Source organism: Equus asinus, chromosome X, assembly GCF_041296235.1.
Source record: "Equus asinus isolate D_3611 breed Donkey chromosome X, EquAss-T2T_v2, whole genome shotgun sequence".
NCBI lineage: Eukaryota > Metazoa > Chordata > Mammalia > Perissodactyla > Equidae > Equus > Equus asinus.
This window is the reverse complement of record NC_091820.1, coordinates 38065790-38203105: the sequence shown is the minus strand read 5'-3', so window position 1 is coordinate 38203105 and position 137316 is coordinate 38065790. Positions and strand designations below refer to the sequence as shown.

Sequence of the window (137316 nt, the reverse complement as noted above, 5' to 3'; positions counted from 1 at the left end):
GCTGTAAATGTGAGAGCTTGTTTCTGGACTGTCAATTCTATTCCATTTACCTATATGCCAGCTCCACACTATTTTGGTTATTGTAGTCTTCTAGTGAGTTTTGAAATCAGGAAATGTGAGTTCTCAAACTTTGTTCCTCTTTTTCAAAATTGTTGTAGTTATTCTGGGTCCTTCACATTTCTATGTGAATTTTAGCATCAGCTTGTCAATTTCTAAAAAGAAACCTGGAATTCTGATAGAGATTGTATTGAATTTATAGGTCAATTTGGGGAGTATTGCCGTCTTAACCATATTAAATCTTCTACTATAAACGTGTGTTTTGTGTTGTCTCAGCCTGCTGATAACCACTGTTGTAGCTGGACTGGCCACTTAAGAACCTTCTGGTTCTTATTATGATTGTAAGATGCCCTCAGCAATAACCATCAGGAAACTCTGAAAGAGACAAGGTTGATTACTTAGGTTCTGGAAATTACACAGCACACCTGGGGCCACCCAGCAAGGTTGAGGGGAGAGAGTGTGTGCAGGTGGGCCTGGGGTTTTGCTTTTATTGAGGTTGAGGGTGGGGACCCAGTGTTTCATGGGCTTTACTGGCGAATTTAAAACATAAGAGCAGGAATTTAAAGCACAGGAAGGGAAAAAGCAGTGGGCCCAAACGGTCAGTTATCAAAATCAACCAAGATCTCTGAAACAAAGTTAGGGGGGAGGGGGGTGGCTAGCAATGTGTTTATTTAAGATAGCCATATTTTAAGCGGGTAAATCAGACACTTGCATTACAAAAAAGAGAAAAACCAAGTGTCAGAGGCTTACACTACAACATGGTATGTCTTTCCTTTTATTTAGGTCTTTAATTCTTTTCAACAATGTTTTATAGTTATCAGAGTATACGTTTTGTATTTCTGTTGTTAAATTTATTCCTAAGTACTTTATTTTTTTTAAACGGAGCCATCAGTCTTGATCATTTTCAGTTTCTTTTTTTTATTTTATTGCAGTAACATTGGCTTATAACATTATATAGCTTTCAGATGTACACTGTAATATATTTTGAATTCTGTGTAGATTACATCATGTTCACCACCCAAAGACTAATTATAGTCCATCACCACACATGTCAGCCTAATCATGCCTTTTGCCCTACCCCCTTCCCCCTTCCCCTCTGGTAACCACCAATCCAATCTCCATTGCTATGTGTTTGTTTGCCATTGTTTTTATCTTCTACTTATGAGTGAGATCATACAGTATTTGACATTCTCCCTCTGACTTATTTCACTTAGTATAATACCCTCCAGATCCATCCATGTTGTCGCAAATGGCCAGATTTCATCATTTCTTATGGCTGAGTAGTAGTCCATTGTGTATGAATACCACATCTTCTTTATCCATTCGTTCCTTGATGGGCGCCTAGGTTGCTTCCAAGTCTTAGCTATTGTGAATAATGCTGCAGTGAACATAGGGGTGCACATATCTTTATGCATTTGTGTTTTCAAGTTCTTTGGATAAATACCCAGCAGTGGGATAGCTGGATCATATGGTAGATCTATTCTTAATTTTCTGAGGCTACTCCATACTGCTTTCCATAGTGGCTGTACCAGTTTGCACTCCCCCAGCAGTGTACGAGGGTTCCCTTCTCTCCACATCCTCTCCAACACTTGTTTCCTGTGTTGTTAATTATAGCCATTCTGACCGGAGTGAGGTGATCCCTCATTGTAGTTTTGATTTGCATTTCCCCGATAGCTAATGATGTTGAGCATCTTTTCATATGCCTGTTGGCCATCCGTATATCTTCTTTGGAGAAATCTCTGTTCAGATCTTTTGCCCATTTTTTAATTGGGTTGTTGCTTTTTTTGTTGTTGAGATGTATGAGTTCTTTGTATATTTTTGATATTAACCCCTTATCTGATATATGGTTTGCAAATATCTTCTCCCAATTGTCAGGTTGTCTTTTCGTTTTGTCGATGGTTTCCTTTGCTGTGCAGAAGCTTTTTAGTTTGATATAGTCCCATTTGTTCATTTTTTCTTTTGTTTCCCTTGCCCAGTCAGACCTGGTACTTGAAAATGTGCTACTAAGACTGATGTCAAAGAGTGTACCACTTATGTTTTCTTCTAGAAGTTTCATGGTTTCAGGTCTTACATTCAAGTCTTTAATCCATTTTAGTTGATTTTTGTGCATGGTGTAAGGTAATGGTCTACTCTCATCCTTTTGCATGTGGCTGTCCAGTTCTCCCAACACTATTTATTGAAGAGACTCTCCTTTCTCCATTGTTTGCTTTTGGCTCCCTTGTCAAATATTAGCTGTCCATAAATGTGTGGGTTTACTTCTGGGCTCTCAATTCTGTTCCATTGATCTGTGTGTCTGTTTTTGTGCCAGTACCATGCTGTTTTGGTTACTGTGGCTTTGTAGTATATTCTGAAATCAGGGACTGTGATATCTCCAGCTTTGTTCTTTTTTCTCAGGAATCCTTTGGCTATTCGGGGTCTTTTGTTGTTCCATATAAATTTTAGGATTCTTTGTTCTATTTCTGTGAAAAATGTTGTTGGACCTTTGATAGTGATTGCATTGAATCTATAGATTGCTTTAGGAAGTATGGACATTTTGACGATGTTAATTCTTCCAATCCAGGAGCATGGAATATCTTTCCATTTCTTTGTGTCTTCTTCGATTTCTTTCAACAATGTTTTATAGTTTCCAGTGTACAGATCTTTCACCTCTTTGGCTGAGTTTATTCCTAGGTAGTTTATTCTTTTTGTTTCAGTTGTAAATGGAATTGTATTCTTAATTTCTCTTTCTGCTACTTTGTTGTTAGTGTATAGAAATGCAACCCATTTTTGTATGTTGATTTTGTATCCTGGGACTTGACTGTATTCCTTTATTTTTTCTAAAAGTTTTTTAGTAGATTCCTTAGGGTTTTCTATATATAAAATCCTGTCTCCTGCAAAGAGTGACAGTTTTACTTCTTTTCCTTTTTTTCTATTTTTTATTTTTTATTTTTTATTTTTATTTTTTTAAAGATTTTATTTTTTTCTTTCTCTCCCCAAAGCCCCCCAGTACACAGCTGTGTATTCTTCGTTGTGGGTTCTTCTAGTTGTGGCATGTGGGACGCTGCCTCAGCGTGGTCCGATGAGCAGTGCCATGTCCGCGCCCAGGATTCGAACCAATGAAACACTGGGCCGCCTGCAGCGGAGCGCGCGAACCCAACCACTCGGCCACGGGGCCAGCCCCTCTTCTTTTCCAATATCGATCTCTTTTATTTCTTTTTCTTGCCTGATGGTTCTGGCTAGGACTTCCAATACTATCTTAAATAAGAGTGGTGACAGTGGGCATCCTTGTCTGGTTCCTGTTCTTAGAGGGATAGCTTTCAGTTTTTCTCCATTGAGAATGATACTTGCTGTGGGTTTGTCATATATGGCCTTTATTATGTTGAGGTATTTTCCTTCTATACCCATTTTATTTAGAGTTTTTATCATAAATGGATGCTGTATCTTGTCAAATGCTTTCTCTGCATCTATTGAGATGATCATGTGATTTTTATTCTTCATTTTGTTAATGTGGTGTATATCACGTTGATAGATTTGTAGATGTTGAACCATCCCTGCATCCCTGGAATGAAACCCACTTGATCATGATGTATGATCTTTTTAATGTATTGTTGTATTCGATTTGCTAGTATTTTGTTGAGGATTTTTGCATTGATGTTCATGAGTGAAATTGGCCTGTAATTTTCTTTTTTTGTGTTGTCCTTGTCTGGTTTTGGTATCAGGATAATGTTGGCTTCATAGAATGAGTTAGGAAGCCTCCCCTCTTCAATTTTTTGGAAGAGTTTGGGAAGGATAGATATTATGTCTCCTTTGAACATTTGGTAGAATTCACCAGGGAAGCCGTCTGGTCCTGGACTTTTATTTTTTGGGAGGTTTTTGATTGCTGTTTCGATCTCCTTACTGGTGATCGGTTTAATCAAATTCTCTACTTCTCCTTGGTCCAGTTTTGGAAGGTTGTATGTTCCTAAGAATTTATCCATTTCTTCTAGATTATCCAATTTGTTGGCATATAGCTTTTCATAGTATTCTCTTATTATCTTTTGTATTTCTGAGGCGTCCTTTGTAATTTCTCCTCTTCATTTCTGATTTTATTTATTTGAGCCTTCTCTCTTTTTTCTTGGGGAGTCTAGCTAAGGTTTTGTCAATTTTGTTTATCTTTTCAAAGAACTAGCTCTTGGTTTTATTAATTTTTCTATTTGTTTTTAGTCTCTATTTTGTTTATGTCTGCTCTGATTTTTATTATTTCCTTCCTTCTGCTGATTTTGGGATTTGTTTGTTCTTCTTTTTCCAGTACCTTTAGATTTACTGTTAGATTGTCTATTTGGGATTTTTCTTCTTTGTTGAGGTAGGCCTGAATTGCTATAAACTTCCCTCTTAGAACTGCTTTTGCTGTATCCCACAGATTGTGGCATGTCATATTTTCATTTTCATTTGTCTCCAGGAATTTTTTTGATTTCTCCTTTGATTTCTTCATTGATCCAATTGTTGTTCAGTAGCATTTTGTTTAATCTCCACATTTTTCTGGCTTTTCTGGTTTTCTTCCTGTAGTTGATTTCTAGTTTCATACCTTTGTGGTCAGAAAAGATGGATGGTATTATTTCGATCTTCTTAAATTTATTGAGACTTGTTTTATGGCCTAATATGTGATCAATCCTGAAGAATGTTCCGTGTATAATTGAAAAGAATGTATATTTTGTGTTTTTTGGATAGAATGTTCTATATATATCAACTAAGTCCATCTGGTCAAATGTGTCACTTAAGGCCAATGTTTCTTTACTGATCTTCTGTTTGAATGATCTATCCATTGGTGTAAGTGGAGTATTAAAGTTCCCTACTATTATTGTGTTACTGTCTATTTCTCCTTTTATGTCTGTTAATAATTCCTTTATGTATTTGGGTGTTTCCATGTTGGGTGCATAGATATTTATAAGTATTATATCTTCTTGTTGGATTGTTCCCTTTATGATTATGTAGAGCCCTTCTTTGTCTCTTGTTAGTTTTCATTTTAATGTCTATTTTGTCTGATATAAGTATTGCTACCTCTGCTTTCTTTTCTTTGCTATTTGCATGGAATATCCTTGTCCATCCTTTCACCTTCAGTTTGTGAGTGTCTTTAGGTCTGAAGTGTGTCTCTTGTGTGCAGCATATATGTGGGTCTTGTTTTTTTATCTAGTTGGCCACCCTATGCCTTTTGATTGGAGCATTTAGTCCATTGACATTTAAAGTAGCTATTGATAAATATGTATTTATTGCCACTTTGTTACTTTTTTTTCCCAGTTGTTTTAGTAGTCCTTCTCTGTCCCTTTCTTTTTCTCTCTTCCCTCGTGGTTTGTTGGCTTTCTTTAGTAATATGTTTGATTTCTTTTGTCTTACTTATTTGCTTACTTATTATAGGTTTCTGATTTGTGATTACCATGAGGTTCCTATATAATGTTCTATGTATATAACAGTCTATATTGAGTTAGTAGACTCTTTAGCTTGACCTCTTTCTAAAAGTTCTACTTTTTCATTCCCACATTTTATGTTTTTGAAATCATATCTAATCTCTTGCTTTGTGTGTGTCTATCCATTACCCTCTTATCATTGAAATAGGTAATTTTAGTACTTTTGTCTTGTAACCTTATTATCTTCACAGGTGGTTGATCTGCTATCTCTACTATATCTTTACCTTTACCAATGATTTTTTGCCTGTTTTTTTGATAATTTTTTTATCCCTATTTGTCATCATCACTTTCCCACTTAAATAAGTCCCTTCAGCATTTCTTGTAGAACTGGTTTCTTGGTGATAAACTCCTTTAATTTTTGCTTGTCTGGGAAGCTCTTTATCTCTTCTTCCATTCTGAATGACAACCTTGATGGATAGAGTATTTTCTGCTGTAGGTTTTTTCCTTTTAGCACTTTAAATATGTCATGCCATTCTCTTCTTGCCTGTAGGGTTTCGGCTGAAAAGTCTGCTGATAGCCTTATGGGCTTTCCTTTGTATGTTACTTGTTGCCCTTCTCTTGCTGCTTTTAGGATTCTCTCTTTATCTTTAATTTTGGACATTTTAATTATGTGTCTTGGTGTGGGCCTCTTTGGGAATATCTTTTTTGGAGCTCTCTGTGCTTCCTGTACTTGGATGTCTGTTTCCTTCCTTAGGTTTGGAAAATTTTCATTTATTGTTTCTTCAAATAAATTTTCTGCCCCTTTGTCTCTCTCTTGTCCTTCTAGGACACCTATAATACGATTGTTAGTGTGCTTGATATTGTCCCAGAGTTCCCTTAGACTGTTCTAATTCTGTCTAATTCTGTTTTCTTTTTTCTGTTCAGCTTGGCTGATTTCCTCTAGTCTTTCATTTAGCTCACTGGTCCGTTCTTCTGTATCCTGTATTCTGTTATTGAGACCCTCTAGATAATTTTTCATTTCCAGTATTGTATTCTTTATTTCTGATTGGTTCTTTTTTATATTTTCCAGTTCTTTGTTGATGAGCTCACTGTGTTCATCCAGTCTTCTCCCAATATCTGTGAGCATCCTTATGAGATTTTGTTTGAACTCTTTGTTGGGTAGGTCACTCATTTCTGTTTCATTTAGTCCATTTTCTGGGGTTTTGTCCTGTTCCCTTGCTTGGAATGTATTCTTTTGTCTCCTCATTATGCCTCTTTCTCTGTGCTTATTTCTATGTATTAGGTGAGTCAGCTGTGTCTCCTGATCTTGGAGAAGTGGCCTTATGTAAAAGATGCCTTTTGAGGCCCAGCATTGTGCTTCCCTCTGGTCACCAGTCCAAATGATCCAGGAGCGACCCCTTTGTGTTCTACTTGTGTCCTTCTGCTGTGGCAGGGTTGCTCTTACTGCAGGTACCAAGGGAGTCTATTCTTTCCTTCCCTGGCCAGCTGTTTGTAAATCCAGTTTGGGGAGCCTCAGCACCATTTACTACAAGGTCTAAGAGCACACTCCTGTTGGAGTTTTCCTGTTAATTGGGTAGGTACCCATTGTAGCTGGTTGGTAGGCTCAGGGGCTTACAGTTGCTATAGGCCTCAGGCCTACAAGGCTGTTGTAAGTTCTCTTAGGAGTGCAGCTGAGTGGGCCTGGCCCTAGGCACAGGAGCACTCAATTGTTTCAGGCTTTGGAAGGTGGGGCTGATCTTTTTTCTGGCTATTTGTGAAGCACAGGTCTTCTGCTGCTGCTAAGCTTCACCCCCTACAGGTCCACACACACCGTCAACACAGTCCTGGTCCATGCACACTTCCCAACCCCCTGGAGCATACCCCAAGGCCCCACTGCAGAGGCCCCCACCTCTCCACCAGTGCCCCACACAGTTCACCTGGTCCTCACACAGGCCCTGCCCCACAGAGGTGGACACACTTCCCTGCCTGTAGAGGATCGAGGCACCCAGTCAATGCAGGCTGACAAGTAGCCTGAGGGCTTGCTGTTGGGTGGGGCCAGTTCCTAGGGTGGGCTGCCTGCCCTGGCTGAACTGGATTAAATCTGCACTCTAGTGGGTGTGGCAGACCCCTGGGCTAACAGGCCAGGGGAAGAACCTCAGTGGCATCCACCTGGGGTCTGTCAGCACGCCTGTAGCAGGTCAGAACAATGGCCCTCCCTAATGTCTCAGTCTCTGGAGAGGCCCCTCCTCTCACCAAGATGCCCCCAGAGCCCACCAGGTGAGTCTCTTTTCACCAAAGGACTGTCAGCCTTCTCTCTGGTGATTTTAGGTTGCTGAGATGGGTGAGTTTGTGCATGGGTCCTTTAAGCCCCAGGTCTTTTTGGCTTTCATCCAATAGCTTTTCTGGGGGTATCCCCACTGCAGTTAATAGCCAGTGAAGCCAGGTAGTAAGACCCTCGTCTCAGTTGTGCTGAGTCTGAAGGATGCTCATAGCAGTATTGGCACCCGCTCCAGACCTCACTCCTCCAGGGAGGGCTGCCCACCTTAGGCTGGCTCCCGCCTGCCTGGCTGAGAATCTCTGCCTCTCCTAAAGGTGCCTTTTTTTCTCTACAGCAGGAATTTCTGCCTCTTCTGCCTTAGTCAGGACGGTCCCTTGTTGTGGGGGTTGTTTTTATCCAGTTTTCAGTTTTCTTTTTTTCTTTTTTCTGTTGTTTAATCTCCCAGTATTTTGGGGTTTTCCAGCAGTCTTTCTGTTATTGATTGATAGTTTAGTTTCATTGTGGTTTGAGAGTAGACATTGTATGATTTCTATTCTCTTAAGCTTTTTTTAATTTTTTTAAAGATTGGCACCTGAGCTAACAACTGTTGCCAATCTTCTTCTTCTATTTTTTTTAAAGATTGGCACCTGAGCTAACAACTGTTGCCAATCTTTTTTTTTTCTGCTTTTTCTCTCCAAATCCCCCAAGTACATAGTTATATATTTTAGTTGTGGGTCCTTCTAGTTGTGGTATGTGGGATGCTGCCTCAAAGTGGCCTAATGAGCAGTGCCATGTCCACGCCCAGGATCTGAACCAGTGAAACCCTGGGCCGCTGAAGCAGAGCACGTGAACTTAACCACTCGGCCACGGGGCCAGCCCTGTTTTCAGTTTTCTATCCAGGGTAGTTTTTCCAAAAGTATCTGTAACCTGGTTGTGTTCATGGGAGATGAGTTCAGAGTCTGCTTACACTGCCATTTTGATGAGATCCCCTCACTTTCAATTTCTTGCTTACATATTTCAATTATGGCCTTATAAGAGGGTGACCTCATTAATTCTTGGTGATTTTACCTCCCAAATATTTCTTGATTTGGCATTCTCATCATAATCTCTACCACCTTTGCTCAGGTTTGAGATCTCATCTATTGCCTAGATCTCTACAGTATTTTCTTAACTGGTCTCCCTGTCTTCAATCATGTTCCCTTCAAATCCATCCTCCATACAACCACCAGAATGATTTATTTAAAATTCAATTCTAGATTACAGTCCTGGGTAAGATGGTTAAGTGCCTGACAGTCTTTGTTTCTTACTGAACACAATCATTAAACCTGGACAGAATGCATGGCCCAGCTATTTGAGAATTCTGAAAAGTAAATAGCTGCAGGAAGATTGGAGAAGAACACCAGAATCGGAGGAACAAACAAACCAGTGGTGAGTTTCCTACTTTTTCCCCCACGTCTTGGATTCCTCAACCTGAACTTAATGCAGCTGGAAACCTGGAAGTGAGCAGTGTGGTACAGACAGAGAGGTCTAGGAGAAGCCCTCTTGTTCTGGCTTAAGAAGTGAGATGGTGGAAAGTCCCCCATTTTTTCTTTATTCCTCTCTTATCTCACATCCCAATCCCTGGCAGTCAGGCAGTGGCAGCAACAGTGGTAGTAATGGGAGCCTTCAGGAACCAATACTCTTGGGAGAGGATCCTTAATCTCTATTTGATGGAACTGTGGCCACAAGAGGGCACAGCTACCACTGTTGCATTTTTGTCTCTCTCTCCTCCCACTGCTTGCCTCCAGTGTGGCACAATTGCAGAAGTGAACAATTTCCACTGAGAGGAGTGAAAGGGAAGTCCCAGGAATTAGGAGTGTAATGGGGAGGATGTGAGGTAGGGGCTCAGGAAAGTGACCCCATGAAGTTTTTTTATGAGTTCCTGGATATGCACCACTAACCTGTGCATGTGTTGATCAGATCCTAATTAGCATACCAAGAATTTGAGAACTGAGCTAACAGGCATCCATCTAGTTTTCAGATTGACCACTTAGTGAAACACACACCAGACGGATCTGAATAACACTGCAAAGTCTTTAAAAACTGAACTGACATTGGACCATCAGCCCATAGAAGGTTGGTGGGAATGTGTGGCCTGAACTTAATCAGATTGACTGGTAAAGCAAAAATATGTTTTCCATACAATTTAAGCAAGACCTAGAGCTTTATAATGTCATATTCAAAATGTCCAAGATATACTCCAGAATTACCAGGCATTCAAAGAACCAAACATCTCAACTTGCATAGCAAAAGACAAGATATCAGTGACAGAAGGATGTGGATGTTGCAGTTATCTGACAATGACTTTACATCAGCTACTGTTAAAATCTCAAATGAACAGTCGCAAACACTCTTGGGACAAATGTTAAAATACAAAGTCTCATCAAATAAATAGAAGATATAAAGAAGTAGAAACCAAGTGGCAACTTCAGAATTGAAAAATACAAGTGAAATTTAAAAAAAGAAATTCGCCGGATGGACTTAATAGCAGAAGTGAAATGTCAGAAGCAAGAGTCAGTAAACTTGAAGGTAGGTAAATAGAAATTATGCAATATGAACAACAGAGAAAAAAGATTGGAGGAAAAATAAACAGTGCCTCAGGTACATGTGGGACAACAATAAAAGGTCTATCAGTCGTGCCATTGGCATTCCATCAGGAGAGGAGAAAGCAGTGCTGAAAAAAATCTCTGAAGAAATATGGCTGAAAAATTCCCAAGTTTGATGAAAGACACCAACTTATAGATTCAAGAAAATGAGTAAATCCCAACCAGGATAAACCAAAAGAAACCCATAGATAGATGCATCATAATCAAACTGTTGAAAAATAAAGACAAAGAAAAAACTTGAAAGTATCCAGAAAGAAAGGGGAACAACAATTTGAATGACTGCAGATTTCTCATCAGAAACTGTAGATCAGGAGGAGGCAACACAAAGTTTTTCAAGTGCTGAAAGATTCATCAACCTAGAATTCAATATCTAGAAAAAATATGCTTCAGAAATGAAAGTAAAATTTAAAACACAATTTCAGATGAAGGAAAACTAAGAAAATTCATTGTAAGCAGACCTGCTGAAAAAGAATTGCTAGAGGAATTTCTTCATATGGAAATGAAATGATACCAGAAGGGAAATTGGAATATTTGGAATGAAGGAAGAACAACAAAACTGGTGAATACTTGGGTAAATATAATAGACTATTTTTCTTCTCTTGAGTTTTGATTGAAAACAAAAATTACAACATTTTCTGTTGAGATTTTCATTGTATGTAGATATAATACATAAGACAATGACAGCATAAAGTGGAGAGGGTTAAGGGCCCCATATGCTGATAAGGTTTTTACAGTGCAATTCAATTGGTAAAATACTGATTCTAAATAGGCTAGAAAAAGTATGTATTTTGTATCCCTAGAGTGACTACTAAAAAAATTATACAAAGTGATGTCAAAGTCACAATAGATAAATTAAAATTATATATTAAAGTGTTCAAATAATCCAAAAGAAGGCAGGAAAAGGGAAAGAGGAATAAAAATCAGAGAGACCAAACAGAAAAGAAATAGTACAATGGAAAACCTAAATCATGTCATATCAATATTATATTAAGTGCTATAAACACATCAATGAAAAAACAGAGATTGTCAGAATGGATTAAAAACACGACTCAACCATATGCCACCTATAGAAACTTCAAATATAATTATATAGATAGGTTAAAAGCAATAAGATGGAAACAGATACCATTCAAAAACTAATCAAAAGAAAGTCGGATTGGCTATATTAACATCAGACAAATTTGACTTCAGAGCAAAAAAATTGCCAGGGTTAATGAGGGACATTATATATTGATGAAAGTGTCAATTCACCAAGAAGACATAACAATCCTAAATGTGTTTGCTCCTAATGACAGAGACCCAAAATAGAAGAAGCAAAAACTGACAGAGCTGAAGGAAGAAATGAACAAATCTACAATTATAGCTTCAGTAATTGATGGAAACTAGCTGACAAAATTAGAAAGGATGTTGAAGAAATGAACAAGCCCATCAATTGACTGAATCCAAGCGACGTTTATAGAATACCCAACAACAGCAGGAGTACACATTCTTCTCAAGTACACATGGAACATTCCCCAAGATAGACCGTATCCTAGGTCATAAAACAAGGCTTAACCAATGAAAAATCATTGAAATCATATAGAGCGTGTTCTCTGACCACAATGGAATTAAACTAGAAATCAATAACAGAAGAATAATCGTAAAATCGCCAAACACTTGGAAATTAAGTAATACGCTTCTAAATAATCCATAGGTCAAAGAGATATCCCGAGTGATTAGAAATATTTTGAACAGAGTGAAAATGAAAATATAGTATATCAAAATTAATTGAATACAGCAAAAAGCAGTGACTTGAGGGAAATTTACAGCATTAACTGCTGTTATTAGAAAACAAGAAAGATCTGAAATCAATAACTTAAGCTTCCACCTTAAACTAGAAAAAGAACAAAAGAAACTCAAATCAAGCAGAAGGAAAAAATGATAAACAGCAACAATCAATGAAATTGAAAAAAAAGAACAGAGAACAGAGAAAAACAACAAAACCCAAAACCGGTTCTTTGAAAAGATCAGTGCAATTGATAAATTTCTAGCCAGGCTAAACACATTAATATGAGAGAAGATTCAAATTGCCAATATCAGGAATGAAAGAGGGGAAATCAATATAGACCTCACATTCATTAAAAGGTTATTAAGGCAATACTAAGACTAACTTTATGCACATACATTTAACAACTTAGATGAAATGGACCAGTTTCCTGAAAACCACAAACTACCAAATGTCATCCAAAATAAAATAGATAACCTGAGTAGTTCTATAGCTAATATAGAAATTGAATTCATAGTTAAAAACCTCCCCTAAAGGAAATCTCCATTACCAGGTGCTTTCACTGGAGAATTCTACCAAACATTTAAGGAAGAATTAACACCAATTCTACACAATCTCTTCTAGAAAATAGAAAACACTTTTCAACTTATTTTATGAGGCTAGCTTTACCGTCATACCAAAATCAGACAAAGACAGTATGAAAAAAGAAAATTGCAGTGCAATATCCCTCATAAACGTAGGTTCAAAGATCTTTTGCAAATCCAATCCAGAAATAACATACCACAAACAAGTGAGGTTTGTCCTGGGAATGCTAGACTGGTTCTATATTTGAAAATCAATCAATGTAATCAACCGTATTAACAGTTCAAAGAAGAAAAATCATGTATCAATTGACACAAAAAAAGCATTTGACAAAATTCAACATTCAGCCATGATAAAAATGATCAACAAACTAAGAATAGACGGAAACTTCCTCAACCTGATGAAGGTTGTCTCCAAAAATCTACGTTGTAATGTCATATTTAATGGTGAAAGACTGAATACTTTTCCCCTAAGATTAAGAGAAAGGCAAAGATGTCCATTCTCACCAGTTCTGTTCAATGTTTTACCAGAAGTTTTATCCAGTGCAATGAGACAAGAAAAAGAAATAAAAAGAGTACAGATTGGAAAGAAAGAAATAAAACTGACTTTTTTTGCAGATGATATGATTATATGTGTAGAAAATCTCAAAGAATCTACAAAAAGCTCCTAGAACTAATGTGCTTATTTAGCAAGGTCACAGAACACAAGGTCAACACACAAAAATCAATCATAGTTCTATATCGTAGCAATGTAGAAGAAAATTAAAACTTTAAAATACTATTTATAATAACTCCCCAAAATGAAATGCTTAGACATAAATCTAATAAAACATTGACAAAATCTGTGTGGTGGAAACTACAAAACTCTAATAAAAGAAATCGTAAATTGAAAGACACTGTATTCATGGAATGGAAGTGTCAATTGAGTAAAGATGTCACTTCTCAAATTGATCTGTAGATATAACTCAATATCAATCAAAATCCAAGCAGGATTTTTTTGTAAATATAGGTAGACTGATTCTAAAATTTACATGGGCAAATGAACTAGAATAGCTAAGACGATTTTGAAAAAGAATAAAGTTGGAGGAATCACACCACCCCATTTGAAAACTAACTATAAAGCTACAGTAATAAATATGGTTTGGTATTGGGAAAGAGAAGGAGAACAATGTAATAGAATAGAGAGTTCAGAAATAGACCTACACATTTAGGGCTGTTTGATTTTTGAGAAAGGTGCAAAAGCAATTCAGTGATAAAAGCGGTCTTTTTAGTACATGGTCTATTGAACATTTGGACATCCTTATGCTAAAGAATGAACCTTCATCTAAACCTCATTCGTTATACAAAAATTAACTCAAAATGAGTCATCGATCTAAAATTAAAACATAAAACTATAAAATCTTTAGAGGTCAACATAAAAGAAAATCTTTGTGACCTGAGGTTAAATTAGGGTTTCTGAGCAGCAGCACTATTGACATTTTGGGCCAGATAATTCTTTATTGTGGGAAGTGCATTGTAGGATATTTAGCAGCATCCCTGGCCTTTACCCATTAGATCCCAGTAAGCACTGCTCCTCCAAGTTGTGACAACCAAAATGTGTCCAGACATTGCCCAATGTCGCTGGATGGCAAAGTCACCCTGGTTGAGAACCACTAAGTTAGAGGAAGAATTCTTAGATGTGACATGAAAAGCACCCTCCATAGACGAAAAAAAATGATGAATTGTTTTTATAAAAATGTAAAACTTTTCCTCTGAAAGAAATTGAGAGAATGAGAAGACAAACTATGGACTGGGAGAAGATATTTGTAAATCATATATCTGACAAAGAACTTGGATCTGAGATATGTAAAGAATTCTGAACACTCAACTAGTGAGTAAATGAAAAACACAATTACAAAAACTTCACCAAAGAGGATTTAAGTATGACAAATAAGCACATAAAAAGATGTTAAGGGGTCAGCCTGGTGGCACAGCAGTTAAGTGCGCGTGTTCTGCTTCAGTGGCCCGGGGTTTGCCAGTTCGGATCCCGGGTGTGGACATGGCACCACTTGGCACGCCATGCTGTGGTGGGCGTCCCACATATAAAGTAGAGGAAGATGGGCATGGATGTTGGCTCAGGGCCAACATTCCTTAGCAAAAGGAGGAGGATTGGCAGCAGTTAGCTCAGGGCTAATCTTCCTCCAAAAAAAAAAAAAAGTTCAACATCATTAGCTGTTATGGAAATGCTATGATGAGATGCCACTAAACACCCGTTAGAATGGCTAAAATAAAAATTACTGAATTTCAAGAGCTATTAAGGATGTGGAGCAAGTGGAACTCTGAAACTTTGCTGTTTGGGATGTAAAATGGCACAGCTACTCTGGAAGATAGTTTGGAAGTTTCTTATCAAGTTAAACATGCATTTACCATATAGCCCAGCAATCCCACTTCTGGGTATTTGTCCCAGAGTAGTGAATACAATAACCTGTAAATGAATGTTTATAACAGCTCTATTCATGGTTGCCCAAAACTGGAAACCTAAAGATCCTTCAATGGGTAAATGGATAAACAAACTGGTAGAGTCATGCAATGGAATCCTGTTCAGCAATACAAAGAAACTGTATCGATTCACATGACAACTTGAAAGAATCCGAAAGGCATGCTGAGTTAAAGAAGCTGGTCTCAAAAGGTTACGTATTCTATGGCATTCTTGAAAGGACTAAACTGAAGGGATGGAAAATAGATCTGTGGTTAGAGGTAGAGTTAAGGTGTGGCTAGAAAGGAATGATAGAAAGGAGATTTATGTTCTGGGTCCTGAAGTGGCGGTGGTTACACGAATGTCTACCTTCACTGAATTATACATCAAAAGAAAAAAAAAGATTTTATTTTATGATAATTTAAAAAACAGACACATTCAATTCTGATGGTCCTTCATTCGCTTACAGGATGGAGTGTAAACTTCCTAACATGAATTAGAGGGCCCACCCCGGTGGTAGCTCCTCAACAGCAAGTCTGCTTCCCTCATAAAGCCTAAGAATGTAGTTTTTATGGGCGTAGGCTGAAATGTGGTTCTGAAGGTCACAACTGTTTTGTCTCTAAGTAAGAGACAGTTTTTAGTATTTGAAAGGCAAGGATACAGAAGATCTGAGTTCTCACTTTGGTGTTGCATTTTTTGGAATCCTGATCTAGTACAGTCTCATTTGCCCACCTATTAAATGTGACTAATAACTGCCTCTCCCAGTCACTGTTAGGGCAGAAATTGAACCTTTTTTTAAAGATTTTATTTTTTCCTTTTTCTCCCCAAAGCTCCCCGGTACATAGTTGTGTATTTTGAGTTGTGGGTCCTTCTAGGTGTGGCATGTGGGACGCCGTCTCAGTGTGGCCTGATGAGTGGTGCCATGTCCGCACCCAGGATTCGAACCGGTGAAACCCTGGGCTGCCGAAGCAGAGCACGCGAACTTAACCACTCGGCCACGAGGCCGGCCCAGAAATTGAACCATTTTTGATCCCAGGCATCACCAATTTTGTCTCTGAACGGAATACTCCTTCCCACCTCAAAACCTTCTGGAGGGAGGAGGAGTATGTGATGTGTTAGGGGAGCAGTTTATATTGTCAAAAGTTTCTCAAGGTGCTTTTTGCATTTATGCATCTATTTTTTTTTTAAGATTGGCACCCGAGCTAACAGCTGTTGCCAATCTTCTTTTTCTTTCCCTTCTTCTTCTTCTTCTCCCCAAAACCCCCCAGTTCATAGTTGTATATTCTAGTTGTAGGTCCTTCTGGTTGTGCTATGTGGGACGCTGCCTCAGCATGGCTCGATGAGTGATGCCATGTCTGTGCCCAGGATTTGAACCAGCAAAACCCTGGGCCGCCGGAGTGGAGCGTGCGAAGTTAACCACTCGGCCGCAGGGCCGGCACCTATGCACCTATTTGGCAGTCTGGGCTGTACTCTTCTACCTCACTTCACCTCCCTAGTAACTAATTCATTTTGTTGAATCTGAATCCTGCAGAGAATTGGCTTCTAGAACAAGTGCAATGGCAGGTATTTCCTAAAAGGATTGTCCTGAGTTGCAGGTAAGTTTTAGAGCTTTTTGTGGCAGCCCTTTTAGTGTTATAATCACCCTGATGAAGAGCCTTGGCTTGTGCTGCTGCTGTCCTCCCTCGCCTGCCATCCCTACATGCATGTGGCTTGTTTAGAGCTTGGATGACCACCCAAGCCCACCCCTTATTTCCACCACCATTCAACTCCCTCCATGCCGAGTTAAATGATGAGACATTGGTGTTGATTACATTTATCTATTTATTAAAATATTTTAAGAAGCAAAACTTTATTAACTTTGAGGACCGGTGTTCCATTTTGGGGGGGAGGAGGAATAGGCACACTTTGTGGACCTTTTCTTTCGGCTTTTTTCTATTACCCCATAACTGCCCCAGCTTCCTCCCCCAACCAGCCCCTGGCCCTGCCGCTTATTTGCAGGGGCCTCTGAGGAAACAAAAGAAACACAGAACAGAAAACAACATGGATTACGGATTAGCAAATAGACAAATGCAATTCCACAAACCATATAGCCAATTGAGGTTCTTTACAGGATGCAATGGTGCTAAGGGGTTTGGTTGCTTTGATATTAGTTTCTATCTTTTATGAAACTAAAATTCTTCTGCTTGTGTCCTGAGGGAGGATGATGTTGACCCCAACTGTTTCTTCTGATCAACATTTAACCTAATTTATTAAGTTGAAAATCTTTTCCATATTCTTCCCCTGCGCTTTTGGACACAGCACAGGTCTTTTTTGGAGAGGGGACTGATAACTGCTGACCTGTATTAACACCAGAAGCAGTTGGTGGCAGTCCAAGTCCACTGGTGTTCTCCTTCCCCACTGTTCTTCTGGCCAGGAATTGCCCACCTAATCAATTCCTCAGAAAGTGCTACCAAAGATGCAACCAAACCCCAGAACTTTGGCTCTTAATGGCATCTCTGAACATAATTGAAATGGATATTTGGTGTCTGGTCCCATCACCTGAGCACTGGTATTACTGCAAGTACTTAACAATGATGTCCTGAAAGGAGCTTATGCTTCTAGAGGCTAAGCCAACTCCTTTGAGAAAGAGATTCCCCACATCTTGCTTTATTTCCAAGCTAGTACATGCAAGAACAGGTGCTAAGCAAGCTGTCTTTCTTTTTGGGAAGCAACTGGTACATAAGCAATTTAGGAGGTAACCAAGTGACTTAGCAAACCACACCTGCTCCTGGGCCTTATTACTTATCAATTCCATAAGTTGACTCCAGCCCCAATCCTAGTGGTTTCATTCAATATCATTCTGACTCAGGGTGGGACGACAGGGTGGGTGAAAGGGAATACAGATGGTACAACAGAGCAACAGTAGCATTACAATGTACAAAGATGTATAGCAAGTCAGCAAAGAAAGCACAAAAGATGGAGTCCTATTACAGTTTACTATCATTGGTGATAAAAATAATTACAAGACACAGCCCTGCTTAGGCACTGCCAAGATAAGGCTACCTACCCTCTCCCAGGACTTCCTTCTGTTTCCTTAAATTTGCTCATTTAGAAATTTTCCATTTTGGAAAATGTTCTACTGAGGAAAATGCAACTTGGTTCCCAACTCTGTGAGTGTGCGTGCAGCCGCAGAAGAGCCAAGTCGGGCTGCCATGATGACCTTGCTGATTTGATCTAATACCTCCTCCTGGGAAGAAAGAGTGATGCAAAGAAAGCCAAAGTACATAGCAACAGCACACTCCCCACTTAGATACGTAGAAAAAGTTAACATATGCTGATGCTTAATTAAATTGTAAATGTTTTCTCTCATCTTTTTCCATTAACTTTCTTCCCTAGTTGTAGAGCTAGGACTTCTTTGTTTGTTTGGCATAACAACCAGACGTTTGGGGACTATCCCCTTGTTAGTATTTTTCTCCTCACCCCTGCAGAGGTGGAACACAGGTGGCTGGTTTAAGTGGGCTAGGCTGGTGGAGTTCCAGAGTTGAGAACCAGTGATTGAAGTCTGGATTGTGCACCTCGATGGACCAGCCATTGGACTGAGTCAGGTAACTGAGCACGCTGAGTTTGTCTGAGAAGTAGGGAGAGGCCAGTTTTCTGGCTTTCTGTTAATAAGTGGGAAGGGACACTTACCCAAAGGAATGAGTTGGGGGTAAGCGGTGGGGATACAAGGCAGACCAGAGAGAACCTGTCTGGACACTGGAGTTTGATTAGATTTCCCTGACTGGGAGCAGGCATTCCAAAAAAATGCTAATTGGGATTTGGAGCAATTTTGGCCTAGTTTGTTTTCATGAGAAATTTGGAAGAAGAACCAGGGGAAAAGCAGAGGCTTTTAGCCTCCATTTTCCCAGGCCCATGTTCTTTCTGGTCACTTTCAATGTCCCTCTGTACTCAAAGGAAAGGAGCAAGATGGGAGATTCAAAGGTGATTTGGGGACTGACCCAACCGCTTGTCCAGAAGATGCAGGCCAAGATGGGGCTTGTGGGGAAGGGCCTGGGCTGTGACTTGCATCTAAGTCACAGAGTTCAAGGCCTGATTGCTCCATATAGTCTTTTTACTGGGGAAGGGGACAGCACAGGCCGGGGCAGTTGCTGATGTAGAGTCCAGGACAAATAGAGCAAAAAGGGCAGCATGCCAGCTTAGCTCCTTTCTCTAGGGCATTGGTGTTTTTGTTCCCCTTTCCATGGCCTGGCTCAGAATTTTAAGGGGGCGTCAGAATCAGCTGGGCTATAGGTGGATCCCAACCACTTCTAAGACACTGAAAATGCACCAAAAGATTAGAAGCTCCACCAAGAACTAGGGCAGTTGGTAGAGGCATATGTTTGTATGTGTAGGGTAATGGGGGTGGGGGATGGGATAAGGGTGGGGAGGGATTCCTTGGTTAGCACAATAAATTATAGGGTCACTTAGATGTCGAGTTGTATTTTCAGTTCTTAAAAAATATATATATTTATATATACATCTTTATGTCTCTATACATAATCTATACTGCAGCACAGCGGCAAAACATTTAGTTAAAAAATCCAGCAAGAATTCAGGCAAACACTCCATGGAGGCATGCAGGCTAGGATCAAGGCAGTAGGAGCCTATATGGTTGCCATAGGAGTGAGTTCCAACCAATGGGCCCACCCAGCCACCAGAGCACCACCTGGACATATGCAAAGACATACATGCACACATGGAAACACATGGAAAAACAAAGGGTTTGCAGAGAGAGCGGTCATCCCGTGTACAAGAAAAAATTTCACATGGTGATGATTGTAACAGATAAGTGGATAAGCCCCCAAGACCTAGTTCTCATCTTAATAAGCCAACTAGAAGAGACCTCCTGAAGTTGCAAGTTGCAACTGGCAGGGATTAGGGGAGAAACACAACCAAGCTTGGCTGCCCTGACCCTCTTCTCATCTCCCTGAGAGTATTTCTTTCTTTCATTCATTCCCAAGCATCAACAGTTTCTCTGCCCGTCAGAGAAAACCATTCACAAACTCCCTAAAGAGGTGAACTTCCTTGAATCCTTTGTAGATCCCAGGCCATTCATAAAGAGCTTATCCCAATTAAATACTGTGGTTGCTCAAGATGCACAAAGAGAAGAAGAACTGAACAAGACAACTCGAAACAAGAATCTTTGGCCAATGAGAAAATGTAAACCTCTAAGGAGACCTGATTGAGTCCAGGAAAAATGCATTAGTGTAAAGAATTGGAGGATCTTTCTTGGTGGTGCTCATTTTTTTCTGAAATAATGTAGTCTAGCCTGTATTGAGGTTTCAAGAGTTTCTAAACATTTTGAGTTCTCCTTCCAGCTTTCAAGGGCTACAGTTGAGATCTTGATGACATTGGAGGTTCATCATCTTTTGCTTCATCTTCACGATTTCTGCGATGCCACAAATTTCCTTCAGAGAGAAAACAAGTATAGACATAATGAGGTCAGCACATTGCCAGATGCCCAAATGTATGGACCCTAAAGAGAGCAAACAAACAGTCCGTTAGAGGACAGACTGGTTTGTTCCTATTGTACCAACCATTTCTGAACCATCCGAGAAAACTAGCTGTCACTATGTGAGCCAAACACAAATGAGATGAGTTCTCAGAACCTGATAATCCATGGAACTGCTATTGATCCCTTTAGAATCTTCAGAAAATGTCTCAAATACCATGGTCTCCCACCTGGCAGAATCTTAGGGAATCAAACCAGTTGAAGCAAACTTGAGGAAACACAGCTTGGTCCAGGAGATTCTCTTTTGGCATCTGTGCAAACTCTCACTTCCTCAAAAACAAAACAAACCACCACCCTCCATCCCTTTTCCCCCATGTCCACTATTGCTATATCTCTCAAGTTTCCAGGTTGTCTAGGCCCAAAATTTAGGAGAGCCCATTGACATCAGAATTGGCATAACTGACAACTCTAGGAGAACCTTTTGAGCCCCACTGACATATCAGTAATGCTTAAGTCCAATTCTGAAGAAGGGATGGAACCAAAAGTCAAATAATGAAACATAGAAATTTTGCATTTCCAGGGACTTACTATAACAGATAGGGAATAAACGTGTTTAGATAAGTCACGTAACCTGTTTCTGAGCCTGTAGGTGCTCAGCACTGACACCCCCAACCCATCTCAAATAATACTGCTTTCTGGAGCAGGGCCAAAAGCTTGTAGTTGAATTTGACTGGGAGAGAGATCTAAGGATCACTATTTTCTTATACCTTATCAACTAAGGACAAGAGTGGGTCAGGCAGAAAAAAAGTAACTGCCTGTTCTCATTTTTCTCTTCAGCTGTCTATATCAGAGACCACACAGCAAGGTTCCTTCTCAGGTTCTCCCCATACCAACGTCCATATCACTTTCTAACTCACACTCTGTCCTAGAGACTGCTTGGCATTGCTTAAGGTTAGCTCCCAGCTTGCCTCCTCCTCCCTCCATCGCCACCATACCTGGGAACATTTCTAACGGGAGCTTTAGGTCTCTAGGAGGTACCCAGGCTGCTGGGGAAATCTTCATGACCCCTATCCCTGTGGAGGTGACTTACCAATAAAACTCCGAACTCTTTGGCCTGATTTAGGCTTGTCTTCCTTTTCTAGCTTCTTCTTCCCCAATTTGGGGAACTTAACTTTCAATTTTCTACTGTCAGTGTCTGAAGACTTTTCCTGGAAAACCACAGCAAGAGGAAGGTCACAATGTTAGTTGCCTAACATTCAGAAACAATTCCTAGAGGCCTGGCAAGATGGTGAACAAGGATGACTGCAGAAAACAGGCAGATCTGCTATCTATCCAGCTGTGGGAGACACCCCTAATCACTAGCCCTGTGACCTAGAATGGTAACTAATCTTTATCAAGATCTGTGCTAGGTGCGTTGCTAGATGCTTTAATAAATGCTCGCATATAAGCCCCAAGACAACCTTGGAAGGTGGCTATTATCATCTCTACTTTAGAAATGAGGAAGCCGAGGTTCAGAGAGTTCAATTATGTCACCTGAGGTCATGTGGCTAGGGATTAGGGTGAGATTGCTAGGGTCACTGCTAGCCCATATAGCACCTCTGCATGAGTTAGAAAAAAGCACCCCTTCCTTTAGACATACGGTTTGGTGAGCCCCAACTCACTCCCTTGGCCAAATACCTTCAAATAGGGAAGAACCTGCCTCCCAGGCCACCTGTTTCCCTATCTGAAATGCAAAGAGGCTTCTCTACACATTGCTGTTGATTATGGATGTGGGTGGGTTCTCTGCTATACAAATCATGCAGGCTCTTTAATTCCAGCTGAGCCTCCCAGTCCTCTCGCTCATTCTAAAGTGTCTTGTTTTACTACTGGTCTCAGTAAAACATAATTCCAAGATTAACTTCATTGCCAGAAAGCCCAGCCAAACACATTCCAAGAAACTTTGGGCTTTTCTTCTCTTCAAGATGATTTATACCTCCGATCTCTTCCATTAGAAGAAGGGTGTAAACCTGTCCTCCTCCTCTTCCTGCTCTGACTCCCACTTACCCTCTCTCCTCTATGCTACGTACACTGGCCTTCAGAATCGCCTTTCAGAAGAAACCTAAAGGAAGGGCACAGGACCTTCTTGCTCAGCCTAAGCCTTGGAAAGTCCAATGAACAATTGATTTCCAAACTGCTTTTCCCCACCAAAGTGGATCTGAATCTTCTGTGGCCTTAAGATGAGCAAGTTTGGTGTCAAGTGAATGAGCAACATCTTCCTGGCTTTCTTTGAATCCACTCTGCCCTTCTTTAGAGCCTCACTCCTTCATCTTTATGGATATACTGAAGTCCAGAAAAGAGATTATGCCCTAGGTCAGGCAGACTCATATATTGAGACCTCAGGGCATGAACTGTTTGTCTCATTTCTCTCAATATCCAGCCCATTCACGTAGCTCAGGAGCTTGATGAGATATAGCTGAACTGAGTAATAATAGAAAGGGGGTACTACAAGAGTTTGCTTCCTTTTCTGCATAACAGCACGTTTTCCTTCCCCAGAGGGCTACTGATCAAGATCAGCAAAGGTATATGAGAAAGTTATTAAATCCTTTAAGACCTGAATTTGTATACGGCTGTTTTTCTTAAATGGTAGCCTGATTGGTGCACTAGTCCAAACATGCCTGTAAGGCTTACTCACGTGCATATAAGTGGTGTATGGAGCCAGAAAACAGGTATAATGAGTAAGGGAACCAGAGATTCCTACAGGTTGGAATGAGAAGTTCCATGGTGGAGAGAGATAAAGAAAAACGCTGTCAGACCATAGGGGAATAATTTACCTAGTGACAGGTGGACATCTTTGGGTCATTCGATTTATGAAATGAGATTATGTTTTGATCACAGGAAAGCACTCAGAGTTGTCCACAAATGACAGCGTCCCTACAGCTGCATTGGAGCCACTGCTGCCATGCTTGATTTTCTTTTAAGCCACATACCTGCTAGGGGAAGGCACCGAGAGAGCCTGATATCCTCCCAGGGGGGTGGGAGGGGCAGGAAGCAGCAGGGAGAGGTGATATTTGGAAGATTTAACCACCAGTATGGTCTGGGCACCAACCATTAAGAACAGATGTTGGCTGTAAACAACTGGTATGGCCATAATGGTAGTTACCAAATGAAATTCAGTCCTGGCAGCAGATACTGAGAAGGGAAGGGGAATTGTGGCCAGGAGAACAGCACAAAAAAAAAACAATCTTGCTCATTCTTTCCCAATCATCTCCTGCCACGGAGTGTTCTTCTTTCTGGTTACTTTCCCATGGCCATCTAATTTTTCAGTGTGCTTTCTTCCTTGTCCTGTCTACTTATGATGAGGACATGGGAAGAGAAGTCTCCATCAAGCTCAAGCTGAAAGCCACTACTGGACTCCCTCTGTTACATCAGTCACTATGTCCTGGCCCACACTGGAAGGTAAAGCACCAAGGAAGAATCCCTCTTCCCCTTTATTTTTCAATCCCCAGGTCACATACCTCTGGAACAAGGATTGAACTCATCCAGTCAATCTTGGATAGCTTTTCAAACTCCTTATTCATGGCATCCAGGGCGGTTTGTAGTGTGGCCTCATCCTCAGCATTTCTCAGCTGGTGAAGACAGGAAAAAGAGTGAGTGTCCAACACCTAGCACCCTGCCTTCATAGATTCTTGCCTTCTCCCCTAATCCCAGTCCCTGCTAGAGGCCATGAGATCACAGGGGGCCAATTTGCATCTCCTTTGACCTTGGGGTCATAGGAAAGTGTAGCCAGCTCTTTTCTTTCCAACAGGCAGACCCAGGAAACAACCAGATGGTGAGGCTTTCCTTGGGGCTGGGTGTGCTCATAGTTTGGCCAGCAGAAAGGCCCTTTGACCAGTGTCAACTAACACTGAGTTATACCCCTACAGCTTAGGGTCCAGGACAAGGGTCCTACCCTTGACCCTCAAGTCCCTGCCGGCATCTAAGTGCCCCCCCCTAAATAACAGCTACCAATTTTCGAGCACATACTTTATGCTAGGCACTGTGCGTAAATGATTTCATCCCATCTTCCCAATAAGTTTTCAGTACCTTACAAGGTACTGTTGTTCTCATTTTATAGGTGAGAAAACGGACTTAAAGAAATTTAGTGCTCAAGATCACATGGCTAGACAGAACTCATATGTTTAATTCTATAGCTAGCCTCTAAACCACATTGTCGCAGAAAGGATATGTGGGGTGGCCAGATGCTGGGGAGATCTTTACTACACAGTTAGCATAATTCAAAGGCTGCTTTGTGAAGCAAGGAGAGGGCTAGAGAGAGAGTGGCTCAAAATTTCCCTTCCTGGCAAAGAGGGGTTGCCTCCCCAGGCTGTGCGTTAGCCCCTAGTTATTCACTCATTAAGAAATGAGTTCCAGATGACTTGTCTCACAGGTTCAGGAAACATAGCTTAAGCATTCCCTAGTAACTCCCAGCACCCACAGGATGAACTATCTATAGTCCATGGGAGACTTAAAATAGATTCTTCTGGCACCATCTCCAACTCAGACAAACCAAGTCCTAGACCAACAACATAGGTGAGATAGTTCATGTTCCAGTAAATACTGAGCTTGGAAAATAGATGCATGCTGATATCTTGAGCCCTAACTTGGCCTACCTAACTTGGCCTCACTTCTCCTCCATGGCATGCATTCTACTTTCAATCTGGCACTTATATGGCTTCTTGCTGTGCATGGGCCACTTGGTACTCCAGCTGTAAATGAAGCCTTGCCAACTGTCACAAACGGGTGGCGGGTGGATAAGGTTAGAAGTTATGTCCAGTCGGGTTTGGATATGAGAGAGAAATAAGTCAGTGCTGACGAATAATCTCTTACTTTTGTTTTACAACTAATGATTTAGGACAGTACAGAGTAGCCCAGATGCACAGGACATTTGTGTGCACATGGCGATGGGATGGGGGAGAGCGGATGTCAGGTAGAAATGACCATCACTTCAAGGTAAGAAAGGAAGAGCAGGAAGTCCTTAGGGGCATAATTGCCAGCAATGCTCAAAAGGGGTTTGGTAGTCAAACCCAAAGCCACAGAGAAGAAAGAGCAAATTGGTGCCCTGGAAAATGATTCCTAATCATAAAAGGAGAGGAATAAAATGGATTCCTAATGACTTCCTATTTGGCATCTGGAGACTCAGGCTCTGAAAAATAGTAGGTTGGTGGGCCTGAGTCTCATGCTCTATTCTCTTGTCCTGGCTCCAATAAAGACCTTGTCCAGGACTCTTATCTGAGGTAAATGTGCAAATCGACTCAGAGGATTTTGTTGCTCATTTCTTGGTTTCTGTCCCAACATATCACTGTCCCAGCATATTTATTTGGCAATGAGATTGCCAAATAAGGAAAGCGGAAGTTACTGGGTGGGATTTCCTTCATCATAAGTCTACATCCCTCTGCCAACAGTAAACTTCTTACTGTCCCCCTCCTTCAAGAGGAGGAATAACAACACCCAAATGAAAGAAAACTTATCTCCATGCCACCTCCGTGACATAGCCTTTCTGGAGATACATGGTCATTATTAGTTAGCTGCTGTCTGCCCCCTGGCCTCATTTGGACATGTGCATGTGTGTGGGGTTCCTTATCATGTCCTATATTGTGTGGTGTGTACTCAATTTGGGTTGTTGGCTGGTATGAATCAATATTCAGGCCATGAGCCTCAAGAAATCTTGAGTGGCAATGAGAGGCCAAGCTCTTATATTTCCTGCTGCCCAAACCAGCAAGGCCATTGAGCTCTGCCTATATATAGAAGGTACTTCTGTTGCTGTTGTCTGAGGCTGAAAGACTCTAGCTTGGGGCTCAGATGCTGGGACAGCCTGGCCTGATTGCCTTAGCCACTCTGCTGCCTGTGCAAGTGGAAAAGGGGAGTAGATGCACTTCTCGCAATGTCAACTCAGAAGCCTCTCTTCAAATAAAACTTAATTAGATGAGAGGCAAGACTAACACCTGCCTCAGGGCCTTAGCAGCCAATCCAAGAGTGGGGTGGTCATGGTCAGTTGACTCATCAGAGCACTCACCAAGTGTGCCTATGGGCTTTGCATTATGAAGAACATGCAACTATTTTTGTAGCTCGAAAACTGAGCCTCCGTCCATTTTCCCTACCACTAATAAAATCTACCATCTATCGACTTGCTACTGTGTGCCAGCCACAGCTAGGCACTTACCATACAATAGTTTGTTAATCCTCACAACAACCTGGAGAGGTAGAGATTACAATTCCTCTTTTGTAGATAGGGAAACTACACTCAGCAAGGCGAAGTTACTACACCCAGCTAGTATTACGGATTCAATTGTACCTCCCTCCCAAAATAAAGATATATTGAAATCCTAACCCCAAGCACCTCAGAATCTGACTTTACTTGGAAATAGGGTCATTGCAGATGTAATTAGTTATTAAACTGAGGTCATACTGGAGTAGGGCAGGCCCTTGATCTAGTATGACTGGTGTCCTTATAAGAAGATGGCCATGTGAAGACAGAGAGACACAGACAGAACACCACGCGAAGATGGAGGGTTGGAGTAGTGCATCTACAAGCCAAGGAACACCAAATATTGCCAGCAAGCCACCAGAAGCGAGGGAGAGTCAAGGAAGGATTCTTCTACAGGTGTCAGAGGGAGCGTGGCCCTGCTGACACCTGGGTTTCAGGCTTCTGGCCTACAGAATTGTGAAACAATACATTTCTGTTGTAAGTCATCCAGGCTTTAGTACTTTGTTACAGCAGCCTTAGGAAACTAATACAGCAAGTAAGTGGCACATTTGGGATTTGAATGTAGCGGTCTCCAACTTTTCTCACTATTTCATACTGTCTTCCCACATGGTGAGAGAGGTATGTGGAAACTTGGGAGATACAAAGCAGTCAAAAGAGCCCATCCTTTTCTTCTGAAGCTGTATTAGGTATGATGAGAACATCCTACTTTTGATTAGCCTGGTCTTGACCCAGGAGACATTTGCCAACGGAGAGGGAGAGACTTTTCTTCAAGGATATGGTAGTCCCTATGGATTAGCATAACCTATGAAGCAATACAGTTAATGACAACCCTGGGTGAGGATGACACAGCGGGGACTGGCAGGTAAGCACCTGGCCAAAATGCTCCTACATGTCTTCCAATGCCCTAGAACCAAGCATAGATCATGACCATCTTCAGATGGGATACGTTGCCCTCCCTTGTTCCAACCCCCTCCACTCACCAAGTTTTCATCCAGGAAAGCTTTGGTGTCATCGTAGAGCCCTTTAAGACTAAATGTAACATCTACTGCGTCATTTCTGTTTAGAGTCTGAGAGGAGACGAAAGGAAAAGAAAGGAAGGGAAAGACAAAGACAGAGGAGTTTTTGGTTAGTAAGCATGCAGCTGGCTTCTCCATGGGAAGGTAGGAGCAGGCTAGTAGGATGTGGCTGTAGGTGAAAAAGTAATATTCAAAATATAGCACGACTCGTACAGCATGGGCATCAACCAATCAGAACTGATGCCAGCTGTCAACTACTGGTACAGTTGTATTGGTGTGTCCTATGAAGTGGCACAGCACAACTTGGCATTTGGCATCATTGATTGAATGCTGTGGGTATAGGGAAATAAGAAATATGCAAACCAGAGAGTAAATTTGAGGATACTTGCTGCCACTAAGCTAAAACCACCTTTCCCATGGTAGGTGGCATTAGGCCCAATTATCTTCTTCTTGAAACTCCAGGCCTCCTTGAGCTCCAGATCTCCTCCAACTAAGATCAGGCCCAGAATAAATAAGTAACCCATATTCTAGGAGACCCTGACCCTGTATGCGGCCCTTTTGTATCGTTTGCTTAGTATTAAAGTTAGTTTATAACAGCATCACTTAAAGCTTGTGGCAGTGAGTAAAGTCAGGGGACGGCACATTTAACATCAAGTATCCTAATCTGGACTTTTTTCTCAAGAGGGAAACCAAGGCAGCTTGGAGCTCAGGTTTCAATTAATAGGTGTCACCTTAACAGGTTATACAGGGATCCACCTGGGATGAGGAAGGGCCTAGGCCAAGTTTCTCTCCATTCACTGGCTATTTCTCCCCCGAGGCCAGTGTGGTAGATGGCTATCAGAGAAGAGAGCTAGCTCTCAGGCTGATGAAATCTGCTATGGGATTCCCCCCGTAGCTACTCTGGACCTGTAACAAGTCAAGGAATACCTGCCTTCCCCTCCACTCTATCCATTAGTTTCCTGCCATGTCATTTTCCCAGTTTCTCCACCCAGCCTCTGGCTCCCCTTCCTTCTCTTTTATCCCCTTTCCTATTTGATTTGACTCTTTTCCTTTATTTGCCCCTTCTCCCTTTACCTCAATAGGAGTGCAGGAAGCTGCACCTGCCTCATTGCCACTGTCTTGGCTGTGAAATATATCATTCAAGATGTTAGCACTGGCATTCACAGAATCCATGAGGACAGACACATGCTGGTGGACCTTGCTCAGGTCAGTAAGTCTGTAATAAAGCAAGGACGATAGATGAGTCTGGAGTTCTGAAGGACTTCTGGCCTAGGGTGCTGGTGAGGGTTGGAGTAAAGGTAGAAATGAAAACCCTGGGTCCCTGAATTGGATTCTTTACTCCCTCCTGTTATTTATACTTGTCTCTAGGTAGCCACTTATGCCAGAAAATGTTTCTACTCTTCTCTAGGTATTCACCTTTGTCCATCCTTGTCTCACCTGAATTAGATACTGTGTGCTTCGGGAGAGTGGGAGGCCAGAATAGAGGAGGGCAGCTAACTCCAGGAACTCCAAGGCCCTCCTGATATTTAAGGGCAAGGATAAACATTCTCAGTCCTGTTGGGTCACGGGCAGCAGGAGGACATCAAAGTTCATCTCTGGGCCTAATGGGAAAGATCCAAGCTGCCTTATTGCTGAGCACAAAGACTATTTCCGGCCTGGATTGCCAGGGTCCCTTTTAATCTTTAGGGCTCTGGGCAAGACTCCTTTCTGAGGCAGAGCTCCCCAGTAGCCAATAGACACAAATCGGCTTCTCTCTATCTCTTCTTGGGATTCTCAGCCCTGTATCTGGGCCAGTCTACTTACCTGCTGATGAGATTTTCTGCAAGCTGAGCTAAGTGCTGCATCTGGGCATACTCCTCATCAGAGAGGCTATATTGAGATTCCTTGGAGTCCAGCTGGGGTTGAGAGGCAGCTTGAATTTCAGTATGCTTGTACTCCCACATTTTCATTGAGTTCTCAAAGTCCTGGAGGTGAAAATAGTGGCAGATTCCAATGATTGCTGTAGCATTGTTGTAACTAAGAGGGCATGTGACAGATCTGTCTATGAGTCTGATATTTGCAGGTATAGTGAGTAAAGGGGAAAGATGGCCCCATCCATCCCCCCATACATCCATCTACACACCTATACATCTATCCATCATTTTATTCAATGTCCCTTTCATACTAGGCACTTTTAGTTTTAGTTTTAGTTGTTGTTACTGTGCTGAGTCTTGGGACAATGTGCTTGAATCAGACAGATGTCTGCCTCCCAGAAGCTCCTACATGAGGGCATCATGATCAGTAAGAGAATGGACACCTTTCATACTCCTTTCTTTGCCAAATTTAGGCAATATGTTGTGATGGATTTTAGAGCCAGACATATCTAGTTTTATTTTGAATCATGCTTCTGTCATTTACTAGTTATGTGACCTTGAGCAAATTATTTAACCTCTCTGGTCCTCCTTTTCCTCACCTGTAAAGTGGGAATAAGTGTATCTACCTCATAGGATTGGTGGGAGGACCTACTTGAGAGAATATATGTAAAGTGCCCAGCATAAAGTAGGCAGTTTATAAACTAGACTCCCTCTCCCCTCTCTGTTGCTGTTTCTATGGACTGTCCACAGGTCAGAGTGGAAGAAAGTCTCCAAGACTGAGCATTTGATCAATAATGTCTCCTTTCTAGCTTTAAATGGTTTAGCTGAAGTGGATGAGATTTGTGAATGCAGCATTTTAGGAACCTTAGAGGAACCTAAAGACCATATTCAATGAAGAATCTCTTGTTGAAGGAGCAGATTTACCCATAACCACCTGAGGCCTTTAGCTCACTGTGCAGTGGCGGGAGGAGGACAACTCTGTTCAAAACCACAGGAGAGAGCTCTTTGTCTCACTCTCTTGGACAATGGTTTGCAAATGTCAGTATATATCAGAATGTCTCAGGGAGCTTGTTTACAAATGCAAGTTCCCAGGAACTACCCATCCCCAATCTGATTCAGTGAGCCTGATGTGAGACCCAGGAATGTGCATTTCTAACAAGCATTCAAGGTGACTCTGATATAAGTAGCATGCACACCTCCCTCTGAGGAATTCTGCTTGACTGGAAGTATTCAGTACTCAAGTGACAGCAGTAGATGAGACAATGTAGGAGCCCAAGATGAGACTTCCCCTTCTTACCCGATCTCTTGTCAGCATCTGGGCAACATTCTTGTATCTAATCTTGATAAGGCCTGGCCTCTGAACCCAGGCCTCCCCATCCACCTGCACTGGGATACCTTCTTCACCATCAATGGTTATCATCACCTCACGGCACTGCCAGAGAAGAGGAGGAGGCAGAATGGGGGAGAAAAATGAGGCAACTACTCTAGACCAATCTGATAATCTCTCAGTCATGGCCTTAATGTATATCTGAAGCAGGACTGGCAGACTGTGAATGAGATTATCCCAGAGAGGAAACACCTGTTTCCTATGGGCTTTTTGCTCCTTTGGTACCTACTGCTTCTTACTCCAACCTCAGCCAGCACCTTGCTGCCCACCAGATAGCCTCCCCCCTCTGCCCTGCCACTCTTATACCCAGTTACTTCCTGAGACTACCCCACATCCTGGATTGTAGCCACAGTGCTCAGCCTCTTTCTCGTGCCCACCCAGCCCTTGCCTACCTGGGCAATGCGATGATGATGCAGGTTGATGATACGGGACATTGCCATCTGTACGGAACCAAAGATTGCCACTACCTCCAGCTTCCCATCATCTATTGCAGGAGCCTCATATTCCTGAGGAGGAAGAACTGTGTCATATATCCCACCCTTGAGAAGCCACACCTTGTCCATCACAAGCGAGTATGCTTTGGAGGCTCCTGGTGAGAATTTTTTAGCTCATGAAGAGTGGAGAAACTACATATTAAAAGCGGAAAGATGAGGCCAGGAAGACAATCTGGGAAAAGGGCACTGAGATCACAACTCTTAGCTGGTTCCCTCCCTGACCAATCCAGCATCATAAATCCCCAAGGCCAGTCCCACTGGCCTCATGGCCTTCTTGGGTGAGCTCAGAGAAAAGGGGCCATGGCCAATTTTCCAGGAGATTTTATTGACAGACCTCTTTGGAGAAAAAAGCCTGGCCTGGGTAACCTTTCAAGGATCTGTCAGGCCTGAGGAGTGTAAACTTCCAAGTCCAGGCAATACCTAAGAATTGATCTGATCCCTCAGGTCTTTGGTTGATTCTTATGATCTGGGATGGTAATTGCCTTAAAAAACCTGATCATATAGCTGCTGCTAATAAAGGTTCCCAGTCCACCTCCTCTTCTCCCATTGTCCACTTCCTACTCCAGCCAGTCCAGCTCTCCTTTCTGAGAGACCTTAGAGGGGTCAAGCCTCTCTCTTTCCCTGTCCTCTGTTCCATACTCACTGTGGTTGCTGTGCTGCTTCCCCAAAAGTTGACACCTCCAGCGTAGCTGGTAATGTTGAGCACTACAATGCCTTGCAGGTTCGGCAAGGAGATGGCTTCTCCATCACACTGAAAAAAAGAGTAGTTCTCATTGGCTGGCTCTTCAGATACCAGTGTGAAGGGACATTTGCAGAGATGGGGGAAGGGCTCTGGCTTCTCTTCATGCTATCATTTTCTTATCCATAAAATAGAAATCTATCTTCATGCCTTCCTCCTATGTGCTTTCAATGAGGATCAGAGTTAAAGCTCGAGAAGAACCAAGGATGTAGGGGAAAGTTGATTCCCAAAGTCATGAGACTTCATCTCTCCATGCTCAGGAAAGATTACCCTCTTTTCCACTAACCTCCAGGCGCACTCGTTCTTCCAGTTTCCTGTAAGAGCGGTGGAAAAGTTCCTTGCTTCCCAGAAGGCCATACCACATCTTGTTCTTGATGCGGCTACTACAGGGAAATAAAGGTAAAAAAAAAGGTAGTCAGAGGGTGAATAATATAAAGATAAATGGATGAGGGAAAGCAAGAGGAACACCATCTTATTCCTCAAGTGCCTTCTTATAGAGAGGAGTTATGTTGAATGGTAACTGGACACAAGAGAGGATGCTAAGATAGTGCAATTGGTATCCCCATGCAAACATCTGCTGAAATGGGTTCCTGGGCCCCCTAGAAGCTTCAGTGTCCCATCGCTTTGCCACTTTTCCTTACTGCTTATATTGGTTCAGACTTGGAAGAGAGAGGCTATATTCAGAAAGCAATGCTTATAAAAAGCTGTGAGCACAACTGACTGGTACATGCCAGCTACCTTGGCAAGTGCTACTCCAGGAGCACAAGATTTCAGATGCTTGGAATCAATTTCATTTGAAACATAAGACTCTCAGACTGCAATTTCTTTCTTATTTTTTTTAAAGATTGGCACCTGAGCAAACATCTGTTGCCAATCTTTTTTTGTTTTCTTCTTCTTCTTCTCCCCAAAGCCCCCCAGTACATAGTTGTATATTTTAGTTGTAGGTCCTTCTTGTTGTGCTATGTGGGATGCTGTGTAAGTGCGGCCTGATGAGCGGTGTCATATCAATGCCCAGGATCCGAACTGGTGAAACCCTGGGCCACTGAAGTGGAGCACGTGAACTTAACCACTCGGTGACGGGGCCGGCCCCAAGACTGCAATTTCTTTGAAGCATAACTTTTCTGCCAAAGTGGAGGGATTTTCCAAGACCTCTATATCAAACACTTAATTCAGTGCTATAGAACAGAGGTAAGCTTCCCTGGTAGATTGTAGAGGAGGAGCCAGTGGAGAGAATATGAGACAGGCAAGGATATCAGGAGACTTGAGGTGGAAGTGAGAAGGACAAGGTCCTGCTGACTGTAGGATCTCTGATAAAAACAGGCAGGGGGCTTACAATCACAGGCTGAATAGAGTTTACTATGAGCTTTTAAAGTACAGCCATAGAAATGAGTCGCCACAGGGCATGAGTTTTGAAATGTAAAAAGGCTAGCACAAAATTATTTGGACCCTGTTTGAAACCGTGAGTTTTCTGGGCACTTTAGTTTCCTCATCTATAGAAATAGTTTAGTTATATGGAAATGCAAAATATGTAGAACAACCAAAACAATTCCAAAAAAGAAGAAAGTCGGAAGACTTCATCTCCCAATTTCAAAACCTACTGTAACGCTACAGTTATCAAGACAATGTGGAACTTGCATAAGATAGATACATAGATCAATGGGACAGAAGTGAAAGTCTAGAAAAAGATCTTTACATTTATGGTAATTGATTTTTGACAAGGTTCCAACACAATTCATTGGGGGAAAGGATAGCTTAAAAAATGGTGCTGTGATGGACAGCTAACCTTTGACAAAGGAGCCAAGAACATACACTGGAGTAGGGGAAGCCTCTTTAATAAATGGTGCTGGGAAAACTGGACAGACACATGCAAAAGAATGAAAGTAGACCATTATCTTTCCCCATGCACGCACATAGACTCAAAATGGACCAAAGACTTGAAGGTAAGACCTGAAACCATAAAACTTCTGGAAGAGAATATAGGCAGTACACTCTTTAATATCAGACTTAAAAGGATCTTTTCTAATGCCATGTCTACTCAGACAAGGGAAACAAAAGAAAAAATAAATAAGTGGGACTTCATCAGACTAAAGAGCTTCTGGAAGGCAAAGGAAACCAAGATCAAAATGAGAAAACAACCCACCAACTGGAAGAAAATATTTGCAAATCATATATCCGATAAGGGGTTAATCTCCATTATATATAAAGAGCTCACACAAATGAACTACAAAAAAACAAACAACTCAATCAAAAAGTGGGCAGAAGATAGGAACAGACATTTTTCCAAAGAAGACAGACAGGTGACCAATAGTCACATGAAAAGATGCTCAACATCACTAATCATCAGGGAAATGCAAATCAAAACTACTCTTAGATACAATCTTACACCCATTAGAATGGCTATAATCACCAAGACAAAAAACAACAAATGTTGGAGAAGTTGTGGAGAAAAGGGAACCCTCATCCACTGCTGGTGGGAATGCAAACTGGTGCAGCCACTGTGGAAAACAGTATGGAGATTTCTCAAAAAATTAAAAATAGAACTACCATATGACCCAACTATCTCACAACTGGGTGTTTACCCAAAGAACTGGAAATCAATAATTCAAAGAGACTTATGCACCCCTATGTTCATTGCAGCATTATTCACAATAGCCAAGATGTGGAAGCAGCCCAAGTGCCCATCGATGGATGATTGGATAAAGATGTGGTATACATATACAATGGAATACTACTCAGCCATAAAAAAGACAAAATCATCCCATTTGCAACCACATGGATGAACCTTGAGGGCATCAGGTTAAGCAAAATAAGCCAGACAGAGAAAGACAAACACCATATGGTTTCACTTATATGTGGAATATAAACAAACTTACGGACAAAGAGAATAAATTAGTGGTTACAGGGGGAAGGGGGGTGGAGGGTGGGCACAAGGGGTGAAGGGGCATACTTATATGGTGTATGACAAACAATAATGTACAACTGAAATCTCACTATGTTATAAGCTATTACGACCGCAATAAAAAAAATGGTGCTGTGGCAATTGGATATCCACATGCGAAAAGAAGAACTTAGCCCCTTATCTCATACAATACACAAAAATTAACTCAAAGCAGATCATAAACTTAAATCTAAGAGCAAAAACAACAAAAATTTTAGAAGAAAACCTAGGAGCAAATTTTTAAGACCTTGGGTTACGCAAAGATTTCTTAGATATGGCATCAAAAGCATGATTCATAAAAGAAAAAAAAATGATCAATTGGAACTCAACAAAATTCAAAACTTTTGTATTTCAAAAGATATCATTAAGAAAATGAAAAGACAAGCAACAACAAAAAAAGACAAGCAACTGGGAAACAATATTTGAAAACCACATATTTGGTAAAGTACTTGTTCCTCAGCCTAGGTCTGCTTTGAGAAAGAGGTTCTGGTGGTAGGTGGTAGGCCAGGGGTAGTGGTGAGGGGGAAGGGCGTGGGGTCATGCTTCCTTTTACTTGTAGTTTCAATTTACCACAAGAACTCTGAGGTTGCCTCAGGGTATGTCTGTAATACAAAAGTACCAGAAGGGGCCAAGCAGGCCAACACTGGATGGGATAAAATCAATGGGTTCAGGGGAACCAGGTTAGGAACACCGAGAACCAGTAGGACGATCTTTGATATTTTGCAGCCTTGCCAAGCAAAAACAGACCTGAAACCACTATTAGGACCTGGTCAAGCTTTCACAGGCAGAACAAAGATAGGTAATTTGCTGAATCGAGTCAATGTAATCTGTTTTCCATAAGAGTAACAATTAACTGTGTTTATACAGCAATCCACAGTTCTCGCTATGAAGGCAGCTCCAAGTTCAGGATGCCAGTGCAGAGTCATCACAGACCAAGTCAATATTTGGGGCAAGCCATCCCAGTAGGCTAACATTGGGATCGATGTATTTTACTTCTAAAGGACCTCTTTCTTTCTGTTGCTTGTCTGAGAGTTAGGGGATGTAGGAATACATATGTGTATTGTGATTGTGTGTTTGTATGTAGGGAGGGAAGTTTCTTTTCCTTACTTGTATTGTCCTGGGTGTTCATCTCTTCTGGTGTTGAATTCCAGAGAAATTTTAGCATCCAGTCCAATTCCAAAATAATTGTTCATGACACACCTTTCTTTGAAGCGTCTGAAATTAGCCAAAGAGAAGAAGAGGACAGACATTGGTGCAGGAAAGAAGTGCTGTTAACATTGGGCTGCAGACTTCATCTGCAAGATCGAAAACCACTGAGAGAAGCCTCTTCTACGTTGGGCAAAGCCTTTATATTCTTGAGAAGCACATGTAGATATCCTATTGTGTTAACAACTAGCTTGTTAGCTGTAAGAGAGGGCACCCAGTCAGTTGTGAAGATTCAGTGGGATTGGGACTCATAATAAAGAAGTTATCTTTGGAGGCCCTCAGATATGAGTGGCCAATATTTTCTCCACATATGGAAAACAGAGTCACTGACTCTAAAAGAACTTTTAAGTATCTCAGATAAAACATATGATGAGAGTAAAGTCTTCACTACTGTTTTCAGAGATATCTGAACTCCTTTGTAGCACTAAGGGAAAAGATTGATAAAAAGAAGGTAAACATATATATACAAGAAAAAAAAGTGCCAAGCAATTTTTTTTATTCTTTTGCATGCATCTTGGGTGTCAACATCAAAACCAGTGGTGTGCTGGAGCCAGTTCACACGAGTTCATGTAAGCTGATTATGTCTATCACTTCCAAAGTCTGCATTCAATGGCATTATATCAGCAGCTTGAAATAGGCCGTGGTGGAAAGGTTTACACCAGGAATAAATCAGAGCTTTCCCCCCACCAGACAGCTGGCTGTTAAATTTTTGCCAGCACACCATTGATCAAAACTCCTTAGGTAGGTTCATGGGACCTCAGACACGATCTTAAGCCAATGACGAAGTGGAGGGGAGTGGGGGTTGGAGATAAGAATGAATGAGAAGCTGCAGAAAACTTAATTTCTAGTTGTGCCCTTCTTTTGAGAAACTGAAAATGGGTACAGTTTAGCTACTCAATCACAGGTAATTTTTTTCATTCATTACTAAACTGATCCTACATCTCTCACATGAGATTTGCCTCCCTTGACCACAGTCCAGAAATTGGGTTTTCTCTAACTGATGTCCAAACTGATCTTTTTAATGGAACTCAAAATGAGTTAAAGTGGTGGAACTTGGCTGCTGGAAATATTCTAAAGAGGTAGGGCTAATGAGCCAGACTTCTTTAAATTTACTACCTAGTCGTTTAAATGCCCATTTATTTTTTAGCACCTGCAATCATTTACTGTTAAAGGCAACCGTGGAAAAACAGGTCCTTTGAAATAACAACAGCCAACATTTATTAAGTGCTTATAATAATAATGACAACAACAATAACTGTTAACACATATAGCATTTTACTGTGGGTGCCCAGAACTGCTCAGTGCAAGTACTTTGCATATATAAACTCAATAAATACAACAAACCTATGTGCCAAGTTCTACAATTATCTCCATTTTATACGTGAGGAAACTGAGGCTCACATTGATTGAATTATTTGTGTAAGGTCACACAACTAGTAAGTAGAGTCAGGATTTGGCTCTGGGTATCCTTAGACTATTCTCTTAACCAAAGAAAAGAAGAAGCCATACAAAGGTGATAGCGCTAAATACTTACATAGTTTCAGGTGTAAAATGTAAGTGCTCTAAATTGAGGTTATCTAGGTCCTCCCTTTTAAGAGAAGATATAGAAGTCATAGTGCCACAACGAGAACCTAGACACAAAAGAAATCACCTTGATGTCAGATACAGACAAGAATGCCCTTCTCCCCCACTTGTATTTCACCCTATTTTCTCTATGGAAGCAGGGTCAAGCTCAATGACTTTCTCCTAGATAATATTCAGTGTTCTCATTCCAAAGAGGGATCATCTTGGATGACAGGAACTTCCAGTAAGAGAATAGTAAGGCTGGGCTGCTTACTTGCTGGCAGTGAAAACAGCTTCAAATCTTGGATTTCATCAGGCCAGCCTTTCCAAAGGACCTAATGGGGTCATTACTCCTGGACATTGGCATGGGATCACGAGGTCTCTGGGAAAGAGGAAGGGATATCTACCACAGAGTAGGATTATGGCCAAAGGAAAACGCATGAAAACACACCTTTATTCTCTGGGAACTAGAAGACAGTGATGAAGGCTAAAATAAGAGAAGAAGAGAAAGATCCTTACCATGTTTTGGGCTCGTCTGGTTAGTATCTTCTGAGTCACTTTCCAGGAATAAAGTTGAAGTAAAGTTCTTAACCGATATTGTCTGTCGACTTTGCTCATCTAGAACTATAGAGAAAAAGAGGTAGGAAGGAAGGAAGGAAAGGAAGGAGGATTGGTCACATTTATTGAGCATTTCTTGAGCATCTCTTTTGTTTAGTTAATGCCGTTCAGTGTGTGGGTAGACAATGGAGACAATTTGACCATCACTTCCCCTCCATGATGCTGTTTGTAGTCTCAGCTTTTTTACAGTTTTGCCCCCATGTCTCTTCATATCTGTGTCTGAACTTTCTCTATTTTACTGGTTACTCTTTTTCTTTCACCCAGTAAATGTGCTTATGGGTTGAAACTCAGGGCCAGGGTAGGGGGAGCAGGGTGGGAAATCCTCTGCTCTTCTACCTCCATTCTCATCTCTTTGTTAATTCATTTACTCACACGACTTTTGTTCCAAACTTGAGCCTCTAGGACCGTGCCATTCTTTCACTCAAATGTCTCAGCCATACCCAGAATATTTGAGAAGTCTCCTTCCTTTCACCAGTTCTCATATGTTGTATAACTCAGGTTCTCAGCATGTGCCAAAGCTCATAGGTTCAATCTCTATCCTACCAAGGATGCCTTTCTCTGTAACCATGACACAAGCTGCACTTCCAAATTTGACTTATGTATTGATGGAGCAGGCTGAGGGTTGGTTATAACAAGGTTATGGCTACATCAGATTAATCTGATCCCCACTATTTGGAAACTAACTACAGAAATTGAGGCAAATTGACTGTTTAATTCTTCCACAGTGCAGAAGGGAAGTTTCCTTTCTTTCTTGGAAATTTGGCTGAGGTTATACCTAAAGGTACCAAGGCAGGAGAAGGTACCATGGCTAAAAGTCATGCTGTATGGACTTCTTCTCAATTCCAATAGCTCATGCCAAACATACTTGGTCTTATACCATCTTCTGATCTGTTTTTCAAAGAAGCACTGTGGGGAAGAAGTGGGGACCAAAATGTTAAATTAAGAAGTTGGAGGAGTTGAAAGAGTTTTTTTTTTTTTTTAAAGATTGGCACCTGGGCTAACAACTGTTGCCCATCTTCCTTTCTTTTTTTTTTTTTTAAGGATTGGCACCTGGGCTAACAACTGTTGCCAATCTTTTTTTTTTTCTGCTTTATCTCCCCAACCCCACCCTGTACACAGTTGTATATCTTAGTTGCATGTCCTTCTAGTTGTGGGATGTGGGACACCGTCTCAATGTGGCCTGACGAGCGGTGCCATGTCCGCGCCCAGGACCCGAACCCCGGGCTGCTGCAGCGGAGTGCGCGAACTTAACCACTCAGCCACGGAGCCGGCCCCAGTTGAAAGAGTTTTCATACTGAATTAGAAGCTTGCAGATTGTCATGAGTTGTTGGAAATGGCAATCAATTCTGAAGCTGCCAGGACCACTCTCTGGGCCCTTGTGCCTGATTAATACTGTGCAAGACATGCAGAGACGAACATGATTTTCTTTCTAAAATAGTCACAGGCTTGGTGGTTGGAAGGAAACAGGAGCAGGTAGAAAAAATTCCATGGCTGGTGGTGGAAGCTGACAAATCTTTGAGCCAGGCCACTTAGCAGCTATAATTGTTTAGGATGAGTGTTAGTTCCAAAACTAAATGAGTAGCAAGAATTGAGCGCCTGGGATGTAGGAAGAGTCAAAGGGGAAGTTTATCAGGACTGAGGCTTTTCAAATCAGCAGAATCTGAGGACTGACTTTGGATGCCATATGAATGCAGGATCTTGTCAAGTTTTGGTAGTGAAGTTAAATAGCAAACCCAGAGTAAGGGAGACCAGTAAACCATCCACTGGAACCTTCTCTTTCCCTTGCCTCGATCACCACAACCCTGGGACTCTTACCTTGTTCAACTTGGAATATGATGAGCTTCAAGGATTTCTGGAGATTCTGGGCCTTTGTGGCCAGCTCCAACTTGCACTTGGCTATGTGGTCTATTTGAGGGATGAAGGGCTCTCCATCTGCCTTGCCACTGTCTGCACTTCCTGTAGCACTCTTCTCAACTGCTGCCTCATCAGCCAGGACATCAATCAGGACACTGAGTTTATCATACATTAAGTCACTCTATAGAGGGAGGAGGGAAACAGGGCATTGTTATGAGGGGCCAGTGCCTGAGAGGACAGAATGAGGAGCCTGGGTGGTATGGGGAAAGGGGGAGAGGGGTAGTGGTTGGCCAGGAACACTGAGCATAGAAAACTACATTGTGGGAGATGAAAGTCTGGGGAAAGAAGTACTTGGGCAGATGTGATGAGATAATCAAAAGGTGTTAGAGGATCAAATAGACATTTGTTTCTGGGCAGCTGCAGGCATCAATGTATATTGCCGAGTCTTTCTTGTCAGACTGGCTTGTAAAATGATATGCAACATGGAAAACTTGAGGAAAGAAACATTTCTGGATTGGCATTTTCATGGGCATGCTCCTATGGATGCGGATGTGCCTCTGCATGGGTGCCTGGTGTCTATTTTTGTATGTGTGTATGTTTGGGGATATACTGCATGATTATGGCTTGATTCCCAGCTCCATCACTTAATAGTTTGTGTCCTGAGGCAAGTCAATTAATGTTTTGTACTTCTATATTCTAGGGCAGTTGTGAGGATTAAATAAATTAATATATTAGAAGTACTTGGAAAATTCCCAGCACAGAGTAAGTGCTATGCAAGTGTCAGCTGTTGTTGCTCTTGTTATAGAGGCGAATATGAGTGTATTTCTAGCATACGTTTGTTTGTACATATTTTCAAGCATGTTCTGGTACACAATCACGTGTGTATATCCTTGGTGTACCCTTGTGTCTAGGTGTAGGCAGATGCTTAGGTACATGGTACGTGTATATGCATGCATGGTGCCACTCTCATTTGGGGAAAGATGGAAATTCGATGAGGTTGGACTTTCCCCATCAGGGAGGCTTACCAGCTTCTCCTCCTTGCCTTTCTTTCACAATGCCCAGTGAGAGACACATTTGCTTTTATTAAAAAGAGGGCCCTGGCTCCACAAAGAGCACAAGACAAAAAGGAATGGAAACTTACTTTCAAAATCACAGACTCTATTGCTGTATTGTTCTGTTTTATCTGACTCCAGGCCTTTACAATATCAACCACAAAATCTTCCACTGCTGAGCACAGGAATCTGGAAAGATAAGACAGATGGCACAACATGACACGGACTGTTGAGGTCCAGAGCCTTCTCTCTTATAACGTCATCAGTCTCCATATTTCTCTGCCTCATTCTCTCTGTCTCTTTCCTGATCTCTCCTCTCTCCCTTTCCTTCTCCCTCTCCTCCCACTCCTTCTCCCCTCTCTTTGTTTTTTTCTGCTTTTTCATGTACATATGGTGAAATATGCATGTACTCAAGGGAGTTTAACTACAACTTCTTAGTCCTAATTCTGAATTTCCAGAAAAGAGAATTCAATTGATTCAGCTTGGGTCAGGATTTTACCCTGGGTCAAATCAGCTATGGTTCAATGGCCCAGCTAAGTTAGTACAAACATAATGACATTGGGAGGACTGTCCCCGTGGGGAGAGTTTCTCAAAGGAGAGTGTGGTAGACTTGGCAGGAGAGTCCCAGAAGGGATGAATAAACCCACATATTGAGAAGGGGAGAATATGTTGCTCAGGCTATGAGAAAGCAACTGTAGTAGGCACTACAGAGAGCTTTCCCGGTATCAGATGGAAACCAAGGTGTCCCTCCTGTAGGGAGCTATGCTATGCTATTGAACGGTGTGGAATGTTGTGTTTCCCTTCTGTAACCCTTCTTCCAAATCTCTGGCTTGCAATTTTGTTTTTTTGGAGCCCTCACCCCAATCTCATCTTCTTTTCCTAAACTTTCATTCAGGAGGTTTGAGTTGGGAGAAATACAATTTGGGAAAGTAAACATATACTTTCCTTGGCCTCAACACCTCAAGCTATCAAAATGAACCCCATCTCTGACTGAGGAGCAGCACGTGAGGGGTAAAAACACACCTCGAAGTTTGAGAGCCAAAGGAAGACTGACCTGGTTGCAATAATCATCTCTGTGGGGTACTTGGCCTTCAGGATTTTGTCCAACTCAATGGTTGCAGATTCTAAGTGCTGGATGGCAGCAGCCTAAGGGGAAAAAGAGTGTTTCAGCTCTGGAATCTTAGCACCGTAACATAGTGTGCCGCCCATTCTCACTCCTTCATTATTTGCTACTAACTCTTTATGAGAACTCAACTGTCTCTCAGGAAATAATCACAATCAAAGAATTCTTGTTGAAGATCCCCATAGATAACCTTAGATCTGTGGTCATTCTAAAAATAAGAGCTGTCTATTGTTTCCTCTCATTTAAATTATTACTCGAAAACATATGAAGGAGGTACTGTTTGTTCCATGTTTCAAATGAATGAACAATCTCATATTACACGGCCAGTAAATAATAGATCTGGGATTCAAACCCACATCTTTCCAATGCCAGAGTGTCACCTCTTATATAATAATATTAGTAATAATAATAATAGCATCCACTTATATAGTACTTACTATGTGCCAGGCTCTATTCTAAGCTAAAAATACATACATATATATATATATATATATATATATCATGTAGTCCTTATAACAACCCTATGAGATAAGAATTGTTATTATCCCCATTTCACAGAACAGAAAACTGAGGCACAGAAAAGGGGGAGCTGATAAGTGGCAGAGCCTGGACTCAATTCCAGGTTGTCTGGCTCTTGAGTCTGTACTCTTAACTAGGACTTCTACTCCTCCCTCTCCATCACCTCCTACATTCAAACATCTACCAAGTCCTGATGATTCTCTCTTCAACGTGTACCAAATATGTCCACTTCTCCTTATCCCTGTTAGCACTTCACCAGTCCAAATCACCATCATCTTTTGTCTAGACAATTACAATATCTCCTATCTTTTCTCCTTGCCTCTAGTCTTTATTCCTTCAATTGTTTCTCCACATACCATGGAACTCCTCTGCTTAAAACCTTCCTATTAGGTAGCAGAACAGAGAGATGGATAGATACATGATTTTAAAAAATAGACTGAAATATTAATGGTAGAATCTACCATGTAAAATTTCCTGTATGTTTGAGGATTTTCATAATAAAATAAGAAAATAAACCTTCTACAATTCTCATTGCTCTTAGGATAAATGTTCAAACTTCCTACCACGGTTTACCAGGTCCTTCCTGGCTTGGCCCTGATTACTTCTGTAGCCTCATCTTTAGTCACTCTCCCTGCAGACCACCTCCTTGGCCACTTTGCCTCAGACATTATGAATGTATTTCAGTTCTGTGACTATTCCATGTTCTCTCCTGCCTTTGGAACAACACACACTGCTTCAACTGTCTGGAACAGGCCTCCTCTTTCTTATTATCCTTGTTAACTCCCTCTGATCCTTAAATCTCTTCTAAAATGGGGCGTCTTCTGAGAAGCTTTCCCTGATTTCCCCCACACTGAGTTAGGCACATCTGCCAGGTGTTCCCACCCCCACCCTACTTCCTTATATACTAACGCTCATACTACTTTGTTAAAACTATTTTTCTACCAGTGCAACTAGACTATGAGCTCCATGACGGCAGGGACTATGTCATTCTTCTTTACCAACTAGCATATAAGAACCACTCCTACGACAGTCACATAGTAGTTAATCTATAAATATTTTCCATAAATCTTTTGAGTGAATGAATAAGTAAATGGCTGAATGAATTATATCCCCAGTACTTAACACACTGCTTGGTAAATAGCTGCTGACTGACATGTCCCAAGTCCTCAGTTATCTCAGTCTCATCAAGCCCATGGACAATACAAAAGCTTCTCTCTGGGTTTGGCTATTATTTCACTGTGTAATAAAGATGTTGGCCTGAATTACAGCTGGGTGGTAGTTACCTCAAATCGGGGTACATCCATTTCAACTTGTCCTCTTAGCAATGGGGTTTGTCTGGGAGTCTCACGGATCATCACACTCCATCTGAAATAAAGTTAGAAGACAGATATTTAGGGCTCTGTTTCATCATAGGCTGGCTTCAAATGTCAAAAAAGAGCTCAAATGTTTATGCTGTGGAGAAAGATACGTTGTAGGGGATGCCTAAGCTATCTCAGGCCACCTGATCTCAAGGTATACTACAAGAGGTGTCTCTGCTTCATGACTTCTCCAGGCCAGTGTGATGGAAAGAATCCCACCACAGGGTTCTCAGAGAGCAGTGCTTCTCAACCAGAGGTAACTCTCAAGATCACCTGAAGTGCTTTTGTAAAATACACAGACCAGGGCCGCACCCAAGACCTACTGAATAGGAATCTTTGTGGTAGGGCCCAGCTTGGTAACTTGAAAAACCTTCCAAGGATATCCTTATGGGCTTCCATAAATCAAATACTATGTCCCAGCATAGAAAATCTTTCTTCTCAGAAGACAGGATGGCAATACTTTCTCTTCTCTAGAGCAGAGATAATCTAGGCTAATTGTTTATGAACCTTCATATTTTTGAGTTTCCTTGAGAACCTGATAAAGCTATAGAACAGTTTCTATACTATTCTAGAATAGAATAGAAAGATAGAAACTTTCTCAGGAAAAAAATATGCTTACATAGACTATTAGCTATGCAATTTGAAGGAGGTTCACAGGACCCTTGAAATTTACTCATGAGGCACCTGCTCTAGGATCTTTTAAGTTTGAAGAGGGGCTTCAGTGATGTTTGAAGGATACATGGTAGACCCTGGATTCCTAATAGACAAGGGCCCCTAAACCACCCTGCACTAAAGCCATAAAGGCAATGAGGCTCTGTGAGGGAGGTTAGAACATTCCTGATTGAGGAGATGAAACTGGGAGTAATGGATGTGGGACTGGAAGAGGCACAACGGCCTGATCTTTTAGCCACTCACCTGTCCAGAATCCTCACACTAGCCTGCTCCACTCTGCTGAGGATGTTCAGAGGCGACTTGTTTTTGTTCCAGAATGCACCCCAGCCTAGGACACGGGCCAGATCATTGCCGGTTCCAAGAGGGATGACTGCCAGCTGACACTGCAAGAACAAACCAGGCACTCATTCCAGACAGTCCTACCAAGATCCATCCATAAAAGAACCCAGATGGTGCTCTTTGGGAAAGATTGTGGTCTCAAAGCCAGTGGCAATAAGGGACTTCTGATCTTAGGAAGTGTAATAGGAAGATGTTTGAAGTTGAGTGAAATTTTCCCTAAGGTGTTGGGCCCCATTCCTGGCAATACAGAACCTACTCACTAAAGAGAAAAGTTGCTGGAGTATGCCAATATTTATAGCCATGCTTATAAAAGAGAAATATAGCCACAAATTTCTATCTAGGCTTGGCCAAGGAGGTGAGGTGCCTCAGGAGACAAAACTACTGGAATCAGAAGAGCTGGGGGCTACCTAGGTAGAGGCGAGAGAAGTAGAGGAAAGTTTCTGCTACTCTTGAGATTCAGGGAAGAAAAGCAATGGCCTCGGGAGGGATAGGAAATTGAGGGCTGAATGCTGCCTGAGGCTACTTCTTCTTTGCTTGCTTCTATCCCCTTCAAATCTTCACTTTAGGGCTTGGGGAATAGAACGCTGGTCATTTTTTCTGCTAACTCCCTCATTTCTCCTTTCCACAGATAGACAACCAGAAAATGGTCTAGGTGAGCAGGGTTAGATTGGGAATCTACCAGTCAGGTTGACTATGAAACCAGTGGGAAACATGTATTTTACAGACAAGGATAGTGAAGACCAGGGACTTCTTGGGATGAGTAGCTACACATCACCAGTCTCCCTAGCAACGGCTAAACTGAGTCAGCTAGGGACTCACCCTTTCATGTAATCCGAAGGCATCAATCAGAGATAAGACCCAGCTCACGCTGCCATCACCACCACAAACCACAATGCGAAAGCGAGCAAAGTTCTTGAACATGCACAGCCTGGAAGGAAGAGGGGGAAAGGGAGTCATTTAATGAACTCCTGGGTTTTACAACTCTTTCCTACAATGTTCCAGGACCCAAGGACTGCTGCTTCTGTACCCTGCTATCAGGCTATACCTACTTTCTTTCCTTTAGCCCCTATCTCTCTGTGTACCTAACATCACAAGCAATGTTCCCACAGGCAATCCTGGAGATGAGAACCTGCCTCAACCCACACTCTTCTGTGCTCAACCTTGCTGTGCAGTCTACTAGTAACCTAGCCAAATCTACTTGTTGAGGCCTGGGAAGAATGCCTTGCATGGTGGCCAGTGGGCTCACAGAAACCAGGGCTGAACATCCAGATGGTTCCCAAATAAAACAGGCCTGTAGTAGAGCTATATCTGCTTGGCCCCAGAAAAAAGAAAGGGTAAGTGACAAGAAAGGTGGACAGAATTATTCATTTGCCTCCTCCTCTGAGGTCAGGGGACATAATTTTACCTCTTCCAACCTGAAAAAGTAGAGCAAATCTGGGCTTGAAAGGATACCTGGGAGAGGGCTAAAAGTCCTTCAACAAGCCAACCCAAAATGCTCTGGAGTTGTCTGTCTGTGTCCTGACTTAAGAAAATAGATCTTTCCTGCCCAGGTACTAGAACTAATTCCAGGAAGCCTATCTTTGTCTAGAAAGTATAGAGGGAGAAGTCCCTTCTACATACCCAACTATATCCTTTACCCCATGCTTACCCCGCTTCAGGTCCGCCCTTCGACAGGTCAAACACTTGAGATGGGTTAAGGTATTGCTTGAATTTTCGGAGGAAGACGATCCCTTGATGATCGCCACTTTTGGAGTTAATGAAGATGAGAAGGGGACATGAACAGGCTGATGACCAATCGAGACTCCAGAAGTCTGAAGATACTACTAATTGGCCTGATACATGCACACGACAAACAGAAAAAGAAGGAAAAAAAGAAAAGGGCCATTGAGATGGAAACAAGACATGACTTATCATCAAATTTTGCAAAGATTTTTTTTAACCAGTTTTATTGAGGTATAAATGCTATACAATGAACTGTACATATTTAATATGTGCAATTTAATGAGTTTAGACATTTGCAAACACCCATGATACCATCATCACAATCAAGGTAATAGACATATCCAACACCTCCCAGAGTTTCCTTGTGTGCCAGACTCCTGAGACTGAGGAACAGAGGGGAAGTCAGGACAAAACCCAAAGGAGCTTTTATTTTTAAAAATCAGCTGGCCTTTGCCCAGCTATTGCCAGGCAACCAACATTTGCTTAGCAACTACTACCTGCTGCTACTACTGCTGAGCAACTACTACTGCTAAGGGTATAGCTGCTGCCCTCAAGCTGGGGAGACAGACTCATACACAAGAGTATGTTGGAACACAAGGAATAAGGAAATTGGTGCCACAACCAAGGATGAATAAAATGCTGAGTGGAAATTGAGCAAGGAGAAGGTTGAGAGCCCAGGAGGAGGATCAGCACACCAATTAGTCCTCTCTGCCGGGGATACCTCAGTTCTCACAATGAGAAGATACCAGGTCTTTAGCCAGGAGCTAATGACTAAACGTATCAATGTGGGGTGAAGCAGGGAGCTTTAATAACTCCTTTAAGGCTCTGGCAGAGCAATCCAAGTTATCACACCAACTTTCAGGGGAAACAAGACTATCGGGAAATTGTCTGAACAAGAGAGAGGCTTTTAATAATCCCCAACACTTAAGTTCCCCATAGAGAAGTGGAGTTAAAGCAGTCTAAACTGCCAAAGCATGTCAGCTTGTGCTGAGTCTTAAAGTCTGTTGGCAGGGAGACAAGCAGTGAGCAATGGCCCCCTAGGAGATGCTAGACAAATTGTGAGCCCCTAAACCTTGTGAGCTTGTGGCTTGCCAGGATGTCCCAGCAAAAATAAATGCAAAGGGCAAAAGGTATGTGGTTTGCTCCTGAATGGTGTGGGTCAAGGGAGGGAGGTGGGTTGAAATGTCCCATTTGTTGTAGCCTGAGTGAAAGGGAGCCTGAAGGAAGACCGCTTACTTGAGCAGATTTCATGGCTGTTTTGCCTGGAAAAATCTAAAGCAGGCTTCCTCTATGGGCCAATTTCTACTCATTGGTCATTAAAGCTTGAAGGCATCCTAAGCCAGCTAGCCAGTGATGCACCAAATCTTCAGGGCTTGCCAGGACTCAGAGCTACAATGGGAGCCTGCTGTGTCCCTTCCGTAGCATTGCTTGGAAGTAGTTACTCTCCCTGAACACATTAACCAAAAGTAGTACCCTTTTCAACATTTTTTTTTTACAAAAGGTAATATGTTAACACAATGGTAGTTAAGACACATTAATTAATTCATTCAACAAATATGTATTGAGGGCATTCTCTGTGCCTGTCCTTGTTATGTTCTGAGAACACAGTGGTGGACAAGATAGAAACAATCTCTGCTCTTGTGGAATTTATATTCTAATGGAGGCAGGAAGACTATAATAAATAAATAAATACAATAATATGATATGAAGAAAAATAAAGCAGGGAAAGGGGACAGAGACTGAAGGGGATGTTATTTTAGGGTGGTCAGGGACAGCTTCTCTGGGGAGGTGACGTTTGAGGTGAGATTTGAATGAAGTGAGGAAGTGAACTGTACAGATATCTTGGGGAAGAGTTTTTTGGGGCAGGAGGAAGAATAAGTGCTGGGACCCAAAGAAGGGAGGCTGTCCGGGGTGTCTGAGGACCAGTGAAGAGAATAATATGTCTGTTGTGGAGTGAGGGAGAGTGGCAGAAGATGGAGTCAGAGAGATGGCAGGGACGAGATAAATGAGAAGATGTTAGAGGAAGCAGTTCAAAAATTAGGGTGAGGGGGCCGGCCCCATGGCTGAGTGGTTAAGTTCGTGCGTTCTGCTTCAGGGGCCCAGGGTTTCGACGGTTTGGAACATGGGCGCGGACATGTCACCGCTCATCAGGCCATGTTGAGGCGGCGTCCCCAATGCCACAACTAGAAGGATCCGCAACTAAAATATACAACTATGTACTTGGGGGATTTGGGGAGACAAAGCAAAAAAAAATGATTGGCAACAGTCATCAGCTCATTAGCTCAGGTGCCAATCTTTAAGAAAAAAAAAATTAGGGTGAGACTGTTCAGTATGGAATTGAAACATTAGGTAGGGGTCAGGCCATAAGATATATGAAGAAAATAGTCAAAAGGTGGTATCTTTTTACGTGCTTGCTCCCCTCCCAACCGACAATGCAGGCCCCAACTCATGGCCTGGCCCTCGTCTTATGTCCCCTCGTCTTGTGCCTCCTTTGTTTCAGAACTCGATTCTGCTCTGCTTCACTTCCTTACTCAGCAACCTCCTGTTGACACCCTGTAGGTGAGCATGCGACTTTGAGTATGTAGCCCAATTAAAAGATTCATGGAAACGGCTTTCTGCCAACATCTGGTGGACCTGTGAGGTTTGCTTGCAAGCAAGGACTCCCCCTGCCAGAGGTCCTGGAATAGACCTGTCCATGCCCTTAATGTTTTTTTAACAGTGTCAAAGGCCCTTTGGGTTAGTCCCTTTCTAAAGGTGAGGGAGCAGTAGCAGTGAGACCAACTACTGTGAGCTATCTGGGCTCCAGTTTCCTTTCCTGGCTGCCCTCCAGGTTTATTCACTAACCTAGAGCAAACATCTTCACTGCTTTGGGTATCTGCAAAATGGGCTATTCAAAAAACTAACTTGTTTCCCAGTGTTAGATAAAAATAAACTAGGTGTTACGCTGATGAGAAAAGGAAATGTAAATTGGCTCTTAAAGGTGAGCAAACTTAGTCAAAATAAGAAAGATACTAATTAAAACTAGACCATGGTACCATTTTTTCTTGTCTAGAAGATTGGCAAAAACAGAAAAAAATAGATAACACATTTGATTGAGGAGGCCATGGGGAAATATGCACTCTCATACACTGAGGATGGAAGTGCAAAGTGACAGAAGCCCTATAGTGGGCAATTTGACAGTATCTATGAAAATGATGAAGGCATATGCATTTTGACCCAGTAATTACACTGCTGGGAATTTCTCCTATAGATGTATATGTAAAATCATACGTATGAGGTTGTTCATTGCAGCACTGTTTGTAACAGCAAAAGACTGAACACTACCAAATTATCCAACAATAGGCGACTGGTTAAATGAATTATGGTGTATCTATATAATGGGATATTTTTTAGCTGTAAAAAAGAGTGAGGAAGCACTCTATTGTTGACACAAAAAGATATCCAAAATATGCTGAGAAGGCGGGGAAAAAAAGCAAAGTGCAGGACAATGTGTACAGTGTTAAAAAGAGGAGGGATAAGAATATATATTTATATATCCTAGTATATAGATGAAGAAATACTAGAAGGTATTTGATAAACGGCAGTAGTCAACTGTTTGTGAGTGGGGATAGGGTGGGGCTGTAGGAGATTAAGAAGATCAGAGAAAAGATAGCAGAAAGCTTTTTAAAATAAATACTGTGGGCCTATGTGTGTTTCTATTTTTTTTTAAAATTTGAACCATGTGAATATGTTAACTAGTCAGGAATTGAATTAATAAATAGGGAAAATTATGCTAATGCTATCTGTAAGTTAAGGAGCCATGAGGATGTAGCTGAAATAATTTCTAGATCTATTTGGAAGCTTGGAGCGTGGGCTGCTTTCTGCAGTGTAGTTCTACAACAAAATGCAGCTGTGTGCCACAGTTCGTTGTCCTTTAGGTGTATTCACTGACCTAGGACAAACATCCAACTTCTTTGGGTGTTCATTTATTCACATGTATAATAGCATCATGTTGCAATGATAAATAAAATAAACCAGGGTGGGGAGAAAGCTGCTGGATAAAAAGAAAATTCTGTCATTAAGGCAACTTGAACTTCAGTGTCAAACCTAATTTTGTCACAGATGAGAAGACTAGGGGAAGCAGTGCTGGCAGAAGCCATTCCCAGGAGAATACAAGGGCAGCCCCATCTAGCATTTCCCCCAGAATCAGAGAACATCTGAATTTGAGTAGGGCCAAGTTTGTCAAGAGAATCTTATCAACAAGGTGACAAAAATGGGTGGCATTGTGGGCTGGAATGTAGTAATATTAGGCAGATTTATAACCAGATAAGTAATCGTGCCCACAAGGTTGTTTTGAATAGGCTGGTGTTACCTGTACGGGAGTGTCCTGTACCATGCAATTATTTTAATCAATTCAAATGGAAACATAGAAGGCTAGCTTGTCAACTTTGAAGCACCTAAAGCTGGAAGGAGAGCTACCGGATGACAGAATCGAGATTGAAAAAGGACCTCAGTGGGCAGATGGGCCAAAGTCAACAAGATGAAAAGAGGATAAATGTGAAGCTTGGCCTTTAGTCTCAAGGACATAAATTGCAGCCGAACAGGACAATAGGAACTTGGCTTGGCAGCATCAAGTGTGAAAGGGGCTTAGGGGATTTAGTTGACTTTAAGCTCCAGATGAGTCAACAGCCTGAAAGAGCCTTTCAAAAAAAGCTCATGCTTCTTTGAGCTGCATTAATATAGCCACAGTGCCCAAAACTAGGGAGTCAACAGTCCCTCTCGAATTTGTTTAGTTCATACCACAGAAATGCTGCATAAGGTTGGCTTACTGTTCCCTCTCCTGTATTTTAAAATCCTCTTTTACAAATATTAACTCATTTAACCCTCATAACGCACCTGGTACAACTATTATTCCTATTGGCAGAAAACAAATGATAGATGAGGCACAGAGAGGTTAAGTAACTTGTCCAAAGTCACACAGCATCAGCATCATCATCTGGGGATTTGTTAGAAATGCAAATTCTTGTGCCCTAACCAGGGCACTGATTCTGTTGAATCAAAAGTTCTAGGGGGTAGGGCCTAAAAATCTGTGTTTTAACAAGTCTTCCAGATGATTCTGATGCATTCTTACATTTGTCAACCACTGCAATACACTATTTTGCTTTCATATGAATCAGGGATGTTGTCTTAGTCATCTCTTATTCTCTAGATTGCTCATCACTGAGCCTTACATATAGGCAGTATTCAGTAAATGTATTAATGAATTCATATAACAAATCTTGACTATGCATATACCATGTACCCAGGTCTGAGTTAAGTGCTAGGGGTACAGAGAGTTCACAGTCTGGAATAGGAGACAGACATGTGATGAGCTATAATATGGTGTGTTAGGTGCTCTGAGATATGTGTTCTAGGTTTATAGCAAAGTAAGTAAGTAATTTGTCTGGGGAAGTGGGGAGGGGCAATTACAGAAGCCTTCAAATAAGAGATAATGTTTCATTTTGTTCTCACCCTATAGGATGAGAGAAGGAATTTACCAAGCAGACTGGGCAGGAAAAAGGGGTAATTAGAAGGCATTCTCAGAAATTAGATTCTGTGGACTTAATAAATGAATGAGTTAATGGATGAGTGCTATTCAACAATGGCAAGTGCTTCCTCGGAAAGTCATCAGCTGGATGACTCCACTCTGGATGCTGGAGAAGGGATTTCCTAGCTTGGCCAGAGGGCTTGGACCAGATCATCTTTAAGGACCTTATCATCTCCAAGATGAGGTGGGACATCCCAACAGGGAAACTATCCATTAAACAGCATATTTGCCTAGGCCAAGAAGCCAGAAAGAGTCAAGAAGATAGGAAGGTCTTAGAAAACTTTCCTAAGAAATCACAGGGCAAGTAATGCACGATAGAAAGGAAGGGCTCGCAAAAGTGAGATTCAATTGGATCAAGATTGCAGATGATTAGGAGGAAAGACTAAAAGCTAACTCATGGCACATTCGATGAGACACTACACAAAAAGAATGGCTTAGCTCAGGTGCTTCTGAGCAATAATGTTATGTCATTGGTAGAAAGCAAAAGAAAGGAGCAGTGCCATTAGTTGACAATCTATAACAAGAATAAGAAGTGATATAGGATAGGAGAAGATAAACCGAAAACAAAAACCAAAATTCCACAAGGACAGGAAGCACAAGAACTTGTCCAATTACAAAGGAGAGGTGGCAGACCCTTAACACCTATTTGGGTTGATTTGTGAGATGCTGAGGTAGGCATCCTTCAGTTTACTCAAAGACATCTTCCCCCTGAGGGGGTGAGAAAAGTCTCAGATTTAAGACTAGGTTGACTTTCATTAGTAGTCTGAGTTTGCTCGACTGACTAGCTTGCTGCTTTTCCTCTTCTACCAACCCCATCTTCCCCCTAGTCCCTTCCTTCGCCTATCCAGTCAAGAATCTCTTATTTACCACATCATCAATCTCATCATCTCTTTAGTCAACTATCTGGTAGGTAGCTATATGTGGATAAATATTTGAGTATATCTGAGTATAATATATGTATGCATCCGTGAGTGAGGTTAGCTTTGTGTCTGTGCATGTCATTATGGGGACATATGAGTATGCTTGCCTGCAGAAACCTATGTGATGGCTCATTCCATGTACCAATGTCTGTATCTGTGTTAGGGTTGCAAAATGAACTGGAAGAGACTAGAGTGGCTCTGAGTGTGTGTACATATGTGCACACATGTACACATGTGCTATGTCTAATTCTAAAACCATGTTTTAACAGCTAGAGGAGTCATCATCTCCTTCTGTTCTCTGAGAAAGGAAACTTTATATTCTTCTTTTTTTTCCTTTCTTTGCTTCCAGCTAACACTGGCAATGAAGTGGGCAGCAAGCATCCATTTGGGAATAATTTTTAAGTCAATGAAATGTTGGTTCTCAAATCACTTCTGGACCAGTGGACATCTCATATGTCAGAGATGGATACATTAGCATACTAGCAAAATATAGATTAAACATTCCAAGAAGCGTTTGAACTTTCCTCCAGTAAGTGAAACTGGTCATAAACAGAGTGAAGCTAACACAAACTGAAATTAGCAGGCATTGTATCTCTTCACTGGCTTAGTGAAACGGTAGCATGTCAGTTGGTAAACATATTAGATCTCTAAATTTCTTACTGTTAGTGAAATAGGCCAGGTCTTTTTAGCTGTGCTATGTCATTTTGATCTTGACAGCTCTCATTCTTTAATAATGAATAATGGGAGAAGAAAATGAACAACTCAATGGTAGAAAGGAGAGTCTCAGAAGAAGCAAAGAAAAAGTGGAGAAGGAGATATGAACTAAAAAAGGCATCATTAGCAAGTGCTAAAGAGTGAATTATCCCTGTGGGGGTCTACAGTTTTCATTATGCTAGAAGACTTGGGATTTAGTTCTGTGGTCCTTTTGGGTCTATGTTTCTGGATAGTTAGGCCCTTTACATATTATCACTTATCCTCACAATGTACAGTATCATTCTCATTTATAGATGGGGAAAGTAACGCTCAGAGAATGTAAGTGACTTACCCAAGGTCACCTAGCTGGTAAGTAACTAAAATTCATGGTTTCCTAGACCTTGTTTTTTTCCTTACACGATGCTGCCTCCATGTCTTATCCATTCTTAAAAAACAAACACAAAACTAAACAATACGTCTCTCTCCTTTGCCCCTGCTTCCTCTTTTCTAATATCTCTAGACCTCCTCATAGAAGACTCCATACAAAGTTTACTCTTACTGCCTTGATTTTATTACTACCTCCTTTCTGTGCAACCTCCTACATACAATTGGTTGACACTCCTAACATTTTCTGATCTCCAAGTATCTCTATCACTCCTTTTGTGCTTATCATATGCTACTTTAATTTGTCTTGCCATATTATATCAATATCCTGGGTCCACAATAACCATAAGTTCTGGCAATGCTCTTGGATCTTTCTGTAACCTTCAAACACCTTATGAATAGAGTTCTCAATAAATCACTGCTGTCCAGGAATTGACAAAGCATCAATGGGGTGTATTGGGGCAATGATCATGTTAGTTTCAGATTTGGTGGCAACCTTGGTGTTAGTTTCTATTCTAAAAGTAACATGACTTGGGTCTTCATGCAGTAAACAAACATTTCATAGATTATCTAGTGTCTGAAAATCAAGAAAAAGCTGAAATTAATTCTGATCATTCAGAAACAATTGTGACAGAGGCTACAGAGAACATGCCCACATACATATACACCATAAACATCAACATTCACCATCCCAAAGCTCTAATGAGAAAGAGGAGCTCTCTCTACACAGATGCATACTCCTACTTCCCAGAAATGTTGATTGTGGAGGAGAATAATTTAATCACAGTCCTTTTCTCCAGTCTTTGCACCTTCCCCCCCTCCTCAGTGTATTTGTGAGGTTACAGTTTAGCAACTCACCATCTCCTTTAGGGTCGCTGAGGGCAGTGGGAGGAATGACTGATGTTCGATGACTTCCAAAGCAGCATTCCTTGGAAAACCGTCTTCGGCAGTCATCATGCACCTGAAACGACAGAGAAGAAAAGAGAAAAAAAGGAGGGGAGAGAGAAAAGGATAACATTGGTTAGTCTTGGGTTCCAATTCCAAGACTTGAGTACTCAGTGTTCAAATCTCCCTTTCTGAGATTTGATGCCATACACATCCCCCTTACTCAAACTGGACACACTCTCTCCACCTTGAGCCTACACCATCCCTGAGTGTGGTCTCTGAACTCTGTTCCTTTCAAAGGTGGTTTTCAGAAGATACTCATCACAGGCACTGAGAAGACACCAGTCCTAAGGCACAATCTTAGTGGCCTACAGAACAGAGAATTTACTTGCAGTAGAAGAGTGCTAATCCTCATAACATGCTATTTTATACTTCAGTCCTTACAAGAATTGTGTGTGGTAGGGAAGACGAGTTCATTTTAGAAATGAGGATATCAAAGCTCAGAGAAGTAAGAGATCTTGCTCAAGGTCAAACAGCTAGGAAGTGACAGAGCTGAGACTCTGCTGCCTTCTCCACTAGTGGCCATTCTTCCCAGATTTCTGACATCCTCAAACAACACTTCCTGGACAAGTACGCAGTTTTTAAAGGACATGAACCTTGCCTAATTATGCAAAAGCAATTAAAAGAGAGCCAGAGGACAACCAGAGTCTTCTTTTTTTTTTATTGAGATGTAATTGACATACAACATTATGTTAATTTCAGGTGTACAACATAATAATTCTACATTTCTATATATTGCAAAGTGATCACCACAATAAGACTAGTTAACATTTGCCACCATACATAGTTACAATATATAGTTATATGATAGTTCTTGTGATGAGCACTTTTAAGATTTACTCTGTTGGCAACTTTCAAATATGCCATAGAGTATTATCAACTACAGTCACCATGCTGTATATTACATACCCAGGACTTATTTATTTTATAACTGGAAGCTGGTATATTTGGACCCTCTTCATTCATTTTGCCCACTCTCACCCCCCACCTCTGGCAATCACCAATCTGTTCTCTGTATCTATGAGCTCAGTTTTTTTTAATAAGTAAGATCGTATGGTATTTGTCTTTCTCTGTCCGACTTAGTTCACTTAGCATAATGCCCTCAAGGTCCATCCATGTTGTCACAAATGGCAAGATTTCTTTTTTTATGGCTGAATAATACTGTGTTGTGTATACATATATACACCACATTTTCTTTATCCATTCATCCATTAGTGGAAACTTGGGTTGTTTCCATATCTTGGCTATTGCAAACAATGCTGCAATGAACATGAGGGTGCATATATCTTTTCTAGTTAGTGTTTTCATTTTATTCAGATAAATACCCAGAAGTGGAATTGCTGAATCACATGGTAGTTCTATTTTTAATTTTTTTTATCCATATTGGCTGTACCAACTTACATTCCCTCCAACATGCACAAGGGTTCCCTTTTCAACATATCCTCACCAACACTTGTTATTTCTTGTTTTTGGTAATAGCCATTCTAACATGTGTGAGGTGATATCTCATTGTGGTTTTGATTTGCATTTCCCTGATGATTAGTGACATGAAGCACCTTTTCACGTACCTGTTGGCCATTTGTACGTCTTCATTGGAAAAATATCTATTCAGATCCTCTCCCCTTTTTTTAATTGGATTGTTTGGGTTTTTGCTATTGAGTTGTATGAGTTCTTTATATATTTTTGATATTAACCCCTCATCAGATATATGATTTACAAATAATTTTCCCCATTCAGTAGGTTGCCTTTTCATTTTGCTAATGAATTCCTTTGCTGTGCAGAAGATTTTAGTTTGATGTAGTCCACTTGTTTATTTTTGCTTTAGCTGCCTTTGCTTGTACTGTCAAATTCAAAAAATCATCACCAAGACTGATGTCAAGAAACTTACTGCCTATGTTTTCTTCTAGGAGTTTTATGGTTTCAGGTCTTACACTCAAGTCTTTAATTCATTTTGAGTTAATTTTTGCATATGGTGTAAGATAGTGGTCAAATTTCATTCTTTCACATGTGGCTATCCAGTTTTCCCAGCATCATTTATTGAAGAGACTGTTCTTTCTGCATTGTATATTCTTGGCTTGTCATAAATTAATTGACCATATATGCATGGGTTTATTTCTGGGCTCTCTATTCTGTTTCATTGATCTAAGCGTCTGTTTTTATACCAACACCATACTGTCCTGATGACTATGGCTTTGTAATATAGTTTGACATTAGGGAGTGTGATGCCTCCAGCTTCCTTCTTATTTCTTAAGCTTTAGCTATTCAAGGTCTTTTGTGGTTCCACACAAATTTTAGGATTGTTTGTTCTACTTCTGTAAAAAATGCCATTGGAATTTTGACAGGGATTGCATTGAATCTGTAGATTGTTTTGGGTAGAATGCACATTTTAACAATATTCATTCTCCAATCCATGAGCATGGAATAATTTTCCAATTACTTTTGTCATCTTCAATTTCTTTCATCAATGTTTTATAGTTTTCAGTGTAGCAGTCTTTCACTTCCTCGGTTAAATTTATTCATCAGTATTTTTTTCTATTTTATGCAATTGTAAATGGGATTGTTTTCTTTTTTTGTTTAAAGATTCTATTTTTTCCTTTTTCTCCCCAAAGCCCCCCGGTACATAGTTGTATATTCTTCGTTGTGGGTCCTTCTAGTTGTGGTATGTGGGATGCTGCCTTAGCGTGGTTTGATGAGCAGTGCCATGTCCGCGCCCAGGATTCGAACCAACGAAACACTGGGCTGCGTGCAGCAGAGCACGCAAACTTAACCACTCAGTCACGGGGCCAGCCACGGGGCCAGCCCCGGGATTGTTTTCTTAATTTCTCTTTTAGATAGTCTGTTATTAGTGTCTAAAAATGAAACAGGTTTTTTGTATCTGATTTTGAATCCTCTGACTGTATTGACTTTGTTTATTAGTTCTAACAGTTTTTTGGTGGATGTCTTTAGGGTTTTCTATATATAATATCATGTCGTCTGTAAATAGTGACAGTTTTACTCCTTCCTTTCTGATTTGGATGCCTTGTATTTATTTTTCTTGCCTAATTTCTCTGGCTAGGACTTCTAATACTCTGTTGAATAAAAGTGGTAAGAGTGGGCATCCTCGTATTGTTCCTGATCTTAGAGTAATAGCTTTCAGCTTTTCACCATTGAGTATGGTGCTGGTTGTGGGCTTGTCATATATGGCCTTTATTATATTTAGGTACTTTCGCTCTATACCCACTTTGTTGAGTTTTTATCATAAATGGATATTGAATTTTGTCAAATGCTTTTTCTATGTTTATTGAAATGATCATATGATTTTTATCTTTCATTTTGTTAGTGTATTGTATCACATTGATTGACTTGTGGATAATGAACCATCCTTGCATCCTTGGAATAAATCTCACTTGAAAATGGTGTATGATCCTTTTAATGTATTATTGAATTTGGTTTGCTAATATTTTGTTGAGAATTTTTGCATCTATGTTCATCAGGGATATTGGTCTGCAATTTTCTTTCCTTGTAGTGTCCTTGTGTGGTTTTGGTATCAGGGTAATGTTGGCCTCGTAAAATGAGTTTGGAAGTATTCCTTCCACTTCAATTTTTGGAAGAGTTTGAGAAGGATTGGTATTAATTCTTCTTTGACTGCTTGATGGACTTCAACAGTGAAGCCACCTGGTGCTGGACTTTTGTTTGTTGGAAGGTTTTTGACTATTGACTCAATTTCCCTACTAGTAATTGGTCTGTTCAGACTTTCTATTTCTTTGTGATTCAGTCTTTGTAGGTTATGTCTTTCCAGGAACTTATCCATTTTTCTAGGTTGTCCAATTTGTTGGCATATAATTGTTTATAGTCTCTTATGATCCTTTCTGTTTCTGTGGTATCAGTTGTAATGTCTCCTCTTTCATTTGTGATTTTATCTATTTGAGTCCTCTTTTTTTTTGCTTGGTTAGTCTAACTAAAGGCTTTTCAATTTTGTTTATCTTTTCAAAAAAACAGGTTTAGTTTTATTGATCTTTTCTATTGTCCTTTTAGTCTCTGTTTCATTTATTTTCACTCTGGTCTTTGTTATTTCATTCCTTCTACTAACTTTGGCCTCCATTTGTTCTTCTTTTTATAGTTCCTTGAGTTAGGTTGTTTATTTGAGATGTCTCTTGTTTCTTGATGTAGGCGTTTATCGCTACAAACTTCCCTCTCAGAACTGCTTTTGCTGCATCCCGTAAGTTTTGATATATTGCATTTCCATTTTCATTTGTCTCACTGTATTTTTTGATTTCTTTGTTGATCCATTGGTTGTTCAGTAGCATGTTGTTTAATCTCCACATATCTGTGCATTTTCCAGTTTTCTTCCTGTAATTGATTTCTAGTTTCATATTATTGTGATTGAAAAAGATGCTTGATATGACTTCAATCTTTTAAAATGTATTAATATTTGTTTGTTGCCTAACATATTACTTATCCTGGAGAATGTTCCATGTGCACTTGAGAAGAATGTGTATTCTGTTGCTTTTGGATGGAATGTTCTGTAAATGTCTGTTAAGTCCATCTGGTCTAATGTGTCATTTAAGGCCAATGTTTCCTTACTGACTTTCTGTCTGGATTATCTATCCACTGATGAAAGTGGGGTATTAAAGTTCCCTACTATTATCGTATTGTTGTGTATTCCTCCCTTCAGGTCTATTAGTATTTGCTTTATATATTTAGGTGTTCCTATGTGGAGTGCATAAATATTTACAAATATTATATTCTCTTGTAGGATTATTCCCTTTTCATTATGTAATGACTTTGTCACTTACTACAGTCTTTGTTTTAAATCGATTTTGTCTGATATAAGCATAGCTACCTCAGTTTTTTTTTTTTTTTGGTTTCCATTTGTATGGAATATCTTCTTCCATTCTTTCACTTTCAGTCTGTGTGCATCCTTATACAGTCACGCATCACTTAACAACAGGGATACATCCCGAGAAATGCATTGTTAGGTGATTTTGTTGTTGTACAAAAATCATAGAGTGTATTTACACAAACTTAGATGGTATAGCATACTACATACCTAGGCTACATGGTATAGCCTATTGCTCCTAGGCTACAAATTTGTACAGCGTGTTACTGTACTGAATACTCTAGGCAATGTAACACAATGCTAAGTATTTGTGTATTTAAACATATCTAAACAGAAAAGTTACAGTAAAAATATGGTATAAAAGATAAAAAATGATACACCTGTATAGGGCACTTAACATGAATGGAGCTTGCAGGACTGGAAGTTGCTTTGGGTGAGTCAGTGAGTTTGTGATGAGTGAATGTGAAGGCCTAGGACATTACTGTACATTATTGTAGACTTTATAAACACTGTACCCATAGGCTACACTAAATTTATAAAAAATATTTTTCTTTCTTCAATAATGAATTAACCTTAGCTTACTATCACATTTTTACTTTAGAAACTTTTTAATTTTTTAAAAATGTTTTGACTCTTTTGTAGTAACGCTTAGCTTAAAACACAAACACATTGTACAGCTGTACAAAAATATTTTCTTTCTTTATATCTTTATTATATAAGCTTTTTTATATTTTTAAAATTAATTTCTTTTTGCTTTTTAAACTTTTTTATTAAAAACTAAGAGACAAACACACACTACATCCTAGGCCTACATGGGGTCAGGATCATCAATATCACTGTCTTCCACTTCCACATCTTGTCCCCCTGGAAGGTCTTCAGGAGAAATAACATGCATAGAGCAGTCATCTCCTATGTTAACAATGCTGCACTCTTCTGGAATACCTCCTGAAGGACCTGCTTGACACTCTTGAGGAAGTGTCACTCTTTTCAGAAATATGTCCATGGTGGTTTGCTTTGTATGTTTCTTTTTTCATAATAGATTTGCTTGTAAGCAGATAATGCACCATGAACATTCCTCTCTATTAATGAAAACCTTTCAGCATTGGGGACCACGTTTTCAAACTTTTTAAGGAGCTTGTTGAGGTCTGCAAAAGCTTCTGCTAAACCCTTCATTGTGATTTTTCTTGTAGGTTCTTCTTTTTCTGTTCCTGAAGTTTCCTTTTCTCTTCCCTTACAATTTCCTTTTCTCCTGCCTCTTCTTCAACTTTGCATTCCTGTTCCAGTTCCAACAACTCCTCATTAGTCAATTCCACAGAAACCACCTGTAGGAGTTCCTCAATGTCATCCTCATCCACACCCGAGTTAAAGATTTTTGCCATCTACCACAGCCTTGTTGATTTTTTGCAACCTCCTCATTCTTGGCAAGCCCTTTGAAGTCATGGATGAACCTCTTGAGTATCTTCTTCCAAATGCCATACATACAGTCTTTGGTGACATCACCCCAAGCCCAAGCAAGGTTCTCAGTGCAGTCATAGATATTGTTATACTTCCAGAGTTGCATCAGTGTCTTCTTGGTGTCTTCCTCAGTTGCAGCAATAACCAGAGCAAAAGTCCTTCTCAGGTAGTAGGCCTTAAAAGCTGCCGCAACTCCTTGATCCATTGTTTGGAGGGAGAAACACGATTTTGATATTGGGTGAAGATCATCAATTAAAGGAAAACGTCTGGGAGCATTAACAACAATAAGCAAAATCTTGAAAGTTACGTCAGTCTCCGAGCAGCAGTTCTCTATTTTATTGGTATGGCAATACAGGAGGGCATCTTGGAAGAGGAGCTGTGTCATCCCTGACTTCTTATTGCTCCTGTAGTACACTGGAAGTGTGTGCTTATTGATATGCTTGAAGGCCATGAGATTCTCACTGTGCCAGATCACAAAGAGTTTCCATTTGTAGCCTGCAACATTGCGCCCAAGCAAAATTGTTATCTTCTCCTTAAAAGCCTTGAAACTTGGCATTGACTTGGCCTCCTTATAGATGAAAGTCATTTCAGGCATCTGTTTCCAGAATAGGGAGGTTTTATCTATGTTGAATATTTGCTCTGGCAAGTAATTTTCCTCACAATCAGCTTTTCTAGAGTTTCCAAAAATTTTTCAGCTGACTTCACATCAGCACTTGCAAACTTACCACTCACTTTCCCATTATGTAATGAATAATGATTCTCAAATTGTTTAAACTACCCAGAGCTAGCAGTAAATTCAACATTATAGTCAGGTCCAGTCTTTTCTTTCAACATTTCAATAAACTTTTTGCTTTGGCCATTATCATCATGGTGCTGAGATTGATATGCTTCTGTGTCTGGTCTTTAATCCAGGTCATTAGAAATTTCTCCACATCTAGAGAAGGGAACCCTTGTTCACTGCTGGTGGGAGTGCAAACTGGTGCAACCACTATGGAAAGCAGTATGTAGTATCCTCAGAAAATTAAGAATAGATCTACCATATGATCCAGCTATGCCACTGCTGGCTATTTATCCAAAGAAGTTGAAAACACAAAGGCATAAAGATACCTGCACCCCTATGTTCATTGCAGCATTATACACAATAGCCAAGACTTGGAAACAACCTAGGTGCCCATCAAGGGACGAATGGATAAAGAAGATGTGGTATTTATACACAATGGACTACTACTCAGCCATAAGAAATGATGAAATTCGGCCATTTGTGACAACATGGATGGACCTTGAGGGTATTATGCTGAGTGAAATAAGTCAGAGGGAGAAAGTCAAATACCATATGATCTCAATCATAAGTGGAAGATAAAAACAACGACAAACAAACACATAGCATTGGAGATTGGATTGGTGGTTACCCTAGGGGAAGGTGGGAGGAGGGAAGGCAAAAGTGGTGATTAAGCTCACATGTGAGGGGATGGACTATAGTTAGTTTTTGGGTGGTGAACATGATGTAATCTACACAGAATTCAAAATATATTATGATGTACATCTGAAAACAAACAATAAATGAAAAAAAGAAAAAAATTATATTAAAAAAATAATAGAAGTTTCTCCACATCTGATAGAGGCCCTTCTCAAATTTTTGTTAGTCTCATTGCCTTCCAAAAAGCAGATCCTTTAACAGCTTCCGTCACTTTGTTCCTATTCTTCAAGATTGTAGCTTTGGTGGAATGGGACATGCCTGACTCACAAGCAATAAACCATTACTGATTTTCCACCTTTGTAATCCTTAATCACTATTAATTTTGCTTCCTGGTCAATCACTCAATATGGCCTCTTACTGGAAACGTTAACAGTGGATTTTGTACACTTAGGGGCCATGATGAATGAAACCACATAAGATTAAATCAAGCATAAGAGTAAATGATGCAATCAAGAGACATAGTAAACATGAGATGTATGAGCCTGCTGCCTTCATAACATGGCATACTATTTTATAGTAAACCTTTTTTATAAATAGAAAGAGTACATTCTAAGATAATAACAAAAAGTATAGTATAGCAAATACATAAACTAGCAACATAGTCATTTATTATCGTTATCAAGTATTATGTAGTTTACATAATTGCATGTGCTATACTTTTATATGACTGGCAGTGCACTAGGTTTGTTTACACCAGCATTACCAGAAACTCTTCAGTAATGCATTGCACTATGATGTTACAATAGCTACAACATCACTGGGTGATAGAAATTTTTCAGCTCCATTATAATCTTATAGACCACTGTCATATATACGGTCTGTTGTTCACTGAAATGTCATTATGTGGCTCAGGAATGTATCTGAAGTGAGTCTTTTGTTGGCAGCATTTATATAGGTCTTGCTTTTTTTAACATTCAGCCACCCTATGTCTTTTGATTGGAGAAATTAGTCCATTTACATTTAAAGTAAATATTGATAGAAATGTACTTATTGCCATTTTGTTAATTGTTTTCTGGCTGTTTTGTGGTTCCTCTGTTCCTCTGTTCTTCTTCTCTTGCTCTCTTCCTTTCTGATTTCATGATTATCTGTAGTGATATGCTTAGATTCCTTTTTGTTTCTCTTGTGTTTACCATAAGCCTTACATATAACAACTTATATTTATGAGTATTTTAAATTTGATAACAACTTAACTTTGAATGCATTCTAAAGCTCTACATTTTTACTCTCCCAACCACATTTTATGTTTTTGATTCCACAATTTACATCTTTTTATTTTGTGTATGCCTTAACAAATTATTGTAGTTATAGTTATTTTTACTGCTTTTATCTTTTTTTTAAAGATTTTTTTTTCCTTTTTCTCCCCAAAGCCCCCCAGTACATAGTTGTATATTCTTCATTGTGGGTCCTTCTAGTTGTGGCATGTGGGATGCTGCCTCAGCATGGTTTGATGAGCAGTGCCATGTCCACGCCCAGGATTCGAACCAATGAAACACTGGGCTGCCTGCAGCGGAGTGTGCGAACTTAACCACTCAGCCACGGGGCCAGCCCCCAACTGCTTTTATCTTTTAACCTTCATACTAGTGTTATAAGTGATTAGTCCACCATCTTTACAACATTAAATTATTCTGAATTTTACTATATGCTTATCTTTACCAGTGAGAATTATACTTTCACATGTTTTCCTGTTACTAATTAGTACCCTTTTATTTCGGCTTAAAGAAGTCCCTTTAACATCTTTTATAAGGCTAGTCTAGTACTGACGAACTCCTTTAGCTTTTATTTGTCTGGAAAACTCTTTACCTCTCCTTCAATTCTGAAGGACAACTTTGGCCTAGTCGAGTATTCTTTGTTGGAAGTTTTTTTCTTTCAGCACTTTGAATATATTGTGTCACTCCCTTCTGGCCTGCAAAGTTTCTGCCAAAAAGATCTGCTGATAGTCTTATTGGGGTTCCCTTGTACATAACAAGTTGTTTTTCTCTTGCTGCTTTTAAGATTCTCTCCTTGTCTTTAAGTTTTGACATTTTAATCATAATGTGTCTTGGTGTTGATCTTTTTAGGTTCCTCTTATTTGGAGCTCTCTGGGCTTCCTGGATCTAGATGTCTTTCCTTTTCTGGTTAGGAAATTTTTCAGTCACTATTTCTTCAAATAAGTTTTCTGCCTCTTTCTCTCTCTCTTCTCCTTCTGGGACCCCTATAATACACATGTTAGTCTGCTTGATGTGGTCCCATAAGTCCCCTAAGCGATCTTCACTTTTTTTATTCTTTTTTTCTATTTGCTGCTCTGATTGGATGAGTGCTATTGCCCTGTCTTCGAGTTCACTAATCCTTTTTCATGCTTCATCTAGTCTGCTTTTGATCCCCTCTAGTGTATTTTTCAGTTCAGTTATTATATTCTTCAGCAATCTGACATACTTGGTACTTTCTCATATTTTCTCTCTCTTTGTTGAAGTTCTCCCTGTGTTCATCCATTCTTCTCCCAAGCCCAATGAGCATCTTTATGACTGTTAAAGACGGTAAATCACTTATCTCTGTTTCATTAAGGACTTTTCCTAAGGTTTTATCTTGTTCTTTTTTGGGAACATAGTCCTATGTTTCTTCATTTTACTTGACTTTCCGTGTTGATTTCTATGCCTTAGATGAAACAGCCACCTCTCCCAGTTTTGAGGGAGTGGCCTTGTATAGGGGATGAATCTTATCATTCAACCCTGCCCTAGCTTTTAGTTGCTTCTCAAACTTTTGTGATTGCCCAAGTGGCCTATTTTATTTTTAGTGGCTCCCAGTGTTTAGGGTGTCCCAAGACCTGTCAGCATCCCAAAGGGGAGGATCTCAGTCAGCACCTAGATACAGGCTGACTGGAAACAAGATGCTTAGGCAGCAACTTTTAAAGCATGCAAATATATACAGTCCTGTGGGACTGCAGGCATAAGTCTCACCGGCCACCAGAGCTGGGTGACCTAGAGTTGTGTGGCAGTCACAAAAACTGGGGCACCAGACAAGTGTACAATTCCTTTCTGAGAGATGCCAGTAACTTGGAGTGAGTCAGAGGGAGAGCACAAAGATGGGGTCTGCCAGCCTCTGTCTCCAGAGAGCACCTTAGTAGGCTCCTAGATGTGTGCCAGAACAGAAGCCTGCCCTTCAGGCTGAAGCTCCAGGACAAGCAAATAGGCCTCTTTCAAAGAAAGACTGGGGGTGTGTCTCAGTCTGCTGTGTGTGCTGTGCCCTGGGGGTGGTCACTGGCCAAGAACTGTCTCTCCAGTTGTTATGGTCCCATGGGAACCAGTAATGTAAGCCCTGCTGGGCAACATAGCCAGGCAATCAAGAATTGTCCCCTTGGGCAGTGGGCACACAAAATAAGGGCACCAGACATAAAAACCAGGGCACCACATGTGTGTGAGTCTCCCCTCCAGGAGTTACTGGCGCTCTGGAGCATGGCAGCAGGAGAGCACAAAGATAGCACCTGCTCTCTGAGGTCTCTGGAAAGGATTACAGTTGGCCCTTATATGTGTGTTTAATTAGAAAGCTGACCCTCAGGCTGCAGCTATGATGATAAGCTAATAGGCCTCTTTCACAGAAAGACTGGGCTTCTCAAACTATTGCTTCTTGCTGTGCCCTGGGGATGGTAGCCAATTAAGAACTCTTTCTCCATTGGTTACAGTCCGTGGGACATGTAAGCCTTAGTCCTGCTGGCCACCAGAGCCAGGCAATCTATAGGTGTTCCCTGTCAGCAGCTGCAAAAGTAGGGGTGCCAGTTGAAGGTACAACCTCATTTCTGGAATATACCAGTAAGCTGGAGTGAGGCAGAGGGAAAGTGCAAAGATGATGTTCACTGGCCTCCATTCCCTGAGAGTATTTCCATAGGCCCCTACATGTGTGCCAAACCAGAAGCCTGTCCTTCAGGTCAAAGCTCCTGGACAAGCAAATAGGCCTCTTTCATAGAAAGACTAGAGATGTGTCTCAGCCTGCTGCCTGTGCAGTGCCCTGGAGGTGGTAGCTGGCCAAGTACTATCTCTCCAGTTGTTACAGTGTTGTGGGACTCAGAAACTCCAGCCCCAGTGGTCACCAGAGCTAGGTGATCAAGGAGTGTCTCCTGAGAGGCAGCCACAAAAACCAGGGCAACAGACATAAAAACCAGTGCACCAGATGCATGTAAAACTCCCTTCTGGAAGATACTGGTGCTCTGGAGTGTGGCAGAGAGCGAGTACAAAGATGGCACTTGCCCTCTGAGGTCTCTGGAAAGAATTACAGTTGGCCTTTAGATGTGTGTTTAATTAGAAGCCTGCTCTTTCAGGCTGCAGCTATGAAGATAAGCTAATAGGCCTCTTTCACAGAAGGACTGGGCTTCTTAGACTGTGCCCTAGGAGTGGTAACTGGTTAAGAACTCTTTCTCCATTGGTTTCAATTCTGTGAGACCCATGAGCATATGTCCCACTGGCCATCAGATCCAGGCAATCTAGAGATGTACCCTGGGGGAAACTGGAAAAATCAGGGCACCCAAGGGTACAATCTCCTTTCCAGGAGATGCTGGTGAACTCAAGCAAAGCAGGAGAGTGAAAAGATGGTGACCACCTGCTGGAGTGAGGCAGAGGGAACCAGAATCTTCTAAGAAGAAGCTCATACTTTTGTTTCTTCTTGCCTAGAATAATCAGTTTGAGAAAAACATCTAAAAGGCTAGAAAGTCTAGATCAGGGTTTCTCAACATCTGCACTACTGATATTTTGGGCCAGATAGTTCTTTGTGCTATCCTGTGTATTGTAGAAGGTTTAGCAGAATCTGAAGCCTCTACTTACTAGAAACCTGCAGCACAATCTCTCCCCCAAGTTGTAACAATCAAAAATGTCTCCAAGGCCAGCCCCATGGCCTAGTGGCTAAGTTCAGTGTGCTCTGCTTTGGCAGCCCGGGTTTGGTTCCTGGGTGTGGACCTATACCACTCGTCTGTCAGTGGCCTTGCTGTGGTGGCAGCTCACATACAAAAAGAGGAAGATTGGCAGCAGATGTTAGCTCAGATGAATCTTCCTCAGCAAAAAAAAAAAAAAAAAAAAAAAGTCTCCAGATATTGTCAAATGTCTCCTGGGGGGCGGGGGAGGCAAAATCACCCCTAGTTGAGAACTGCTAGTTTAGAGGCATGGTTCTATTGTAGCTAAAGAGCATGGTTTTTGCAGAATTATGTATGAATCAAGACTTTTGTACTGGCTGCATGACCTTGGGCAAATCACTTCACTTTTCTGAACCTCACTTTCTTCATACGTAAATGGGGTCAGTGAGGCCTGGTTTAGTGTTGTTGGAAGGATTAAATGAGATCATGTATATAAAACACCCAATAAATAGTGGAAATAATAATGTGTTAATATTATTAACCATTATTAATTAACAAAGATTACAAATTCCTAGGAAATGATGAATGAGGAAGAGAGAAGTTTTCTTAAGGGTAGACTCAACTTATTTCTTTAATTGCCCGTACTGTCATAAGAGAGTTCAGCTTTTTCCATCTAGTAGGCCCCACCAATTAAGAACCATGAAAGAGTCTTAATTTTTTCTCTCAAAGACTCCATAGCCAGATTTGGAAAGGCAGGATACTGAGCTCTATAGAATTTGTGGAATGTGTATGATCTATTTTGGGGTAAGTGTCTCTGAGATTTCTGTCTATGTATATGCACAGTCAAGCATGAATCCACCCCTTAGAAGTCAAGTTCTCTAAGTTTCAAGAAGATGAGAAGAGTCTTACCGTAGAATTACACCAGAGACATCGGAAGTCTTGAAGTCTTTGGTAACTGCCACAGTTCTCATGACATACTGCACACTGAGAACTGATAGATATGTTTCCTTCTACCCATTGATGGGGCATAGTCTTCTGAAGGGAGAAAAAGATAAGAGGTACAAGTTAGAGATATAAGGAGAGGAAGGGCCAGCTGGAATAACTGTACTACCCAGTGGAGGCCATTAGGTAACCCCAAGGAAGTTCTTCATGGTCCTGCCCTCCCCTCTCCAATGCTAGTGACCAATGACAGGCGGGAGTGGGAGGCTTTCATTATTCTAGATTGGTTGGATCATGAGCCTGGGGAAGAAGCCTACTTGGGTTGTCTGGAGACAGGAAGAGGTCTTTCTTCTGCTGTCTGTCCTGGCTGAATTGGAAATGGAAAAGGGTGATTGTGAGAGAGCATGGTTGGTACTCACTACTTCATCTGCAGGCAGGAGAAGGTCATCAGTGATGGACAAGGTATTCCACTTGCAGTCTTTGCTTGCTCTCAAAGCACATAATTTGTGAGACTTAACTTTGCACACTGTGAAAAGAGGAATTAAAAAGATGGATGTGAAACCAGTGACAATAAAGATTACAATTCCCTTCTCAAAGCTGCTCTGAAAGTTAGAACCTAGATGCATCTAAAAAGTTCTGACCCACTTCCAAAGGCATCTTTTCCATATGATTCAGTTCCTTTTTATTCTTACTGGCTAAATTTCTTACTATCCAACTTGAACGGAAATTGATGGTAAGAATGAGGTGATTTCTGTTTTTCCAACCCTTGTTGCTGTATTGTTTGATCCTCCCAGACCCAAACCTCCATTTTGATTCACAAGAATTCCCCCTTATGCCAGTATCATCCCATCTCCTTTCCTCAGTTTATTGTGTGTCTGGGTTAACCTCACACTACAGTCAGTGACCTAGTATGAATCAGTGATACTAAAGCCACACGAGCTCCTTCGTCCCTATCTCCTCTCACTGAGCTCTACTTCATAAAGGAATCAGAAAGTTACCTTCACAGATGATAACATCTCTAGATAAGGCAGGAATGCCCTCCCGACAAACATTGCAGTGCTGGGTCTGAGGGCTGTAGCTGAAGTACCAATAGTGCATTCCAACAAGGAAAGGGTTGTTTTCTGCTGCAGGTATCTAAAATAAATCAAAGAGGAGAGAGAATAGAGAGTCAATCATAGAGACAGATTTGGGAAGGCCAGACAATCTGCTGCTAAGGCTGAAATGGCCACCTATATAGGTGTCAGAGCATATGAAGAGGAAGAATGAAAGTTGGAGCCAATAGCTAACAAATCTCCCACCTCTATTTTTTCCTAGTGGTTTGGAAAGGGAAAAAGAATAGGGGGATAGATCCTGGAATAGTAGCTTAAGGCAGGAGCAGTGATCTTTATATGGCTTGGCCAAACCCCTGCATTGGTTTAGTCTAAGCTAAACTAGTTCTGTTAGTCTTGGCCTTCGCTCTCTTTGAGTAGTCAGCAAAGAGTAACTTGGAAATTCAGTGATATCCAAGTCCTCTGGCCAGGCAAAAAAGAGAGGAGGCAGGGCACTGACTCTGGGCTAAGGAATGTTGTCAGGCTTTAGCTACCTCCTGGAGATATACATTCCCCTTCCTGGCCCTACTGCTGCCCGGTGAGCAGAGCATTGCATTACCCGGACAACAGTTACATCTCTGGGACTTCTTGCCCAAGCATTCTTTTCTGAATACCATGCTCTGGCTGCCTATAGCAGTTTCCTAGTTAATCAATTTAATTCATTCAAAATTCATTAAACAAATATACACTAAGTAACAACTATGTGCTCGGCACTTTTCAACCACTGAGGCTATAGTGATGAAAAAGACAGTCTTTGCCCTCACGGAATGGCATTCTGTTTGGTGTCTTTTTCATGGTATTGAATTTGACATTTACTGTTAACCTGCCTGTAAATGCTGCATTTGTTTATCACAGCCTGACTCTCATGACTGTGGAACAGGCACAGGGTACACCGGAAACTAGTTTGGGTACTGAAAGGAGAAGGGAAGGGGTGGGCACCAAAAACTCCACAGCTTGTTCTGGGTGTGCATTCCACAGGACTCTTCTACCTTTTCTCTAATTCCTGTGAATGTTTGATTTTTTTTCCTTCCCTGCACTCCTCTGGAGTGTATACATAGGTGTACACATTCAGCTTTTTATTCTTGATGTTATAATGGGTCGGTTGTGTAAAGGCATGATAAGATTTTAAAAAGAACTATATATCTTCCCTGAAGCCAGCTGACAGTGGTCCATTAGAGAGAGAGAGAACTGTTGAGGGCTCTGGCACATTAAGTGTTCAACTTTGATCAGTTTGCATGAATTAGCCATCTAAAACGTAGCCTGCACACAGCGCTCTCTGATCCCTTCTTCCCCCTCTGGCATGCTAGCTATGTGCTAAGCTGCTGTTGGATTGACCAGGAAGCTTCTGGAAGGAAAAGCTACTTTGATGAGCTAAAGGCTTACCTGGTCTGAGATCACTTTGTGGTTGCAATGTTTATTGTATGCTGAGACCCTGGGAAAGTTCTAAGAAGATCAGAGTAGAGGGTGGAGGGTCCTTAGGGAGTGACAGAGTCTTGGCTTTGGCACTCTGAGCTCCTAGTACCTTTCTACTTCCCAAGCCACTGGATTATAACTCTACAAGTACCTTCCTTATAACCCCCTTCCGTCCTCCAATAATTACTAAGAACCTACTTTGTGTCATCTACGAAGTTAGATGGAGATACAGAGATGAAGAGGCATAGTTCTTCCCCTCAAGGAGCTCAGAGTCATAGCTCATGGAGGAGACAACTTTTTAAACAGATCATTCCAGTATAGAGCGACAAGTCAGCTCTCCTAGAATGTGCAAGGTTCTACAGGACAAATGGAAGAAATGAAGAACTCTGCCTGGGTAGAATATTGAATTTCATGGTCCACTTAGCTACAGAATATAAAAGAATATATAAAATGGACATTGTTCTGGTTCAGCAGTTGAGAAGATGGGATTTATATTTCTTACATGCATCCTATTCTATAAGGAAACTGATGCATCCAACCCTGGATGAGTATGTGTTGTATGATGAATTGTGTTCCCCCCAAAAATATGGTCAAGTCCTAACCCTGGTACCTGTGAATATGACTTTATTTGAAAATAGGGTCTTTACAGATGTAGCCAACTTAAGATGAGGTCATAATGGATTAGAGTGGGTCCTAATCCAATGACTGGTGTCTTTATTAAGAAGGGGGAAATTTAGACACAGACACAGGGCAGAGTACCATATGGTGACAGAGGCAGAGATTAGAGTGATTTGTCTACAAGCTAAGGAATGCCTGCAATTACCAGAAGCTAAGAAGAGGCAAAGAAGGATCCTCCTCTAGAGCCTTCAGAAAGAGCATGGCCCTGCCGACACCTTGATTTTGGACTTCTAGACTCCAGAGCTATGAGAGAATAAGTGTCTGTTGTTTTAACTTAACCAGTTTGTCATAATTTGTTATGGCAGTCCTAGGAAACTAATACAGTATGTCATTACAGACCTGTCTAGTAGTTGACGCAGATTAAAAGTCCATTTCGAAGACAGATGGAAAGCTGTGGCATGTATATAAACCACTGATCTCTGAACGCTAAGGAAGGCAGTTTGACTTAAGGCTTTCAGTGTGTGGTTGTTGGGTTTTGTATTTGACTTTCATCCTCTCTAAAGTACTTAGGTGAATACGTTCATGCAGAGACCATCACTCTAATCAGATTCTTTGCTGTTTTAGGGCAGCTAAGGCTATTTTCTGCATCTCCAGAATCTCTTTCAGGATAATCCAAAATCCAGATAGGCACATTAATTATTTGTATATTAGTTAAAGGAGATCTTGTTGGTCCAGGTGTTTTGTAAACTCTAAAGCATTATCCAAATGTGAGGACTTAATAATATTAAGTATTTGCAAAGGGCATAAAAGTCTCAGATGAAACATCTCATAAAGCATAAAATCTTCTAAAGCTGTATTCCCTTAAAGGTATCTTGTTTGTTGTGGCTTATGTGATGAAACGCTGTGTTTAGATAAAACAAATTCAGAGGTTTGTGCTGTAACTGGAACTCAATTGCTTTATTATATCAAGGTCTTGAGAATTACAGAATGTCAGGGCCTCCCAGGTTGGCCATCGGTAGGGTGACCATATCACCCAAATCAGGACACTTTCAACAGTGAAAGGGAAAGCTATTAGAAGGGAAAACCGTGTTCATCCCAGCGAATCACTATCCATGGAGACGCTATGCATGAGCTGGAGAGTCATTTAGCCAACTTGAATGTATTTGTTGACCTATAAATCTAGTTGTTTGGCTTAGTATCACTTAGTTGTCTGTCAGACTACCCCACAATCACAAGAGGTGAGGACTAGAGGAGAGAAAGAAGGTAATTAATTAGGCAGAATTTAAGATGTCTTTCCAAGGGCATGGATTAAAAGTTAAGAGATCTAAGATGTCAATTCTGCCACAATAAACTGTGTGATTTCAGGCAAGGCAACTGAACTCCTCTGAGGTTGAATTTTCTCATCCGCATAATGAAATCTTAGACTAATGAGCTTTTCAAGTTGAAAGGAATGCTAGACTTCATCTAGCCTACCCACTAAAAAAACTAATTTCTTTTTTTAAGTAAATTTTAAAAATTGAGGTATATTTGATAATTAAAAATTATATATATTTAGTTTGATGATTTGATATATGTATAGTGAAACAATCACCACACTTAAGCTAATTAATATATCCATCACCTCAGATAGTTACCACTTTCTTTTTTGTGTGTTGAGAGCACTTAAGATCTTCCCTCTTAGCAAATTTTAGTATGCAATAAATTATTGTTACTTATAGTTACAGTTTTGTACATTAGATCCCCAGAACTTATTCATCCTGCATAACTGAAACTTTGTACCCGTTAACCAACATCTCCCCATTTTCCCCTCTCCTCAGCACTTGGTAACCACCATTCTACTCCCTGCTTCTATGAGTTTGACTATTTTAGATTCCACACATAAGTGTAATCAAGCAGTATTTGTCTTTCTGTGTCTAGCTTATTTAATTTAGCATAATGTCTTGCATGTTCATCTATGTGTTTGCAACTGGCAGGATTTCTTTCTTTTGTTTTTTTTTTGGTGAGAAAGATTTACCCTGAGGTAACATCTGTTGCCAATCTTTCCTCCTTTTTTTTTTTTTGCCTGAGGAAAATTAGCCCTGAGCCAACATCTGTGCAAATCTTCCTCTATTTTTTTGTATGTGGGATGCCTCCACAGCATGGGTGATGAGTGGAGCAGGTCTGCACCCAGGATCCGAACCGGCGAACCTGGGCCTCTGAAGAGGAGCATGCAGAACTTTAACCACTTGGCCACAGGGCCGGCCCCAGGATTTCTTTCTTTTTTAAGGCTGCACAACAATCCAGTGTGTGTGTGTATGTGTGTATGTATGTATGTGTATATATATATATATATATATATATATCTCACATTTTCTTCATCCATTCATCCATTGAGGAACATTTAAGTTGTTTCCATATTTTGGCTATTGTGAATAATGCTGAAATAAAAATGGGAGGACTGCTATCTCTTTGAGATCCTGATTTCATTTCCTTTGGATATATACCCAGAAGTAGGACTGCTGGATCATATGGTAGTTCTATTTTTAATATTTTGAGGAACCTCCATACTGTTTTCCATAATGGCTGTACCAATTTATGTTCCCACCAACAGTGCACCAGGGTTTCCTTTCTCTCCATCCTTGCCAGCACTTATCTCTTGTCTTTTTGATAACAGCCATTCTGAAAAGGGTGAGGTGATGTCTCGTTGTTTTGATTTGCATTTCTCTAATGATTAGTGATGCTGAGTACCTTTTCATGTAATTGCTAGCTATTTTTATGTCTTCTTTGGAAAAAAATGTCTATACAGGTCTTTTGCCCATTTATTTTCATTTTATTATTTTTTTTAGGAAGATTAGCCCTGAGCTAACATCTGCCACCAATCCTCCTCTTTTTTCGCTGAGGAAGACTGGCCCTGAGCTAACATCCGTGCCCATCTTCCTCTACTTTATATGTGGGACGCCTGCCACAGCATGGCTTGCCAAGCAGTGCCTAGGTCTGCACCCGGGATCTGAACCAGCAAACACTGGGATGCTGAAGCACAATGTGTGAACTTCACCGCTGAGCCACCAGCCTGACCCCCAGGTCTTTTGCCCATTTTAAAATCAGATTATTTGTTTATTTGCTATTGAGTTGTAGGCATTCCTTATATATTTTGGATATTAACACATCAGATATATGATTTGCAAATATTTTCTCCCCTTCCCTAAGTTGCCTTTTCACTCTGTTGACTGTTTCCTTTGCTGTGCAGAAGCTTTTTAGTTTGATGTAGTCCCATTTGTTTATTTTTGCTTTTGTTTCTTGTGCTTTCGGTGTCATATCCAAGAAATTATTGCCCCAACCAATGTCAAGAAGCTTTTTCTCTGTTTTTTTTTCCCTAGTAGTTTTATAGTTTCAGGTCTTATGTTTAAGTCTTTAATCCAGTTTGAGTGGATTCTTGTATATGGTGTGAGATAAGGGTCCAACTTCATTCTTTTACGTATGGATATCCAATTTTCCCAATACCATTTATTGAAGAGACTATCCTTCCCCCATTTTGTGTTCTTGGTACCCTTGTGGAAATTCAGTTCACTGTAGAAGTGTGGGTTTATTTCTGTGCTCTCTACTTTGTTTCATTGGTCTATATGTCGGTTTTTATGCCAGCACAATACTGTTTTGATTATTATAGCTTTGTAATACATTTTGATATAAGGAAGTGTGATGCCTCCAGCTTTGTTCTTTCTCAAGATTGCTTTGGCTATTTGGGGTCTTTTGTGGTTCCATATGAATTTTAGGATTGTTTGTTCTATTTCTGTAAGGAATGTCATTGGGATTTTGATTGAGATTGCATTGAATCTGTAGCTCGCTTTGGGGAGTATGGACATTTTAACAACATTAATTCTTACAATCCATAAACAAGAGATACCCACCTATTTATCTATGTCTTCTTTAATTTCTTTCATCAATGTTTTATAATTTTCAGCATATAAGTCTTTTACCTCTTTGGTTAAGGTGATTCCTAAGTATTTTACTCTTTTTGTTGCTATTGTAAATGGGCTAGTTTTCTTAATTTCCCTTTGGAATAGTTTGTTGTTTGTGTATAGAAACCTGATTGATTTTTGTATGTTGATTTCGTATTCTACAACTTTACTGAATTCATTTGTTAGTTCTAACAACTATTTTGTTGAGTCTTTAGGTTTTTCTATGTGTATGATCATAACATCTGCAGAGACAATTTTACTTCTTTCTTTCTAATTTGGATGCCTTTTCTTTCTTTTTCTTGATTAATTGCTCTGGCTAGGATTTCCAGTACAATGTTGAAAACAAGAGGTGAGAGTAGGCATCTTGCCTTGTACCAGATCTTAGAGGGCAAGCTTTCAGTTTTTTTCCCATTGATTATGATGTTAGCTATGGCTTTTCATATATGGCCTTTATTATGTTGAGGTAAGATACTTTTATTCCTATTTTGTTGAAGGTTGTAATGATGAATGGGAGTTGAACTTTGCAAATGCTTTTTCTGAATTTATTGAGATGATCATGTGTGTTTTTCTTTCATTTTGTTAATGTGTTGTATCACATCGATTGATTTGCGTATGTTGAACCATCTTGCATCCCTGGGATAAATCCCTCTTCGTCACGGTGCATGATCCTTTTAACGTGTTATTGAATTTAGTTTGCTAGTATTTTATTAATGATTTTTGCATCATGTTTATCAGGGACACTGGCCTGTAGTTTCCTTTTCTTGTAGTGTCTTTGCCTGATTTTGGTATCAGGGCAGTGCTGGCCTCATAAAATGAGTTTGGAAGTGTTCTCTCATCTTCTATTTTTTGGAAGAGTTTGAGAAAGATTGGTATTAATTCTTTTTTAAATGTTTGGTAGAATTCACCCATGAAACCATCACGTCCTGGGCTTTTCTTTGTTGGGAGATTTTTGATTACTGATTCAATCTCCTTAGCTGTTATTGGTCTGTTGAGGCTTTTTATTTCTTTCTGATTCAGTTTTAGTACTTTGTTTCTAGGAATTTATACACTTCTTCTATGTTACCTAGTTTGTTCACAATAGCTCCTCATGATCCTTTTTATTTTTGAGGCATCTGTTGTAATGTCTCCTCTTTCATTTGTGATTTTGTTTGAATCTTCTTTCCTTTTTCTTAGTTAGCCTAGCCAAGGGTTTGTCAATTTTGTTCATCTTTTCAAAAAAAAAACAACCTCTTAGTTTTGCTGACTTTTTATAATTTTTTTCTACTTGATTTAGTTCTGCTCTAATCTTTCTTATTTTCTTCCTTCTGATAACTTTGATCTTAGTTTGTTGTTTTTCTAGTTCTTTGAGGTGTAAAGTTAGGTTGTTTATTTGAGATCTTTCTTTTTTTTTTAAAGATTGTCACCTGAGCTAACATCTGTTGCCAGTCTTCTTTTTTTCTTGTTCTTGTTCTTCCCAAAACTCCCCAGTACATAGTTGTATATTCTAGTTGTAGATCCTTCTGGTTGTGCTATGTGGGACGCTGCCTCAGCGTGGCTTGATGGTGCTAGGTCCATGCCCAGGATCCGAACTGGTGAAACCCTGGGCCACCAAAGCAGAGTGTGTGAACTTAACCCCTCGGCCACGGGGCAGGCTCAGAGATCTTTCTTTTTTCAATGGAGGTGTTTATTGCTATAAACTTCCCTCTTATAACTGCTTTTGCTATATACCTAGGTTTTGATATATTGTGTTTTCATTTTTGTTTCTCTCAAGATACTTCTAAAACTCCCTTTGGATTTTCTCTTTGACCAAATGGTTGTTCAAGAGTATACTGTTTAGTTTCCACATATTTGTGAATTTTCCCATTTTCTTGCTGTTATTGATTTATATTTCATTCCATTATGGTCAGAAGAGATACTTGGACTGATTTCCATTTTCTTAAATTTTTAAGACTCATTTTGTTACCTAACATGTTATCTATCCTGGAGGATGTTCCACATGTTATTGAGAAGAATTTGTCTTCTGTTGCTGTTGGGTAAAAATTTCTGTATATGTCAATTAGGTCCAGTTGTTCAATAGTGTTATTCAAGTCAGCTGTTTCTTTATTGATTTTCTATATGCATGTTCTATTCATTATTTTAAGTGGGGTATTGACGTCCCCTGCTGTTATTGTATTGATGTCAATTTCTGCCTTCAGATCTGGCATTATTTGCTTTATATGTTTGGATACTCTGATGTTGAGTGCATATATATTTATAATTGTTATATTTTTCTGTTCAATTGACACTTTTGTCATTATATAATGTCCTTCTTTGTCTCTAGAGACAGTTTTAGACTTAAAGTCTATTTTGTCTGATATAAGTATAGCCACCTCTGCTTTCTTTTGGTTACCATTTGCATCTTTTGGGGCCGGCCCCATGGCCGAGTGGTTAAGTTCACGCACTCTGCTTTGGTGGCCCAGGGTTTCACCAGTTCATATCCTGGGTGCGGACCTAGCATGGCTCATAAAGCCATGCTGAGGTTGTGTCCCACATAGCAGAACTAGAAGGACCTACAACTAGAATATACAACTATGTACTGGGGGGCTTTGGGGAGAAGAAGGGAAAAAAAAGATTGGCAACAGATGTTAGCTCAAGGCCAATCTTTAAAGAAAAAAGAAATATCTTTTTCTACCCCTTTACTTTCAGCCTATGATGTCTTTAATTCTAAAGTGAGTCTTTTGTAGACAGTATATTTCTGGATCTTGTTTTTTATCCATTCAGCCACTCTACACCTTTTGATTGATAAATTTAATCCATTTGCATTTAAGATAACTATTGGTAAGTGAGGACTTACTATTGCCATTTTGATAATCGTTTTCTGTATGTCTTGCAGTTGTTTTGATCCTCTCTTCCTCTCTTGCTGTCTTCCTTTGTTATTTGATTATTTTTTTATAGTGATTTGCTTTGGTTTTCTTCTCTTTATCTTTTGTGTATCTATTAGAGGTGTTTTTATTGCGGCTAGATTGAAGCTTGTGTAAAATATCTTGTAGTTATAACCTTCTATTTTAAGTTGTTAACAACTTAACTTCGATAGCATATAAAAATACAACATTCTTATTACTCCTTCCCAACATATATACTTTGTGTTCTTGTAGCCAGAGTTTGCTACTTTTTATATTGTGTGTCCATTGACAAATTTTTATCTACTAACTTTTATGTTAGGGTTAAAAGTAATTTATGCAGCACCTTAACCATTTTACATTAATCTGTATACATCCATATATTTACGTTTATCTGTGAGATTTACGCTTTCATATGCTTCCATGTTTAGCATATTTTTATTTCAATCTGAAGAACTCCCTTAAGCATTTCTTGTTAAGTAGGTCTAGTGTTGACAAACTCCCTCAGTTTTTGTTTGTTTGGGAAAGACTTTACCTCTCCTTCATTTTAAAGAATAATTATCAAGGTATAGTATTCTTGGATGTAAGTTTTTTTCTTTCAGTAATTTGATTATATCATCTCACTCTTTCCTGGTCTGTATGGTTTCTTTTGAGAAAACTGCTTATAGTCTATGGGGGTTCCCTTATATGTGATTAGTTGCCTATCTCTTGCTGCTTTCAAAATTCTCTCTTTGTTTTTGAATTTTGACAATTTAATTACAATGTGTCTCTGTATAGTCTTCTTTGAGTTGATCTCATTTGGAGATTTTTGAGCTTCACGAATCTGGATGTCCATTTTCCTCCCAAGATTTGAGAAGTTTTGAGCCACTATTTCTTTAAATAGCTTTCTGCCCCCTTTCTCTCTCTCTCTCTCTGTCTCTCTCTCTCTTCTCCTGGGACTCCCGTAATGCATATATTGGTTTGTTTTTCTTCACACATTTCTTTCTTTTTTTTCCATCTGACTGAATTTTCCCCCTCTCATCTGAATTTCAAATGACTTGTTTGCAGATTCTTTCTTCTGCTTGGCCAAGTCTGTTGTTGAAGATCTCTATTGCATTTTTCATTTCGTTCATTGCATTCTTCAGCTTCAGAATTTGTTTGGTTCTCTTTTATGATTTCTGTCTTTTTGTTGAACTTCTCATTTTGTTCATGTATTATTTTCCTGATTTCATTGAGTTCTCCATCTTTGTTGTCTTGTAGCTCACTAAGCTTCCTTAAAGCAATTAATTTGAATTCTTTTTCAGGAAATTAATAGATCTCTATTTCTTTGAGGTTAGATATAATAATTTCTAGAAAATTATTGTAATTCTTTGGTAGTGTCATGTTTCCTCAATTTTTTGTCTGTTTCTGGTAGCCTTGTGTTGATGTCTGCACATTTGAGGGAGCAGTCACCTTTTCCAGACTTTGTGGACTGTCTTCAGGGGTAAAAACTTTTACCTATAGGTAGATGTGAGGGTGCCAACTGAGTTGGATATGGCAGCTCCAGATCCAGGGTGTGTAGAAGCAGTTCTGGCTTCAGGGAGGGCACAGCAGCATAGTCTCTGTGGAACTTCATCAGCTGAGGCCAGTGCTGGCAAAGACTGAAGGGGACCCCAGTGGCCAAAGCTGTGGGTTTCCACAGTGGTGGTAAAGGCTGTTGGGTTCCTTGGTGGTGAAGGCTGCTTGGTCCTCCTGGTCTCCTTTTCCTTCACAGGTGGAAGTCATTGCTAAGGGCATCCCTCTTGTTGCTGGGTCCAGCACATGGGCACACGTGTGGTAGCAGTGGTGCCATGATCAGGATTGCAAGTGCATTTTGGGGGGCAATGGTGTTGGTATCTGGGGTCTAGGCATTTGCAGAGTGGCCATAGTACCAGGGTTGGAGCTTGGGGGCATCTAGGAAAACTGCAGTACCTGGGACTTGGACACAGGTGCATTCATCACAATAGTGGCCCTAGTGTGTGAGGCATGGAGGTATGCTGAATGGCCATGGAGCTTGGGTCCAGGCTATGTGTATGGTTGCAGGAGGGGGGTTGTGGCTCTGGTCGGGGGGGCAGGATGCAGTGGCAGGAGCATTGGTGGGGGGGCAGGCAGCAGCACTTCTCCAGTGAGAGTGCAACAGTGGCAGTTTCTCTGGAGGGTGCTGCGGCAGCTCTTTCACGGTGGGGTGAGTGGGGTGTCACAGCAGCATGGACTCCAGGCAGCTCCATTAGTTGGGTTCAGCATTAATGAAGACTTTAGGGCACCTCCACTGTGAAAGCTGCATGTGTCCACAACATTGACAAGGTTCTGCTTGAGTCCTCTTGCTCTCCTTTTCCATTGTGGGGGAAGGTCAGGCCAAGGGGATTTCTCTTGGCCTCAAGCTCTGCCAGACTAGGGGACGGGGCAAGGCAGGTAAACTGTTTACTATACTTTTCTAGGTGGCCTTTCTGTCTCTGTGCTCCATAGAGTTTCTGCAGCTTCTTTATTTTATTTTGAAGCTCTCTCAGAGCTCTTCTAGTTGGCATGTAGCTGTTTATTTCTTGTTTTTATTTTTTTCTCAGGGAGGGGATGAGCGATGGGATCTCCTAGTGCACCATTTTGCTGATGTCACCATGAAAAATTAATTTTCTATACAACATTCTCAGAAGCAGTTGTTTAAATAGTTTGCTTTAAATATTTCCAATGATAGGGAGCTTTCTATCTCAAGAGGCAGCTGATGCCATTCTTGCAGCTCACACTAAATGTTAGAATGTTCTTCTACTAGGCCAGAGACTAAGACAAAACTTTCTGAAATTTAGAGCTTTAGGGACACTGAATGGACGATTTTGCAAAAAAACTTAGTTCCCCATCTTTGGAAGCATTCAATATGGTCACGCACTGCATAATGATGTTTCGGTCAACAACAGACCACATATACAATGGTGGTTCTATCAGATTAGTACCATATAGCCTAGGTGTGTGGTAGGCTAGACCATGTAAGTTTGTGTAAGTACACTCTATGATGTTCACACAATGACAAAATTGTCTAATGATGCATTTCTCAGAATGTATCCCCATTATTAAGTGACACATAACTATAAAGTCTACATGACCTTATCTAAATATGTTTCAGAATCTAGAATCTGGAGTCTAGATGACTTTTAAGGTCCATTCCTGTTTCCATAGTCAGTGGTTTCATGGCAATTCATTAGAAAAAGCTAATATTTTAATCTAGTCTTCCAAGCAGCTCCTATATCCAATTTTCTCCTTTTTATTCTTTAATTCTCTCAGGCTGAAACCTTTCATCTGCCTATGACCCCTCTCTCTTCTTTGGCTCTTTCATATATTTAGGTTCTCTCCTACCCTCAACTCAGTATCTACTACTTGTCTTCCTGTCTTCCTTTTCTATCCTCATTCTGGGACTTAACGTTGTCTTGCCTGAATTAATTTATAGCCTACTCTATGATCTTCTGGCCTCCAGTTTTTCCCTTATCTAATCCAGCTTGTATTTCTAAAGTATCCCCTTGATAAACTCACTTAACTTTCAAATCCATAATTAAATTCTACTTTCATCATATTGCAGTTCTTCCCCACTCTTTATCCTGGCATCGATAATCCTCCACAATCAGGCCCAACCTACCTCTCCAGACACACTTATTTTAATGCACTTTCCCAAACTTTTTTAGTCAAATGCAGTCCCCCTTTCACTCTGTTCTGAAAAGCTTCTGTTTTTATGTTACTCAGATTTTGCTTATATCAATTTCATTGTTCAGGACTTCCCCCTGCCCCTGATCAATTCTCTGCCACCAACAAAATCCTAATCATCTTTCAAGGCCAGTCTCAAGTCTCTGCTCTATTAACTCTTCCCAGAGGACTCCAGCCCATACTTATCTCTTCCTCCTCTGAACTCCCATACCACGTTACTGTCTGTTTCCTTCATTTGGCAATCAATCATGTACTGCCTTGTAACATCTCTGAAAGCTGTTATTTATCTTGAGTACTGTCATTTAACTTCTTCTTTTGTGTATATCTTGTCTCCCCAACTACCTAAAAAGCTTATTGAGGCCAGGAACCAAGGCTACACCTTCTTTTGTACTCTATGGAACAGTAGGGGCTCACTCTTTGACATGTACTGACTAGTTTCCAATAGTTTATCCAATTACTTTGTAGTGACTTTAATAGACCACTAATGCCATGATTAATCTTCCTTCACCCTATGTCAGGCATTGGTGGTGACAGAGGATAGAAGAGACCATTAAAGATAAGGTACATATGAGAGAAAGCATATTTGACTCTTTAAGCCTCAAGCAAGATGAATTGCTAAGATGTTGGTGGTAAGACATTTACTTATCAGCTAAAAGTATTCCTTAATAGATTTAGGTTCCTAGAGCAGCTCCACAGAGCTTGTGATTACAACCTGAAACTCACAACTTCTCCAAGAGAGTAAACAGGCAGATTATTATTTTTTTCCTTTCTAATTTGTGCTGGTAGTCAACACCAAGGTGTTCAGCTCAATTGAGTCAGGAATGGCACATAAATGATGTGATGGCTTTCTCTAGAAGTTTTTGCATTCCTGGACTAATAATTAAAATTCAAAATATCCTATGTGACCTTTCATGCCAAATTGAAAATGTGTGATTCATAAGAGGAGCTCCATTTTGGATAGAGATAAGCTAAAGGAAGGAAAGGGGTGGGGCTACAGGGCGGGGATTGAGAGGAGCATAGAAGGGACAACTTTTTGTGGCTACCTCTAATTCTGTGCCATAGTGGCCTCATTATGGGTAGGTGAGAGGGACAGGATGTGCTTCCCCATCAGTAAAGGAAGAAGAAAGTAACAAATGAGTGAAATGCTGAGTGCTAAGTCATGTAAAGATCATCATCAGATTCTAAGCAAAAAATCTTTCAATTAAGCATATGCAATGTGGGCCTGGGAGAGGCCTTAATGACATATGGAGAGGTACCTGGGCCCCAGTTCAGTCAACTTGTCATGTATTCATAACCATGAGTAGCAGAATGTTAGTTATGAGTTATGAAACTAAGTGGTCAAGAGCCTGAGAAGTCCTAGGAGAGTGAGGACAGTTGATTTTTCTCCATGGCATTGTTTTCACTTCTAAAACCCATTATTACCAAGCCACATTCTACACGGCTCCATCTCAAATGCCTATAACAATCCTCTATCCTTTGCTAATTATTTAAGACATCAGGATCTTTTTGAGGGTGGAGTCATCTTCCCCTTTATCTCCAAGACCTTCACAGCAGAACTTATCTTTAGGATGAACCATGTATCATTCCCTTTCTAAACCATGGCTCCAAGATTACCCTCAGATTCATTTATTCATTCAACAAATATTTATTGAGCCTTTACTATGTGACAGAACTGCTCTAAGTAAATAAATGACAAATATCCCTTTCCTCTTGAAACTTACATAACTTCTAACTGAGGTAGGTCTAAGAATAGTGGGCTGAAGGCACAGCCCAGAGTTTAAATGGTGGCACAGCTTGTTGCAAGGGGCAGTGGCCAGGGGTTTGGTATTGCTAAGGAGAAAAAGAACTCTGCTAAGTTTTTGGAGGATTGCTCCTTGCTCTTCCCTCTACACTTCTTTTGTGGTAGACAGTGAACAGAGAGGTAGAATTGCATAGTGGTTAAGGACATAGGCTTTGGAGTCACACAGCCTGGGTCCAAATCCTGGCTTTGCTACTGAGCAGTTATCTCATCTTGGTCTAGTTCCTTCTCCTTTGTGAGCCTCAGTTTCCTTAGCCGTTACTGTAGTCACTCAGCAGACCCAAGTCAAGACTGCTGATTGCAGCTTTGCTAGCACAAGAACATCTAAATTAGCTGCTCACATACATCTTAAGTGCCTCATCCATTGGGCATACAGTGCCGTATACATATCAAGTGGACATGTGCAGAGGTATCTAAACCACATACTTACCAAAGTCTGAATCTAAGTGAATTATTCCTATTTATAAATAGTTCTAAACAGGTTTCCTAATGATATTTATCTATAGCTCCTGACCAGATGGTCTCTGCTTCCATCTTATTATTTCCCTGTTTGAAAGGTGGCTTAACTAATACAATCAATTAAGGGTTTACGCCTGAGAGTTGTGTGGATTCTCTATTATTTCCCTTACCTTACGAATTTCTCCCTGTTGGACGGTTTTTATGACGTTAATCCATTCTTCCATGTCTTTCCGGTTGGGTGCAGCCAGGGTAACTTTTCGTTGTGGTGTGATCACCTAAACAGAAAGTCACATTATTAGCTGGTTCGCACTCCACAACTTTGCCCCCAAACAGAGCCTGTGAACTCTCCATAAAATTAGACGGATCTACCAAGTACAATCCAATTCACTTCTTAAATGTAAGACAGAAGTTCCCAGAGCAACACGCAGCTCCTTAGATACCCACCCAAGATAATAACGATAATAGTAATAGATAACACTTTAATTGCACTTAGTATGTGCCGGACATTGTTCTATTGCACTTTGTGTATATTATTATATTTCAATCCTCATTACAACCACATAGGATGGGGATTATTATTTTTCTCACGTCATAGGAAAACCAAGGCAAGGGAGTTAAATAACTTGCCCAGGGTCACCTAGCAGGTAAAAAGCTAATCAGAATTAAAATCCAGATTCTTCGGCTCCAGAATATATGCTCTTAAACACTAATCCATGCACCCACCTATTACTCAAGTGAGGTTGCCTGAAAATCCTACTTGCTTACTGCTAGTCTGTCTACTTAAAAATGGTGAAAGGGTATGTGCTTCATCAGGGTGTGCCTCTTTCTGTTTGGAGGAGAGTGAGAATGGAAGGAGGAATCTAAAAATCCAGTTTTTTTTCTTTATATGGACAGGGACTACATGAAGAGAATTTTATCACCGTCTCTGTTAATGCTGCCTGGTGCAAGAACCTGGGCAGGAATAATGAGAAAACCATGCTGAGGGTCTAGCAGAGGTAGACCATGCTCAGGACTTGATCTTTTCCCAGAAGGTAGGAAGGAACATGGATAGCTATAGCATCAGTCATTGCTTCGATGGCCCTACTTGCCTTTACTACCAGCCCCCTAAAACTTGGAGCTAGAGCTCACCACACTAACAAGCAATTTCTTTCTCCTTTTGCATGCGGCACAGCATGATTCTGTGACAGATGGGAAGAGAAACTAATGGGAATTGTGATAACAGCTACTCCTTTGGTCTAAGCCCATTCTTGTGTGAGGCTGATGAACAGTACCTCTGTGTTGTAATTAGGCTAAGGGGCAACCCAGCCCTTGGGATTTCTTTGTAGAATGGAGACCAAAAACATTAGCCTGGATGCTCATCACCCAAAAGTTAAGCTTTTGGGGACTGGGTCAACAGAACCCCCAGTTTTACCCTGGGTCAGTGTGATGTAATGAGAGAGAAATGAGAGTAGGGCCCCCTTTTTATATTCAGCTGCTCTCCTTTCAAAAGAGAATGGAGTGTGGATCAGCCACTGAAGCATGGTATTAGGCCTGTAGCTCTAGTCTGCTAAGTACAACCCTCTTCCTACCTGAAGAGGAACCCCAGTCTCCATAACCCACCATTGAGGCTGAGAGAAGACAGTTCTGGGAGGAGGTGGGTAGGAGAATTCCTAGGCCAATGGACTTGCTATTTTTCAGTGAGCTTTTTGGTCTGGATTCACTTGAATGACCAAAGCCTTATGACATTTCAGTAGTGCCAAGCCCTTGAATACTTCCCTAGAAAATCTTCTGCTTTCTTTGAGCTACTCTCATCAGTAATCTCAGCACAGGGTAGCTTTCACTTTGGATTTAGGTTCTTTTCTACCTCATCAAAGGAAAGGAGGCCAAGCAGCTCAATTATCCTGATATTTTCTACAACATACTAGCAGTCTCTTGAAAGCCTTCCAATGATACTCTTCTAAGTCACCTTCACCAGGAGGATTGATTTTTGTAATAGTCACTCCTCCCACCATGAAATCAGTTTAGCTTTATATCAGGCTGGTAATAAGGAACAGAGCCATCACTTTTTTTCCCCGTCAGCGGGCTGGTAGAAAATGTTTGCATGAATAATCTTTAGCACTCGTTTGCAATGCTGCTTTAAGTGGATTTCTATACATGCTTTGGAATCAAAGCAGACTTGGGAAAGCTGAACTCCAAAGAGGCAACATGTGGGTATGGCAACCCCCTTCCCAGCTAGCTTCCACCCCTGCCCATTCAGTCATTCCCAGTCTTACGTACACAAAAACTGTGGTAAAGGTTTCTACAGCTGCTTTCTGCCAAGGCGACCTGAGACAGATCAATTGTTTCAAAGCGTGCAAACTGGAAAGATATAAGAGGGAGAGGGAAAAGAAACCATTTGGTTAATGAGGCAAAGAGACACTAAAGGTACACACACACACACGCATGCACACTAATAGGCATTTTTGGCAGTCATGATCCAATCATTTCTTTGACTTGAGTGCTGGGACTTATTTAGCATCGTGATTTTTGATGATATATCACGTGACAAACAAAAAACAAACCAAACTAGGCCAAAACACGACTCTTCCCAAAACCTTTATGTGGATTTAGAGGAAGGCTTGGGTAGTTCAGAATTATTCAAAACTAAAGATCCATGCTGGCGAAGACAATGGGATGTAGTCTAGCTAGGGGCCTAGCGAAGCAGATAGGAGTTATTAGCTCCTATTTTATTGGCCAGCAGCCTTTGACTTTGGTACTAGGCCCATCCAATTTGCGGCCTGTGTTTTCCTAATACACTGGCTATAGGAGGTAACATCCAGCCAGCAGCAGGAAATCAGTACTGTGGATACAGACAGAACTGGCTTCGCCGCTACACAACCTGTGCAGTCATACAGGGCCCTATGTTCAGAAGGGCCCTACACTCGGTTTAATGCTCTGCTGTTGAAATCTTGAAATTCTTAATAATTTTATCTTTAAACATGTGTTTTGTAAGTAAAGTCCAGTGGGACAATGGATCATGAACATGAGCAGAGGACATATGCACAATATGCATGTCCATTCCATGTCCTGTCACTCCATTTGCACTCGGGATGCCCATGAGCATAGAATTCCAGTGGACTCATGATGTGTGGGAGTTCAGTGAGACTCAAAGCAAGTATAAAGTAAGCACGTTGCATCTATGACCGAGTAAGTAGGGGAGGTGACAGCCCTGAGAGGCCATACTTTATGCTGGAAACAGAACTTGCTTTAAACACGGGAAGAAAACAATGATGTTCTAAGAAACACGAACAACCAATGAACCCTAGTGTACTCTTTCTTACTTATGTTACTTCCATGTATTAGCCAGCTATTTATGCTGAAAATAATAACATTGGAGGAAAGAGAAAGATAGGGCAACCCATAGTTCCTTTTCCTTTCAGGGAGTGTTGGTAGAATGTGTAAGTATCAAGATGTGAATAAAAGCTGTCAAACTAGTCTTGTGTACTGCTGAGAACAAAATATATACACATGTATGAGCTACTAAATACAAATTATATGATTTTGGTGGTTTTTCATGAGTTAAATGCTCTTATATTTGCTTTTAAAACTGGCATTGTACAATATACGGATGAATGGCAAAATTGCTAATAACAAAATTTTATTTTTTCTTTACTTGAATGACATTTAATAGCAAATAAAAGATGTCACAGGGCCGGCCTGGTGGCGCAGCGGTTAAGTTTGCACGTTCTGCTTCGGCGGCCCGGGGTTTGCCGGTTCGGATCCCAGGCGCAGACGCCATGCTGTGGTAGACATCCCACGTATAAAGTAGAGGAAGATGGGCACGAATGTTAGCTCAGGGCCAGTCTTCCTCAGCAAAAAGAGGAAGATTGGTGGCAGATGTTAGCTCAGGGCTAATCTTCCTCAAAAAAAAATAAGATGCCATGACAAATAACTGCTTTACATTTTAGTATCTTTCACTTTTTCCCTGCATTTTCATTTTGTACTGGGCCCTGCAAATTATGTAGTTCTGGGTGTTAGAAGCTAATTGAGGAATCTATGAAAGGGATGGTAAAGAGGAAGTGGAAAGGAGAGAAAAGTGTCTTTGGCCCAAAAGGGCAAATTAAAGGAAGAATAAAAGGTTTCAACTTCCACCTTAATATTTGCCAATGTGTCTTTACCTGTTGGCCCATCTCCCCACAAAACATTTCCTGGCACCCACTCACTAACTCAATTGACAAGATTATATATATGTCATATAATATATACATATATATGTATATATTCTCTTACCGCAGGATGGTGTGCAAAGCAGAGCCTTTGTCCTCGAACCAGAAAATATCTAAGCTTCCATCTCTTGAAGGAGTTACAGTTCTTCAGCAGAGGTCCTTCTTTCAGTATTTTCTGAAAGATAGAAGCATAGCAATGTGTAATTAGATCAATTTGCAAGACCATATCACTTGTTCTCTCAGTTGAGAAGATCAGATATCTGGAAGGTTCTCTTTCTGTCACATATCTGAGACATGGCCTGAGGGCCAGGCAGGAATACAAGGAAGTTAGCTCAATCAGAAAAGGCATTGGTTACCCTTGGATAACACATTCAGGATGAAACAGTCTCTAAGTTTCTTAGGATACATGGCCCAGGAACCATGGAGAACATCTCCATTGGCGGTAGGGGGTAGGAAGGAGGGACATGGACACAAATATAAGAACAACATTCTTAGGAAAGAACAAATGGTAGAGGGAGAGGCTGAGTCCCGTAGAGGCAGATATTTGGGAAGTCTCCAGGTTGTAGCTCTAGACAGGGCCTTCTTGTCAGCTCTTTCAGAGTGTTCCTTTCAGAATATTCAGTTGGATCATGTCCCTTCCCTGCTCATAAGCCTCCAATAACTTCCCAACACTTTTAGAACCACGTCCAAAGCCTTTGCCACAGCCTCCAAAGGATTCGCAACCTGGGGAGGGAGCAAAAAGGGCACCAAAAAGGAACTACCTTCTGATTATTTTCTTTACATATCTCATAGCCTGACCACTGATTTTTCAGTTATTCGTCGAACAGACTGACTCTAACGAAGCATAGAGTCTACTTACCATTTTTACCATTGAGAATTGAGGAAGTTCTCAGTCACATTTATAGGATACAAACCAACATGCAAGACTGCCATTTGGGAGAAGTACTCACACCCACCAAGGTGGAACCAAACCCATACTAATTGGACAAAGAGCCAGACTTAGTTTAAGTCACCAAATCAAGGCTCTATCTACCATGAATTCCATTCATCATCTAAATTGGAATTCACCATTGAGTGGTTGTAGAAGTGTTTTGCTTGGCTCACCTAGCATTTTCCAAAGTTTTTAATTAGTTGATAATATTAAAAAGGCAAAAGATTTCATATAAAAATCCAAGTTTCCTATTTCTCTAAAAACAATCAGGGGGACAGCCTGGTGGCATACTGGTTAAGTTTGCAGGCTCCGCTTCAGTGGCTCAGGATTTGCAGGTTCAGATCCTAGGCATGGACCTACACACCACTCAGCAAGCCATGCTGTGGTGGCATCCCACATACAAACTAGAGGAAGACTGGCACAGATGTTAGCTCAGGGACAATCTTCCTCAAGCAAAAGGAGGAAGATTGGCAACAGAAGTTAGCTAAGGGCCAATCTTCCTCACCAAAAAAAAAAAAAAATCAGAACATCTGGTAACAGATCTATATACTCACATGGCAACAATCTGCTGGAATGAAGTAGCAGCAGCTCCCTTCAAACGGGGCACCTGACTCCAGAAGGCATTTGAGTCTGAGACCCTGACCTAACAGTCCTTTGCTACTCTCATTCTCCCAAATATACACACATCTATTACACTCTGTTCAGTTCTCTAACCAATAAGATAGTACTAATGGACAGAACCTCTGTATGTCAATTGAAAAGTCGGTTCACAAGCAATCAAAGTTTACCTGAGTCTTCTTCATAACTTATGGGAGTTTCAATTTTATTGTACCAACCTTGAGATGCTTACAAAAGAATGGTGCCAAGGAGTCAAGACAAAGAGTACAATAAGATCTTACGGGAAGGGGGAAGGTGGCAGGGAGAGTGAGAAATTATATTTAAATTGTTGAAATTGAGTCATCAATGAGAAAACAACTCTTGTCTAAGCATTGTGATTACATCACTCTTTCCTTTTTCTGGTCAAGTGGCCTATGGTATACATTTTCAATGATTTGATTTTCTCTTTCCTAACCTTCTCACATCTATGCCATGTATTCCATACTAAGTCTTCATGATACCTAGGCAGTCACATTTACCCCTTTCTGCTAAAGACTCAAGTTCAAAATTTCAACTGCTCCAACTTTGTATGACTGAAGCCACACCCATTACTTCTGCCCCTTTCCCAAGTTATTCTACTTTGTCAGTTACTAAACACTTCTCCTACTGGTCTTATCTTGTCATATCTGGTGTCCCGTGTAATAGCTCCTTTTACAGTTTTTGGCTGAATATTTTTCCCTTCCTTCCACTTTTAGCTTAAAGCTTCCCTTAACTTCAGTTCTCCTCTCTTGTTCCCTTCATGGGTGGGATAACGGGATGAGGCGGTAATTAACGATGAGATGAGGAGGGGGATTTGTTCCTCCAGAAAATTCCCAGAACTCTGGGCCTTCTGGTTCCTTCAGAAAATTCCTTTCCCCTGGTGATTTGAAATACTGAAATAAGTAGAATTCAGCCTCTTTTCCCAGATATTTCCTTCCATCAACCCTTAGTGATGATCACGCTTTAATTCCCCTTCCTGGTACTTAAGAAATGTTCTCTTTTCTTCCCTTACCTGTGCCTTGCTAATAAATGACATCCCGTTATCCATTCAAGGATACAGCAAACCAATTAATTAATCTATTAATCTGAAGATACAGCAAATCATCAAAACTTTCAGTTCTCATTCCATGAACCTAGCATTTATCATAGTCAAGAAAAGAAAAGAAAGACTTCATGGTACATCTATCGTTGGACATAGTGCTTCATTCATATTTTCTGAGCTCCTACTATGGACTCTACCTTTTGCTAGGTGCTTTGGGACAGCTAAAGAAGTTATAGGCACATTTCCTATCTCAACGATATGGATAGTGGGAGTGGAGGGGGAGGGACTGATAATTCATGTAGGTAAACACAAAGTCATGTGAGCTCAGAGAACTATTTGAAAGAGTGTTGGATCTTCATGTTCCATGCCCTAAATGTTTACCTTCTGGTTCAAATGCAGGCTTTTACCAAGACAGTGGCTAGCCACTCATGCATCCTGTCACTGGGTACACTAGCCACATCTCAATTATCTTGTCTCTGTCCCATGATATTAAACTAGACACTTTGAATACATTAGCTTTAAGTATAGGGCTGTTGACCCAATGCCAGTAGAAGGCTGGTTGGTAACAGAAGAGTCAACAAGTCCCGATAGGGAAACCGGAGAGCCTAAGTCCAGTTGCTACTAAGTTCTAGGTGATTGTTATGACTGAATGCTGACTAGTGTTATTGACTTATTCCATTTTTCAAGACAAGCTGGCAATCCAAGCTAAAATTTGTGTGAAGCTTTGTAACACTAAAATGTTAGCAAATAATTAATTAAAAAAAAAAAAAACCTACGAGAGCCAAACAAAACATGTATGCAGGCCAAAGTCTGTCCACAGGCAACCAGTTTGCAGTTTCTGAACTATAGCTACTGTCACTTTCTCTAGACGACAAAGTGAGTGAGTGGTGGGCTCCTAGCATCAGAGGAGGTTGAGTATATGAGTTCAGAGTTTGTGTGCGAGGAACCTGTACATCTGAGATAGATATTACCAAGTTGGGTTCAGATAAATGTTGATGTGATTTATGTATAGTAGGGAGAAAGGTTAGAAGGCCATATAACAGTTTCTTAAATTTTAAACACAGGCTCTATATCATCAACTCTGAACTTCTACAAATATCCAAACCTGGGTTGGGAGAAGGTAAAGTTCCTGTAGTTCCTTTCCTTTTAAACTCTGTCCTTCTTTGGGAGAAACTTACCTACTAACCCAATCACTATTTCTAAATAAACCATTGTTTCTTTAAAAACCCAATAAGCAGTCCCTAGAAGCCTGTTTGACCAAGCAGAAGCTAAAAATCACTCAATCAATGGGTTACCTCAAGTCGATAAAATATGTGCATGCAAACGAATCTTTACCTGCCTGAGGCCACTAAACTTAACAAGGACGTGAGACAAAAATTGGAAGAAACAAACACATCCTGCAAAGGGAAGCGTTGGAAGGAGAGCCCTTGCCTGTCCCGTAAGAGGATTTGCTTCATGCCTCTCAGTTCCTGGCTTCTTGCAGATAACATCATCTCATTGCCCCCTTACCACGACCATGCAGAGTATCACCCCCAATTTCTAGACTGAAAATCTGAGGCTTGAGCATTTGTCGTTGCTTTGCTCAAGGACCCACAATTACAAAATGCTGGTAGGCTCTGCGCTTTTTCCACTACTCTACCCATGACAAGAAAACCGGGAGTGCCTGATTAATTAGTATGTACATCACAGAGTGAACACACTACCCCACAAACTTTGTCCTAAAAGACATGACCATAGATAGCTAAGAATTAAAAGATGTTCTGTGAACAGCTCTGAATACTCAGTACTAAAACTGTTAATGAGCTTCCCTCTAAGAGGCAAATGGTAATCCATGGTGGGCTAGAGGGGAATTCTCCTGTTTTTTTAAAGTGACTAAGATTGACTAGAAGAGTAATGAGAAAACACACGTATACAGCACTTTGCAATTGATAAAGTGCTTTTACTTTTGCTGTTGAATCCTCCCAGCAGCCCTCTGAAGTGAAAGGTAGCGAAAGGCCTCTAACTCAATTCTGCCCTATGAAAGACACACTGAACTTCAGGTCTTTGAGTAGCTTGCCCATAGATTTTTATTTCTAAAACATTATCAAGACGCTTGAAATTTTTCCTCTCAAATAAGATCATCAGTGTTTGTTCAGCAATTTTGAGATTTTGCAGCATCTTAGGGTTGAAATATTTGTTAGAAGAATGCATCCCTAATGTTATTATGAAAGGCAATAAGGAACAGGATTTTATACGGGAAATTGTGCTCGGTGGGCACCTTTACAGGCACGCAGCTGTTGTATTAAGTGGGCCACACCTGTAATCCTCTTGGTCCAAGCTGCCACTTTCTTGTAGCAATATTTGTGATGCTGCAGATAGGAAGAAGTTAGGACGGGTCATAGGAGCCTTGTACCTACTGAAATGCCATGTGACCCATCTGATGATTCTTAAACCAGAACATAACGCAGGCAGGCCTCCTAGTCCTTCCTGCCAGTTCTATCTGACATTAAAAAGCAAATAACACTGCAGTCTCTACTCTTAAACTCTCAAGGCTGGCTGTTTTGTAGTGAGACTGAGTGTGGTGCTGAGTTCAATCACCATAGAGATCAATGGGCTCCATTCAAATCCAAGAACGAAGGACTTATCGAAGCATAGGTAATTCAGGTCCTGAGTACAGCATTCACGCAAAATGTTTTTGCCTAAACTGTGGCAGCCTTTGCAGAGAAAGCTAGAGCTTTGGAAATCTCTGCTTCAGTTTCTTTTTGGATCCTCTTTGATAAGCCAATCGCCAAATCCATTACTCCGAGAAGCTCCTGCACCCAGCACAGGCGATCTCTCTCCCCCATGCTCTCCAACTCAGCATGTATAAATTAATGGCCAACAGTGAGGGTAAGCATTTCCCTTGCCCCCTATTTATAAAATATCTTCTATAAAATATCTCAACAGGGTGTGCAAAGCACCCCAATTTCCTATATATAATTAACACCTGCCTGCTGCTTAATTGGGAAAGGGCAAATATAGCTGCTGCTGTGACCTTTTCCTATGCTCCTACAAAATCCCCAAAGATTCTACTATCTGCTACATCTGTTTTGCTGCAGCTCAGTGGGTTTTTGATGGATGTGGCTTTGGGGGATGCTTTTACCCTTTCCTAGCAGAAGGAACTCCTATTGCATAGCCAAATCGAGTTCCACCCTTATCCAATCAAAAAGCAGGCTAGTATCATGACATGCTCCACTACCTGTTATTAGCTGGCTGCTCTTCTGTTTTACTTTCTCATACTGTTCTTGGGAGGGAGGCTGGATCAAGTTGGGGAAGGAGTAGGTGATCACTCCTCAAGTGAGAACCAGACTCCCACTATGAGCACAGCAAGGGGAGCCAGCTTTCTGCCTATGTCTCCTTCAATCCAAAAACCTGAAACATTTATTCTCTTTGCTTTGGGGGCAGGGGTGATGAGAAGAAAGCCGTTTCCTAACACAGGCCTGCCAAAGTTGATTCAGAGCAACAATGTTTGATTTGGTTAAAATGCAACTCCGGGTGCTTTAGGCTTTAAGAAAGGCCAGGCCCGCCCCGCTTCACTGAAAGCTTTACATTCCCCAGGGTCCTGTTGACGTGGCAGGAGTCAGACAGACTGGCTCCAGCACTTACTAGCTGTGTGACCTTGGGCAAATCACTTAACCTCTCTGAGCCTCAATTTCCTTGTCTGTTAGATGAGGATATCTCACAGATCATGTACCTGCCACTCTGTAAGTGTGAGTCTCTTGTGAATTGTGGAGGCAGGGGCTTGTGCCACAGCTCCACTCATCCCACTACTGGGAGCTTCCCTTCCTGGCACTAGCAAGCCTGGCTGGCCAAGGGCTGCAGCAGGAGGGTGATGAATACAGTGACCAACTGTCTCAATTTCCCCAGGACTTTCAGTGCTAAACCAGGAGAGTCATGGGCAAACTGAGACCTGTTGGTCACCCCAGCACTGAGGACCCAGGTCTTTCTACTGCTCAGGTTCGCAAGGGCTATAGCTGCAAATTTCTCCCACTGCTTCCTGTGCTTAGGAAGAACTATAAAGAATCATCCATGTCCCTACTTTCTGTTGGTGAAATGAAAGTTAAGAATGACACTACGTTTTTCTCTGAATTAGGAAAAAACTTTAACTAGTTTTTGTGTATCATTCTAAAGATATTTTATACACATACACATATATACACATATATTCTTTATTTTTCAGATAAATCATAGCATTCTATGCACCTTTTGTTTCTTCCTTTCTACACTTAATATATTATGGAGCTCTTTCAATATTGACACATACTGAGCGGTCTCATTTCTTTTTACAATTGCATAGCATTCCACTGTATGGAGGTAATGTGATTTATTTAAACAGTCCCCTATTGATGGACAGTGGTTTAAAATTTATTCTATTACAAACAATATCGCAATGACTCTCTGTATATACATGTCATTTTGCACCAGTGTGAGTACATTGATAAGATAAATATCAAGGGTTGGTGACTTTAAAACTAGTCCGCTGGGACCATAGGGCCTAAAAACATATGTTTTCTCAAATTTCTCTGCTTTCTCTCCCTTTCCTTTTTTATTATTGGAGTTTCCTAAGAAGGGTAAGGACCACTAATTGCTTGGGGGTTGGGGAAGAGCTGAACAATTTGGACCCAGCCTGACAAAGTGCAGAAAGCAGTAACCTGGCTCTTGGTAATTGCCCTGGGACTAGCAGCAGCCAGGAAGGGGGAAGAGCTCAGCTGAGTCCTCCCAGACTTACTCACAGGTTTGAATGCTGGTTTTGCTGCATTGAACTGTACAGCCTTAAACAAGCCATTTCACTGCTATGAGGGACCACTGGTAACTTGGTTCAGGGTAGGAATATAAGCTTTGGTCTATGTAGTTCAAAGTTTGTGCTCTTGCCAAAAAACTGCCTTTTAACTTTCAGAGCTAACCTTGACCTTAGCAATGAGTAATCTTCTCCCTCCCAACCCTATTAGAGATGATGAAAATAAGGCCCCAAGAGGGGCTATACTTACCCAAGTCAAACAGCAAATTAGTGGCAGAACCAGGACTGGGCCTCAAGCCATTCTATTTCAGTGGTGTGGAGAATCCTCACTGACCTCCTGAATGTGAGTGAAGGTGCCCTATAACCACAGCCATTGAGTTTGCTCTGTATTGGCAGTGCCTCCCGGAACATGCGTATAGTTTTGGGGACTCCAGCAGAATAGCAGGGAAAGAGATGTGAGGAGACTAGCAGGAAGATGGCTTGACTCCAAGAGTTGGATCAAGAGGACAGGCTTTGGAAGTCTGGGGAGAAAAGTGGCTTAGGGAAGGCTTCTTGCAGAAGGTTGGCTTTGCTCTGCAAATGCAGGGAAGATTAAAGGTGTCAACTAAGGGAAGGAGGATTGTGTTTGGGTCTTGAGGGAACCAAAAGCTTGGAAGAGGAAATCCAGTGAAAGAAATGGTGTAAGTAGAAGCTTAGCTGAAGACCCCTATCACTACAGCAGCAGTTACTGCTTGCGTAGGAAAGGAAGTTTCGTGGTCACATAGTCTCTAAAGGAAAGATACCAGGGAATCTTGGACCCTGGTCTTCAACTTAACCAAGATCACAGAGGCCAAGACACCAATTATCTTATCTAGTGCTATCAACTTAGAAAGAATGACAAAGCATGCGTGCTTCCAGCTGCCTTCTTCCGCACCCTTTCACCGGACCATCAGTTGCCAAAGATAGACAGCTTCTTCTAACATTCTGTGGATGTTCCTTCTCTCAGGGACAATCCCCCCCCACTGCTTACAGCCCTGGGGTCCCACCACCAAGCCACATGCCTTCTTTATCCTAACCGCCTACTATGAGACCATTGGTTTCTGTTCTGACTCTGGTGATGTCCGCATAGAAGCAGCCAAGGCAGCAATTTCTTCTGTGAGTTTCTCTGCAACCATCCCTCTCCAAAGGAAGAAAGTTGTTTCTAGCTGACAAATGTCTGCTATTTGCCCTTGGTTTACCTGCATTATCTCATTTAACACCCACAGCAATAATCTTGTGAGGGAGGTGGAGAATTTTAGGTTTAGAGAGGTTAAGTGACTAGTTCCAAGTCACAGTAAGTAGCAGAGCTGGGATTTAAATCTAGATCTGTTTGACTGTACTGGCTGGCCCCTCCAAATACCAAGCATCTATAGGATGGTGGTTATCACAATGTGGCTTGGGTGTCAGATCCAACTTGGGGATCACTTTGGTCTGCTTATTTCTTCCCCCAGGGGCCACTATTTCACCCAGCAGGAAAAGCCATGGACCAGTAACGTCTGCAGATTTCTCACTAGTTTAGCTGAAGGAGACTATGTACTTCAAATGACTTCACAAACTCAAAGGAAAAAAAAAATCACAGTTCTTTGGAGAGATGCCTGAAATGCCATAATCCCATGTTTTGTATATTTTGATACTTTGTAACGACATGCTCAATCATGTGTAGAAGCTCCTAAACCTGGGCACTTCAGCCTCTAGGGGTATTTTTTTTTTGAGGGAGATTAGTCCTGAGCTAACATCTGCTGCCAATCCGTCTCTTTTTGCTGAGGAAAAGTGGCCCTGAGCTAACATCCGTGCCCATCTTCCTCTACTTTATATGTAGGACACCTGCCACAGCATGGCTTGACAAGCAGTGCATATGTCTGCACCCGGGATCCAAACCTGCGAACCCTGGGCCGCTGAAGCAGAATGTGCACACTTAACTGCTGCGCCACCGGGCTGGCCCCCTTTAGAGGTATTTTTAAATGCTAGCAACCTAAGGTCAAAAGGAACCTTGCAAATGTGCAAATATATAGCTCATTTGGCTATAACTCACTCAAAGAGCAAAGTGATAAAGACTCAATCTGTGCTTTCTGTGCTTTGGTCTTTAAAAATATCTGTCCCTTTCCATTCATGACTTCAATGCCTCTAATAATGTGGCTGTGGTGAGCCCAAATCATCTAACTGTGTGCACTTGAGGAGTTGGGAAGATTGTTTTATTGTCAAGTTGGCCTCCTACAGACAGCCATCTGAAGGCATGCACAGGACCTAAGAACACTTTCACTAATAGGTCCTCTGCGGATGAAGTGGTTAGATAATAAAGAGTGGATGCATGAGTTTGCATTTTTATTTTTTCTCAGCCTTATGAAGTGGTGTTGACAAGAATCATGAGGTTGGTAGACAGAAACTGATGCTAGAACCAGTTGCTTCTGCTAACCTCTTGCAGCAATAGTGGTCTAGGGAACATGAAATTCACTAAATCACTAGAGTATGTAGGGCAATGAGAGACATGTGTGCGAGCAGGGTGTGTGTGTGTGTGTGTGTGTGTGTGTGTGTGTGTGTGTATGCTTGTCTGCCTTGTCCCAACACTGGTGGGTGAGAGCAGGAGCAAGGTCTCAGGTAAGGGCACCTCATGGGTGGCATTGTCTTGGGGATAGGGTGAGGGAAAAACCCATAGGAGATTCCATTCAACTCCTAAAGCTATGGGTGACCTTGCTGCCTTTGAGTGGAGGACTGTCCCTGGCTGAGCAAAATTGCCTCACCTGGAGGCAGGAGGTGTGGTAGTTTGACAACCCCCCAAGCCAAGAGGGAAAATGGAGGGAAGAGATATGATTGCAGGAAACACTGACCTGTCAAGGAAGAGACTGTGTTGTGGGCCTTTGTTCCAGAGAAATTACTGGCTGGGTAACAAAGCTGAAAAGCTTTGCCAATTAGTAAAAGGAGGTCCCCAGGGACAAGCTTCCTGGAGTAATAATAAGATGAATCGCTAAAAGCTGGTGAGTCTTTACTATGTGGGAAGTACTGTGTTAAATCATGTTACATGGGGTCTCTCATTTGATTCCAATAACAACTATAAAAGGTAGATGCCATAACAATTTTCATTTTATAGATGGGGAAACTGCGGCTTGGAGAGATTGGGTAACTTCCCTAATAGGTTAATAAAAGGCAGAGTTAAAATCTCTCTTGGAGTTTTATGGACATGGAAAACCAGTTATTCCCTCAGTGAAAGAAAAAAAGTCAGGTTTAAATCACTGGTCTTATTGCAAATTATACTCTACTCAATGTCAGTCGACAGAAGGAGGCAGGACTGGGGGGAGATTGGTGGTGTGAATCACAACTATTTGGTTCCGTTTTGTTTTTGTTATTAATATTAAATGCTAAAGTAATTACAGTAATAATAATTGTTTAATTTACATAGCACTTTCTCAGCTATAAAGATCTTGAAGATTCCCACCTGGCTCTGAAGGCAACACTGGGGAGTAGATGAGGTAGATAACACTATTTTTTCCAGATAAGAACACTGTGACTAAAGGAAGTGAAGTAAATGACTTGCCCAAGGTCACTATGTGATAAATCTGCTCTGGCCTCCTGACTTCTGGAACAAGGCTCTTTTCACTACATTTTATGTTTTCTGTGTTGTTTGATATCATTTTAATTCATAGTCTGTATCTTAAAAGCCTAATTTCCCCTTTTCATCCATCTTGCAATATACTCTCTGCCACCACTGCTGGTAAAGAAGTATGGCATATTCAAGTGTGCCATTGGCAGGCATCCTCGCGGTTAATGAAGGTAATACCATGATGGGCCCAAAGGGAAATTCTTCTTTGACCTGAATGAATCCTAGTAACAATAATGAAAAATTAACTTGGCCATGCAGCTACTGCACAAAAACATTCTACAAGGATCTTACTAGGAAAGACTGAGAGCAGTGCTGCTACTGTTGCTTCCCCCTCCCAGGGGCTGCTTCCCACAGCTTCTTCAGATCCTTTACACTCAGACCAACTGATACCCTTTTCATACTTTTGGACCTTCGTTTATTTCCCTGTGGAAACACCATCCAGATCTGCATCCTTTTCCAACTTCTCCCTGCAGAAAAACACCTAGTAAAACTACACGCCCCTCTCTAGCCAGGGTATGTTTAAGGGATTAAGGCTGCTCAACTCCTAAATAGCTACTAACTACAGCAATCAAATTCTAACACCCACTGGCCAGGGCTTAGAGCAAAGCTGACTGTTACCATCTGGATTTTGTGCTGCTCAACTCTTGATAGCCTATCCAGAAGGGGCCACCAGAAAAGTACAAATGCACTAAGGGAGAGGGAAAGAGAGAGAGAATGGAAGAGACCGGTGCTACTGTAACTCAAGCTGACAGGCCTGGAAGTGGGGAGAAGCAGAGGAGTAGAAAAGAATTAAGAATAGGATGAACACGTCACGTTGGAGGGGTGGCAGCAAACAGTCACACACTTGTAGATGACAGAAGATGCTCATTTTCCCACTGGTGACGCATTGGATTTCCACTGGTTCTGGAATCATCTCTCAGTCACCATTTCATCGGCTCTGAGATTGTGCCCTAATCAACATGTGCGGTTATCTGTTCAAAGTTGCTGGAGAGAAGGCAGCTCTGACTAAAATGGGAAGAAAAAGATTGTCAGCTGAGATCTGGAAGACAGCTAGACCCGAATCACACAAAAAATAAACAGGAGGCAAAATTGTCCTCTGAGATTGGGAGGGGGCTGTCCTTTAATTTGAAGCGGGGCCTAAAACACTAGGATTGTTTAAGAAAGGGAAAGAGCAGGGGAGATGGCAGGGCAGAGTCCAGTGTGACACAGACTTACTAATAGCAATATAGGCACACCAAAATTGATACACAGAGAAATATGGAGACAGCTAACACCTCTTGTCCCTTTCACCCCTCCACATATATGATAAAAAGTAATGTTCTGACAGACACAAGTTTGATTTCCACATCTTTTCTGAAATGTCCACTATGGTTAGGCATCCTGCTAGGCACATTCTCTACATTATTGCTAATACACACAACAATACTGTGAGGTAAGTATTACCAGCCTCACATGATAGATAAGGCACTAAAGCTCAGAACAGTCAATTGACTTCTCCAAGACCACACACAGTTACAAAGGGGATGACTTTGAACTGAAGTCTGTTTTATCCCAAATCCTAGACGCATTTCTACTTATTATACCATACACATTGCCTCTCTCTCCTGGAAAGTGATGGTTGATTTGAGGTAAGAGATATGGTGGATAGTTTGCAAAACCACAAGAGATCTGAATGATCCAGCTTGTGAATTTTCACAAAAACATTTGTACCTTGGTGCAGTATGGGCAGCAATATAGCACCTGGGAGAGACAGTGGGCTTAACGGACTCTGAATTCCATGGCGTTGGGGCTCCAGCAGTAGTTATGTTAGCAAGTCACGCCACTTCTCAAGCTACCATCTCCTTGCTAGAAACTGCAGATAAAGATGCTAAAATTTGGCACTTGCTTCATCAAGGGAAGACCAAGACATAATAGAAGAAATTATTAATATTGCTCAGGTCTGTTGTCATAAAGTAGCCTCCCACCAAACTAAAGACCGCAGGGATAGGCTCTGGGCCCAGGAAAAGAATTTACTTCAAAACTGAACAGGTCAGAAAGACAAACTCAGCATAAAATTCTCTTGGTAAATCACAAATACGTGTCATAGCCGAGTTTTGTCTGATGGGCACAGTGCCCAGAGTGTCACAACTTACCCATAGTAGGTACTTGATGAATGTTTATAAAGTGAAATTGAGTAGGGGAAAAATTCACCTGGGGAGGACAATGAGAAAGGATGTCCTTAAATGTTCAGGGAAAGGGTGTTCTCAAATGTTCGTATCAATTGGCTCCTAAAAGCCAGTTGCTGTTGTAGGAAACAAACGAAGATTCTTGTATTTCCAAGTATATATATTTAGGCAAAAGCCAACTTAGTACAGTAAAAAGGAGTGCATTTTGGAGTCAGATAAATCTGGCTTTGAAACTCAGCTCCATCAGTTATTAGGTGTGTGTCCTTGGGCAAGTAATTTAACTCAGCATTTTTTTTTAAAAAAAGATTAGCCCTGAGCTAACATCTGCTGCCAATCCTCCTCTTTTTGATGAGGAAGACCGTCCCTGAGCTAACATCCATGCCCATCTTCCTCTACTTTATATGTGGGACACCTGCCACAGCATGGCTTGACAAGCGGTGTGTAGGTCCGCACCCAGGATCCGAACCAGCAAACCCTGGGCTGCTGAAGCAGAATGTGTGAACTCAACTGCTGTGCCACTGGGCTGGCCCCCAAACTTCAGCATTTTTATCTGCAAAAACATATATAGTAATGACACTCAACTCTTTAAGATCAAGAGAATGCATGAAAGTGTTTAGCGCCAAGTAGAAATTCAATACATATTTCTTCTTTCTTTCTGTGGATTTGGTGGCAATATTTTTTGATCCCTAAATTGGAACAAAAGGCTTGTTAAGTGTGAGTATATATGTAGTTGCAACAGGGTATTGAAGTGTCAATTTGAAATCACTGTTTTGCATCAAATTTGTGAGCATAGGTTTCATACTAATAGTCCAAGCTCAGTGGGTCTTTACTACCAGAGGTTAGGGTGCTTTTGACTTTTGTGGATTAGTCCATACAAGCACAGACTCTCTCCTTCCCATGAGTAACAGAGCAGGGATCACTGGGAAAGGGAATAAAGACTATAAATAGAAAAGCAAATTTAATCTGTAGAAGAATTTGTGCCTGCTGTCCCCATAAAGATACTCAGTGCTGGGATTTTTGAACTCTTCTTCCCAGAACCAGAACCTAGAGCATCAAAAAGGCTTCTGATTATAGGTATGAAGATTTAAAGTTAAGGTAAGTTACAAGAAATGTTCTATTCCAGCCTGGAAAAGAAACCAGTGTTATAACAAGTGGTGATTAGAACAGTTAGGATTAGTGAATCCAGGTGTTTGTATCTCTTTAAACTTAGCACATAGACATTTCAAATCTAATCCTCTCCAATATTTATATTAAAACAGCAAGGCAATTCTTGAAGGACCAAAAGGATGGCTGAGTTGAAAACATCCTCTTCTGTTGTATTACATTAACCACACCTATGGGAAAGTTTCAAGAGCTGCCTTAATCTGCCATAACCAGGGCACCAACATTATCCTGGTGGCAACTTATTCTACTGACAGTATATCCTAATTCCAGGCCAATTATCGAGGAGATAATGATTAGCTTTTAGATGTCTAAACTTGCAAACTCAAAACCAGTTAGATGAAATAAAGGTAAATATCACAAGATCATTTTCCCACATAACAAACAACCAAGTGCAGGTTATTATCATACCAACTAACAAGACCTACAACTTTACTGGACAGAATCCAGAATACTACAACTATCTATATAACAACTTCTGCAAAAATTCCAACCCCTTCTTACTCTACTTTGCCATTCATGTGCTTGGGCTTTCAAGGGAACTCTAAATGTACAGATACACAACAAAAACTGGCAAACGCATCTTCTCATTTTATCTATGCACCTTTCAAAATGTTTACAGTGGACTTCATAGTCAACAAATCCATCTCCTTGCCCATGGTTGTATGAGATGACAATATACTTAAGCCATCCCCTCCAAATGGCTGTTCTTTTCTTAAATTTCCTTCTCCTCCTTTTACCCTCATTTTACCCCAGAGAAAGGAAATGCTCATTCTACCTAGCTCTCAATTCTGCAGCAGCAGCTGAAGATTTGCTCTACCAACATGAGACCAGTGGAAAACCAAGAGCCGAGAAGTGAATGTAGAGTAGGTGGAGATTGCCCATGCCAATGAACTCTCTCTGGTTATTACAGAGAAGTAAGCTATAAGGGAACTCCCTACAATCTCTGTGGTTTTTCAGATGGACAGAACTCCCACCTTGGCATTCCCAACTGATGGGCTTTTTGATTTCTCTAGGTCTTTCTCACCTAGAGACATACTAAGACTCTTCTCCAGGCTCATGATTCACTTAACTATTTTTTAGCCAGGAATAGCACCTTACATAATGAGAAATAACACAGGAAATGTGAACTGAAAACCTCATAAACCTTAAGTGTGAAAAGGGACAATCTTTCTGACCCCCGAATGTGTAAAGCATATGCACATACCATATCCTCATCCAAGGACCCAGAGGTGCCTTGGGATGCCCTTTGGTCTATCTCACTTTCCTAATTGAGTCCCACATATACATGTCCTCCAAAAGGCATGTTCAGAGCTAAGAGGACATGTTGATTGATGGCTTGAAACTAGGGTGGGTATATAGATATTTGGATGAAAGAAGGTAGTTCTGGAGTGAATGGACGGGAGAATCAAAGAGAGAAGTGGTAGTCAAAGGAAAAGATATCAGTGAAGGGATATCAGGAAGGCAGAATTCAGTACGTAAAACCTTTTCCTGTACGGAAAAAAGTGTCAAGCATACATTTTCCATGAAGTTTCAAATATTTTACACATTCTGCCTAATTTATCCTTTCAACATCCCACAAAGGCAATGAGGAAATAGGTTATCATCTTCATAACACGTTGCTTCAATAGGTACACTTAGAGAGTGCTTTTCCTTCTTCAAGCTTAAAGTACAGCAAAACCTCATATTTTCTCAATAGCATCTATTTCTAAGAATGCCAAAATGTGTTACAGATCATGTTCATTTTATATTATTGCCACTTACATGTTTTTTGCAGAATATATGTGTGGATATATATTAGCCTAGGTATAAACCTTTTAGTAAATTGATATAAATAAATAAAAATGATACTATTTTCCTGGGCCAAAATGCTTTCAGGGCCTCACTGAAACAATTCAACAAAGGATCTTGGTAAAGTCCATTGATAACATTCTTTATTCTCTTCTTGAGTTCTGAATTCTAATGTAACCTACAGCCCCAAAAGAGGCTTCTTGACTCAAAATGCTTAATTCCCTCAAGGTAAATGTCACAAGGCCACCTCTCCACATAATAAACAACCTAGAACAACTAAGAGCTAAGAAACATGTGAAATACACATTTTTCAAGTCTCAGGCCAGGCATTCTGCCTTAGTTGGATACTCTGCTTGAGTCTAAGATGTAATGCTATCTATTTTCGGAATGGAGTATGAATTCACTCAGGCTTATATAACCATATTTAAGTGAAAACATAAAACACATTATAAAAGCCAAATATAAGTGCATTTTGATTAGTCATGCCACAACTGCGGACTGATTGTCACAAAATCCTAAACAAACAACCCTATTAAATTTGTCAATTACAGGTGAACATTGTGCTATAAAACTCTGGGTTCAGGTGTGTTCAGGTACCTCCTCCCATTTCCACTATCACATCCCCACACCAGAGAATTGCCAATTTTTTACACTAAAGGTCGTACTTTTAAAAATAATATATTGTGCTATATTTAGGCACAAAAATACAGAAAATTATTTTTTAATACACAAGAATTATTTTTAATACACAAAATAAATTAATTATTCCCTACATATAAAACAAAATATAGAGCATCCAAAGAATGTTACTCTTGGTTTTTTAAAATTAAAAATTCTTTTTGAAATAATTATATATTCACAGGAATGTGCAAAGAAATGTACAGGGAAGTCCTGTGAACCCTTCATCCATCCTCCCCCAAAGTTAACATCTTGCATAACTATAGTACAATATCAGAAGTAGGAGACTGACTTTGGTACAATCCAGAGAGCTAATTCAGCTTTCACCAATTATATACGAACTCATTGTGTGTGTGTGTGTAGCTCTACGCAATTTTATTACACGTGTAGCTTTGAGTAAACATTACAACAATCAAGATAGTGAACTGTACCATCACTACGAGACTCTCTCATGTTACTCCTTTATGGCCACACCTATTCTCTCTGCCCTCTCCCATCCCTACCCCTGGCATCCAAAAATCTGTTCTCCATCTCTATAATTTGTTATTTCACAATCGTTACATAAATGGACTCATTCAGTATGTATACTTTCGAGATTGGCTTTTGACAGTCAGGATAATTTCCTTGAGGTTCATCAAAGTTGTACTGCTGAGCAGTATTCCATGGTATGCACGTACCACGATTTGTTTAACCATTAATCCACTGAAGGAATCTGGGTAGTTTCCAGTATTTGGCTGTTATGAATAAATCTGCTACGAACACATGTGTACGAACACATGTACATGTGTACATGTGTTATGAATAAATCTGCTACGAACACATGCGTAAAAATGAGTTTTCATTTCTCTGGAATATATGCCCAAGAGTGCAATTGCTGGGCCATATGGTAAATCCATTTTTAGTTTGAAAAGAAACTGTCAAACTATTTTCCAGAGTACCTGTAGCATTTCCCATTCCCACCAGCAATGTATGAGTAGTCTAGTTTCTCCACATCCTCTTTAGCATTTGATGGTGTCACTGCTTTTTTATCTTAGCCATTCTAATAGGTGTGTAGTGACATCTTATCATGGTCCTACTTTGCATTTCCCAAATGTGTAATGATATTGAACATCTTTTCATGTACTTATTTGCCATCTGTATATCCTCTTGGATGAAGTGTCTGTGTATGTCTTTTGCCCATTTTCCAATTGAATTTTTTGTTTTAAATGTTGAATTTTTAGGGTTCTTTATAATCTAGAAACAAATCCTTTGTCAGATATGTGATTTGAAAATATTTTCTCCCAGTCTGTAGTTTGCTTTTTCATCCTCTTAATAAGGTCTTTCACGGAGCAAAAGTTTTACATTTTGAAGAGCCCTAATTTATCAATTTTTACTTTTATGGATCATGCTTTTGGTATCATACTGTTATATGTCTGTACACCTTTGGAGAAACATTCTCCATGAAGTTCTTTCTGCTATCTTTCATGCCTTTGGAGGCTTTTACGTGTGTGTGTGTGTACTGCCTAGCCTAACTAGAAGAATTTGAGCTTGTTGCTTGTGCATAATTACTAATGCATATAAACTATAAAATTCATAGAAGCATAGCTCCTGGAGCTGAGTATAATACTACAAAATATATTATCTAGCGAAAGTTTATTTACCATGCCTGATGTGAGCAGGGGGACAATAGCTCGTAAAATTACAATTCCTCTTCAAATGTCTTCCATTTAGAAAAAATAAATAGAGAAGCATGACTAATGTATATATATGTCATATAAATCTGTGAAATTTCTACTTTGAAAATTACATGGTCATACACAGGCAAAAAATCTCAAATCTAAAGTTCTTTAGCTTCTAGGAGAAGCAGTATATACTTTTACAGAAATCAAGACCCAAGGCTACTGTACAACAAATGCTTGACACACCTGTTTTTGTAAGACACCAACATGAATTAAAATTCAGTAAAATGGAAATCACAGTAGGACATTGGTTTTAGGTGTTCCATAGGAGGACAATCAGATTCCATGAGTTTACGTTGGCAAGCACTGACTAGTTGTCATTATCAGCCCTTGCAACTTAATTTGGCTTAAGGTGGGACTTAGATCTTTGATACCTTGCCTTTGTTTGTACCACTATTTGACCAATTCCAGTTATTTGCACAATAAACCTTTGAGATGAGGTAAAATGGAGACTCCAAGTGACTTGCCCAGATTCCCAGTGGGGAATACTCTCAGTCAGGAATGAGGGGGCAGTAATCCAGCTTTTCTGTATTCTTTTCGGAAATCCTTCAGGACATAAATGCTGCTTTCTTCCAAAGGAGTGACTTAAAGGTGATCTAAAAATAACTTAAGTGCTGAATAAACCACTTCTACCAGTCCACCCCCAGATAAATATGGTGGAAAGTTTATTTGGAACCCTTAAGCAAAAACAGCAGCAAAGATCCTTTGACCCTTGGTTAAATGCAAAATAAATAGATCTCCAGCCACCTGGACAACTCAAATGCAAGAGCTATTTGTGTGGTATTTCCAAACATTGAAAGAGAAATTAGGCATCTGGTAGGGGCTATATCCTTTTATGTTGTTGTTCTTTTTAACCTTTTACCAAGCCTCCTTTCTCCCCTTCTCTTTTTCTCTCCCTCCCTTGTACCTCCATCTTGCACACTCTAGCCCACTACTTTTCCCTAGATCCCAAATGGCTGATCTGAAATCAGGCTATCTGATCTTCTGGGAACTCCCCAAAGAGTTCTGATTTGAATTGGTCTTTTTTGTAATCAGCCCAGTCTGCTCAGGGACATCTGGGGGTGGGAAGTGCTCTTTCTAAACAAATTGCTCTATTAATTTTCCTGAGAATGCCCTTCACAGGACTTGACTGAAAAATACAATGCTATACTCCTACACAGAAACACTTACTCACACTGGTAGGAAGAGAAACATACATACATCAGCATGGGCAAATCCATATGAATGTGCATAAGTATACAGTGAGCCACAAATGGACTCAATAATGCATGTAGGGGGTGATGTAGGGGGTGGTGAGCTTCAAAATAGATTATCCTGTTCTTCTTAGGGTCCTTAAAGTCTGCTTAGCTATCAAGGGCTCATAAGGAGCACTGGATGACCAGCAACCCCTAATAGTGGTGACTCAGAAGATCAGGCACCTACTATGAGTCACTGTGGAAGGTGCCCCAACAGTGAACCAAGCTTCATTTCACAAAAGCTAAGGGCTCCATCCTGCTCCCTGATCTGGAACTCCCCCTGAAGAATTCCCTAGGAATAATGGTCTTCACTGCCCCAGAGGGACTGCAGGGACCTGTGAAGTTGGGAGGCATGGGGAGGTACCTCTGTAGTCACCCTGACAAAATAATTATCAGGATATTAGGATGAAATGAGTGGTAGCTTTACTTATAGCGAGTCTTTGTGGCTTTTCTCCTAGCACAGGGGCAGGGTGAGGTGGAGGTCATTGTTGTCAGTCCACAGCCTCAACAGCCTGCCCACACTAGCTTGGTTTCTCACAAAGAATATCAACTTCCTTCTTTGTTGAGGTCACCACTACACTGCTGCTGCTGATCAGGAAGTCCAAGCTCTGGAATGTGAGTAACATGCTAAACCACATCATATCACCAAAACCCAAAACTATGTGCCCCTTAGAATGGCAGCCCAGGGAGTGGTGAGAAGGGAGAGGGGGGACGTAACGGTGACTGAGATATTCCCCACTTGGAGCTTCCTCTCCTCCCTCACTTCTCCCACTTTTCCCCTCCTCAAGTGGAAGCTGAGAAAGGCCCACCCAAAGGTGACGAAACACCCACATGCCCCACTAATGGCCATCCCACAAAGGAAGTGTCAGCCGTAGTGGAAGCTTTGATTAAAACAGCTAAGACAGGGTTCAATGGTGATAGGACTAGAAGACACTGAGGAGAAACAAGGCCAGCTACTACTTTGATTGTGTGTTTTTCCTCCCTCTACCCCGAGTTGAAAAGAAGCCACATGGCAGAGAACAGATATTCTGTACTGCCTCTGAGCAAAGAGTGCAGTGGGTCATGCACACACCCCAGTTACCAGGCTCCCTAGAGAGAAGCCAATAATAAAGTATTCTGGCCTTAAGGTCAGAACTGGCTCACAACCACCCCGGTGCTACCGTTTGTGCTATTGGTATGATGCCTGCCCTTGCTCGGACACACATAGTGTAGAATGATTCATCAGCTCCTACAGTGACTTGAAGCTTTCATGCCTGACTTCTCCAGACACACAACTTTAACTTTTCCCATAAAACTCCCCCTGTCAACCAACAGTCAGTTCCTAGGATTGACTATAGCCTAAAAAGTATGGCTAGGTTTGTGTAGTGATTTTTCCTTTTCTTTTTCTTCCCCTCCCCCCAAATCATAGAAAATGTGTATATCAGACTTCTGAGATAGGGACTTGAAAAATAGGCACATATTGTGGTCCACCATGATGCAATGTGGTATAGGTGAGAGCGATAACTAGTCATGTATACACATGGCTGTAAATAGTTAGTGTGGGGGCAATCTCTTCCATGCTCTACACACAAACCCTAGTCTTGAGGCCAGCATTACGCACTACTCATGCCAGGTGTTTTTCATACCTTTGCCTTTGAGTTTTAGATTTGGCTCCATATGTAAAAAGATATCCTACTCCTGAGAGCTCCAGACTAGAACGGCCTGCACATACACTCTCATTTGCTAGAAGTCCAAGGCCAAGTCATGCTATGTTTCATTGTGTCTTGAAAGCTTCTCTTTATCCTCTAGGCTTCCAATGACTTCCACTTATAATCCACACAGTGCCAACTCAGATGAATGGTGGTATGATGGGAACTCAGATGTTGCTGCTCTGACATGTTGATACCGCCCACCTTGTTCCATTGGTGGGCTTTAAGTGGCAGCTTTCAACTGAGTGTCATCTGTGGACAGAACTGAATCCTGTTGCAGGATGACACATCAGTTGGATCTGCTTCATGCTTCCCAGAAGTGCAGTGCTGCCTCTATACTGCCATTCATAATCATTTGCCTGTCTTCTGAGGTGTGTGCTTAGCAAACACTACCATTTAACCACAGCAGCATCTAAATAACAATCCCTGGAATTCAAATGTTATTTTTAAACTACTGAGTCTAAAAACTCCCCAGAAGATAAGACATATGCCCCGCCATGAGCTTCCGCTATAACATTTCAAGGCTACTTGGCACCACGGATTAAATACCTAAATCTGTCTTCCTTTCACCTAGCGTAGTGATGGAGAGTTGCGTATACATGACATTGTCCACTATGAGGAGCCTCAAGATCTTGGAGACCTTGTCAAAGCAGCCAAAATTGACGTCAGAGCTTAGGTCCATTAATAGCAGCAAATGTTGTTGTAATATCAGTGCATAAACAGAATATCCTCTTTCCCTCCATTTCTTCTCATGGATATAAATCCATGCATTAGAGATTGTGTCGGCCAAGTTTGCTATGCTGCAACCTCAAGTTACAAGGCAATACTAGGAAAAGATCGTTATCAGTATTCTTTGGTAGCAGCTTCAGAACAACTCCAATCAAAAGGCTGGAGGAAAAGGCAACACAAAATAATTTTCTTCTCTTTCTATGTGAAAAAATGATAACAGGAGCTTTGAAATCTGATGGCATTTATCTAGTCCTCCATCTAAGGGCAAAATTTCTATGTAGATATTGAATTAGTACCTCTCCTATCTGCTTGAAAAATCTCTGGAGAGCCTCCAAGTAAAAAGAGCCTCTTTCAGGACTTTGGTTTCTGCAGAACATCTTCAAAAGTTGGAATAAAGTTAACACTAGACTTTGTAAGTTCTCATTCCTTGATCGTGAAAGTTCATCATCATCCTTGATGAAGGAAGATCACTTAAGTGTTACTGACATTCTTGCTGGAGGCCAGTATAAATTAAATCGGTGCCAATTCTTCGTACCCTGGAGCTTATTTTATATATATGTATATCTATAATCATATACATATAGATATGTATAATCTGCAACCGACCTGCAGAGACAGGGTACCATAGCTGCATGATTTTTGTCTTGCAGCTTTTTGGGGGTTCCTTTCTCCTCTCTTTCACTCACATATAAAATTGCTTTCAAATTAAAATCGCTGCTTTTCTGTGAAAAAATCCTCCAAGAGATTGGTAGCTCCGATATCAAGAAGGATTGAAATAATTACTAACTGCAAACTTAGAATTCCATATTCAAATACATCTTAATGAAATATCTGCTCCCCACCAAAAAATTATGGCAAGAGGAGAGAACTTATTATGAAAGGAGTCAGAGGCACACCCTAAGCGCTCAAGAATACTTGTTGAATTGCAAGTCTCCCTCTTGACATGGCCCTTTAACCAGAAGAAGAAAAGTAAGCAAGTAAAGGCGATACATGACTCTGATGTTAAGATACATTGTTAAGAAGCGATGATAGCTACTCTTATTGTTTCCATGTTTTCCTTATTCTGTGTGGAGCACTTACTCTTTTCGAAAGGGAAGGGGAGCAGATGCAGTGAACAAGGATAGTAGTTTTGCTTGAAATGAAACATGTGTCTTTCACATGTTAACAGCTAGCATTTTTCAAAGAACAAACTAGGTACCATGCACTGAACTAAACACTTGATATGCCATTGATCCTTAGAACAACCTATAAGGTGGGAATTATTAGTCTCATATGATAAATGAGGAAAATGAGACTCAGAGAAGTGAGTGAGGGTCTTTGCCCAAGGTTACAGAGCTAGGAAATGACAGAGTTGGCATTTCAACCCAAATGTGTCTGACTCTGAAGCCCACTATATTACACTGCAACTCCCACGGTTGACCTCACACCATCCTCTCTGCAGGTAGAAGCAGGTCTTAATAACTCCATTTTATAGACAGGGACATTTAAGGCATAGGACAGAGAAGCATTATTCCAAAGAGTCTAAAACATTTTCCCTTCCACACAATACAGCCTTCATAGGGGGGAAATCAAATAAAGAATTAGCCTTCTTCACTAGGCTTCTACCTTAGAAAAATCCCTACCCAGGGATGTAAGTCTTAGTGACATACAACCCTGCAGGAGGTGGTATGCAAGATGACCCAACTTGCTGCGGCAACACCACATTGTGGTAGAGATAAAAGTGGAACACAGACCCGAGCTGCGCCTATTCAAAAGCAGTAGTAGGCAGGCAGAAATCTGGCTTTAACCCTGTCTCTATACACTTTACTTGTTTTTAAGGAACTAATTCCACCTTGTATTGACGTCAGAGTCTTTTTGAAGCTGTGCAAAGTGCTTTACAGAATTTGTAAGGCTTTAACATACCTTTGAGCCTCGAATTTTAAAGTGTTTCCCAGATATTCTATGGTGGGAAATATGCTTATTTACAAATGGATAAATAAGAAGTGAGAGGTTAAAGGATTTACCTCAAATCACAAAGGCACAGCTAGGAAGAGAATCAGCCTCTTAAATCTCAATTCTGGGCTGAAACCACTCGCCTGGTGTGTTTTTAATCTCTTAAGAATTGTGGAACCTTTTGAGAATTCTGATCTCAGGAAGTCCCAAATTATTTACATGATGGATCATCACTATAAAGCATCTAAAAGTGTTTTTTAGCTTCTTCTTTTTTCTTTTTTTCTTTTTTTAAAAACAACCATTACAACCACCTTAAAACTGTGTCTCATCTTAAGCTGGTGGATTTGGTTAGTTTTAAAGAAGGTGATTAGTCCTGAAATGAAGACAGGTGGCCCCCATTAGCCCACTTTGTTTAGAGGAACCTAGATCATTCCTGGGCTCCAGAGGGCTGCCTTGGGCACCTCGTACTAACCAGCCTGACGTGGATTGGGGATTGGTTTTGGAGTTGGGAGCCTTGGGCTTGAATCTCGATTCTGATCCTTAGTAGTGAAGTGTCCTTTAGCGTTAGTTTTCTCCTCCGCACAATGGGGATGAAATCGATATCACACATAGGGCTGTGGCGAGAATCCAAGGACATAGGACATGGGAAATGTGGAAGCATTTTAGAAGGCTGTAGAGTGTGATACAAAAATCAAATGGTAGTCTAGAAAGATCACTACACTTTTTGGCTATAATACGCCTGATTGGGAAGTGTCTCTGAAGGCTCAGTCTGAAATATCAATATTATACGCATATAGAGAAAACTGATTAGGAATAGTTCTCCTTATATGCATGACAAGGCCTTCCCAAGGTATGCCCAACAGGCATATACAGGCAGCAAAACTGAGACTGAAAGATGCTCTTGAATACAAAGACTGAATATGGATGCCACTTAGTGTAGAAACTGGCCCTGTATGAAATGCATGGGGGAATCAGTTTCTTTCTCAGACCAGGGCATCTCTGAACGTCAGTCAGGCCCTCTACTCTCATGTCAGAGAAAGATGGTGCATAGAAGTGGGCAGGCCAGGAACGAAACAAAAGCATCCCAGACCCTCGGACGGCACCAAGAAAGAATCCAGACAGAGTTTGAGAAAAGGGTGAGTTGCAAAGTAGAAAAAAATTAAAAATTATTAATATCCTATGCTATCTCCCCTGACCATTTATTTCCCTTCTTACTTACCTTCCCCCATTCACTCATCCTACCCCCACCTTCTAGTTCTTCATTTCTGTCTGCATCTGTCAAGCTTCACATCCTCTGGTCTCAAACAACAGCAACAACAACAACAACAACAGTGTTTTCTCACTTGGGTTCCTTTGCTCACACTATTTTGCTTGCCTAGAATTCCCTTCTTATCACTTCTGGCATCTCCTCCCAAATAAGAAAAATTTTGGAATGTCCTTTTACTCATCTCTAAACCCAAGTCTTCCCCGTCCTGCTGGACTCTAATCAATTCTTATCTCCTTTGAACTCAGAGTTTCTCTTATGGCCGTTATCATTTTCTACTTGGAGTTTCAGTTATTTGGATACTTGGTCTTGTTTCCTTTACTTGGCTATAATTTCCTTCAGGCAAATTACAGTTGTTGGCACAGTGCCTGACACAGTGTCAGTGTTCGCTAAATGATTTTAGATGAATGAATAAATGGTCATCCTTGCTCGCAATAAGGAGGCCACCATCATCTCTCACCTGAATTTTTGCAACAGCCTAAGTAATCTCCCTGCCTCCTATCTTGTCGCCCTCCAATCTATCTTTCTCACTGTCACAATATACAGCTCACAAAAATTACTTTCATCATGTTACTCTTCTACTCAAGAACCTTAAATAATGCCCTGCTGTACAGAATAAAGTCCAAATCCCTCACCTTTCTCTCAAAGCTCTTTGATATCAGTTGAATTGAGTCATTGCTGCTTCCTAGTCTTTGTGTGTGTTGCTCCTAGATCTAGATTCAATGGATGTCCCCTCCATCAGGAAGCCTTCCCTCACTACTCCATCCCTTCTTGTTCCTCTTTCATAGTTCTGCGGCATTACTCTCGGGACTACACATGTTGTAATCTAATCATATCTTTCCTTGTATTGATATGTACCTATCTCTGGTGTACATGTTTTGTCTTCCAAATGAGATTGCAGATTTTACATCTACCCTTGTTCTCTCCACACCAACTAGCAAAGGGCTGGGGACCTTCCAGGCCTTCAGGTCACACTTTCAAACATTTATTGATTTATTCCCTGATGATTCTATCTGGCTTTTCCTTTGTTTCCTCCACTGAATGCAGCTATTTTAAGGGGCTTATTATTCACTTCATACCTAAAAGACAAAATTTACCTGGTAATAATAATTTTCTTTAAGAAAGTCCCCATTCCACTAAACATTTCAGAGCAAATCTTATAATGCCCTAAGTATATCTTAGCTTGCTGTCTTTGGAGATATTTTAATATTATATATATAAGACTGCTTTGTTATTCTTGTTAATTCAACAGTTATTAAGTGCCTACTCTGTGTGAAGAGCTTTAACACGGAATCTTTGATATAGACCACAATATATTCTTCTTAACACAAGAGAAATATCCTCATGCTCTTCCTATTAGTAACTATATAACAACCTTTCTTACTGGCTTTCCTAAACATAGTATATTCTTAGGCTTACAAATAAAGACTTGGGTAATGAGAGAAAAGCCACTCACATCCTGTCGAGGACAACACATTACGAATATTCCCTCTCCCTTTAAGGCTATTCAGAGAATTTTCATCAACAACGAGAAAATAGCCAAAGGAGAGGATAGAAAACTTATTGAAAAGAATTACTCAGGATCAACACTTTAAAAGAAAATGTTCCTTAAAAATATTACACAGTCTCTCCTTTCTCCCTTCTTTTCCAGTATTTCAATTTCTAAATCAGTACTTTTTCTCTGCCTATTTCCCCAAACATTATTTGTCCACATTCATCCCTCCACCATTATCTGATTCTATTGATTTTGTTTCATTGCTTTTAACTGGGAGGTGGGAGGGGGTAATAGACTTTTTCCCCTCTGCCTACTTTTCACGGCAAAACATACACACTTTGGTCCTTGAACCCTTAAGTTCTTGCCTTTCTCTAATCACTCTCTTGAGCTTAGGCCTCACCAACACCTCAAACTCAAATTTTGCAAAACTGAACTCATAATCTTCCTCTAGCTACTACATGAGCCTGCTCTTACTCCTGTCTTCTCTGTAATTTTAACAACTACAGGCTAGAAAGTTTAGAGTCACCTTCGATTCTTCTCTCTCCCCCATCATTCACACCCAGTTAGTTCTAAAACATCCTGTCAGCATCTCTTCTATCTACTTCTTTCCATACGGATTGCCTTAGGTCCTCAATATCTCCTACCTAGACTGATGTCCTTTTCTCTACAGTCTTTCTGTCCAACTCATCCTATGTATTGACAGTTTTCTTAAATGTAAACCTAGTTATGTTACTCTTAATCAAAAACCGTCCATGATTCTCTACTGCTTATGGAAGAGAGCACACATCCCTTCACCTGCCACGCAAGGCCATCTGCAACTCGGCTCCCACTTAACTTTTCCAGCCTTTCTTCCTGATGCATTAAAAGTTCCAATTCTTTGTGGGATTCTTTGCAGGATTCTCACAGCATCACCATTTCTACCTCTTCCATGTCCATGCTTAAGATATTCCCTCTGCCTCCTATCTCTTTTCCTATGTTTGCCTATCAGAGTCCTACTTAATCTTCAGACATGGTTCAGATCTCACCTCCTTCGAACAACCTTCCAAGACTGAGTGGCTTCCTATATCTACTTAGCATAGTTCTTTGTCACCAGTAAGCCCTTAGAAAGGTTTGTTGAATTGAACTCACATAAGAGCATGTAAATTTTAGGGAACTCATTGTCTGTGGGAGTGAGACAACTGAAAATAGGTTAAATAGGAGAGCTGGGCAGGATGTTGACACCAGAGTGAGCAGCCAGAGCCTCCTCCTTTATATGCTTCAATGTCCAGCTAAATCTCTATTTATCAGTATGTGTGTGTTGTGTGTGTGTGTGTGTGTGTGTATGCCTGCCTACCAGGCTGTTCAGCTATTGGAGTATGGATCCTTGGGCATGTTCCTGGGAGTGAACCAGTGTACACCCATGGATGTATGCCTGCCTATGCCTTTGGCCCTATGAGTTCCTCTTTCAAACCCTTGTTACAGGTTTCTGTATTAAAATGATGCTCAGGTTAAATGTGATATGGAATAAAATAGGTACTTTTGGAAATCAGTTCTGAGCATATGGTTTATAGGCTTCTAGGGAGTTGCTAAGGGGGCAATTGTATTTAAATGTAAGGAATTAGAAGCCGGATCAGCCCATAAGACACCTTTGGGCACATCAGGAAAAGGCATCATTTGCTAAATATGATTTACTTCTGTTTGTCAGAAAATTGTCATAATACACCCATTTCATTAGAGTGAGGCACTTGACTTCCACCTACAGGAAAATTGTTGGAATATGTATGTGTATAAATATATATATTACATGATACATATATATATGATGTCTACTTTGTGAAAGGCGTCCCCTTAGACATGGCAGCATCATATAGTGTACAGCCTGCACAACTTTAAGTGGTGATCCTGCCCAGTAGCTATTCTGAAAAAGGTAGAAGTTATCTCTCTCATATAAAGGACAGGTTGTTCCTTCTGACTGGAAACAAGATGGCTGTTAGAGTGTCCTGCTGTCTAAGTAGAGACTCCCTATTCTCTTTGCTGATCAGACCGTTTTCAAGTTCAAGGTGCTGATCTGATCAGAGGCATTGGTGAAATAAGTTAAGGCTTTTCCTGTAACTCGTAGAAAGCTATTTTGGATAAAACTTGGACTGCCCAGAGGACGGCAAAGCTTAGTTGTTGCTTCTTCGTCCTCACAAGAAAGGGGGAATCTTGGACTAGTCATATTGACAGCTATCTCCAAATTCAAGTGCCAGCTACAGGAGAAATTTGACACCAAGATAATGAGTCAGGAGCTTTTCAATTACGGTGAAAAGAATACCATAAATGGATGCAATTCTGATTAACAGTTAGGATTAGTGAAAAGGGTACCAGGTGGGACCTAGTTACATGTTTAACCCTGCTCTCTATATACTATGCTTAAGTATAATATTCTTTAGTGTTGCTATACTTGAGTACTTTAATAAATTTGTGTTTTTTTAAAGAACTGACTAGATAACTCATTGTTCTCATTTTTATCAAAATTCACTGTTTATAGCCAAAGACTCGTAATTCAAGACTGCATGATCAATACAGAGCTGCTACTAATGCGTAGGGTCCCTCTGTGTGAGTTAGAAAAAACTGCAGTCCTCTGGGAGGAGACAAGGCAGCCCTGCCTACCGTCACCTACTGGTAATGCACCTGAATTGCTAAGACCATTTTTGAGGGGTGAATATATTAAAACTTATCTGCATACCTAAAGATGGAAAGTGATGACAGCAAATATCACTGCACATATACAGATGATACCAAAATGAGTTATCATTTGCATATTTCTTATTATTAAAATAAGTTTTAACTCAATTTCTCGTTCAGCCTTTATGATTTTTTTAAATTTTTTTATTATTTTTTTTAAAGATTGGCACCTGGGCTAACAACTGTTGCCAATCTTTTTTTTTTTTTTTAAGGATTGGCACCTGGGCTAACAACTGTTGCCAATCTTTTTTTTTTTTTTTCTGCTTTATCTCCCCAAACCCCCGCTGTACACAGTTGTATATCTTAGTTGCAGGTCTTTCTAGTTGTGGGATGTGGGACGCCGCCTCAACGTAGCCTGACGAGTGGCGCCATGTCCGTGCCCAGGATCCGAACCCTGGGCCGCCGCAGCGGAGCACGCGAACTTAACCACTCGGCCACGGAGCCGGCCCCTATGATATTTTTATAAAGTAGTTCAGCCACCATTTATTGAGTGGCAGGCAGTATATTAGGCCCTATGAGCTTTATCCTTATAGCCCTAATGTGATACGCAAGGTGACAATCTCAGTGTGTCTGGCAAATGAGAAGCACAGGTGTGTATAGGGTGCTATGGGAGCCTAGAGGAAGGACACCTAGCCCAGATAGGATACCAGTGAAGACTTGCTGGAGGAGACTGCTGATCTGAGTCAGCAGCACGTTATTGGCTTCATCTAAGAGACACAAAAGCCAAGTCACAGAAAGATTAAGCAATTTACCCCAGATTGCACAGCTATGTAAAGTGGTATCATGACTAGAACCGACTTGAAGTAACACCCAATCTAAGAAAGAGTCCAAACTCTTGAACCCCTGGCTACAAGATACCATTTGCATTTATTTGAGAAATAAATTTTAATTGAAATAATATTTCATTTGAGAAAGTTCCATACTTGTATGCCTCACAGACACATGCATTAGAATATTAGAAAAATGCAGGCACACCAAAATAACCCAAGTCTGTAGCCTTCTAGGACAGCTAATTAACACCTATACCACAATCTTGGCAACCTTTAGTTCCTCATTTCGCGGTTGCTGTAGCTTCCTGTAGGAAGATGTATTGCCTGAAAATGAGACGTCAGCTCAAACTTCCTCGGATACCAACTTTCAGAGGCCTGAGGCATTCAAATCATTCCCCAAAGTTCTTCAACCACCCAACGCAGCAAACAAAAGCACTGCTAATTAAATGTGTAACTGGCATATATTAGTTTATTATAATAAGCATATATTAGTTTAAAGTCTCATTCACCACTGCTTTGAATTGGTTTTGTCCTGTTTTTATTTGTGCTTAATTGTTCTGTTTTCTATGTGTTTAATTTTGCAGGATACTTCACATCCTTTCTGGATGCAGGCAGAGTGCAAATTCTCAACAAATAATAACAATAGAATAAATTTATGTAGAACTGGCTCCTTTATGTGCAGCATGTACACTTTATAGTACACTGGGGCCCCTTACAAAATCTATATGTATGGTACATTTATGCCCATTTTATAGGTCTTGGAACAATTTTGCTGTTTTAAATTATTACAGAGGCTTACAGTTATATATTAGCTTTTACTACATATTTTTAGATATATCTACAATTTACTTTGTATGGTGTTAGTCAGGAACACAATACCCAATAATAAAAATGTTCCTACAAGCAAAGACAGTGCACATTATGACAACCCACTTTATGAGATAGTGTAGCATATTCCTGGGGTGAGGAGGAGGGAGAGAAGAACTCTCTAGAATGGCCATGTTTCCAGGAGAGTATTATCTACTTTCTGGAATATTTTAGGCCAAATTTTAAACTACGACTTGCTTTTTGTTTTACCATCCAATGTGTTCCTATATCACCAACATCCTTGCTGAGAAGCAAATAATAAACAGGGAGTGCAAACTCACTTTCCTATTAGCTTAAAATAAACAATTGGGAAGGTACATCAGTTACAAACCCATTTTAGCACAGAAGACTAATGAAATATTTCTTGCATTTATGTTAAATATTGGGCTTTTGTTTAAGACTTCATTAAGAAAAACATAAAAAGATTCTACTGCTAAAAGGGTTTTAGAAACACTGGACTAGCTGATCCCCAAAGGACCTTTTCAGGACATTCTATGGGTCTACAATACTGAAGATAAAAGGTTTCACTGGATTCCCATCATAGTTTCTTACTTTTGCTGTAGAAAACCCTGTGATATGAAATAGGAAAAACATCATAGAGAAAGCAGACTGGACTCTTACAAAAGTGGAATGTGGGTCAAAGAAGGCCTAAAACAGTAGAAAAAGGACACTAGATAATGTAATTATTTCTTTCATTTTTAGCTTTAATAGTTTAATTTGGAATTTGGCATACAAATAAATTGAAAGTTAGTTTTTAATTATATGCCCCATCAGCCAACCCTCTGCTTTATCCAATGGTTGCACCTCATCAGTCGGATAATATACACAATTTTGTCAGTTGCCTTCAAAGTTTCGGTAGGACTTTCTTCATCTACTTTATTTTCCACAATATTTCAATCTGTACTCTTTGATTCTTTCAAAGTGGTCTTTTTTCTAACTCCATATACTAGGGCCTCACTCTTCTATCTGTAGGCCCTCGCCTCACCTGCCCAATTCAAGCATATTCTCACTTTTACTTGATACTTTTCACTGTCACTGCTTAATTTGACTCTGGTTTTCTCTAGGTTTGAGAAGGATATATCATTCCCACTTGCCTCAAACAACTTCTTCATTTATTTCCCCTAAATTTCTAATGTCGAAGCAAATTTGCTATCAGGCAGTCCCTGATAACTGAATCTAATCCAGCCCTGAAGACTTGTTGGATAGTGATTTTTGGATAGCAGAAAACTTTATTCCATTATTCTAAATTGGAAAAGTAATAAGGCATTCCCATTCCATCTTAAAAACGCCAACCAATTTCTTCAAATATCACTAAAACACTCTAAAATACCCATGTGACAATTCTCCAAATATGCATTACATTGTAAAGCATTTAAAACACCAATTATCTAATTATTGAACACTTAATGAACTAATTAGCAGATATGTTTATATTATGTGTAGTTCACAATGATGCCATACTATACTGAATACAAACAAACCGGAAAAAAAAATGTTAAAGCTGCCTGAGAATGTCTATCTTTGTTTTCCACCATTAGAAGAAAAGATGGAGAAACTCTTAAAAAGTTTAGTGCTGATGAGGGACGATGGAAAGGCAAAGTAATGCTTTTCCAGGAATTTCTAGAAAGAGGACTCTCCAGTGAGAAGCAATATAATGAGAAAACCATGAAGAGAGCTACTAAATGGGTGCTTTGATTCCATGTGAAACCAAATGCCCTGGAGATTTTGTCACCAAGTTGAGTAAATTAAAGCAAAGGAGAGCGTAGCAATGCCAAAATTATTATTTTAATTAGTCTTAACAGTCAAGCAGAGTAAGGTGATGAAGTGAGAAAGCAACAGCGATATCCAACTTCTGGGTAAGAGAAAAGTTATGTTCTGCTCAAGCCTGGCAGGAGGGAAATTGTCAGAGTAAGCATTAATTGAAGTTAGTGAGAAGGGCACCAATTTGTTAATTTTCTGAAATCAATAATCTTGTTCTGTAGCCTTATTTACTTTCTTATTTACTGTTTATGCTTAGCTGTTTTAATAAAGCTACATCACATTTTCCTTTTAGACTGTAAGGAACATGTACAGTGATGTAAATCAGCCATGAAATAATATGCTCTCTTATAAGTAGAAGATAAAAACAATGACAAACAAACACATAGCAAAGGAGATTGGACTGGTGGTTACCATAGGGAAAGGGGGGGAGGGCAAAAGGGGTGATTAGGTTCACATGTGAGGGGATGGACTATAATTAGTTTTTGGGTGGTGAACATGATGTAATCTACTCAGAATTCGAAATATATTACGATGTACATCTGAAAGCTAAAAAAAATTAAAAATTTTAAAAAAGGTACATAATAAATGCAAATGACACTTATTAAGGGAAAATCAGCAATTAAGGTAATTCTAAAATGGGACGCAAAGACTACTGTTAGAGTTGGGGTTCAGAGGATGGTGCTGTGATGCTGGAGCTGGCTTCAGGAGAGTAGGGACTCAATTGACAGAGCCCGGGGTTAATGAAAACTTTCCTGGTTTCAATTATCTCTACTAATAGCCAAGGAGATTAACAAATTTTACTCAGCGAGTACCTTTCATTTTCAGCCTCAAGCTGTGAAATCCCAGAAGAGAACAAGTAGAGGCATTAGCTGTAGGAGAAGGCAAATGAGTGAACATACGGGATTCTGAATGTTCTTAGTTGAGCCTTGCAAGCACTGCTTCCATTCCCCTCCTATTGCTGGAGGCAAGGACCAGGCTCAGTCCCCATGTCCATTGCCTCTTGTTTCAGAAGGACTTTGCAAAGCTCTGGCTAGGAGCATCACACATATATCTCGGCATCCCACGGTATCATGTGCCTCACCCTGTGCTATGATGGAAACAAGGGGGTGGGGATCCCTGTCCTCAGGGGCTAATATCTCTTTATAAGCTCTTTAAAGCAAAAGGTTTAAACAGCAAATGCCTATAACGCTTTGGAAGATGAAAATCTCTAAGTGCTACAAACAAGGCTGAAGATTCTGATCTTACTCAGTACTGCATTACACTTGCCTTTTAAATTACTAATTCAACCTTAGTTGGATTATATACAGTTTATTAACTCTCTCAATTTTCTACCACATTTGATTAATGAAAGCTGGATGAATTGGATCATCTATCTCCTTATAATTGTTGATAATGTCCTTACACATACGTATTTCTCTTCTGGGTAGGAGGTACCTAGATGAGCATGATTTGGTAACTTTGTGTTAAAGAGACAAAGCCATCAGTACATTTTTGCATGCGGTTAAAGTGAAGAATCTCAGAAATTGAGATTTTCCTTTTGGGAATTTAACAGTGGGAAGAAGGTGGATTTTATTCTGGGTCTCCTTCTCCAAGCCCAAGTCACAAAAGCTAGCTAGACAAATGAGATCCGGATGACGTCCAAGAACTGCAGTTAGTAAAGGCAAGATCAGACTGCCATTTGTATATGGAACATTTGTTTTTGTAGACACAATTATTGTGTCTACATAAAATGTATACTCTCATTGCTTTATGCTGCAAATACCTCCCTGAACAGTTCTATTTCAAGCACATGTTTATCAATCAGATCATAAAAGCGTTTGACTAAACTTTAAGCTAAAATTAACAAGTGTTTCTTAAATACAACGTAGAACAGTACACATGATCAGACCATTAAGTGGGGGAGGTAACTGGGGCAGGGGGAAGCCTGTGACACAACAGCACATTCTCTAAAGCCTTACTATTGGAGACTATAAGCACATATAAGCATATACTCAGAGAAAATAAACGAAAAAATAGATTAAAATATTAACAGTAATTATCTCTTGAGTGGTGGGGTGCTATATAATTTTTATTTACTTTTTGAAAGCTTTCTTGATTTTCTACATTCTCTGAAATTAACATATATGCCTTTATTTTATTAAAGTTTTGTTTAAGAAGTATGCTGAGAGAATTGACTACTTAAGTGAATGCCTCAGTAAAGCATCTGGTAAACAAATAATCACCCCCTGTGTATGTGTTTTGGTAACTGGGTCTCTCATTTACCAGCGTTACTTAAAGGAAGTCTCATCTATGTGATTTTGCCCACCATAGAATCCTCAGTGCTAAACACATGGGACATAGAGCAGGTACTCAATTTAATTTGTAAATACGTAAATGAATTTAAAAATCTGGAAAACATTAATTGAGTCTTATTCTCTCCTTATAAATCTGACTTGCAAATTTTATGAATTTGTAAAAATCAAGCCCTTTATCTGTTTCTGAGAACAGACATTTAAGAGAGCACATAAGACAACCACTGTAAGAACCCCATTATTGGATTGGCTAAGAGTCCTTCTCTGCTAGGTAGGAGTGTGTGGCTAATTTGGAAATTAATTCTAAGAGTGTCACTGCTTTAGAGTTTATCATCAACTCTTGAGTTTCTATAGTATTAGAGGGGAGCAATGATGCAGCTAATCTCCAAATCATTTCTATTTGGTTTGGAAAAGATGTATATAACTTTTCCCCCAGAAGGTTTGCCTTCCTAATTCTGTTTTCTATGGACAGGGTTTGCCTTTCCTGAGTGCACAGCCTGACCGACTGAGGGGGAAGGTAACCACAAATGGGCTGGGGGGCAGAGGGAAGCCAGCCTGGGATTAAACATTTACTACCCTTCAGCCTCAGGTGCTGAATTTAAGGTTCACTGACACTGCACTAGAATGATATTACCTTTTCTTTGTATAATATTTTCTAGTCTTTAGAGTCGGGTGGGTGGAAAGGGTACTTTTTCTTAAAATACAGGCTTTTCTCTCTCTTTTTTGCTCTTTAAAAAAATATCTTTAGGAGAATAAAGTTCAGTGGTTTTGGTGAGATTATGGCCAACTTGCGTTAGGTTAGGGGGATTTCTCTTTTTTTCCTCTTAAAATTCTTTTTTTTTCCTTTTGGATGTGGAGAGGAATAAGGTCTATTGATTTTAGTGAAGTTGAAGGTGCCTCTTATGACGGAAGGATTTTTCTTTAAAGAAATCTCTGGGGAAAAAGATTCCTTGGTTTTGATGGGGTTGGGGGAACGCCTCTCTTTGGGTTTGAAGGATTTCCTTTTTTAAAAAACTAGGTTTGGTGGAGAGGAGTTATAAGGGCCACTGGTTTTAACGAGGTTGGGGAGCCCTCCTCAGGAGGATTTCTCTTTCTTTCTTTTTCTTTAAAATAAATAATTTATTTGGAAGAAATAAGATTGGGAGCATCTTTGCTTGAAAGATTTTCTTTTCCTTTCCTTTTATTAAAAAAAAGAAATACTTGAAGGCTGGAAGATAAATAAAGTCCCTGGGTTTGGGTGAGATTGGGTGCAGCTTCCCTTGAAGAAGCTTTAGAAAGAGATTTTGTGGGTTTTTCTCCTTTTTGTAGTGGGTGGAGTGGGTTGATTATCAGGAATAATATGCATTGTCTTCAATAAGGAATTGCTGCACCTTCCCTGAGGAGAATTTATTCCTAATTAATTATCCCCTATATTTTTCTTCCTCTCTTCCCCCCTCCCTCTCTACTCCCTTCCCTTCCTCCCTCGCTCTCCCTCCACATCTTACTCCTCTTGCCCCTCCTCCTCCTTCTCTCCCTCTCTCTTTCCTTCTTTTTGAATGTCCAGGAACTTTGGTGAGTTTGGGGGCATCTTCCTTCCCTAAAAAGGAGGTTTCTCTTTTATTCGTTTTCTTCCTTCTTCCCCCTCAATTTTTAATGTATTTACTTGTTTTGAGAAAAAATGGGCTTTGTTGAGGCTGGAGATATCTTTCCTCAAGAGGACTTTCTTGGTTTTGTTTCTGTTTCTTTCCTACTTTTTCTATTTATCTTTCCAATTTTTAAATTTCCTATATTGAGAATAAAGCTTTTGAGTTTGCATGAATTCGGGTCACCTCCCATTAGAAGGATTTCATTTTAGTTTTTCTTCCTTAAAAAAATATTTGCCTTTGTTTTTGTTGTATTTTGGCAGAAAAGTTCATGTGTCTTTTCAAGGCTGAAGCACTTCTTGTTGAGAGGATCTGGTTTTCATTTCATTGATATCATCCCCTCCACCAACATACACGCCTTCCCATCATTAATTTTCTATTAAATCTTTAAAAATTCTATTTTGAGAATAAGGTTCGTGTGCTTTGGTGAGGATGGGGCATCTCCCCTTGGAGGAGATTTATTTCCTTTTTTCTTTGCCTGGGAATGAAAAATTCAGGAGATTTGGAAAGATCAGGGACCCTGTCCTGGAATATTTCTTTCTTTTAGTTAAAATATTTGTCTGTAACTAGGGTGGAGGGATTAGTAAGTTTCATTGACTTTGATGATTTTGAAAGTATCTGCCGTTAAAAAGATTTCCTTTTTTGTTTGTTTTTCTCAAAAGGGAAAAAGTTGAAGGGTGAATAAAGGTTATTTTCCTTGGTGAGATTGGAGGTCCTGCCCTTAAAAGGATCTCCCTTTCTTTTAGTTCCTTTTTTAAATTTCTTTTCTTCCTTATTTATTCATTTGTTCATTTGTTTACTTGTGGGAAGGTAGTAAGTTCATTATCTTGAAGTTGGAGTAACGATCACTTTCTTTTACTTATTTTTTTAAATTGAGATGTAATTCACATACCATAAAATTCACCATTTTTAAGTGTACGAATCAGTGTTTTTTAGTGTATTCACAAGGTTGTGCACCCATTACCACTATCTAATTTCAGAACATTTTTATCATGCCCCAAGAAACCCTGTACCCTTTAGCTGTCACCTACACTTCTCCAGCCCCCAACCCCCCAGCCCCTGGCAACCACTAATCTACTTTCTGTCTCTAAGAATTCCTCTATTCTGGACAGTTCATATAATTGGAAGAAATAATGTTAGGGAGCTTTGGTGAGACTGGTGGAATCCTCCTTTGGAAGATTTATTTTTGTCCCCATAATTTTTGCAAGAGATTGGGCATGGGCCATGAGGTGCAAATAAAGTTTATAAATTTTGTGTATTTTTTTAAGGTTAGAAATATTGTTCATCTTGAGATGATTTCTCTTTCTTCTCATTTTAATTTTCCTCTTGGGGATATAAGTTTCATGGGCTTTGGTGAGGGCGAGGAGCACCTCCCCTTAGAATTTCTTCTTTTTCTTAAAGTAATTTTCAGGGGAGGGATAAGTTTCACTATCTGGGGTCACTGCCCCTTTCCTTTTTTAAAATTTTGATCTTGTTTTTCTATTTTGAGAATAAGGTCTGTTTGCTTTGGTGAAGGTGGCGCATCTCCATTTAGGAATGAATGCTTGCTTTCTTTAATCCTTAAAATTATTTTTTGTCCACTGAGGGAATTACAGTTGATGGGCCTTGGAAAATCTGGGCACGTCATCCCTAGCAGAATTTTTTCTTTATTTTATTTTTTCCCCCCACAAAAGGTCTTCTTTGGGAGAGATAGGTTCAGGGTCTTCTTCCTCTTCTCCTTCCTTTCCAGGCTCCTATTCTATGGTGGCCCCTCTGGGAGCATCAGATGCTTTGGGAAAAGTCAGGGCTGATGGAATGTCAGCTTAAAGATTGTTCTTAGACAAATTAGGATCTTATGTATCACAGAAAGCCGTATGTTGGATATTTTTAAAAATTATAATAGATAAATAGTTGTATCCTATTAGGTGTCAAGTTTTATTTTTGCCCTCTCCCATTCTGCTGCCTTCTTCAGGAGAATAAAAGAGTTAACAATGCAGAGGAAAGTATTCTGTAAACTGTAATGTGACAGACTAGCGAAAGGAATTATATAATCCTTATTATGATGCCCCTGAATGGTTTCCTGGCCTCTGTGGATTTTCCCCCTTTCCTTGGAAGCACTTTGGGTAATGGCTCAGCCTTTCCTTTTGGGCTAAAGATCTGCAGAAGCCCCAGTCTGAGATTTTAATAAACACATAAGAATTGTATTCTCAGAAAAGAAAGACCACTGACCAAATATCTCATTATCTTTTCTAGAACATCCTGCAGCAAATGCTCAGGAGCTCTCAGAATATAACAAATAAATCAGATGGTATTATCAAAACCCGGCAAGAAGCGGGGAAAGAACCTAAGAGGAAAGAAAGTAATTTCATCCTGACCTTCAACAGGTTAAACACTTGAATCCACAATTCTGAAGCTGTTTACAGTCACTGCAGATATTCTATTCACTTAGGATAAAAATTTATTACCCCTGAAAGCAACAAGATCATCATTAGTCTGCTGCTGCCGGGACTGCAGGGAATAAGGACACTTTCTAAACCTTTTTTTTTTTTTTTTTGATTGTTAGTAATTTGCTTCTTAATTATGGTTCCAACATCCATTCTGAAAATGGAAAGATGGACTGTATTTCCTTGAGCGCTACATATTCCAGGCTATTTAAATAAGCATTTACTCCTCACTCTGAAACCAATGAGAACATATTTTTATTCATGCACAGCAGCAGTCTCTACAGTGTTGCTGGAAATGGAATGGGCAGATTTCAAGCTTGAACAAGTGTTTATTGAGCAAAAATAGGGAGGGCTGAATTGTGTTAATACAAGTCGGGAAGAGAGACAGTATCTATTTTTGAGGAGCTCAGAAATAGGTAATAGGATAAAGTATTCAGGCAAGAATTATAAGATATCATTTAAGCAAATGCTCGATACTTTGCAAGAAAATGTGCAAAAAAAAAAAAAAAAAACCAAACCAGGAAACTGTTGTGCTAGGCTTTGTGGTGTAATAGTAACTGCTGATCGTTATTAGGAGGTATATACATATGCTTCCCCATTGCAGAAATAAAAGCCACAAAAGTGTATTTCTTCTCAGATTGTCATCAATCACCTGTATGGTGTGATTATAATTTCATAGCTGGTCAAACTCAATGAATAAAAATATAAACTCTTATTTTTCCAACCTTAGTTGAGAGGAGAGAAACATATATGGTCCACTTCATTTAAGCCCCATTTCCCCCAAGAGAGTTATAGCATTGTTAAAGAACCAATCCACACATCCTTACTTACGCTTGCTGCCACCAGGTGGGAGACCACCACTCATTTCCTGGAAATGAAAACATTTTAGAAAGGAAAGAAATAGACAGATTTGGTTCACAGACTATCTTATCCTGGTATCTATTCAGAAGGAAAATGTGAGCCCCGTTTTCTCAGTCTCTACCCTCATGGTTGGCATAGATTTGCAACCAGCAGGTTCTGAAACCCCAAAAGAGCAGACTACACAGCGAAAGACATTGGTTTTTATGCTGCAACACCAGTTAGCAAAATTATCTGGGAGAAACCTGTAGTCACATCCAAACACTTGGTTTTGCTCATTTCATCCTTTGACTTATCAGGCTAGTTTCAAGCTACTGGTACTGACTGTGCCCTGACATGTAGGATTTCATCATACGATGAGAGCTGTGTTTTGTTTTGATCTCTGAAATTGTGTGTGTATATACATGTTTTTTCCCAAGCTTGCCTCCAGGAGGCAGTGTCTGAGAACAATGCCACCCCAGCTAAGATGGCAACCTGTTTGCCTTGAATTTTAAGATGGAAGTCAGCTGGTAGCAGGTGCTGTTTGCCTGAGGAGGATGCAGCAGAGAAGGGTCCTATCACTGAAGATCAGATGTTCCCGTATGCACCAGAGAGCAATTGTATAGCAACACATAGAGTGTTGGAGAAGGGTTAGGCTTCCAGCAATTTGAACATTTACCCAGATGCTTTGCATTCTTCAAAATCCTCTAGAGCCACTGACAGGTTCATCTACGTGGCCCTCTTAAAGGATGGTCAGGGTTCTTAACCCCATTCTACAAGATAACTGACTGAGCAAATGACCAGCTCTACCAAGAGCAGTCAAACCCCTGGGGGTCCTGGTCCCCTGCCAGGACTGTCAAGTGTCTGTGGGTCAGTTGGTCAGCACATCTGAGTGGGCACTACGTAGAAGAAGCTAACCTGATTCCCTTTACCTTTATCCTCCTTATCTGTCTGGAAACAGACGTTTTCCTGTCAAGCTGGTGGGAGATGCTTTCCCACTGTCACAGGGCTCACCTTAGGACCTCCTGGACTCCGGTCAGTCTTCCAGAGGCCAAAGGGGCCATGTAGTTGCTGGCCATCTTGGTACTTAAGTCTTCAAGTGTCAGTTTGTCAGCCATGTTCCTGAAATCTCACTTAAGAAGGCCACAGTTCAGGTGGTCCTTGCTGGCCTCCCTCCCACCAGCGTCATGCAAACTTTTCCAAAAAGACAAGAGCAAGCACCCCGTTAGGGTTAGGGTAACCTCCCATGTCTAGCTGCCCTGCCCTTTCTTTTCTTGAGATCACTGCAGGGAAGGGCCATTGCAGGAAGGGGAGAGATCCACCCCCTGGTGAGAGCGGGGTTGTTGGATTTAAAAAAATTGTGTTAGTCTCAGACTGCCCTATTTTACTTATTTTTAAACCTCCGCACTTTTTTTCCCTGTGAAACTTTTCGCCTTAGCCTTCCTCTTTTTCAGTTGTTTATCATTGCAGTTATTTTGCAAACGCAAGCCTCCCTGCGCATAACTCAGGAAGCAACCAGCGCTTCCATTTCTATTTTGCGATGCCAACCTCTGCTCCCTCCCCTTTACATTCTACAAGTGTGTGGTCCACAGCAGAAGGATTCCAGAATGTCCCTACACCCTACTAGGCAGCAGGATGGACAGGCATTGTTGGTGTAGTGTAATATTTGTTTGTTTCTATCTGTTTTGTTTTGTTTTTCCTGCAGGGGAAGCTAAATACAGGTGTATGTGTGCATCATGATGATTTTCATAGTCTCGTACAACAAAGTTTACGGGAAAGGAAGAGTAGGGGGAGCACAGAGAAAGCAAGAAAGACAGACAGACTCTTGCTGAGGAACGGATGGGGTTTCAGGGGTCCAAGGCAAACACCAAAACCTTCTTCCTCCCCTCTCCCTCCTGGGAGGGTGCCTGAGAATCCTCCACTGTCTTCTCCCTGCTAAGTGCAACGGTTTACGAAGCCATCTCTGAAGACTGGAAGAGATGAGAGTTCCCATTCACACTCTCTCAAATGCCAACTCCTGTTTTCGTTTCTCTAAACCAGGACTCCCGTACCTTTCCAACTGGCTCCGGTGCGGAATGCCAGTCGCCCGCTTGTGACGCGGCCCATTACTGTGTTTGCACCTACCTGCCGGGAAATCCTGCAGATGGATGGAATGGTGGCTTCGACACACGCATGCTCTCCCCCTCCTCCTCGGTGAACCCTGCCCTTCCCCTGCAGTGCGCGTGGGCGCCGCCCATCCCCTCATCCCCACCCGGAGTGTCAGCGCCCAGCAACTGGCAGAGGAGCCGGACACCCCCCTGGAGCGCCGCCAGTCACGCCTCAGCTGAGGACCCCCTCCCCAGTGGCAGGGAGGGGGCCAAGCAGACAGCGGCGGCTCGGCAGCTTGGGCCTCTGCGGCAGTGACCGTGGCTGAGGTGTGTCCCACCGGCCCCACTCAATCCCATCCCTGTGTACCCCGAGCCAGTCCCAAACACCTCTCTAGGTCTGTTGCACTCCCTGGGGGCATCTTCCTCCTCTTTTTCAAGATACAGGCGCTCACCGCACTGTCACTTCCCCCCACGGGGAAAAGTGCTCCGACTCCCACCTGGTGCTGTTACCCCTCTTTCTAGCCCCAAACAGCCCACTCTCGCTTCCACATGTTGCTTCCCGCCTCCCAACTGCTTCCCACTCCCCCAGGCTCCCTCATGCCCGCATCTTTCTGAGCATCTTTGCCAGTCAGTGGCTGCCAAATGGGATGCTAAAGGTACCCAGAGTCCCGCGAGCTTGATAGCCATCCGGCTTCGCCTTGCTTTTCTCCCCTCTGCCCCAGGGTGTCTTTTTACCTTTATGCTGGACAACAGCACCGGCGTTCGGGGCGATGACGAGGTTCCCAGACTCCTCTCTGGAGCGACCACCGGACGTTGCAATAGACCTAGTGCTGGACTCGGCTCCGGACAGGACTCTGGAGCCGGCTCACGGCAGGACTCCGTGGCTGGTTCTGTGGCTGGTTCTGGGGCCGGCTCAGGGGCCGGTTCTATGGCTGGTACTGGGGTCGGCTCTGAGGCCGGTTTTGTGGCTGGTTCTGGGGCCGGTTCTGTGGCTGGTTCCGGAGCTGGTTCTGGGGCCGGTTTGGAGGCCGGTTTCTTGGCTGGTTCTGAGATCAGTTTTGTGTTTAATTCTGTGGCTGGTTCTGGGCTTGGCGCTGGGGCCGGTTGTGTATCTGGTTCTGGGATCGGTTCTGTGTCTAGTTCTGTGGCTGGTTTTGGGGTCGCCTCCGGACAGGGTTCTGGAGCAGGCTCTGGACAGAACTGTGGTGCGGGTTCTGGCGAAGGCGCGTGGAGCAGCGGAGGAGCCTGCGGCGGCGGTGGCTGCGGCGGCGGCCACGGCGGCGGCGGCTCTGGAGACTCCGCGGGCTGCTCTCCATCCTGAGGCGGGGCAGTGCCCTGGGCCGCGGCAGCTCCGCGGTCCATGGCCGCACACCTCCTCAGGTCGGGCAGCCTGCGCCCCAGAGCTCGGAGGGCTAAAGTATTCTCGGGCGCCCCGCCCACTCCAGTTCGACAACCCCTTGCAGGGTGCCAAACTTTCCCCCGCCCCACTCCATGGCTGGCTCGGCTCTGAGGTCTAACCCGGGGGCGCTCAGCGACTCTCAGGGCTGGAACACGCCCCTCGGTGAGCGCACACCTCTTCGTAAGCAGCCACGGGCCCGATGGGCGGGAAGCAGAGGGGCTTGCGAACGCGGACTGGACAGAGCGCTTGATGACCTCCTAACGACGCGCGGGAGGGGAGGGGGGAGACAAAAAGGGGAGGGGGAGTGGAGCAGCGTTGAGGGGGGTGGTTGGAGCCTGGCCGCGTTTAACCCTTTAGTGACGCAAATGCAGGGGAAAAAAAAAAGCCTGAGGCAACTTGAGGGTCTTTGTAATCCCCCTAACCACTCAGCTGTGAGCTGCTGCTTATAACAGCTTCCATCCTGTGTCTGCTCTCTCACCTCAGCAGCAGGTGAGCCTAGCCTCGGACCAACCTCTTGCCCCCCATCTCCAAGCCTCTGTGGGCAAGTAATCTTTTTTTTTTTTCCTAACCCGGGAAAAGAAATTAAGCGGCACGGGGTGTGTGTGTGTGTGTGTGTGATCCTTTAGATTGAAGTAAAATTTACCCTCCCTCTCAGTTTTGCATTTCTGAGCCTTGTCAGATCCGAGCGGTTTGCCGTTGGGTACAGGGTTTGGGGTGCTTCAGAAAGGTGTGTGATGAGGGAGGGCTGGAGCCCTGGCTTTCCGCAGTATGCAGATGTAGCCCAAGCGCAAGGCAAGAGTGCTGGGGAAGCGGCGGCTGCGCTGCGCGCTTCAAAGCCTCAAAGCCGAGGCTGCCCTGGTCTCCGCAGCGATCCGGCCGTCTGTCTGGCTCGCCTTTGCCGTGGGAGACTGCCTTTTGCTTTAGCTGGACTTCACAGGCATCAGCAGGACTTTTTACTGAACTTGTTAATGTGTGTGTATCTCGGATTGGGGGAAATTCGCAGCAACACCCACACCTCTTTCACCTCTTGAAACCTCCGAAGCACTTTGACGTTAGGGTTGGAAGATTCTCTTGCGAAAGAACGGCGGGTCCCTGCTGCAGCACCCTTCCACCACACAGGGAGACTTTAGAAGCTGTCTAGATTATTAGTCACGTACGCATACATACAAACCATCACCTCAGTCAGACCTAGACTTTAGACGCCCATATACTGCAAAATTGCAATTGAAAATTGAGAAGACCACCCTTTAAGCCGCTGTTGTGTGGGGGATGCCGGAAGGAGTACCTCTAAACCTAATTTGAAATATGACGAGTGAATTTATCTCTGATAGACATAATGCTGCAGTTGTGGATGGCAGCCCTTCTTCTGCAGCCCCTCCTCTCGCCCTCTCCTCCCAGACCATATCCTCCACTAATCTCTCTTCTTTTGCCAACTGACACTGACCCACCTGGATTTTTCTAGAACCTACAGCATTTTTCCGTTCCCTACACCACGTCCCAGCAGTTAATAATACCGCAGAAGACAGTCTCACCTAGCTCCCTCCAAAGACCAGAATCTCTGATGAAATCTGCATTTCCCAGATCCTCACTGCAGCGTCACAGCCTAAGCCCACCCTTCTGGAGAAGCATTACGCTGCTTGGCAGCTACCAAGCTAGTGTGGCAACCATCCCTAACCTCTGGAGCTGGGGAAGCCCAGGGGACTTGAGCACTGTCTATCAAGTCCCTCACTGATGGCGGGCCTCCTTCCTGTAAAATCCACACGAAAGGCTCATGGTCTTCACCCTCCTTGGGCTTTCTCTCCTCTCTCCTGTCCCACACTCAAGCAGCCAAGCTGCGTTTAACCCTAAAAGTTTAGGACTCAAACATCCAGATGCCAGATCTGACCAGCCAGTATGCCTACACTTGGAGCTCACTTCTCAGGCTTTCAGACTTTGGTGAACTCTGTCCTTAGAAGGGACCGATATCTCACATTTAAATCTTGTTTTCACTAAACCCTGGCATATTGTTAGAAGGGCTGAAGGCAGAGGAGTGACTGAGTAGGCTGGCCTCTTGGGTTAGAGAGCGATGAGGTGGCATCTGGCATAAGCCAGGTGTTGTCGAGCATGACACCACCAGGGGACAACTTGGAGCTATTGCTTTATATATGTTCGTTGATACTCTTGTCTATAATTCTATACTTAATCACAAGGAGTCCAAAATTTATGATGTAAACTCTTGCTGCAAGGTCAGTTTGAGGTTGAATGCTAGAATAGTTGTTTGTGCTGGCTTTTGCTTCGTTAGGGTGGGTTACTAAAGATATACTGCCTGTATTGTATTATGGTTAATTTAATTAAAAATTTCTCAGCACATCACAACCTGCCTTATTGCCTTATGTTGTAGCAAGGTTTTATTTTTCTTTTTAGTCTCTCCTCAGCCCAGCCTCGAATACAATGCTTTACATGAGACCATGGGACAGTGGTGGGGGGTGTTGGAGAATGGTTAGAATGGATTGGTTGGTGCCTGACTTAGGAGGCACATTTGCTGTATCTTATCTACACCTTCCTCTCCCCCATAGTCTGCTGGTCTTTTAACAGAGAAAGCTTTACTTAGATGCTTGCGTATTTTCCTCAAAACCTAACCTGGGGCTGAGGCCATAGTAAGGATTCTGGAAATGTCTGTTAAATGGATGATTCATTGCAGGTTACGGGTTAAGGTGTCTTTTTTTACTGCATTGCTTTTTAACAGTATTTGATATTTCAGATGATTGATGATCTCCAAAGAGGCTCTTTTCTAGTTGAACAATACTGATATACAAGCCAAGAGCTACATGAGAATAAGAAGGACAACCATCTCCACAGAGGCTTGAGGGGACATGGTTCTGGGTGTCTCAGGGCAGACATGGTTCTTAACCTGGAACTTTTGAGCATGTTATAGAAGTTACCCAATTGGGCTGTATGAAGGATTAATCATACAGTGGGCTCATATCTTTGAGTACGCAATGTGCTGCCTCACTCCACCCGCAGCATTTATCCTGATTCCATCCAAAATAAAATCCATTCAAGCTAGCATGGAGATCTTTTGATTCCAGGCATGCCAGGAGTTCTGGAGACGCAGAGGAGAGAACCTGAGAAGTGTAGCAAAATTAAAGCTTTTATTCCTCCTTTTTTAAAAAAAAAAATTCTTTTCATTGTTGAATGAGAGTGACATTGCAGAGCTAGAGGGGAAGCCCTTTTTTCCTTGACCAACAGCATCAATTTTCTTAAACCCTTCCTTTTAGAACAATTTAAGGAAGAAATAGGTGTTTTCCTGAGTCTTAGCAGCTGCCGATCTCTCACACTCCTGCCACCTCAGGATTGTGCAAAGCCAAAATTGCAACCTTTATAATACTCTACTAAATAAAATAAAGAGTTGAGATGAAGAACAACATTTATGGAGAAGGTAAAGTATTCAGAGAATTAATTTAAATGGAATTAACATGTAAACCTGTTATCTGTCACTTGCTCTAGTCTCCTAGGATTTAACTGATACAAGATTGAGAGTTAGAAAGTTAATATCTTGCATTCATACAATGCTTTTTGATTTTTAAAGTACTTTCACATATCTCACTTGAGCCTCACCACAGATGTGTGAGGCAAAACAAGTCTGGACTTCCATCCCACGTCCCCGCCCCCTAACCTTTTACAGAGGAGACAACACAAGTCCAGTGAGATTAAGTGATATGTCTAGGTCACAGAGGTAATTAGTGGTGGAATAGACATTTAGAATTTGTGTCACTTAACTCCCAGCTGAGGGACACGAGAGCGTAGTACTGAGTTGGAGGTTGTGAGACAGCGGCTGTGTAAATCCTCCAGATCACGAACTGGGAAGTCTGCCTTAACACCCTTTTATTTCCTGAGCCCATAAGAAGAGCGGTGATTCTTACATTTGTACCTTGAGGTTTCTCCACTCTCAGTCTCTCTTTCTGGATGGTAGTTAATGATCTGTAACCGAGCTCACTATAGGAGGTCCCTGTTTAGAGGAACCTTTTTGAATATGTATGTAATATAATAATCCATCCAGAGCATACTCGTTTCATTGGTTTTGTTTTTATATTTTCTTGAAGTGAAGCACTCCACTGCTAAGATGCATTTACTACCAGTCTGAGGTGTATGCAGCTCTTTGAGTTGCCCTTGGGAAGGAGAAGAGGGGCCAGAAATATTATACATGATCTCTTCCCTCAATAATTACTAGAAGTTGGTGGTTGAGATAAGCCAAATACAGGTGAAAAACAATCCACCCACAGATGTCAGTTTATAATCATGACACCACACGTTGTACTCGTGTGTGTGGGGTGGGATGGTGGGGACAAAGTGTGACGGTGTGGAAAGGAAATTTCAAAGGGAGTCAGGACATCTGGCTTCAGATTAAGTTTCTACCACTAAACTCACAGCATGACCTTATACAAATCAT

At 41.0% G+C, this 137316-nt stretch overlaps 1 protein-coding gene across 1 annotated transcript; it reads right to left on the bottom strand.

The window, feature by feature from the left end:
• Positions 1 to 16910: 16910 nt before the first annotated feature.
• DGKK (diacylglycerol kinase kappa) lies at positions 16911 to 132980 on the bottom strand. Its single transcript, XM_070502792.1, has 28 exons — positions 132224 to 132980; positions 89355 to 89465; positions 87363 to 87443; positions 85277 to 85381; positions 70255 to 70390; positions 69676 to 69782; positions 69227 to 69352; positions 55667 to 55769; positions 47172 to 47355; positions 46343 to 46451; positions 45428 to 45567; positions 44438 to 44519; positions 42567 to 42658; positions 41602 to 41701; positions 40422 to 40641; positions 38508 to 38612; positions 37960 to 38056; positions 36327 to 36434; positions 32568 to 32664; positions 32186 to 32293; positions 31441 to 31554; positions 30959 to 31093; positions 29612 to 29772; positions 28883 to 29024; positions 27773 to 27859; positions 24064 to 24174; positions 21660 to 21777; positions 16911 to 20525 (listed from the first exon to the last, which is right to left on the bottom strand). Exons 1-28 carry the CDS (start codon positions 132848 to 132850, stop codon positions 20446 to 20448), a joined length of 3786 nt encoding a protein of 1261 aa, XP_070358893.1. The 5' UTR covers positions 132851 to 132980; the 3' UTR covers positions 16911 to 20445.
• Between the last annotated feature and the right edge of the window lie 4336 nt (positions 132981 to 137316).

What these genes read in the sequence shown, in the direction of transcription:
- DGKK (XM_070502792.1), bottom strand. Translation starts at nt 132,850, where the DNA reads ATGGACCGCGGAGCTGCCGCGGCCCAGGGCACTGCCCCGCCTCAGGAT. An exon ending in CCTTCGGATTACATGAAAGG is followed by an intron (nt 45,568 to 46,342) that starts GTGAGTCCCTAG and finishes TTGTTCTTGCAG; the next exon opens with TGTCAGCTGGCAGTCATCCC. An exon ending in CTTTCCTGGATGAAAACTTG is followed by an intron (nt 24,175 to 27,772) that starts GTGAGTGGAGGG and finishes TGTCTTCACCAG; the next exon opens with CTGAGAAATGCTGAGGATGA.